General features: G+C 32.1%; 3 protein-coding genes across 13 annotated transcripts in view; 2 read left to right on the plus strand and 1 right to left on the minus strand.

Annotated features, from left to right (window-relative positions):
* Positions 1-4940: 4940 nt before the first annotated feature.
* LOC134720933 (dixin-like) lies at positions 4941-39518 on the minus strand. Of its 6 annotated transcripts, none has more exons than XM_063583514.1 (17): positions 38876-39518; positions 29738-29867; positions 27022-27147; positions 25726-25856; positions 24383-24480; positions 15938-16155; positions 15178-15320; positions 13525-13653; positions 12999-13208; positions 12527-12580; positions 12219-12365; positions 11549-11659; positions 10687-10854; positions 10295-10379; positions 8762-8888; positions 8108-8216; positions 4941-7389 (listed from the first exon to the last, which is right to left on the minus strand). In XM_063583514.1, the coding sequence occupies exons 1-17, from the start codon at positions 39314-39316 to the stop codon at positions 7315-7317; spliced, it is 2502 nt and encodes an 833-aa protein (XP_063439584.1). In that variant the 5' UTR covers positions 39317-39518; the 3' UTR covers positions 4941-7314. The 6 variants fall into 6 exon arrangements, with proteins under 6 accessions (XP_063439584.1, XP_063439585.1, XP_063439583.1 ...); XM_063583515.1 differs by having other exon boundaries at positions 10283-10379; positions 13573-13653; positions 38876-39516; XM_063583513.1 differs by having other exon boundaries at positions 10283-10379; positions 38876-39516.
* Positions 39519-43650: 4132 nt separating this feature from the next.
* Positions 43651-113812, plus strand: LOC134720934 (uncharacterized). Of its 3 annotated transcripts, XM_063583520.1 has the most exons (36): positions 43651-43860; positions 49210-50191; positions 50787-51311; positions 51755-51892; positions 52774-53055; positions 53638-53892; positions 54814-55042; positions 61540-61587; positions 62405-62756; positions 63239-63364; positions 66315-66425; positions 66818-66955; positions 67372-67464; positions 68102-68222; positions 69030-69143; positions 69957-70141; positions 71381-72463; positions 73146-73259; positions 74662-74735; positions 75098-75243; positions 75528-75637; positions 76239-76379; positions 78605-78763; positions 79715-79835; positions 80427-80505; positions 83679-85099; positions 93572-98968; positions 99540-99758; positions 101665-101739; positions 102322-102455; positions 103573-103727; positions 104461-104544; positions 108653-108782; positions 109367-109462; positions 109813-109880; positions 112126-113812. In XM_063583520.1, exons 1-36 carry the CDS (start codon positions 43693-43695, stop codon positions 112229-112231), a joined length of 13779 nt encoding a protein of 4592 aa, XP_063439590.1. In that variant the 5' UTR covers positions 43651-43692; the 3' UTR covers positions 112232-113812. The 3 variants fall into 3 exon arrangements, with proteins under 3 accessions (XP_063439590.1, XP_063439591.1, XP_063439592.1); XM_063583521.1 differs by lacking the exons at positions 43651-43860; positions 49210-50191; positions 50787-51311; positions 51755-51892; positions 52774-53055 and having other exon boundaries at positions 53778-53906; XM_063583522.1 differs by lacking the exons at positions 43651-43860; positions 49210-50191; positions 50787-51311; ... (2 more) ...; positions 53638-53892; positions 54814-55042 and adding an exon at positions 58483-58626.
* Positions 113813-130266: 16454 nt separating this feature from the next.
* The window catches only part of LOC134720935 (monocarboxylate transporter 12-like), a 15776-nt gene continuing 1863 nt past the window's right edge, over positions 130267-144179 (plus strand). Inside the window, exons 1-9 of one of the 4 annotated variants that reach the window (XM_063583524.1) lie at positions 130328-130433; positions 131480-131513; positions 136454-136523; positions 137281-137596; positions 139153-139296; positions 139757-140932; positions 141698-141877; positions 142744-142869; positions 143193-144179. The exon at positions 143193-144179 is cut by the window's right edge and continues 1863 nt beyond it. In XM_063583524.1, the coding sequence (XP_063439594.1) occupies positions 137326-137596; positions 139153-139296; positions 139757-140932; positions 141698-141877; positions 142744-142869; positions 143193-143380 (2085 nt within the window). In that variant the 5' untranslated portion in view covers positions 130328-130433; positions 131480-131513; positions 136454-136523; positions 137281-137325 and the 3' untranslated portion in view covers positions 143381-144179. Of the gene's footprint in view, positions 130434-131479; positions 131514-132705; positions 132826-133327; positions 133388-136453; positions 136524-137280; positions 137597-139152; positions 139297-139756; positions 140933-141697; positions 141878-142743; positions 142870-143192 lie in introns of those variants that run through there. The other 3 variants (XM_063583523.1, XM_063583526.1, XM_063583525.1) reach the window with 3 other exon arrangements.

A 144179-nucleotide genomic window follows, 5' to 3' on the forward strand; every position in this document is an offset into this window, starting at 1 on the left:
TCAATATGCTCTACTAAACATATTTTTAAAGTGTTGATTACTATTCTTTAAACAGTTAAAGATGACCTTCAAATATATTGTGATGAGATATATCCAACCAGTCGTGTCAATCAATTGTGGATTCTCAAAAAATTCTGAAGAGCTACTGCTACATCTTGGGCATCAATCTCTGCATCTTTGCAGCAACATTGAAGTTTTGTATTTATTAAAAAGTACGAAGTTAAAGAGCATTAATGACCAAAAGTTTCTAAAGGTTTCGCCAAATACAGCTAGGGTAATCTATTACTGAGGTAGAAAATCCTTAGTATTACAAAAATTCAAATCTTTGTTAACAGTTAATTTAAAATTATGACCATATCAATGACAATTCATGTCAACACAGAAGTGCTGCCTTTTGGGCTGGTGATACCTTCGGGGGAATGCAAAATCCACCAGTAGTGGCATCGACCCAGTGGTTGTAAATAAACTCATCATAGATACCAGGATAAGATGGTAATCGTAAATATAAATGACGGTTTTGGGTTATTATAATTCTTATTTTGTAAAGAACCACAGAAAATACAACGAAGTTGATATCATCAAAATGCTGGTCTTTTTAATGGGCAATTTATAAGTTGAGTTTAAAGGATTGATATTTCAATAGACAGTCGATATTCCAATGAGTACTAATTGAGCATCCGCTCTGGACGACTTGGTTTTGTACTCGTTCTGAAACTTTGCAAAATTTTAATTTCAGATATATTGATGATGTCCTAGGTGCTTTTTGTGTTTTGTGTTTTTTGTTTATGTTTATTTGTCTTGAGTTTGTATACAGTGATAAATATTGTAACTATCTTTTGACTTTTTTTTTACCGATTATGTATGTTTTGTTCACGCATCGTTGTCAAAATAACGAAATTTGATAAGACTGTCACAAAAGTGAGAGGTTTAGCGTTATAAAAAAACCAAGTTCAATCCACCATTTTCTACATTTCAAAATGCCTGTACCAAGTCAGGAATATAATAATTGTTGTCCATTCTTTTGATGTGTTTTGTCCTTTGATTTTGCCATTTGATTAGGGACTTTCCGTTTTGAATTTTTCTCGAAGTTCAGTACTTTTGGTGATTGTACTTGTTTCTATAACTGAATAACCCATATTTTAATCAGTACTTGCATCTCATATATCCAAGTGAACTTTTTTCTATGTTGTGATGTTATGCTATTGTTTCAGAAAAAGGGAGAAGGTTTGGATCCATTAAAACGTTTAATCCCGCTGCAAATGTTTGCACCTGTCCTAAGTCAGGAATCTGATGTACAGTAGCTGTCGTTTGTTTATGTAATATATACGTGTTTCTCGTTTCTCGTTTTGTTTATATAGATTATACCGTTGGTTTTCCCGTTTGAATGGTTTTACACTAGTAATTTTGGGGGCCCTTTATAGCTTGTTGTTCGGTGTGAGCCAAGGCTCCGTGTTGAAGGCCGTACTTTAACCTATAATGGTTTACTTTTTAAATTGTTATTTGGATGGAGAGTTGTCTCATTGGCACTCACACCACATCTTCCTATATCTATTGAAATTAATGATACAACTGATATGCAAGAAGGCTGTTTCATACCTTGATATTTTCCTCAATCTCGACACAGATTGGCGACTTTACACTAAAATCTATGACAAACGGAATGATTTCACCTTCCCAATTATCAACTTTCAAATTATCAATTTCCAATTTCTCACCAGTGACATACCCTCTGCTCCGTCGTAAGGTGTTTACATATCTCAATTGATATTATATGATCGTACATATTCACACTTCACGGACTGTTTGTATAGGAGTTGGCTCTTTACGTAGAAACGGCTCCTACAGAGTTATGAGGAGGAAACATTCAGATTGAAAATAACAATCCGCAAATTTGATTGACACCATCATGAATTGGTTGAAATATACGATGTATCTGGCCATAAACTAAAACATTTTACCACGCCTTAGATTGTGGTTAAAAGTCATTTTTTTTAGTATGTCGTCTGTCTACTTAGTACCGAACGAGAACTATTCCCGAATATGACTTTTTTTATCGATTGTGAATTTGCATTGCTATAAGACGTGTCTCTGTATTTTATGCATGCAGGTATTTATTTTTTATGTTTCTGTGTTGGATTATTTGTTATGTGACTGTCTTATCGTTTTCAGTCAAAATTATTATAAAATAGCCTTTTAAATACCGTCATTGTCATGATCATTATTTGTACTGGTACTGTGAATTAATTATATGAAATTCAAGATTATATAATAGTTACAGAAGTGTGTCACTGTTTGTGATGTCCTTTTCTTTCTATGTGGAAGATGTCATAGGTGCTTGAGGACAGGATCCTGTAATGAGCCCCCCATAGTCCCCCCCTTATTATCATAAATCTCAGATTTTTTTAATATATATCACTTATTTGTACCATATATATACTAATATACCATATTTTTACTTTAAATATGCATGTTTACTATCAACGTGAATCTCGACTATAGAGCGCTCTATAGTCGAGATTCACGTTGATAGTAATCATGCATATCTAAAGTAAAAATATGGTATATTAGTATATATATGGTACAAATAAGTGATATATATTAAAAAATCTGTGATTTATGATAATAAGGGGGAGGGACTATGGGGGGCTCATTACAGGATCCTGTCCTCAAGCACCTATGGAAGATGTCCGTTGTTTTTCTGCGGCTTTGCATGTGTTGTCAACTATAATAGCATTTGTCTGTGCCTTGTTCTGTGATTGGTGTTATTGCGTTTGTTTATACTTTACTTATGTCACGTATGTTGTCATTTTAGCGAAATTTTCTAACATTGCAATATTAGCGGGGGGTTGGCTAGCCAAAAAAAATTGTTCAGTCCACTATTTTTTTCTCCTAAAATTGGCTGTACCAAGTCAGGAATATGGCAGTTGTTATCAAATAGATCGTTTCTATGTAGGTTAGCGTTTGTTTTTGTTGTACTTCAGTGTTCCTGTTTTCCCTTATAGTTGATGCGTTTCCCTTGGTTTTAGTTGGTAATCTGGATTTGTTTTCTCCCAATCGACTTTTTTTAACAGCGGTATACTTCTGTTGCCTTTATACAACCAGGGAGGCAGCTACTTGTCATGAATTCACGATTATATTATAAAAGAAATATTTTTTTATGATCCAGAACTGCATACATATTTTGTAGTAATCATGGAATAAAAAACGTTTTTCGTTGTGCGTTCTTCTTTTCTTTTTGATATGCATTTATAATCATAAAGAAGAAAATTTGCAGTAAAAGTGAAGGATTTTTATTTTGAATTTCAAAGACAGTAGGGATTGCGAAGAAATAATATTTCTTGATGTTGATTAGGAAATATTGTTGCTTGCAAATAAACTCATCATAGGTACCAGGATTGAATTTTGTATTCACACCAGACGCGCGTTTCGTCTACAAAAGACTCATCAGTAACGCTCGAATCCAAAAAAAGTTTAAAAGGTGATGCAAATAAAGTCCAGAGTTGAAAAGCATTGATGACCAAAATTCCTAAAAGTTTTGCCAAATACAGCTCAGGTAATCTATTCCTGAGGTAGAAAAGCCTTTAGTATTTCAAAAATTCAAAAGTTTTGTAGACAGTTAATATAAATAAGACCATACCACTGATAATTCATGTCAGAACAGAAGTGCTGACAACTGGGCTTGTATTGCTTTGTGGAATTAAAACTCAACCAGCAGTAGCATCGACCCAGTGGTTAAATAGTGTATGACAACATGGTCTCGTACCATAGGTATGGATTTTTTTCTGAATTTAAAGTATCTAGAAGACATCAAGTGAGTATAGATATATTGGTTACACAGTTTAACAGAGATTTATCTCCCCACCAGCATATAATTTAGAAAAATATAAATTCATGGACAGCATCATTGCTAATTAATTCAAAGTACTGGACCATAAATTAGTGGACAGGGGATCAAAATGTTTGACAAACTGAGCTGCATTTAAAGTATCTAGAAGTCATCGAGTGAGTATAGATATATTGGTTAAACAGTTTAAAGGAGATTTGTCCCCACCAACATAAAATTTAGAAAAAGATAAATTCATGTACAGCATCATTGCTAATTTATTCAAAGTACTGGACCATGAATTAGTGGACAGGGGATAAAAATGTTTGACAAACTGAGATGTAAAGACAGCAATGTTACTGTATAGTAAATATTATTGTCTTTGTAAGAATATCCTATCAAACTTATTTTTACAGAAACTTAACCATTTTGAGGTTGTCATCATCATTAATATTGCCACAAACGCAATCCATATGTCTTGCTTTCCAAGACTTTCATCACAGGCAAGACAAAGACTTTGATTGACTTTTTGCCTGTAAAAACAATTACATTAGCAAAATCCTATATCTTTCCCTCCTTTTGAATCAGACTAGATTTACTTCTTTAGGTCATGTAAAGAAAGCATTCTGAGAGTATTGCATGGCAATACAAAGTTCACTACCGGTTAAAAATTCAATGTACTGGAACAGACTGCTAACCTAATCTTTGATTTGTCATAGTGTAAACTATATAACAAATACCAAATCAATATCTTCAAGCATTACGAAAATGAGTGTAGAAAACTGATGATGTAAGTGAATTTTCAAAATCCACAGACCATAACTCTACAGTTAAATATCAGACCAGAACAGTAACTTGATCTTGAATTATAAACTTGTCATGATAATATTATATATCAAATATCAAATCAATGTCTTCAAGCACAAGGCAAAATGGATTTGGGAAACTGGTATGCCGGACTAACACATAGATAGGTAGACAGATGGAGTGCAAATTTAATGTCCCCTTCCACTTCGTCCATAGGGAACTAACAAAAACATCTGTTCACAGAGAATTAAACAATTTCTGACTACCAACATATTCATATCAACATTATGACAATATAGGAAGATAAAAACCAGCTTTGAAAGTTTTATTGTAACTGAAACAAATAATACATGCATTAGGAATGTAGTACGCCCTGAGTTAAAAAAAAATTATACAAGCAAAAACATTCAATAATAAAAACTGTCATAACAGAACATTTAAACAAATCGTTTTATCCAAAGCATTTATTCTTTGCTATAAAATGAATTCATTATTCCAAATATGCCATTTGAAGCTTTTGTCCATAAATAATAAATAAATTGCAGATTTGTTGAATCAACAAATAAAAATAATAATAATTATAACATTGAAAACAAGAGAAGGCAAGAAAAATACAAAAAGAACATAAAAATATATATGTTTGATTCCTGCTCAAGTATCACATTCTGGACTTGGTCAATCGGTCAAATTTGTAGATATTCTTATGACTTGGTCAATCGGCCAAATTTGTAGATATTCTTATGACTTGGTCAATCGACCAAATTTGTAGATATTCTTATGACCAATGCAAGAGTATAAAGAATTCCTATTGTATTTTGTCACAACAGAAGTAATTCATTAATATCCTAGAAATGTTTAAAGAGGTATGATCTACCATTTTTTAAATGTTATTTTTTATGACTGAAGTGATAGTGAATGCATTGCAAAACTAAATCAAAATTACACATCTGTGTTGAACGACATGACAATTGAAAACAGTGGGAAACTGTTTCTGAATATTTAAAGGTAATAAGATTTATTGATTATGTCAAAAAATGCTACTTATGAAAGCAATCTTGGCCCATTAAGCTCAGTTGGATGACATAAATTTAAAAACATATAAATAAAAAAGTTTCTAATATAAGGCAGTTTGATTTCACTAAAAAGTGATATTATATTGCGGATTTCCTTCAACTAGGTACTGCAACATATCCATATAAGCCAATTATTTAAGTGAAAGAAAAAAAACTTGAATAATGACTTGCCAAGTTTTTTGTGGATTTTTTTCGAAACTTTTTTTTGCCTTTAACATATGAGTTATTTAATTTTTTGTATGGTCCTTAATAGTTTATTAAAAATAAGATATTTCAAAATATTAAAAATCATGATTTTTGGTAGATCCTATCTCTTTAGTCAAAAACACCTGTGTCCTTTTAAATTAGAAAACTTTGGTAAAGCAAATAATCATACATTAAAGATATTCAGTTTAAATCAAACTAACACAAATATGAAAATTTGTGAGTTGCATTTTTAGAGAACCTTGAAAAAGTAATTGAATTTTGAAAGTAAGTTCAGATGAATCTTGAAATTTCCAAAATTCATAAACTTTGACACTGTGCGTAGTTTTTCATTTAAATAAACATACATTTGTAATACTTATTACGCATTCTGGACCTTTATTGAATATATGTTATGCATTGTAAGCCCATATATTACAACATCATTAACTGTTTTAGAGATTCAACTTTCTATCAGATCTTTGCTCTTTGTAAAGCTAAACAAAAAAGTTATACTTCCATTAAAATTGCCAGATATATATATACATATATATATATGTATATATGTATGTGTGTGTGCAATTATCTTTTCAATAATATTGTAAAAATTTGCAGAAAGTCTGTTTGTCTGGGATTAATAAGTTATACGTGTAAAATGGAAGAAGTAAATCAAATATAATTTTGTACTGATAAATTTCTAACACTACTCTCTTGATAAAACACAATACTGCAGATTCATCATTATTTGTTGGATACCAATTTTCATGGGTACAGGTAATGTACAACAAATTACAAATTTTATTTAGGTTTTGTTATAAATACAGAGATTGCTAAACCAAAAAATCGAATATCCAATTTTCCTTGATCCATGAAAATTGATACCCAAGAAAAAAATGAATCCGCTTATATATAGAAATAATATAAATAAGGATTTGTTTTCTAAACCAAATCATTGCTGTCAATACAGATCACTCATGCACATTCAGTTTTATTACAAAATTATCAGTTTTTCTTACAACTTTTTCAAACATCAAAAGAAATGCTCGCTAATACATGGAAGCCTTCACTTAAGCTCTGAGACAACGCTTTTATAATAAATAATTCATAACTGGTCATGCCCAATAAAAAATCAACTTCATATATCACATGACATATAGAGATAATGAATAATTCATAACTGGTTGTATCCAATGATAATCATCTTTTAATATCACATGACATATTGAGGTGATACAATGATTGCAAAATAAAGTGTTGATATCAGATCTCTGCTGAGTTACATTGCACATAGACCACTTAAAGCCACAATAGGTAACTTGGCCACTAACGGCCATTTAGGCAACTTGGCACGTGAGCAGTAAGGCCAATTCTGGCAGGGAAGATTTCAGCACTATAACAAGGAGTATTTGACATTCCTGTAGTGTTTATTCATCCTGTATCTTCCTCCACCCAGGCCACTATCTGTCCCTCCCATCCTGGTACCTTATCATCATCACTCATTACCTACAATAGTAATTAATTATTATAAATACAGTTTTAAATTTGGGAAAGAATTCAAAATACAATATAAACTTATAACAATACATCTTTTTTTAATACTGTGATGATTTTGCTTTGAAAATATGTTCGATTTAGATCATAGAAGAATATTAAAGAAACTACTGATTTTTTTGTATCATGTTATTTTCAAGTGTTTCTGTTTTATAGGATAAAGGGTTAAGACTCTTTTTTGGTTATTTGTACAAGTATAACTTCCTGACACAATTAGAATAGAGAGGATAGTGGTTGAAATTATCAGAACACTATTCTTTAATTTGTCATTTAAGAAAAAGAATGAAGTTGAAAACAGATAACAAAACTACTGGACTCTAAATAAAATTTAAAATCGGAATTCCCTTTTTAAATTGCAAAGTCATAATTACTTTGTGTTATGCATGAAGCATTTGCTTCTTTAGTAATTTATAACTTATTTTGTTTCACCATATGAATTATGAGGCTCCCGCAGGGTCAAAAACGACCTGCAACCTCTGGGCCTTTTAGAGGCGACTTCCAACCTGAGGGTCTTCTAAAAACGACCTCCGACTGACTTCCATCCTCTGTGTTGGGAGAAACGACCTGTACGTTTCCCTTAAAAACGACCTCTCGACGAAATTAAAAGTGACCTTGCGACCTGAGGGGGGTACCCTGTGGGAGCCTCAATTATATTTGAGACAATCTTTACCTCTTCCTTGACTGTTCCAAACTCTGGATCTAATGCTTTAAACGAGTATCTATAGTTCCCTTTCACACTTATATGATCTTTAAAGTCTTTCAATGTTATTTCTCCTAATCTGAAAAATAAATTATATTAGACTTTAAAAAATGTCCATGCATGACCAGTGCCCTTTGTTTGTTAAGAAATATTCGAGTAAAACATACAAAAATTTTGTTGAATAAGTCTATCACTTTCCAAAGTTCTAGCACTGAGCAGGTCTACAAAATAGAAAATCAAATAAAGATGGATAGCTGCTTAACATCCAGCGAAAAATTAATATGCAAATTCAGGACAAGAACATGTTAATGTAATATGAATATGAACCCTGCTTTGACGTATTTGTACTAGACTAACAAGTTGAGATAGATTTTGAATCTGCTTGTCCACAAAGTAACAGTCCTCAGTAAGACATATCACCTTACACAGACACATTATTCTAACTTCCAGCCGACCAGTCTTTGCTCTCACTCCTTAATGCCATGTTAGTCTAGTGAAAACACGTCAGAGCAGGGTTCATATTCATATTGCATTAACATGTTCTCGTCCTGAATTTGCATATCAATTTGCCGCTACAGGTTCAAAACCTCCAACCTACCACACTAAATTAAATGTAAAGCTTACCTTTTATGTATGGTACACATACTAGGGTTAACTGTCCTATCAGTAAAATATAGCACTTTTGTTGTGGGTTGAGGATTTAACTGTTTTGTTCTTGATGATGGATTGTCTAATTGATTTGGGGAAAAACCTGGAATTGAATTATATTTATAGGTGAACATTATTAATACAGTCTTATAATCAAGATAAAATTACATGGAGACAAAGATCCAAAATAAAAAATAAAAATTATAATATAAATTAAAATAAATTACATTTTATTAAGAGATCATCAAAATTTATACTAAGCAAAAAGTAATTCAAATCAAGTGAATAGGTTCTCTATTTTTTATCATGATATTTTGAAATATTTTATATGAGTTAAACAGGATTTTTCTCAAAATCATAAATATTAAATCGCAGTTAAGTCTAAAATGACAAAATCGCATTAATAATCGCATGCATTAAAAATTGCATGCAATTATTTCTGAATTTACAGTAATTCCTAATTCAAATATAATTTGATAAAGGCTAAAATGAAAATAAAATCATGTTACAACTGCACATTTTTTCAAGGAGTTGTTTTCTATAAATGAATAGTGTTGTAATTGGCTTTCTAAGGAATAAAATTGAAATAAAGTTTTGCCAAAATAAGTATCAATATTTGATTAACAAAATAAGTTTTATTCAAAATCTGCTGTGACTTCTACAAAGGTGTTGTGCAAAAAATTCATATTTTGTGCAATACTCATCCTAAAACATTGTTGATTTCCAAAATTCAATAAAAGCCTATCACCTACACTCTTCTGTGGATATATTTATTTTTGTGTACCGGGGTATATACTTTTTTTTTTTGGAGAATTGATAAAAAAAATTGTATTTTTGAATTTTTAGATATTTGATATAGTGAGGTTGCCAAAGCCTGCATACAAATGATACAAGCCTATAAACATGATAAATATTTTGTATTTCTTATAAAATTCAAATTCAGTTAGTCTTCACTGATGGAATGCCTGATGGTAAATTGGTTTATTCCATATTGGTATTATTTTAGTAGGTTTCTCTATATGAATTGGATTTTGAATAAAAAGGCATATTCACCTGAGATAGTGTTATTCACCATGCTTAACGTCACATGCTTTTACATGCAACTTTATTTTAAAAAGATTCATCTAAAATTTGTTTTGCTATATGTTTGTCAATAAATGCATGTTCTTCTCTCAGAATTAAAATAAAACAATAACTGTCTTTCGTTTCGGTCTTCTGCCTCAGTGAATATCATTTTTTCAAAAGTCAATAAAACCATATATTTACTTCATCAAAAGGCAGTAATTGTATAATATCACAAATTCTTATAAATCCACAGAATTCAAGAAAAACATGCATTGGAGATTAAAATTGTAGGGCAAAATATACAAATTCAATTCTAACCAATACCCTCAATGTATATTATCTGGAATATCTCTACATTTATACACATATTTACAGTGCTCCCTACACAATACACCTTATCACAGTGCTCCCTACACAATACACAACACTCACTTGTATTACTACCTGGTATAGATGTGATGGGTGATCGTCGTACATCTCCAGTTGAATCAAAATTTAAACGTCTAGAGGTGACATGTTCATATGTATTCTGAAATAAAATCCATCATTGTTTTAATTAAAACAAATTAAACTGTGAGCTTCTGCTGCTTCTTATGATATCCCTGTTATTATAAATTGGTTTTACAAGTAATTGATGAGTGATGAATGTTAAATGGCATTTCACGCTATTGCTAAATGCTTATTTATTATCATAGTCCGTGTTATTTTGTTTAAAGAAAAATCATACTGTGAAAATAACTTCAAATTTTCTATACATAAAAAAATTATACTCTGGTAACCATGGTAACCATTCCATAAAAGAATGTTTAATAAGATCCATGATACAATGTACTTACTTGGCCATTGGAAACAGTAGACAAATTATTAGGTTGTTGTATTTTATCTAATAACGAACAAACAAAGTGTTCAACTGAGTCTAATTTATGTTGCTGAGGATCTGAGGTTTTGAAATTCAGACGTAAACTATGTATTGCATCACGGACAACATGAAGATCTTCTCCTGACTGAAATAAAAATTCCAAAATTTACAACGCTTACCATGAAATGGCATGTATGGCTTGATTTGATACTAGAAAATTAGATACAATATTTTGAAATTACCAACAGTTTAAATGGTAGTTTGAAACTCAACAAAAATATTTTACAAGGACAACATTACATTGTGAAATGAAAAAAAGTCTGCTTTTTAGTAAAGTCAACATTGCTGAGCCAGGTCTTATAGTTCTATCATAGCTTAAATAGTCTGCAGTAGTTCTCATTTGTTACTGTATATTTTTACTTTTGTTTGTTAATTGTTTTGTACATTAATTAGGTAACTAGATATCTTTTTAATTATTTGACAATTGTTCTTTCAGGTTCTTGTACAGCTTTATAGTTGAAGGCAGTGTAGTGATCTGCTAACCTTCTATGTAATTTGGTCTCTGGTGGAGAGTTGTCTTATTGGTAGTCATGTCACAGCTTCTGATTTTTATCTTAATGAAGGGTCTGAGCGTGTATTTCTTTAAGTACATATATTAATTCTTTGACAAAGCTTACAAAATCAGTGATAATTAACATTCCAGTAATACAAATTTGAGCACAGTTTGGTGAGTTTCACAACACACTGCACTTTGTACTATTATTTGGGGATTTTTTATACTACAATTATTGAAGAGCATGGCTATTTTTAAAATTACAAATATTGAGAAAAATACTTACGTTTCCTCCAGGAGTAGCCTCCCTTTGTTGGGGATCGCCTGTTTGTAAAATTTTTCCTTCCAACTTGGCCATTCTTTTGTCTTGAGATGCTACTCTTGCAGACAATGTGGCCTGTAAAATAAGGAATCAATTTAAGAAAAAATCTTTAAATATGCTTTCTTGTAATTGTGTAACTACATGTATCAAAATATATAAGAAATCACTAAATCATTGCATAAAATAAGTTTTATTCTATTTTATCAGGGCTGCCAAGTCTCACGCATTTAGCGTGAGACTCACACATGTTCATGCCTTTTTGGTGGCATTTTCCTTAAATCCATTGTTTTTTCTCTTTGATCTTTTCAATTTTGGCCAAATCTAACGCATTTGGTTCATGAAAAGTTGGCAGAACCTTTTTATCTATTGTATGAAAAATTATTTGCAATATAAATGAGATTACACAAGAAATTCAATTTGATCAAATTCTACTGATTAACCATATAGATTGACAATATTATTTCATCAATAAGCTACAAACACATATACCTGTTACAACAAGGCAAAGTTATAACGGTTAATCAAAGCAACTTGATTTTCCTATCCCATTTGATGATAGCCAGATTAAAATCACTACTACATATATTTTGGTCTTTTGTTATGTTTACAATTATATCTAACATGAAAATCTTACCCCACGTTCTCCAACCAAGCGTAACCTTTCATGAAGGTCAGATATCTGCTGCTTTAATGCTCGTGTTACAGATTCTTTTTCTTGGATTGTCAGTTGGATATTATTTTGCAATTGGTCAACTTTTTGGTCTCTTCTTACAATCTCTTTCTAAAATTAATAGATAAACATGTTTTGTAAATAACTTTGGTCAATTTCTTTCCGCAACTCTTTATCCTTAAAAAAATGAAAATTCTGACTGAGATCAAATATATTTTTTTTTATCATAATTTATCAAATTTAAATAAACATATATAATCACATATACTTACTCTTAAATCTGATATAGTTTTATCTCTATCATAAACTTTCATCTTTAATTCACCCTATAAATAAAGTAAAATTTACATTACTATTAGAAGTCAAATTCATACATCATAAATTTTGGGAATTACCTCCCTTATACTACAAAAAAGACTTCATTTGTTGAGTTTCTTTTGTTACTATTCTGACATTGGACTCAGACGTCTTTTGTAATTGAGATTTACTGTGCGTATTGCTGTGTGTTTGTTAAATCTACATTGGCTAGAGGTATAAGGGGGGAGTTCTATACTTTCAAATCTTGTATTTTATTTTTATTAATTTATAATAACTCAAGTCAAAATTATACACAAGTTTCTATCATTAAAAGATATTTTTGAAATGTGTAAAATATGTCAGTGCACACATGTACGGTATATACTGGGATTTGCAAAAGCAAAACAATTATTTCAATCTTAAAAACTTAAACTTTGATAATCATACCTTTTCAGATTCTAAAGACTGTTTTTCAAAGTCTCTGCGTAGAAGTTCAGCCCTTAATTGAGACAGCTGTTCCTCTTGGTCCGCCATTCTTTGTTGTAGACCTGACTTTTTACCCTGTAAATGCATGCAGTCATTCTTGGTCCGAGACAAATCTTCACGTAAATCTGAACACACTTCCTGTGTCTGTATCAATTGACTTTCAAGTATCACCTAAAAAATAGTATTATTTATTTTAAAATTTTAACAAGAAATAGATAATTGTATACATTTATAACTTTTATTTTATATTCAAAATAATAGAAAAGTTCAATTAATTTATTTTTCAAGTATACAAATTTTTGAGGATTGAGAAAAAGCTTATATTTGATTTCTTGCTTTTTCTAGCCTGTCTACAAACATAAAGCTTTCTTACTTTGCAGAACATACCCACGAATAACAGTAAACCATATTAATAAAACAATAAAAACATTATCTAATGATGAGTTGAAAATCATTCATGTATCCTAGTTTAAGTTTTGCTTCTTACCATTTGTTCAGCAGGAGAAGAACCAGATATAACCTGTTTAGGACTTACCATTTGTTCAGCAGGAGAAGAACCAGATATAACCTGTTTAGGACTATCTTCAGCACCATCTGGTGGTTCCCCACACAGTAACTACAATAAAAGATTAAAAAATTAATAATAAAATATGTTATATTGAACTTGAAGGGAACAGAATATAGAGTACTAGCTGCCAATAGTATGAATGACTGAAGATTCAAAAATTTCCCAGCAGTACCTCAAAAAATTGCCTCATCTTCTCTAAAAAATCTAACTGAAGTTTTACATCCATTATTACTCTTCAACATACATGACATAATCCTTTTGTATTTGTGCTAGCTTCTGATCCCTCTTTGAATTGCAAAGCTTACCATACCTGCCAACTTTTGAAAATGCCCATGGGGGTTTTAGCGCGCGACAACATTTTCAAAGGTTAAAATTCTTTGCGACGACTATTTTGCGCATGCTGTTTTGTAGTCTAGAAAAAGTGTCATATTTGTAAGATGAGCTAACATCATTTTATCTTAAGTTTATTTGCATGATTCTTGTTATTATATCAGCAGAAAATATGGACATGTAGCTGTAAGACCAGGAATTATTTTCATGTGTAAGGATACTAAATAGTTGTTGACTTTTCCAATTTAAAATTATACATAAAGAAGGACCTTTATCAGGTTGGGAACAACACATAGGGATCCCCCTCAATATTAGGATATTAAAAACCACTTTTTAAGTACAAATGAGCACACATTCATATAATTTGAAGAAACTTTCCCCAAAGAACTATACATCTTATGATCTATCTGGTATTATATGGTCAACACATGTCCAATAATTTGATATGTTCTTGGCCTTATATCTTTTTTATTATTCAAAATAATAGGACTCTTCATTTAGGCCTAACTAAACTGAAACTACTTATAGTTCCCCTTTTCTGAGAGCCCTTCCCTAAAACACTTTAAAACTAGAGTAGTATTTTATTCATTTTATTGCTTTTTGAGTTTACTCAAGATCACACACTGTCTTTTTTTTAATTTGAAATAAATTGGGATTGGAATGCCCCACCTGCAAAATGATGGTAGGAATTTTATATTCCACTAGAGCAAGTGATTTCATATTGATACAACAAAATCATTGAAAATATATAATTTCATCTTTTTTAAATAAACCATCTGTTTAATCAATATGCATGCAGTAAATAAATGACTATAGTTTGACTTATTTTGTTTCAAAAACTTATTTGATAAGTATCATACCACAACATTTGCCATGTTGATAAATGATACATTGTGCTACCATTTACGTTAAATACTTATGTATACTGGTATCTTTGACGCATGAAAACAAACAGCTTTCAAAATTAAACATATATCTTTGACTGGTAAGTTAACTACTGTTGATTCATTTATTTTTGTGGGTACCAAGTTTTGTGTACTGAGAAAAATTTGTATTTTCCTGGAGAATTGATGAAGTGGTTTTGCCAATGTCTCCATTCAGGCCTATATAGAATTTGTAATTTGTTGAACATCTAAAATTCATGGTTCACTGGTCCCCACCAAACCCCAGAAAATTAGTATCCAAAGAACAATAATAAATCCATAGTATCAACTTCTCCCAGCTGTACATGACGACACTAACCAAATCTTGTAATTTTAGGAGTTCTCGTCTAGTATTTGACATGGCATCAGAGAGTTCCATATACTCCTGTAGCAGATCTTCGTATTGAGCTCTGTCTACTGTGTTACTCCCACTGTCTTCTAACTCTGTACCACTGTCTTTGGCTATTAAAATAAGACAAATTTATAATGAGCATACACATTTGAAATTCTTTACCCCAACAATAGGTTCATATCTTCGACCACAAATAATCAGTATGATAAAGATTGCAACTTATCAACATAACATTTTCTCATGGATGTAGATATTTATATCATTTAACAATACACATGATACAGTCAACACATTTATTTACAAATACAAATTTTATCAAAATTTATGGAATGCAATATAGATATGTACAGGCAAGGTTCCAAAGATTAGATGAACCCACACATATACGAAGACCAGGGCAATTTGTATTGACCTCCATTACCCATCAGGCTACACATATACACCCAACATTTCTTTTTACTCATGTTGACATAAACTACAATCTAATATTGGTTTCAAAGAAAATCTCTTTTAAATGTATTGTTTCTCCTGTAAACATACCTTATTATTAGCATAAGAAACAATGGTCAATCAGAGTAAAATCACGAAACACATACGGTATGACACATGTGACATACCAGTACTTCAAAAAGAACATAATTTTAATCCACTTATATAAGTTCAAACAGAATTTATTTATCTCCAATATACTTTAAACATTACTACAAAAACATAGAAATAAACTCACCATAGACCTGGTCAGATGATTTACTTTTAGAGAGGCGACTATCTTTTGGACTAGATGTATCAGTTATGCCAGGACTAAATCTCGACGAGGACTGTGGACTTTTGTCAGCACTGGCCCCATCCCCATCATCACGACTCAAAACTCTAGTCCTATCACAGTTAAAGCTTTGATCTGAGTCACTCAAGTGCTCTGAACTACTTCCCTCATGGTATGTACGCCTGAAATGATATCAAAATATATCTAGAGGACTTTCTTCTATGTCAATCTCCATCTGATTTCGGTCAGTGAACTGTACCTTGTCCAAACAACTAGCCAACCATTCAGGTTAACAACAATGTTGTTGAAAACTTGCCAATCTAAACTTTTTAATACACATACTTTAAGAATGATCTCATCGCCAATATATTTGTAAGATTGTTTTACTTTAATACTGTGGATTTACCTATTTTTTCATGGATAAAGAATTTGTTTTTTTCGAGAATACTTGGATTTCTATTTGTTCCTGAGTCTGCTTACCAGCCAATCAAAAGTGTGTACTTCGTTGAACATATATCATAAAATCGTGGATCACCTCAACCCACGAAATCAATGAAAATTGGAAAAGAAAATAATGAATCTACAGTAGTCAAAACAATTTTGTTTCCTTACCTAGACCAGATCAACCAATGTGTTGGTGCAGTATAACTAATATTGTTCCCCATTTTTTATTTTATGTATAATCCAACTTTAACCACTAAACAGAATAGTATACCTTCCGAGAAAAAAATTGTATTTCTGTAATTCTTGCAAGTAATTGTATTTCTGTAATTCTTGCAAGTTTAATCCATATGCATATAAAAATCATGCAATTTATAACACTACTATTCTATAACTAAAGATCAAAACATCTTTAATTCTAAATTTTTAATCACTTTTTACTGGCAAGAATACAGCTACCATAACACATGAACAATCATAAGTACGAATTTTCAAGACTACATTTTTTAACAAGAAAGACTTATGCTTTCAAAACTCAATTCCTGTTTAACCTAACCTCTTTTTCAATATGTATAACTTTAAGTTTTGCCACCTTTTGCTAACTTGAAAGTTCATTTTCCAAAAGTAAGCATATTTCTGAACAAGTAAATTGAAAACAATGACATCTGTTCCCACATGTACAACAAAAGTCAACAATTCTATCCATAATTATACCTGATATTACATTCCATTCTAATACGATTAACAATATAAATTTACAAGTTATTTTTTCCACACGATAACTGTATCAAAACGGCAAATACTTACATTCGCAAGAAATACCCATGGGAAAACATTTTAGTAAAACTTTATAATAACTACATAAAATTGACATTTGACAGGTGTATATTTTACCTGCTACAGACACCTATGACTCAAGTACATACTACCACCCTGCATCCCAGTGACATGAAAATTATTATTTACATTGTGTTCCACATGACTGATCACAAATGTAAACAATGTTTCCCCAATGGCACAGTAACTGTGACAATGAGATGCCTTTACCTCAGTATGACTGATCTGTCTCCTTTTCCATGTAAATCTATTATCAAAGTTAATGTAGTATAAATATATACTAAAGGTTAATTTCCTAAGATATTGTAAAAAGCTTCAAGCTGCGTTACAGTTAGAGAGGTGAAACTCAATGTCAAAACATTATCAATTATATAAACTTGTGTTTCCTACTGACTTGAAAAAAGGAAAATGTTACCCAAGAATCTTTCCAGGAAAAAAAATGAGTTGACATTTCTAAGTACTAGTTGTGTTTTATCATTCCTGAGTTATCTTTTTTGTTCATTTTGGTAAGATAATGAAAAACAGTTTACTTAACATCAAATTTTCAGGATAACATTTTTCAATAAGCTTTTATACAAACTTTAGCATGAGCACAAAATTTTATATTTTTGAAATCAGTTTCCCCAATAGACTTGTATACAAACTTTTTCATATTCACAAGTTTTTCCTATATCCAGCAAAAATGATACATTTTGTACCCAAGAAAGTAACTAAATCCATATAAACAATTTCAAACTTCAAATAATGAAGTAGCAAATCTGTATTTATATATAGTGTAAATTGTATCTTTAAGTACATCAACTACTATACATGTCTTACAAAGAGTTTAAAGTTTTACATGTAATGGTACATTGTTTTATATAGGTGCAATAATACAATCAATACATTTAAGTATACACAATTATAAGTATACACAATTATATATACAATCAGCAGAAACACACTTTATATATATACCGATCAAAAACGATGTCTGAATATACCATATCATCTCTTCTTCTCATCTTCATGAATATATTTAATAATCCAGGACACAAAAATCCAAAACAACTCATATCTTCCACAAACTTTACTAATTATGCAATTTCATAGACACAAAAGAATTTCTAAAAATTCCCTGATTATCACAAGATAAGCCACTCTGCCAAAAATTTCTCCATCCCAAAACAGATTGTAAACCTGTGATAGAGATCTGATACATGTAATAATACATTAATTAACCAATTAGTAAATGTGGTTAAGTCTTACCAAATTCTACACATGTATCGGTCTATGCTGTGCATCCCTTCATCTTTGTCCAGTTAATCTGATTAAAGATATCATGTCCACTCCAGGGAGTCCCAAGATAATACACTTAGCCAAGGGGATCTTGATGTGGAACTTTATCAAGCATTAAATAGCTGTACAAAAGATCTCCCTTTCAGTTAAATATGCTACACCCCTCCACTAACTTAATGAACTCTTCTACCTACTGATCAAGCCAGCCCAACAAAGTTTTCAAGGGGTGTTAAGTTTAATGAATGGATAAAAATATCTATTTGTATCAGAATCAACACTGGGACACACTAATCCTATTTAGATATGAGGTTACCCTATTCAGAAATCAATTATCCCAACAACATCAAAATATTGGATTGTTATTCCAATATTTTCCCACTTTTCATAATCAAATAAATCTTCAAACTATATCTGGTTTCAATTGTAAATTAGCCATTAAATAAAACACAAAAATGATTATTACTTTAACATCAAATAAATGATCTTATTAATTCAATAAATATTTGCATAACTTTCTAGTTACAAATCAATTTTCATATGAAACATACCTCATCATATATGACCCAATTTTTTAATGATGTAATTTAAATTGGTCTGATATTCATCGATTTGTTTCTGTTTTCAAATTAATTTACAATTTTTTTTTAATTCTAATTTAGAAAAAAAATGACTGATAAAACTGAAGGTTGCACATTTAACCTTTCTTTCAAGAAATAAAATTTTTGTGAATTTGTTAATGAAATAAATAAATGTTAACATATCTCTTTTTAAAGAGTGTTATTACTTCACATACTTAGGATAAATAATATTCTAGGGATACCAATTTCCCTGGATTTCTTAAGTGTAGGTTATTAACCATGAATTCCAATATCAAACGAAATACCAATTTTCTATAGACTAGGTATGTGGACTTTTGGAAAATGAAAAAAATAAATAGCCATGATTGCAGCACAGCTTTTTTTAATACCAAATTTTATACTAATTATGCATCCACATTATTTAACCCTTTCCTCCATAATGACGCCTTTTGACGCCACCCCCTTTACTCCATAATGACGCCTTTTGATGCCTGTGTAGTACCTCAGTTGAAACACTTCGACTACAAAGTGTCTGCAGTTGACTTAATAAAGTTTGTATCCAATATGAAAAGGAATATCATAGGAATATCTGACTTAAATTTATTTGATGAAATAGTTGTTTTTCACAATGCTTTAATACTTCAAATCATAAGTTCAGCATTTTATCAAAAAAATCCTATGCGAATCAAGTATGCAAAAAAAAAAAATCAATGGAGGAAAGGGTTAAGGAAAAGTTGTTGTCTCTTTGACACTACCCCATTTCCATATTCAATTTTTCATAATGCACTGGTGGGGGATGTAGGAGGGGTCCTAGCTGATCCCTAAATCCTGGCTTAAAAACATGAAATTCCGATGTCCTGAATTTAAATAAATAAATTCTGACATCCCGATATTTGAAAAAGGAATTCCCAGATACCAAAAGGGTCACTCCCTAAATCCTGAGCTTAGAAACACCTGATCCTGTCCAGATAAAGGTCCCCCCCCCCTCACCTCAATGGTTCCTTTTTCATGGTAGTACCAAATGGAAGAGATATTCTTGATTTTTTTACACCCTAAGTTTCCACTGAAATAAAGGGCATAGAATATTTGTTCCAATGCCAACAGATATTATAGCATTATTTACAACACAGTTTCCAGAGGACCCCTTTACAATGTGGGTGGGAAAAATGTACAATGATAGTGTTTCTAAATTCAGTTCAACCCATTGGTAAAGTATAAAGCAGGACTGCTATTTATACCAAATTAAAATTGTTTTTGTCCTGAGAAAAAATAAAAGATAACCTTAATCAATTACATGAATTTAAACTGGTGTTTCCTACTAAAACAATCAATCTAAAAATTTCAATTATATCAAAAATAGTTTTTGTCTCTTATATATTATACAGACAAAGTTACACATAATTTTTCGATTATTTTAATCCTTTCTGTGTAAGCCTTGTTTCAAGGGACATGTGTCAAATTTCATACACATGGATTTGATAGAACCCTATTGAAGAACTAGATGTAATTGTGATAAAATTGAGCAATCAACCGAGTTCTTGTTGCATGCATGTGATATGCAATACAGAAAATTGCACATATGTATGCACTACCTCATAAACTAAAGTGTAACAAACCTTGTATAGGCTACAACAAACCACATTTCCTTTCAACCATCACACCATTGATAACTCCCATAATTAGCATGATAAATTATATAATGTACATATCAACCCTTCTCTGTATACAAACTTGAACTCTGACCTTAACATAAATGTCATTTTGTTTGTCATTTGAAGACAAAAAGAGAATCAATCACATTTGTCAATCTTTGCCTATCAAGTCATCATTACAAATTCAATTCAACACATAAATCCACCACATGGATAAATCATTACTATCAGTCTAAGAATCTCATTTAAAGTTAATTACCAAGACATTTTCATAGCATTATGGTCAGCTTAAATAAATGTCGAAGTCCAAATATCAAAACATCTAATTTTTTTTATTATTCTGTTAGCACATATTTTATGTCATGTTCCATGGTATTTATATGCATCTTGTAAATTTTAATCATCAACACTTTATATTTTACTTTCAGAAATCAGAAAAAATCTGATTTTATTTCAGCATACAATGAAAATATGTCAATTATATGCAATCTGTTGCAGTATTAATAAAACTGATACATTCCTTCAATAATTGACAATTGGAATACCGGTACATATGCAAATCGAACAAGTCAGATGTAAAATTGTAGATTTATATTCATGATCAAAACTAAGTGGTCAAAGAACACATTCTCCTAATATATCAAACACTACCAGTCTGGTCTGCACCAAAATCTTTTACAACAACTAGTTCAAAGTCCAATATTCTGATATTTTTCTAACAAGTCTAAGCAAAGTTTTTTCAAAAATTAGATAGGCTGAAAAATATTTTTTACTAGTCTAGTGGCTAAGGGTGCAGACTGCACTACGATTTCTCTCTCTATTTTACGTTTTCTTTTTGTCTGTCTTATTAACTTCACCAGAGACCGATATGCATGCATGGTAAGAATGTTTTTCATCTTTCTGTCTGATAAATTTCCTAATTTCATATCAAATATCAAAGACATTGTGTACATATGATGTTAATGAAGTATGTCCGTGACATGGTCAGGTGACATGGTCAGGTGACATGGGTCAGTTGAGAGGATAAACACATTAGACATGCTACCTAAATTAATTAGGAGAGAACCACTATCTGGGAGCATTCATCTGTAAATATTCCATTATATTTCTGCTAATTAAATCACATTCTAGTAGCTATATATAGGTTCTGACATTGCAAGGAATTGAATTTCCACCTTATAGACAAAGACTACAAATAATTGATGGTGTAGAGGCAACAGATATACCACTTCTTGTAATGGTAAACAGAATTTATCACTACACTGCAATGTCAGGAGTATTGCAAAAAGACTTTTAAACAGCTGCATGGCTTTTTACTTCTCTCTTCACATATATATTCACAAAAATATTCTGATTTTAAAAGATAGGTAAGCAAATAGAAGTGGATATTTGGACAGGATTTTTCTTCAGAAAAATATCATGTGTGAATGCGGCTGATATTTAAAAAAAATTGACAAAAATCATTGCTCCAATTAAACATGAAGGCCACTACAAGTGATAATCCAACTAATTTGACTGAGTAACAAAAGACTCGTCGAAATTTGGGGAAAAAAAGGGGGGTTCTTAGGAGCTCTTTAACATTAAATGCCATTAACAATAAAATTTACATGACTTTTACATATATTTTGAAAATTATTGTTGGTTTGCTTATTGGTTTGCATGTAGTATTTTTATTCTATTTAAATTTTAAAGAAAAATTCACAGATTAACTGCATTCCGTTTCATGATTTTTTATTGGTTACATATTTTAAGGAAACTTACAATCTATATAATATATACATATAATGTTTTCATTCTAAGTTCACATTTAGTTTGGAATTAATGACAACTAATTGTCAATTATATATTCCCATAATGAACAAGTAACTTGGTACATTTTCTGTTTTTATCTTAATAATAGTTATTATCTGTGTATTTAAGTCAAATTAATAAACATGTAATGATCTTATTTTGAATATATTGTAACACATTTAAGAGTCAGTGCCCTAAACCAAGTAAACATCAGTCCTGTTTACAAAATTAAAATAGCATGCAAAAAACCCACTTAAAGGCATATATGAATACTCCAATCTGCTTTTAATTAATTTCAGTTTTTAGACTGATAAAGATGCTGCCATTTAAAGGTCCCATGGAGCAATGAACGTTTGTTGTAGTTGCATTTTATTTAATTGCCCCACTATACATGATAATTTTTTATAAATTTTTCCTATAAATTTTAATTTTGGTTTCTTTTTTTTTTAAATTTTGTCTCAAGAGTCAGATTCCCTATAATTTTTTTCTATAATTTAATCCCCAACTGTCACTTTAACTATTTTGCAGCCAAAGAATTCAAGAATAAAAATTAAATCATTGCAAGCAATTTTTAACTACAGAACTACTTTCTTTTAAAAGAACACTAAATAAGAAAAAAAACATATTTCTCACAAATCAATTTACAATGCTCATTCTTGCTGTCCCCTGTCTATTCACTATAAAATATTTTACAAATAATTTCCAAAATTTTGACATGACATACCACAAGAAAACATAAAGAATAGCATTATTCATCTTTATATTTATAAATTTTTGAAATTTTTCAGATTTGTATTTGACATTCAGATTACCTTATTAGAAAGTAAATCCTAAGAACTACTAGTACAAATAGTAAACAAACAGAGACCTGTTATTTGTTGTGATGTATGTTAGATATAGTATTTATGATTTATAGTTAGCCGACATGAAACATCCTGGGGTAGTTTAAACTGATATTATTAAAAGTTTTTATCCGATCAAATTATCTTTTTTATTGTCCGGTGTATTACATTATCACCATTAAGCCTCAGGGCTTTTTCACAAATCAACAACTTTACCAAAAATAAAAATTTTCAACTATTTCTATTTTTGGAAAGTTATTGAATTTTTTAAGTATTTCTTTCCTCTTTCTCATTTTTTGAAATGTTTTATGCTATCCATTAAGAGATTTATTTGTCAATTAATGTGTCAAATTCTGAGTACCTTCAACAATAAATGGGCGGAACAATGCTTACTCCCTCTAATTCAGAATAAAAAGGGTGATTAAGTTTCAGGTAATCCTTTTATCCTTGTCACAAGAACTTGTACAAAAACACTTCAATTCTGTATGTGACAACTTTAGCCTAAAGGATAAAGACAGAATTTAACATCTTCCACACCTGCTTACTCTTAACCTCATCATTCATAAATACTGTTCTATCGATTAATTCAACCATTTTTTTTATGTTTTATTTTTCAGTCAGTTTAATCGTGATTTCAAACATGTGCAGAGATATTTTTTCAAGAAGTCACTTTAATTTTTTTTTTTCAGAAACTCCATAACTTTGAAATACTGCAGTTGTTGACAAATGGACAAAATTGGGAGAAACAAATGTAAATGCTATCAAAATTCAAGATGGAAGATTTCATTTTTGCAAAAAAACTTGCTATCATGTTGAAAGTTTTGCAAAAATTATGACATCGCAAATTTTTTTCTGAATAAACAATGTGCAAAGATTGATGAAGTAAAATAAGTCTGAACTTTATAAATACATAACCAATACAATGTATTATTACCATTTCACAGTTTATACCCACTGATATTAACCTGTATGTACACAAGAGTTACCTACCTTCTATCACTATAATTATAAGATGATCTATTTCTCCTGAAACTGTTACCAGCTTTTGCAGCATTCCTTCTAGCTTCTGCTAACGCTGCTGATGCTCCCTGAAAAATAAAAATAACACTGTTGAGGAAAATTTAAAATTAATAGAATTATGTGTTTGCCACCACATACATGTAGCAAATTTTAATCATGCCATCATCATTCTGAAATCTTTTAATGCTTTAAAAAAAATAAGCAGGTGAGGTATGAAATATCTGCCAAATGATGTAGATGTAAGCAGCTAAAAAACCTTCAAGAATGAGCAAAACTTGTAACTCATAGAAAGCAGTGAGTTACAAGTTTTGCCCACCCTGAGGTGGAAAAATGTGAATCAATTCAAACAAGAAAAGTTTTAAACCCCATGCCCTGATTTTCCCTCAATGATTTTGTAATATCTAAGGACAAATAATGCTTTAATTTGTAAATATGTTCACTAAAAAAAATTGTAAGAAGCTTGCAAATGAATCTGTTATATTATTATCTTTATTGCAAAAAACATGAAACCCTGACGGGTTAAAATGCAAATATAACAGATGCTTCAAATTTGAAGCAAATGAAAATCTTAAAATAATGTGACTGAGGAATACATGCACATCTTGCTATTATCATAATTATTACTGACACAAACTGACAAACATTTTTATCATTTCACTAAAATAAAGCTATACCCTGTCAATAAGTGTTAAACATTCTAACCATGATATGACTTGAGAAGAGTAAAACATAGAAGTTCTCACATTATTATAAGATTAATTCACATTAAGATGTGTATGGGGTCAACAGGTCAAACATTTTATAATTTGCTATGATTGGTTAATTCTCAGACTTTCAACAAATTAATGGAAACTGAACATCTTATCAATAACAAAATTCTATCATGTCATGTACATTGAGCAGAAATTTGTTTGTGATTTAGAATTTCACATTGAAATATATAAATAAATAATACAAATTGAATACTCTTTTTGAGTGTAAAAGTGTTAACCAAAGCACCTTTAGTATAAACAACAAAATGTGTGCCCATTTAATCCTTTTCAACTACCAAAAGAAGCATTCAAAGTTATAATTACAATTTTATTCTGCAAATATGAAATTATGAAAGATCAATTGCAATTGGGATTTTCCATGGTAACAGTTATCTATATTAAGCTAATGTATATATTACAGTAAACTTTTTGACATGTTACAGTAAACATGTGACCTGAAGATAATAACCAGATTTGGGCTTAAGCATTGGGTAAAGGGTGTTTTAATAATTTTAGAAGCACATGGTATTCTATAATGGTAACAACACCACATATCCTTACCTGAGCTATACCAGTAACACTAGATCTCTTACTGTTGGATTGTGTGGAATGTTTGACACTTTGTGGTTTAAAATGGGCAGCTAATGCTAATATCAATCTCATAATAGACTTCAGATTGCCATCCACAATATCTGAAAAACATTTAATGACAAAAGTTTTATTACTAGTGTATACATGTATATTATAACATAATTTGGACCCTTTAATTCTACTACAAGCAGTTTTCTGAATATATATGGTAATTTTACTGTTTCAACTTTCAAGTGACCTTGAGATCAAAGCTGTAAAAAAATTACTACTATCATTACGCAGCTAGTTTAATACTCAGTAGAATGAATTAACTAATTAATTCAGACCTGACCACTGCTTTGAGAACACAATGAAAACATCATCGATAAAAAAATTTATTTTCAGTCTAATATATAGTAGTTAAGGTACCCCAATGAATACTTATCTTCTAATCTGACATTGAATTCTTAACTCAATTTTCTTTATTTAATTGCATAAAATTTGGACAGAACTATTCAAATTTCAACTATCCTTATTCAATCACAGAACAATTTCTTAAAACTGTTGCCTCATTTCCTATAAAAATATTTCTAGTAATAATAAACTGAGGTCGCTTTGAATATTTTTACTAGATAGATAAATTTATTAGTTTTCAATTTAGCAACCTAAAGAATTTTACCAAGAATATCTTTTATATTTCTGTTATTTCTACTGGTCTAGATCTAATAAACATAAAAAAATATTCAATTTTATAAAATACCTAATATATGTATTGTTATTATAACCTGACAGAACTGTGCATAATTCATCGGGAAATTGTTGAAAGAAAAGTAATTTGCATAAACTACAGAGTAGTCAGGGAAATGAACAAGCATGTATGCAGGATGAATGAACAAGGATGGGAATAAGAAAATTTTAAAATTTTGGTAAAATGCTACACACAAATTTGAGTTTTGATAATCTTGTCAAATTAATGTAAATTTAGAAATTATTGTATTCATTTATCATGGTGAATTTCGAAGATTGAACAAAAATGCCAGATTAATCATGGTAATTTCATAATTTCAAAAAAATCTGCATACATATACCTGAATCGGATATCAGAATGCAGGTACGTATTAATGCCATACAGTAATACTTATCCAGTCCCATTATATGTATTAATTAAAACATCAAAATTATTTCTGAATTTACATTAAATAATAAATTCAGTAGTCACACTACATGTTCTTTTGTATGTTCTAATTAAAAAAATTTCAAAACATATTCAGTTTCCCGTATTATTACCTTTAGGATTAGTATGATGCATCCTGATTCTGTTGGTAGTCATGTAATGTAGAATTCTTTCAATATTCTCTCTCATTTCACCGTAACTAGACGGACAAAGATGGACACCACTCATGTGTTCTCCTCCTAAAAGATAATTTACAAAATACATATTGATGATACACAAGTGAAACTCTAAGCTATTGCTCATTAATGACACCCCACTCGCCGAGGAAGTTGTTGAGTTATGAATCTGAAAATGCATCACAGGGTACAACTGTTTGTTACATTATGTAAACCCTGAAACAAAATTTCAGAAATCCTTTTGAATTTATTCCTGAGAAAGATGCGACCAAAAATATCAATGGAACAGATGGAGGGACAGACAAGGTAAAACAGTGAGTATATCCCACAGTTTTAAAGCTGGCGTATAAATATTGATGTTTTTCAATAATACACATGTACATGCTTCAGAACATAAATGTAGATTGAGAATGGAGATGGGGAATGTGTCAAAAAGATAACAACCCACCAATAGGTCTTCAATTTAAACATGTATAGAAAGTTTCCCAAACAACATCAGTCCAGTACTGACATCTTGTGAGAGAAAAAAGTAAAGGTATTCAATATTGGCAAATCAAAAATTTAGAGTGTCCAAATCATTACTAAGAAATGAAATGACCCAACCTCCAAACATAAGTTGGAAAAACAGCTCAGTCTTTTATTTTTATTTTTATAATATAACTTTGTGCACATTATATTTTGTTCACTAATGCAATGTTGGCGCACTTATCTTATATATACATGTATAAGTATATACCTAAGAACCACACAGCCAGCATCATGGATGTTCTAGTACATGCAGTTGTACAATTCCAATGTCATTAACAGAATAGATGGTCAAAGAATGTTTACATTCTCCAGCTCTCTATTGATTTTTATATGTATTACAAACTCATGACATTCTTGAAACAACAATAGTTTCTGTACAAGGCTTTGAATCAATATATATAATAATTCACTATATAAGTTTATCAGCAATTGGTACATTTTTCTTTTGGATCCTTTGCCTAATATTTCTTGAGATCATGAATATGATGTGATACTCCTAAACTTTTATGAAGCAATGATGTCATATAGATAACAGGGCACCAACGTCATGTGGGTTGATGTCTACTGATTTGACAATGAATGCATGCAAGCAACATTAATAGAACCTAACAACTATCTTAATGCTTTGTAGCAATTAAAAGAACTGTTTTAACAAATACTTGTATCTCAATATTTTATTTCATTTTCAGCATGTTCAGGAAACAATTTGTTAGGACAAATTGCTTACACAAATATAATGGCATTTTAATTTTTTATTTCTATTTTTATCATCTCACCCTGTAATTTGGGGTTCAATAGTTATATGCTTGCCTATACTCAGTTTCAAAAACCAAAAAAATACCATTATTCTATACATGTAGTCATGTACATGTATGAACCCACATGACTTAATCATCTACATGTACCTCAAGGAGTCAAATGTATTTTTTTCAAAAGATATTAAAACTAATTATCACATATTTTGTACTGATATGTACGTTTTTGCATATCCAATTGGTTGGTATCAGCCCTTGGGGCCGATATCGATATCAGCCCTCGAAATCCATATCAAGACCCCGAGTTTAACTTCCGGTAACCTGTCAATCAAAAACTATTTGTAAACAAGTTGCTTAAAAATATGTGATAAATAGATTATTGCATGTCATTTTTCATATGGTCCCTGGTATCAGCCCACACCCCATATCAAGCCCTCGGGCTAAAGCCCTCTGGCTTGATATGGGAGTCTAGGGCTGTTACCAGGGCCATATGGAAAATGCCATGTAATAATCTATAAAGGTAGACCTATCAAATTTCTTTTCAGTATTTAAGCACAACACTAAAGTAAAGCACTATATAATAACAAATTATAGCTTAGAGTCTTAAAAAACAACTCATCTATTATATCATGTGTAACTAGATACATGTAATTTGATAAAAGCTTTACATTGTTGACTTTTCTGTCATTGACTTTAATTATAAGTTTTCACCTTTTATGATCATTTACTGATCAGATTTACTTTTCAAAGTCGATTTTTTTTCAAAATAAATTACAAAACCGTCACCTAGTTTTGAAAACCTTATGGTTACATTAAATGGTGGTAAATCACTAGAACTTTATGTGCTAGTTGCAAAGAACAAAACAATTCAAAATAGTCAATATCTACTACATGTATATGTATTTTGTGTATTTACAAAATTTTACATAATGTCATAGATCAAATTTATTTGTTCAGTTTATGTTCACTTGTGTATATATGTCTTTTGATTGAGTTAAGCCATTTCAATTGATGTTTTAAAGTGTGTCTTATTATAATGTGATGTCCTAAGCTAAGAATCTGATGTTCAGAAGTTGTTGTTTGTTGATGTGGTTCACAAGTGTTTCTTGTTTTTATATAGATAATTAGACCCTTGGTTTTCCCGTTTGAATGGTTATACACTACATGTAATCATTTTTTGGCCCTTTATAGCTTGCTATTTGGTGTGAGCCAAGACTCTGTGTTGAAGACTTTGACCTACATTTTTTGTACATTTGTATAATGGGGTTTTCTACAAGTTGCTACTTGGATGGAGAGTTGTCTCATTGGTACTCATACCACATCATCATATATCTATGTATACATGTATAGTAAGTAGAGAAAATGCTTACCAACAATTTCTATAAGCTCTATCATAGCTACTCCGTCTTTCATATCATTGCGTAGATCTTCGATCAGGCGAACACCAGGCTTCTTTTTCAACTGGGAGTTTACCCAAGCAACATATGCTTGTAGTTGTTGCTAAAAATAAAAAAGGTTATACATGTATATCTATCTCCTATAAAATATGGCTTGTTGTCTAAAATCATCATTAATAAAATTTGCAAAAAAATAAATAACTGGGATATGGCATTCAATATAATTAATTGACATACAATTATACAATATCAAGCAGTGAATATATATACAAAACGTAACTTTTTTGGACAATTTGATGTATAATTTACTAAATCGCACAACTTTGACTCTAAAACTGATTCAGTAATAAACATGTACATGATTTAGTAATATGGTAACCACAAAAGATGTACTACATGTATATATATAGATATAAGAAGATGTGGTAGGTGTGCCAATGAGACAACTCTCCATAACCCCATCCAAGTTACAATTTGTTAAATAGTTTTTAAAAGAAGGCAAGATCCCATCTGAAGACAATAGTTTTATTATTAATCAATTTAGGTAGAACTTTAGTTGCTGTGTCATTCTGGGATATATATTATAAGTACATATCGTTGGAAAAATCTAATGTCATTCATTTGCAAAAGGGATATTGCTACTGAGATAACAGGCTTATAACATGTTTGAGTTGTACTATATTCATATATATAGTTTATACATTTACATGATAGATGTACATGTACATCAACATTCCCTGTTTCCATGCTCAATTCTACATTTGCATAAGCTCAAAAGGAAATAAGGGCATTTATCTTATTTTGAAATCTATTTTTTTTGTCACTGACATGTTCCTGTTTCAACAGATTTGACAAAATGATAAATTATTAGTGTTTAAAGTTGCAATGATACATTTTGTAAATACAAGCAACTACTAGATCATCATGTTTAATTTAAATGTACTGTATCTTATAAAATTAATAAATTATGAAAAAGCAGTGTGTGTGTGTGCTTAGACATAAAAGGAATAAACAACCAATAAATACAGTCATTTCTGGGTTGCCAACTGTTGAAAGGAATCCAATACAATGTAATAGCTATAATTTTTCATTAACTCATCAAGTTATTGATTTTTCTTAAATCTACTAAACAATGTGACTTTGAAGTACTTCATTACATTAATGAATTGTTCAAACAAACTTCTGGTATGTAATTTATGCTAAGGCAAACAATCAAAGTGTATATACATGTACATTTACACGTACATAAAAGTTTTCAACTTTGTTTGATATGTTTGACCATGTTTGATAAAAAAAAAATGAACAATTTAAATTGTGAACATGCCCTAAATGAAATCTATAAATATTGACTTGATTTAATCTAATTATTTCCGATTAAACTACCTTGAAAAATATAACATAAAATCTTTCATGCCTTTCTTTTGATATTATACTATGTTTAACGAAACATAACAAGCACTAATAGGATTTTTGTTAAAGGACTAAAATACTTTTATCCATAACAAAAGAGGACAAACAACTTTATTTTCTAAACAAACATAACAGCCAGATTTACTTTCAAAGCTAATGGCAGGCCAGATTGACCCGTCTTAGGAATGAACACATTGTTCAAATTTTAAGACTCCATTTAAATATCAAAGTATTGTATTATAATATAATGTAGTGTTCTATTCCCAAAACCATTAAAAAGTCCTTTAGGTTAGGGGTTATCTCTTCTTGTCTGTCTGAATTCTAAAGTGAAAATTACAAAAAAATGATGTCAATCTAGAAAATATACTAATAAAATTAAACTAAGAACACTTTAAATACCTGTGTTTACTCATTTAAAACTCAAACAGTAAAAGTGTTATTCAAGTAAAATGCATGTTCAGACACTTGCCGACAAATATCACTTAAAGGCATATTATTAAATTTTTAATAATATTTTCTAAATCTTGTTAAAAATGTAAAATTATCTTCCTATTCATAATGTTTGCAAATGTTCTCACGATTTTAAGAGATTTTCCCAAGCATCAATTTGTAAGTGTATTAAAAGAGTACCATGTACAATACACTGTAGTCAGTGTTATTAATTTTAAAATGACACCGGGATGATAATTAATAATTTTTCAACAATATCTCCAAACAGGTGTAAAATGAGGCAAAAGACCACCTGTGGAGATCAATCTCATTACTTTCTACCATGTCATTTGCAGCATTGTATACATATCAACAGAAATCGGACAATTATTTATCAATTTCACTTCTTGATCAATTCCAAACAATGATCAAACATTTTACCAATACAGCTGCACCTTGTAGATTATTCATTTGACCTGAACTAAATGTCACTCCTATATAGCATTAACAAATATGGAATTTTACCAAGGAATTAACTTATTCATTCATTGTACAAAATGTATGTCAGCCTAATGTGTAAATATTTTCTGTTATTCTCATTTCCCAAGCAGATTTAAAAAAAGAAGGATGGAACATTTCAGGTTCATGTACATGTGTATCTAGAAACAACACTTGTTTTCCTGTTTTCCTTATAAACAAGAATGCATCATATGTGCAGGGTACATATACATGTACAATGACAGTAAATGTACATGTACATCTATAAGGATTATGTTTTAACAACTAACAAATAAGAATCAAGACTTTTTCCCAAAAGAAGATTTGTAAGATCAGTTAGGCAAAATTTCTTCTTATTTAGGTTAAAACTCTAGAAAAATATTGTGTCTTCAGAATCAGACAGCAAGCCTGATTCCATTATTGTACAAAAAGTATGTATTGTTTTACTGGAAATATTAATATTGACAATTATTGAATATACATGTACATGTATATATAATATAAACAAAATCTACATGCAATGTATTTACAAGTACGTATCACTATGTCAATTGCAAGAACATATAAAATCATGAATTTTGTGGTTTTGATCAATCAATTCTTTTACATATTTTGATAGAAATACTGTAAGCATGGTAATAGAAGTCACTATGTTTCTATGATGTACATGTAGGTCTTCTACAGGTTTATAATTGGTGCATGTTTCCTTTATTTATCATCATGATCATCACAACTTTTTGAAATCCAACATTGTGCAAAAGTGTTAGCTCCTTTACAATGTATATATACATGTACATGTACATGTACTATCCTTTTACTTAGAAGAAAAATCTCCAAAAGAAAGAAACAACCAGAAATGTTTAAAAGACTGCAATGTTGTTAAAACTTCTCACAGGACTCATATAGGTAAATGTAAGTATGACCCAAATCAACTATTGCACTGTACATTTATAGAGTAGGGTGCTCATTTTCGCCATATCTTTCCATGTTTTCTACAGTTTATGTTCAAGTCATTTTTATTCACTGATGAAAATGTGTGCTACTTTTTAGCCAAAATCTGCTACAAATGTATGATGTATTATTAAAAAGAAAAGGTATTTTATATAATTGTAGATAATAATGTGTTTTTTTAGAAATTTTATAGTCTCTCATAACTCTTTTTAGAGTGGCTTATGTTGTTTTAAATATTATTGTTATTTTATTAATGTATAAATGTATGCCAATTTTGAGGTGAGACTCTAATAAAGTATTTGTCTTGTCTTGTCTTGGGTTGTCATTATGTTTTTGTAGTATACTGATATTTCTATATGAATATAACTTCCAATGCAAAATATTTCTTACCTTGAAAACATGTTTGTTTGAAAAAATTCATCTGAAAAGTTTGATTAAAGGGTGTTTGAAATTTGCTGATTTTTTGTCAAAGGGGGACACATATTCACGTTTTTACACATATATTAAAAACCAAATAACTGCAGCTTTAAACAATGTTTATCCAATCAATTTCATTATAGATGAAAAGCAGACATTTCAAAGTTTTAAAGAAATGTGAAATTTGGGGCAATCAGTCAAAGAATTACTAAGAAACACTTCTTTGAAATCGTGTTTTTCATTTAGGAAACTGGCCGAAAAATTGTTGTTCGTTTTTCGGTCAATTGCTGTTAGTGCCGAAATTTTGTCTCAGTTTAAAAAATAATCATATTTGTTATTAAAATATAATTTACCGGCATATTTCTTCTATTGAAGTTTTTACACCTCAAAATCATAAAACGGCGAAATTGTGTCCACGGTGAATATGGGCACCCCACTCTATGCTCCTTTTGAAAGCAAAAGATGAAGTCAGGGTCTTGATTAATATTGTTCTTCATTTCTTGGATGCAAACTGAAAGCATTTTTTTTAAAAAATTATCGAAATCTTATTCTTAGTTTCATGACACAAACTAATTTCTAAAACTGAAATTTATCATTTACAAAAAGATCTTACTCTCCATTCCATCCATGACTTTGATCCTTCTTCGTCTGGTGACTTTGCAGGGGATGCCATTCCTCAGATTGATTTTACTTGTAATGTAAGGATTGGGTGTCGAAATAGATGATAAAACACCATATTTCATTTCACATTGAGATAGACAATTTTAAGTATACAATATATAATACACAGAAAACAGGAAAAGGTTATGTGTTCCAAGGATATGCCTTTTCCTGCCACTTCAGCCCAGACAGGTCTACTGTTATTTACTGCTTACATATAAACAAACTTCACAAAATTATAACTGGAAGCATGGAATCATCATTCTATCACTGACGGGAAATTTAGATAAAAAAGAGTAATTTGATTTTCACTGCAGGTTTAAAGGAATGTTCACAATCATATTCAAATCAAGTCATCGATCCGTCGGTTATCCGACTCACATTCGAATCAATAGTCTATTTTAATAAGGTTAAACTTTCAAAATTTACTCCATGTCAATCACAAAAACATATCCAAAGATTATCAAGTGCAAACAAATGTTCATGTTAGTTTTCGTTCTTTACATATCACTGAAATACCATATTTTTTGTGTGAATAAAAATGTAAACAAATCATTCGCAACAACCTGTGTCCGAAAGATGGCGCTGTTTTTAATTTAATAATCTCCAAATAGAAAAATATGTACACAAGATATCATACTTAAGGTGACAATCAGAATGTATAGCTTATCATTTACATTTCTTTTAATCGGATTTCAATAAAAATAGAAAGGTTAATTATTTCACAAATAATTTAGAGAGTATTTTGCAAAGAGTGCTGTCTCGAAAAGATATGATAAATTTCCGCGTTGTTACTTTTAGGCGTCACCTTCCTTTAGTCGTGGTTTTTGACTCGGAGGGGGTACATTCTGTTTTCTTATTTAATTCTGTATTTTTATCATTTTTCCTTTGTATTTAGCACTCCATTATTTTATTTTATTTACTTTTGTATCACTTTGCTATTATCCCTCCCCTTTATTCGCTATTTTTTGGCCCTTCATGTCGGATTTTTTCAGTGTTTTGTAAACCCTATCATAACCCTATTTTATCTTTATTGTTGAACCGAATTCTGATGAAATTTGCATGGGACAGTAAATAACCAGTACCAAGAATTATCTTTTCTTGTGGTATGCCATTTTCCCGAAAGAGAGAAAAAAAAAATCCCTTCAGTTTTTAAATTGTAAAAAATGAGCCGAAAACCCGGCAAAAAAAATAAGCAAGAACTGTAAAATTACATAATGCAATTGTGAAAATACAGTGTAAGCAGAAACTTGCAATACAAGTCCCTGGTGTAAAGCAAGCAGAGGCACATAATTCAATATTGTATTATTTGTCTCTGGTGTAAGTAAAGTCAGAGGGAGTCCCGGACTGGACTGATATATATAGTATGATAATTTTTTTTTTGTATACGAATAAAAGTTTTTATTTTTTGGTTTTACTTAAAATCACATTTTATAAAATCGAACAAGTAAACTGTCAAAATACTATAATTATAGTAAACTAATACAGAAATTGACATTTTTGAAAACACAGAAAATTATAACATGTATAAAAACGTGCAACGTTTAGAGCCAGGACCGGTTTCAGTATATGGAGACACATATGAAGGTCTGGATGGAATTTACAGAATAGAGTATAACTGTCAAAGGTGCAGATATTCAAAAATTAAGTATAAAGAAATATAGCAAAAATATAAAGTATAAAGAAATAAAGACAAAAAATGGAGAATAATGGGATGACAATATACTGAGAGAATATCTAATAAATAAGAAATGCGAGACCGACATATATATGCCCATAAGTAATAATATAACAAAATTTGATATTCGGCGCCAAGTGATTACTTTACTGATTTTCAAAAATAAACGATCTGACTGAAATTGAAAACCAGAGAAATGTAAGAAATCTCACGATGTTGAAGAGAAGGGGAAGCAACCCAAATTAAAATGTGAAAACAACTTGTTATAAATCGTTTAGGTTACAAGAGTCCTTGAAAACCTTTTGGTTATCTACAAGTATCCCGTTTAAATGAATAACCAAAAGGAAATTCAAGTATAAATTCGGTCATAAAATGTTTACAACCTAAGATACTAGTAAACATAGCAGAACTTGAAACGTTAAGAATTTCAAGCATCTACTGATCTAGCAATATCTATTTTAAAGAAATATGTTCTGTAAAAGACAAAAAGATAAATGTCCATGTTCTATACAAAAATACGCAGGAACCCAATATATACATTCTAATAAAAACTGAAAAATCAACCCTGAGTTTTATTTGAGATAAGAGGGTGAAATCGGGTTACCAGTAGTAAGGCTACGTGACAAGTTTGTTCCACTCCATCATGTTACTCTTTTCAAATCCGTTGTTAAGGATATTTGAGGCAACGACACCAAACATAGTACATGAAGATACAAAGGGATCTAACAGGGTAAATACGAATTCTTTACTCAAGGATTTGTATAGTAAGTGTTACTATACAAATCCTTGCAGCATTGCTTTACCAAAGACCCGTTTTAAGTGAAAAAAAGATTGACACATGAAATAAGTTATATACTATGAATTTTTCGGTCTTTAAAATTATGAATGGAAATGGGAATTGCGTTGAAGAGACATTCGTAACATCAACCTGACCAAAAAGCAGAAAACAGCAAAATGCCACCAATTCGGGGGGAGGGGGGGGGGGGGGGGGTCTAATTAAAATACAGAACTCGGATCAGATTGTCAATGGGTCTTCAACACAGAGTATGTCCGTAGGATGCAACAGATGTATAAAGTGTTATTTTTATTTAGTAATTGTAAGGGGAACCCGTTAAAATCTCCGATCCTCTTTCTTAACAACCAACTGAAATATTTTATCACTAACTGTCTCCCATGCAACAACGTCCTTGTAGTAAATCAATTTGAGACGAGGAGGGAAACTAGCGTTGTTTTAAGCGTTATTAGGTGTTATAATACTTCAGGTTTAAGTGCCAGTCAGTTGTATACCTTAAGTGTATACCATGTATACTGGGTAAGTCGTTATAAACAAACAAAATATTCAAAATCTTGAAGACAATAACGGCATTTGTTTTGTAATAATATTAAAAATCTTTTAAAAAATTCACATGTTTTGTAATTATATTTTATAAATCCATGGGAAATGTGGAAATTTTTTTTTTTTTTTTTTTATCTTTTAATCATATTCAATATCCGGTAAACTGAATTTGTATTTTTTATCTTAAAAATGCATTAATTTGACTTTTCAAATTTTCACCTGTATCAGTGAACACCTGTCGAGATCAGGTGGTCAAACCGGATCTTGATGTCTCCACTATGTTCCCTAGACAATGTTAGGACATCATAATTGTGGGAATAACAAATCTTTAACTGATAATTATAGATAATTAAATAAATGGAGTTTTTATGTTGTCCACAGATAGTGTGTACATGAACCCGAACTTAATGTACATATAATGGACGTGTTTGATAAAACGATCAGGGGTACTGAATAGGGATAGTTTCAGTGACGTATCGTAATAGTTGTACATAGTTCTTTTAGTATTTTAATAATATTTTATTTTAGATATAGTCAGGTTTTGTCCATAGCATGTCCTTAGATTATAATATATAGCAGTTTCGTATTAGTCTAGATGGCTATGTACCTCATTGACATTGCGACACTCTCCCTGGTCAGTTTTTTTTCTGGTATGTTTGATAAAAACGATCATGAAGATATAATGGTATTTCAAGGACTCATAATTCATTAAAGGATTTTTTTCAAAAGTTAAAGAATACCGTTTTCCCTTGAATAAATTCAATTCACATTGATCTATTCTTTACCAAAACGCCATATCTTTAAACAATACTATTGATTAACACCTTGTTTTATTCTGACGCAAAAAAAATAAATAATTAAATACATTTGTATAGCTATGTGCAGCTATTCATGAAAACAAAATGTATTTGAAAATTTAAAAAGTCGTTAAGAAACAATTTCTAGCTTTCAAAACACCACAATAATTGTTAAATATCGTTTATATAAAGGAATGGTTATAATCGCTGACATGAAACCGTTAAATGAACCGTAGCCTTATAATGGATAACTTTCAAAGACTCTCTTTACCTTTACAACTATTAAAGAATGTATCAATTATTTAAAACAGCCTCAGACGCAAGGGTCAGACCATAAGAGAGTCATAAGACATATAACCTAAAATCATATCGATTCTTTCATTTATTATTTATTTTTCATTATATTTAATTTCTAAGTCAACTCGAACAAATTGTTTTTACTTTATTCCGTTAAGGAATTTGTATTGAACAATTAAACTTTCGACACGAACAAATAAAGGATTTAATTTAATACAGATTTTTGTATTACAATAACTTGCATGAGTAGATATTAAATATTTAATGTTTTAATTGTGTAAGCATACATGTTCAATGATTAATACAATTATAAAACATTTGTCATATTTAAATACCAATATAGTAAGTTGCACTAGGCAATTGGATTAAAACATTACTAATTCCAAAAAATGATCAAATTCATACTAAATATAAACTTTGCATGGCCAACGTACTAATGTATATGAGTCATGCATATAACTTCATCAAAACTCTTTCTCTCTCTGACAAAGAAGAAACTGGGACTATGCATGTACTTTTGATCCAAGGATGTATGTTAATACTGAGAAAAAAACGTCCTCAATTGGTCACCGAAAAAAGTGTAAAACCAAAATAAAATACATAATTTTTGCAATACCTCTTTTTTACATAATACTCACCTTTTTCTGTATTACAGATTTGCCTGAATCAGATGTTGTATTCCCACTCTGTAAACTCTCTAGGGTTGAACTAGAGGAATCAGAATCTTGTTCTTTTGCTGAAGATGTGGCCAGTGGTGACGGTGTCGACCCGCGAGAACGTAGATAACTTTGTGTTACAGATTTTACATCACTGTATATCGCTGGTTTTAATATCTTTAATTCTATTCCTTGTTTTACTCTCGGTGAAAATTTAGATTCTGGATTAATTGTAGAATTCTTGTCTCCATCACTGAATTTCGATTCGGCAACAATTTTGCTATAATGATGATTATTATTTAAAATTCCATTACCTTTAAACATATTAACACCATTTCGTAAATCCACAGTATTATTTTGAGAATTTTCACATTTTCCTGTGATTTTCAAAGTTGAATTCCTGGATGAATTTAAATCCATCATTATAACAATTCCTTCATCTTGAACTGACCACGACTTATAAACTAATGAAATTGATAAGCCTCGATAATTTGTGGCATGTAGCGTTTGATATACGACACTAGCTATGGGTCAATGTAGTGATTAAAAGGAGATGATCCCTGATAATTTGTGCAGGACGGCACAATGGAAAATGTTTCAACGAGCGTCGTGGGTCGGAAATCAACTGTGTAAGAGTAAATAAAGCGATAGTATCAATAAACTGGGGATCGCCACAGGAGATTTACTAATTATTTATACATGTTTTGTTGTGAAAGCAGGTTAACGTGTCAACAATAAACATCAATATTTTATTGGGGTATTCGTAGTACCCTTTACAATAGGTAAAATAACCTTTGGGGGTAGCAAAGGAGGGACTAAAGTGGTTCAAAGTGTTTGTTACTATTGTGGGATCAACCAGGTATATAAGCTTCTTATTGTCAAATAATAACAAAGAATTTGTTCAGGTAAAAAAAAAGATTGATTTCATTGAAAGACTCTCTAATGAAGGCCAAACATTTAGAACTACAATAAAAGACAAAAAAATAACAATGAGACTTCGTGTCTGATCATAATTTTTTTCATTCTTTTGTCAATATTTACTCATTTCGACGGTATGTCATTCAAAACAAAAGATTGTTATATAGATTATAGAACAAGAGATATTTTTAATATCTTTAAACTAATAGGAAGGTGTTCCATACAACCTGCTGATATAACTGATGCATGATCAACAATTATCATGAGTGACATGATGATAAAAAGGATTTTTCAATCAAACAAGACGCCGTAAATGATCGAAAATAATAATCAAAACCATACAGATTGAAAATAAAAAAAAAACAAAAAAAAAACGTGTTTGTGTGTTTTGTTATTAAACTGCATATTAGTATTAAAAATGATCACAAGGTGCATTCATGTTATAAACCACACACCAACCCGCGCCACCCAACTTAAAATAATACGTCTATAAGTGTGCTGTTGATCTTTTTATGTTCTATAAATTCGGAACTTTAGTAATATAAATTTCAAAGTAGGAATAGTGCAGACTGTTTGACACCAAAGAGATGAGTTCAATTTTTCGAGTGTGAACTTTCCATTACTTTGTAGCAACATTCGAGCAAAGACTACATATGCAGTGGCGGATCCAAAACTTTTCACAAGGGGGGGCTCACTGACCTAAGAATAGGGTTGGCGAAGAGGAACCTTAAGGGATCCTGCACTTGAAATCAACTATAAGTACCTATAAGTATGTCTGGGGCAATAATTCACTGAAAAACACATCAACAGGTTTTTTTAGGTTATAGATCTTGTCGTGTTGGTCATTTTTTGCATTTGTACACTTACAACCTGCAGGCTTCTAAAGTTTTGAGACAATTGAAAGAAAATGCCCCCAAAAAAAATCAACAGTCATGTGGCAATAACTCCTAGATAGACAGATCGTTTTAACATGCTGATCATTTTTCAGTTTACTCAAGTCTTGAATATGAAAGTTGTTTCAAATTCTTCAATGTCCTTGAGCTATTAATTTTACTAATTGATAAACGACTTTTTGTTTACAAATTTCCTTGGACTTCGGTATTTTTATTATTTAATTTTTAGTCTAACATCTTTATTTTTTTTATGATAATGCATGATATTTTACGGACAATTGCTCCAACACAGACTGCAAATATTTCCCCCACCTTTCATGGAAGATATTTTTTTTAGTGCTGAACCTTTTGCAATGTACACTTTAAAACGAATATCTGTACTTTTCATGATAACAGACACCAACAGCAAGGTAATACATATCAATATTTAGAGGGAATTATACTTCAAAAACATGAAAAATTAAGATGTTCTCCAAATTTCTGGTAGAATTTTTAGCTTTTCGTGCTTATCATGTTTGCAATTTACACTTGTATATATATACGAATTACCATACTTGTCAAGAAAACATTGTTTCGTTTTATTAAAAATAACATAAGTATAATGGTCAGTAATACATGTGTTGAAAATAGGTTCAATGCATTACAGATGGAAAACAATCGTGATCAACGGAAGATAACTCGAACTCAAATTTTTAAGTTGCCCAACAATTAATAATTTTAAATTCAAAAAGAAATCTTAATCGTTCAGTGGTCACGAGCCCTTTGTTTAACACAATAGCAAGGAATGCCAAAAAAATGTGGACATATTTGTCCAACATTTACAGTGCAGATAAAACTTTTTCTGACCATTTCAATTATGTTAGTTTGTTCAACAATTGCTACAGTTTGAGAGATATAACATTTTTTATTTAAATGTAATCTTTATAATAAGGAAAGAAAACCCTTTCTGGATGAACTCTTTGCAAAATACCCATATCTATCCCAAATATCTGATAGTAATCTGCTTATTTGGTTTATGTCAAACGATAGCTTTCATTTTAACTCTAAATTATGTGAATTGCTATCCTCATTTTACACATTGAGAAACTAAATATTTGCTTAACTGAAACTTATAAGACTTATTTATAGTCCTCACCAGTTCATTGTAACATTATATACTTGAATTGTTCTTTTCTGGGCAGTAAGAGTTATCCTTCGTTCCATATATATTAACAATGTAGGCAACTGACTCTCCTCATAAAAAAATACATTTGTATTGGTATTTTTATATGTATTCTATTTTTTCATTTACATGTTGTACTGTTAAATCAATCATCCTTAATCAGAACGATAGTTGTATGTGTGAGTGTATGCAAGTGGGAGAGAAAGGCTTTTTATTTTTACTTTGTGTGATTAACTGCTTGTTATAAGCCCTATGATTAGGAAATAAAATATCTTTATCTTTATCTTTATCTTATAGGCCGAAACTATAGTTTGACCTTTCAAAATGTATGTTCGATTTTTAGACACGGCAATTTTTTTGATTGATCAACCTTTAAATAACGGAGACCCATTTAGTAGTTGAAGAGGAGAAGATTTTTAATTTAAAGGAAACTCCGTTGACAGACAATAGGCAACGTACGAATATTGACGGAAGTACAGCAACGGACAACAGACATATCGATGAAGAACAACGGACGGACGTACGACGTACAACATATTTACTGTCGATGTCGTATACTTACAAGATCTTACAAACATCTGATCCATGATGTAACAATTTGCGTGTAGTGTGGGTAGCCCGACGATACCAGTGGCAGCCCACTGACTGGCTAAAAGGGGGCCCGGTCCGGTCAAGCTTTAGTCATTCAAGATTTATTGAAAACGCTCAGACACATAAATGTGTAACATGAGGTCAATACATAAACAATTGAATGACGATATGATGCATGCAGTACTATCTAAACACATAGAAAAACATTTGTACATATTTAAGAATAAACAAGCAAATTTTCTTAATAAAATATGATAGCCATTAGTAGACTGCCATATTACATATGGACAATAATCCTTCCATTTTAATGTATTGCGGATTAATAGTATAATATCTAGGTAAGTATTGCATGGTTTTTATAATTAACAATGATATAATCATAAGGACATACAAATAAAACATGAAATTCTTCACCAACAAATTTATGACATAAAGTATATATTCTCTGGTCTAGGTATATTTTATTTTATTTACAGTCAATAATTTTTTTTCAGTAAAGGGGATGCCTCTGGATACATAAAAGGGATATTAACATGTGTAATGATGAAAAGGGGTATATTGATATCACGGTTAATTCAGAAATTCGATCGAGTATTTGCGTGAATTTATTATTGCGAATTTGTCATTTAAGTCTAAAATGGATTATGCTATTTTAATTGTTGCCACGAAAACCCGCCTTTGAAATATATATTACAAGATAATTGTTCAGGATTAGCCTACATAGACACTTGTATTTTAAAATGGTATCTTTAAAATAATGACGGAAGGATCCTGAATCTGAGACTACTATAACACAGTTATAGTAGTCTCAGCCTGAATACACCTGCATGAATTGTATTTTTTGTGTGTGTATATTTATCAGTTACACTGACAAACAGAAGTATGCATCTTTAAAATAAATTCGTTGTCCCCTTTTCTTTCGGGAACTCGTCTTAATTTTATCGAATTGAAATAAAAACAAAAACATTGCAGGTGCTCTGTAAAATACTCATTTAAATCTCGCGCCGTTTTTCACTGATACATTTTGGCGGGTAGTGTTCTTGCATAAAATTCTTATAATGAGAAGCTATTAATTTGCAGTAGAAAATCCAACATTTTGATTGCTACTATGCAGACTTATTTTTACACTGATTCACGAAAAATATAAAAATAATAACGAGAAACGATAATTTTCAAGTTTGTTTTGGTTTGAAAAGTCGGTCATACAGCGCCACCTCTTGGGATTTCCCTACAATATGGCGCGACTGAGGTTCCCCGGTCGTCCTGGCTGTAGATTTGGCCGATTAGGTGTTAGATATGGTGCCGATGAGGCTGATAATTTCCAGGATCCTGTGTTAGCATGGGTTGCTAATATACACAGAGGGTTGCGACAATTCAGAGAACTATGCGGGGAATCTGACGAGGTAACTAAACTTGTTACATTTCACTCATTCAAAATGGCTTCCACCGATGATATTTACCGTTACAAACGTACATATTTCGTCAGATTTAATATATTGCAAGCATTTCCGTGCTCTCAGATATTGATTCTAGTAAAATTCAATCTATCAGCAAATGCATGCATATACATATGGCTAACAATTCTTTCGAATTGCAGAATTATTGGCATTTTTGGAGAGGTAATAATCCATTTTCTCAAACAGACAAGTCAAAATGGCTGAAGAAATGTACATTTCTTGCATCAGTCTTATTTATAGACTGTGAAAGTGTACAAATTATCTTAGTGTTGATATTCATTTGCAGTTGAGTCTCATCATCATTCAAATCAATATTAATACAAGTGATTAATTCTGTGTTATTTTTTAGTTCAATTCTTTTCTAGAGATAATAGACTGATATTTTTTCAGTTGCATATTTGCAGGGCATTCAAGTCTCAAGCTAAATCATAAACAGATAAATGTGTGAGTTTTCAAGATGTTTTCGCCATTAGCCTTCTTCAGTTCTTTATTTTTCCTCTCAATATATCACTGATGAGAAATCATCAAAACTTAATATAGTTTATTTATTCAAAAAGAGCTTGAATTTCTCTTATGGATGTGGTTTGTTGTATATTTCTCACTTGAATAGATATTTCTCTTGTAGAGTTTGTTATGAAAAGTGATATGAAATTGAAATCAGAAAATATGTGTTTTGAATGGCTTATCCAGCATCATTAGTTTACATGACTATTTCTGAAGTCATTTATGTCTTTCAAAGGTTAAGACAATGTACAGTTTGTCAATGGCAAGGGCTATATTTCTTCAATAATAGTGTATGCAGTAACAAAAAACTTGACACTTTTACCATGTTTACCTGAACATCTTCTTTTTGTCAAGTTTGATGTAATTTTCATGTATTTGGCAAAACTTTTAGGAATTTTGGTCCTCAATGCTCTTCAACTTCGTACTTTATTTTAATTTGGCCTTTTAAACTTTTTTGAATTCAAGCGTCACTGATGAGTCTTTTGTAGACGAAATGCGCGTCTGGCGTATATACTTAATTTATTCCTGGTATCTATGATGAGTTTATTTATTTCATTCTGCCCCAATGTAAAAAAAAGTTTCAAAACACCCTTTTAAAAGTTTTGACAGGACATATGACATCATACTTGAATTTTCTAAAGACAAGATCAATTATTAGAAGATTTTAAATTTTACAAAAGAAGAGTGTTGTCTACTAGTACTAAGATAAACAATCTGAGTTGCATATACAATGTACATGTTATGATGTAAACAGGTCTTATGTGTGGATGTCTGCACCTCCGTCCAACGACTGTTTTGCCAGACTAAGCTGGAGTCGTTTGGCAATACAGTTGTTGGACGTCCTCAGAGTAATCTCAGACTAGTAAAAAGTCTAGTTTACTTACTAGTTGAAGTGGAACTGCTTTATGACTTGAATAATTCCTTTTACTACAAGCAGGGTTTCCCCTGGGTCAATTATTTTTTTCGCCACCTCTTTCGCCAAAACAATATATTTTTCGCCACTTTAATATTTTTTTCGCCAGGTAGCATTACTATATTTATCATTTAAAATTTACCTTTTTCTACCCCCCCCCCCCCCCCCCCCCCCCTTTTCCCCTTTCCTTTAAATAAGGTAATTTTGCCCCATTGTGTCTATGATTATTCTCTCAAACTTATTTTAGAGTCTACTTTTAATGAATAAACATTCAACATTTACTCAAAACAACAGATTTTGTTTTTAACTTAAAAGGTAAAAATATTCATTGTATTTTAAACAACTTTTCTAAATGAGGGGTCACTACACTTTTAATAATACAGAAAATATAAGTCCCAGAATATAACAAAAATAATGTCCATGTTTTCATTACTAGTATATAAACCAGTATAGTTCGTAGAGAAAGTTTCTTTAAAAGAAAAAATACTGATGTGCTCTTTTGAACTAAGAAGTTGTTTTTACAACAAAAGAAAAGCTTTTATGACATGAAATTGATCCCTCATTTCATGTGTAGTCATAACATTGAAGAGTTACTCTCATTAGAGGGGTTGTTCCCAACCTTTTGAATATATTTCTTCATAACAACAGTTTTCTTTTCTTGACCATCGTAAATGAAAAGGTTGAGACGTAAAACTATGCTTGAAAAACGTGTGTCACTTAAACGAATTTCAAGAAGTCTCCCTAATCAATTACCCAGGCCTGGGGCCATTACATTGCAATGTAATGCATTACATTACAATTACTTTGTGATTCTTCCATTACAATTACAATTACAATTACATTTTTTCTCACATGTAATGCATTAAATTACAATTACTTTGCCTGTGTAATGCATTACATTACACATTACTTTTTCAATATAAAAACAAAAAGCATTTCAAAAACAGAGGTATATGTACATATGTATACAGTGTTAGGTACATAGACTTCAAATACTGGTCAATTGATATGTCCATTGCACTTTATCATCATACGTGGTTTAAATGTGATGCCATTAAGAGAACAGCGATCAGTTCTGTACACCTTTGCGGCAATACTAAAATGCCTTTCTACAGGAGTTTATGTGTGGGAAATGGCTAAATACTTGATAGCTGTATTAACCAAAGAAGAAAGGCACACTGAATTTGAATTCCATTATTCCAGTGCATTGATTGAAATTTCTTCACATGGCTCATACAAGTAGATGTCAACATCATGTACTGCACCTTACCTGTGTCTATACCCTTTGATTGAGTAGTAGGAGGCATGAAACTGAAAAAGTCACTTTTAAGTTTCTAATTAGGTGGTGGTAAAAAATAAATAAATTATCATATAATTTTGTTTCTAACATTGATCACTTAATCATTAAGACATCATTAAGGATTTCAAAGGGATATAATAAATGTGTCATTAAAGGATTATCTTGTGAAATGCCTAAGGGTTCTGTGAGGACAAACATAAGTTGAGAAGATTTGATTGCAATAAAAACATTGTGATATTAATTAGGTGAAATAACAACACAGACAGGACCCAAACCACAGTTTGGTTTAAAAATGTTGTTTGATATATTCAATATTTCATTGAAATTCATGTAAGGTGTGTATAGAATTATGAAATTTTCATCTTCATATTTTTTTCAGTGATCTATATAGTTTTGTTTGATAATTTTTTTTATAAGATTTTTCAAAGACCACCTAACACCAAAATATTCCCATATCATATTAAACAAATATCAGAAACCAAGATCAAAGACTTGATATTTTTACCATTTTATATTTCTTACCTTAATGTGTGTTTTAAAGATTGATGTAATTTATTTAATACAGTAATTAGCTGTGACAAAATTTCATTCCATACTTTCCTTTGTTTTTGTTAATATTTTATTTTTATTATACAATATTCTTCAATTTTATCTATTTAACCAATTTGTAATGAAAAGTAATGTACTGTAATGGAGGCATTACATCAATTTTTAACTAAAGTAATCATTACATTACATGTAATTGTAATGCAGAAAATGTGCATTACAAATTACTTTGCATTACATCCAAAAAAAGTAATATTACAATGCATTACAATTACAAATTACCATTACCCCAGGCCTGCAATTACCTATATTAAAGTCAAAGGATAAGTACAGTTTTAAATCGGAGATTGTTCTTGCTTTTGCACATTTTTCGTAACAACAAGAGCTTTCCTTTTAAACTATCGTGAAAAGGAGAGGAGACGTCGAGAATTTGCCTCTAACACGTGCGTCTAAGTGGTAAATAAATTCTGTATGTGACATTTAACGGAAGCCATTTAACCATATCATTTTGTCAAACAAATTAATCGACACCTTTATTAATTAGTCCTTTGTTGTCGATAGCTATAAAATGCAATCAGCTGATTATTGATTTTCTGTACAAATCTTTATGAGGTCAAGGAGAATTCCGAATATTGTATGATTGGGTAAAGTCCGAGATACTCGAAAAAAAGTAAATAAACAAGATGGAGGAAAATAAATCGTTCTATATTTTTCTTTAGCCAAATTCTTTCGCAAATGATGAATTTTTATCGCCACAATTATTATTTTTTCGCAAATTGCGAAAATGGCGACCGCCAGCGGAAACCCTGACTACAAGTCTTAGTCCTGGTATGGTCAGAACTTTTATATTCTATGTAGGATATTTATTACTATCAGAGATACCACTTCAAGTGACTTAGGTGAATCGTGGTTTATGTTTTGTTTTAGAAACAAATTTATTACTCTAGATATGCAGCTGAGGAGTCCTTTAGTTAATTGATTATATCTGTGGTGTCTGTATTTTGAAATCATTGGTATAGAAACCTTAAAGTAAAACAAAGTTATTAATTTTAAACTCTTTAGTGAGATGACATCTAAATAGAAAATTTGTCATTAAGAATTGTCAGGCAATAAAACCCTTGATGCACTGGGGTGTCCATTTGAATGTGTGTGATGTTTATATTTGCAACACTTTCTATATAGATCTATATATAAGATATTGTGATAAGAGTGCAATGAGACGACTCTCTATCCAATGTATAGAAAGTTAAACAATATTAAATCAAGTACAGTCTTCTACACCGAACATCAAGCTTTAAAGGGCCCCAAATATGACTAGCATAAAACCATTTAAACAGGAAAACTAATGGTCTAATCTAAATGTTAATGAACCACATCTCATTACCTGATTAATGAAAGACAACCACTGAACAACAGGTTCCTGACTTAACACAGTCTGGTGCAAACAGATGCAGCATGTTAAAACGTTAGTGTTATAACAGACGTGCCAACCTTCAACCTGACCTGAGGTAATAGTGGAACATAACAACATAAAAAGACACACTATGAAATATCAATTGAAATGGCTTAACTCAATCAATAAAACAAGTACATTGTACACATAACTGAACTTGATCTATGGCACAATGAAAATACAAAACTTATTAAAATAAATAAAATAAATTGGTTGTTCATAGTACTCATGGTACTAGAACAATAGTGAAAAGGGATATTAAGTCTGAAGACTTGTAGTTTAATGCTTTCTGCATGTTCAATATATATATAACCCTTGCAACTTTGATCTCTCATATGGATATGTATACTGTACTAATTTAAGAGTGGTCAACAGAATTCTGCCTGACTATTTGGAATAATAGATTAAAGATATATGTACAGTATGTGTACACATAAGGAAAATTTTGCTATTTATTGTCTACAATAGTTGCATAATAATTACAAACTAACTAATCAAAAATCTCAACAAGACATGCTGTCTGAGAATTCTGATTAATTGATTAGACTTTTCTTAATAAATTATTAAATTTGCTTTCAGGATGATGAGTTTCAAGGGTTTACTGCTCAGGATGTCAGAGCAGCTGAAAAGAAACTGGCAAAATATGAGGCAGACTTATACGGAGAGGAAGAGGAAACTCCTATTTCCACTGTTTCTCCTGACACAAGCTTTAGTCCAACATCAACCCTATGCATATCAACCAGGTTTACCAAACAGAGGGAGAGTATTGATAATTTACCTACGTCTGAAAGGACAAGGAATAGACAAAAAACAGTGATTCGTCGTTCATACAAAGACTTACTAACCAAAGGAATCGCTAAACCTACTAAATCTTATGTTATAAAGTCGCGTAAAGATTTAATTACACCACAAGCAGAAACAAGGCATGCACTTTCATCTTACCACAAAATGCCAAAGTGTGTCTCCCCTGAAATGCGTAAATTTTATGAACAAGGTTACAGAATCCGATTATCTGGACGATTTAAGGGATCTAGAGTGATATTTGGAGTTGGTCTACCGAAATATTTAAATATTGTGACTCGTAAATCATATGTCCCCATAGGTTCCCCATCTAGTTCTTTTGAGCAGATAGATAATGAATCACCAGAGCAGTACTATCTGAAGCCATACAAAAAGAGGAAAGAACGAGATAAGAAATTTACAGTTGTTAGTACTATAGCAAAAAGAGGAAGTAAAAACATTGCAAAGTCTTTACTTGACAAGGCTAAAAAAGGAAAAGAAGATCCTGCAGCTAAGAAACACAAAAAAACGGTGAAGAAAAAACAGTTTGTATTACCAACACAAAGTTCAAGGTCATCAAGAGTCATTATACCAACCAAAAGATTCATAGAAGATGAAATTAGCCCAATAACCAAGAAAAAGAAAGAAAATCTGTTTGATACTTCCTTAACATCAAGTTTTAAACAACCTTTTACATCACCATCATCACAGAAAAAAATGGACAAACTTACTATTCAGACAGACTTTCCAAGCACTGCTGGATTTGGCTCATTTTCACCAAGTAAGAATATACATATATGGATTTTTGTAAAATTGTACATGTTTAATATTTGAATCTATCTGTGCCAAAACCTTTTCCAACTACTATCTCCATGTCAGAGAATAATCTGACATTTTTTTTGTATTTAAAAAAGCTTTTCAAATATTAGTCAAAATAATATTGTACTAGTCTGGGGAATCAAACTACATTGTAGGGATCACGGTGCAGACTTCTTTTTATATTAAATAGATTTTCATTAATTCAAACATTTTGTGACATATAATTCAAAAAAATAATGGTTACAAAGCAATAAAGAAGGTCTTTAACAGAAGTAACATTTGTATTAAGATGACATTGAATAACTTAGATGTTAAACTTTGACAATGATTTAGATTATTTGTCTGAAAATATTAGCATGATAATTTTAGTTTTAAAACTTGTAGATAATTATTCACATGTACATGTATAAAGAGATAAACGAAGATGTAGTATGAGTGCCAATGAAACAACTCTCCATCCAAGTTACAGTTCATTAAAGTTACTATATATATATTTAATCTGTGTATAAAAATTAATCTGTCAATTTTAAGTTGCACTTTATAACATTTTTTCCTAGGCATATACAGAAAAGCTAGTCTGTTTGACCAGCCATTGATTACAGAAGGTAAAAGGGAGAGAAGACCAAGTCAAAAAGTAAAAATGGTTGAAGGAACAGAGAATGAATATAAAAGTCCTTTTAGATCTGATGAATTCAACGAGGCAAGAAAGGTCCATTTAACACCATCAAAACTTGGTCATAGTTTGCATTCTCCAACATTGTCACCACCAATAATAATGGCACCCCCTAAATTTGGTAGCACGCCATTCAGATCACTTACACAGCAAAACATCGAAGTAGAGGCAACTAAAAGGAGTGGACATAATATTCTAAGGAAAGCTAAATTACAGCTTAATAGAGCAGCGCTCAATAGGTCTAAGGCTGCATTAGCTAAATCATTGAAGAAAGAAATGAAGAGGGAAGAGAAAAACAAGAAGAGATTATCATTATATGAGTCTGATTTAGGTTATTCTACATATACTGGAGGATCTCAGACCTACATGGACAAAGAAGGTCCTGAAAATGATCCAGATCAAAACACAGGTATTAAAAGGATGCAACTAATGAAAATCACCCTGATCAAATGTGAATAAGAAATCTTTGATTTAAAGAGAAAGTTAGCTGTACAATATTTAAGGATGTAGTTTAAGGTGTAAAAACAATGATGGTGATGTTTAACTTGATTTAGGCTGTTAAATATCATACATTTTATTTAACTACTTCTAGCATGACTAGACATTTCAACCTGTGTGCTGCAACTATTTTGTCTTTAATACCAACAAAAAATAATTTGTAAAAAGTATGTTTGAAAGCTGACGCTTGTGACAATCGTGAATAAAGGCATGATGTATTTAGATCCATCCAAATAGATCCTAATAACAAATTCAAAGCAAGTTTAATGATTTAGAGAATTGAATTAGGTATTTTAGAATACATGTAAGTATAATGCTACTTATCTATTATTGAGGTTTTATTTTCTATTTCAGAAAAGATATATTCCTGTAAAGTTTGTGGAGTTACAAGTAATAGTAGAAACAATATGATAAGAGGTGCTATATGTAATCCTTGTTATAAATGGCATAAACGGGATCCAGCCTTGGGAAAAGAACCCTGTCAAAACAAAGGTAAATACGGCAATATCTTTCTATTCACAGATCATTTTACAAAGACCCTTTTACAAATTTGGGATATGCAGATTAAGTGTTTTGGTCTAAATTTGTGTCCCAAAAATTCATTTCTGAATAGTTCAGTTTATTTAGTAATTCCTTGCAGGTTTAATGAAAATTATATTTTTGGTTTGGGGTAAAAAAATACTTGAAATGCAATCAAAACCCTATGTTACTCATTACTTTTCAGACACAAAAAATATAGTGCATTGATCATAACATTCTAAATATCCATGATGTTCAGAACATTATTAGAAATTTATAAATGAAATTTCTTCTTGTTTTTCTCTTCCCTCTTCATTTCTTTCTTTAATGATTTAGCTAATGCTACCTTAGACATATTGAGCGCAGCTTTATTTAGCTTTCCGTAGAATATTATGTCCACTTCGTTTAGTTGCCTGTACATGTTGTAACTTGAGAAATTCAAGATACAAGGTCATAAAGGTGCAGGAATATTATATATTATATCTGTTTTAAAGTTAAAGTCATCTTTATAAATTTGAATTATCTTCCTTTGTTCAGAATTGAAGTTGAATCAACTTTAATTTTACTCTGATAAATTAAGGCAATCTTTACCCTTCAGTACTTACACACACTTTAAATTTTGGTTTGTTATAAAGTTTTAAAGAATATTTGTGGATGTAAATGCTGGTTTCTGGCTCTGCCAACTATGAATCACTGCTCGCAAAGTTTTAATTTCAGGGTTAGATGTTCTTCTTTTTGCTTTAAATATAATGCTGTTATTTCATTTTATTCACATTGAGAATGCAGTCTCAATAATATGTTTTAATAAAAGTATAATTTGTTCTAATCAGTTTTGATTTTTTTTGTCTTTAAAGGAACATGTGACAATTCCATACCAAACAAATCTTTATGCAGACCATGCAAATACAGAAAGGCATGTACAGTATATTTTACATCAGCAGGGAAACCAGTTCCAAAATTTAAAATAAAAATATCTAAAGATAAATTGAAACATACTAGTCCTTTAAAATCACCACTGAGAAGTACAGAAGGAACAAGGTCAATTGAAGACATGGTGGAGCTCAAGAAAGACGAAAAGAAAAAACCTACATATTTAGAAATGATGCATACGTCTGTAGGGGAGCTTATGGATCTAGGTATATTATCACAATGACATGTATGATTAATGTAATGATAATGTAATGGCTGTTGGAGAGACAAGGAATCTCCTTATTGTAGATTTAATGTTATTGAAGATTCCAAATCATATACCACATTCACAGAAAATCTGTTTATTTTTTGTCCAGTTTTTTTTTTAATAATTTTACAAATACAACTCAATACTGTCAGATGATTTTGAATATCTCAGTGCATATCTTTTCTATGATGTGCATGTTGCTTAAATCACAAATAGTAGTGGAAGATGAAAAAAACTGGACAATTCTTTCTAGTTTCATAGATTTCATCTGATGTATAAAGGTTGTTCCAGAATGATTGCCATTTGGGGAGAGAGTATCTTTATACTTTGATTTCTTCTATTTTAATTTTGATGGGTAGTACCAGTGATAATTTTAGATAGATAGGCTGAACATTTATAGGAAATTGTCAATATAAATTAATTGTCTTGAAATTTATATTGTTGTATGGACCTCAATGTTGACAATGATTACTTTTTTCACAAGACTAAACTAAACGTTCTGGGTTATACATAGTAAATCAATTGTTTGTATTTTTTGTAGATGAGCCCCCTTCACCATCATCTCCTATTCAACAAACAGATACAGGCGATCTAAGTGATGTCACGACTTCACCAGAAAGTCATACCTCACCACAGTCTAACGCCAGAGGTCCTCGTATCAAACATGTATGTAGGAAGGCAGCCGTTGTTCTTGGTAAAACTGTAGCTAAATTCCCACAGACTGAACTGACACTTAGTGCCCTGCCAAAGGGAGAGAAGAAGAAATTACTGAAGCAAGATGAACTGGACAAAGCAGGTGGGATTAAAAAGGTGTTTTATTACTTATTTTACTAGTTACAAACAATATTCTTTTATTAACAAGAAAAAAATGTTTGTTGCGTTTGAGCCAAAAGGCAATGCTAGTACTTTAAATGTCTCCAAAAATTTCCATGGTGGTTTTAAAGAAAGATTGCTGGTCCTCACTTTTATTTCTTTTGCAAAATGCCAAAATCATATAAATCATGATAATAGTTCTTTGCAAAGTTATGGTAGACAAAGCCTTCAGACCACCACTTTTTGAAAACTTTAAAATGTGACTGCTTTAAATACTAATATATATATTCCTTACTTAAATGACATTATTCATTGATATATTCCTAAGTTAGTATCTGATTTATGATACTTTTTAGATTTACAGTTAAACTGTCTGTACATGTGTTGTATTTGTCTTGCTTAAATTGTTGGATCTGACATGAATATTTTATACATAGTTATATTTTAGTTAGCAGAATATCATTACATAAGGGGCAAATGTCTGACAATGCCATAATCTGTTACACAAAAAGTATAGAAACAGCAGTTTAACATGGGTCAGTCGGTCCTAAGATATAGGGAAACTCCATTTCGAGCGGGGCTAATTTTATTTTATCTACTGACTTTAATGACTAAAATCCTGTATTGTATTGAAATGGAATCAGGTTAATATTCCCGAACTTGGCATCAGAGTTTGGTCCTCACAGGTCATTTGCAGTAACACAAACGAACTGGGGGGGGGGTCCAGGAATCAGTTTACAATTAGATATTAATAATTCTCACAAATCCAGCAAGTTTTGAAACATGTGAAACTTGCCAAAACTTGCTGAAGTCTGGAAGAAGTAATTTAGTCTTCAAAAATTTATATCAACAGAACATAGATGCTTGGAATACTAATACCTATATTGTGTTTATTATACTACAGCGTATTCAGATGATGAGAAAACTATAGAAGAGATTATCCAGGATGCTGAGGAGGGACAGGATACTTTTATTAGGTCACCACCTGTCAAAGTTATACCGAAAATCAAAATGCACAAAACAACACCACACCAACCAAGTAGTTTGATGATGAAAAAAAGCAAACGTAAACTAAGGTGCAGAAAATGTGTCAACTGTCTAAAAGCAGATTGTGGAAAGTGTCGATACTGCTTGTAAGCATCTTTTCATTGTATGTCTGACTTTATAAGGGCTATTCCATTAAAATGTATGTGGGAGGGTAGGAAGGGATTTCAAAATATCCCTACTAACAAGAACTATTTTTTAGCCAGTTTTGCATATGGTAATAGACACATACTGAAAAAAGACCCATGACCCACATTAAATAACTAAACTTCCCTTCCTTCCTTCCAATATACATTTTAATGGAATAGCCCTTGTGTTTTTGAATGGTAGGTATGGTAATTTCGAGTTGAACTTTATACATCAATGAATTACATTAACATGATTAACAGGGGCAAACAATACATGTATCACATATAAATGACCCAAAAAAGATTTCACAGTAAGTATACTTATCAGGAAAGTACAATATAATACTGAGATTATTAAAAAGCAGAACAATACAACTAATATAACCATTAATCAGTTAAAGAAATTATTTAAAGCTGTTGGCAAGAACGTAAGTCTAGATTAGTTTCCAGAAATTTAGGGGATAGGTAAGTTCTCGTGTAGATATGTTTTTCAATGACCATCTGGTCTCTATTTTTATTAAACTTTAGTACCCAAAGTACCAAAAAAATTGCACTCAAACACATAGTCTGTGTACAATAATCATATTCATGTTTTATGACTAAGAGATGATATTTTACACCATAGAAAGAAAATATGCCAAGTTTTGTTGAAAATAGGAAAATGTAGGATCTATCCCACTTGTTTTCAGAAAATTTCTCTGAAAATTGAACTTTTATTAACATATTATTGTGCGAATTAGATGCTATGCAAAGTAAAAAAAACCAGGAGAACACAAAAACTAAAGGATGATATATATAGAAACCAATATAGCCAAAACCTCCCCACAGTCACCTTCCTGAGGGAGTTGATTCAGTTGAAACTTCAGATTTAGCACACTCAAAATGTTATGAGCTAAAAAAAGACAGACACAATATATCCATTGAATTGTGTCAATACCAAGGGACTTGTAACTATACAACTTTAGGATCAGTAGCTATTAGTCCTAACAGCAGTATTACTGAAAAAGTAACAAAAACCGTCCAAAGTCAAAATTTGCACATATATACATATGGGAGTTGCAGCCTAAGCTAAATCACAATTCCATAATGTTGTGGAATGCATCAAGTTTATGCATGAAGATATATAATAAAAGCCACAAATTTCTATTGTATAAATTTATACTGCAAGCAAGCAAGCAGAGTGAAATACCCATATTATGAAGTTTTATTCCAAGAATAGCAAGCAGAGTGAAGTCCTCTTAACCACTATAAGTTTAGTTGCAAGCAAGCACTGAAGCAGAGTGAAGTTCCCACAAAATGACATTTTGCCAGCAAGCAGAGTTAAGGCCCCATAATATGAAGTTTTGTTGAGCAGAGTTGAGTCCTCTAAACATCAAAGTTGTGCAAGCCAGCAGACTCAAGTCCTCAAAATTTTGAAAAGTTTCATTGCAAGTAGGCATAGTAAAGTTCTCATAATATGAAGTTTTCATTGCAAGCAAGCAACACATTAACTAGGGCATTGTCACATAAAGGCATTAGAGGAAAAGCATCTACTTTATGAATTAAAGAGATTCAAACAGTTCCGGTGAACATAAGGGTGGAAGAGACTGAGGAGTATCAAAAACCATAACTTTATTTGTTCATTTTGTTGGACAAAAGACAACACCAATAAACAAAACAATAAATGATAAGACAAACTGAAGTCCACAAAACAGTCGGGGATTGAGTTAACTAATGAACTTTATGATGGTGATCATGAAATGAATCAAATGTAGAAAGCAGATTTCATACAAGTCATGAACATAGACATTTACTGCATTATTAGACAAATTTGACAATTATAACGCAATGAATTTATGTAGCAAACTTCGGAAGTTCCAATTGTTATTATTTATCTCAAGAACACATTATACTGTTTGATCAAATGCAATCAGGTTCAATTAATTTTAAGATGAATCGAAGTGGTGTCGCATTTACAGTGAAATATCAAGGCTTATGGAAACCTATCAATGACAAAACATGGATCAGGTGGTAAAAGAATGCCTTTGGAAAATTCTCCATATTTCTGAATTTATCAAAACTCTGGTTCCACTTGTGTAACTTCTCTGTACTAACTACACATTCAAATATCTTAGATGTAAGCTCCATATTTAAGCTGGGACGGGATATCTTAAAGGATAAGGGTGAATGTACTGGAACCTTTTTGTGGTAGGGATGAGAGATAATGAGTACCCCACCTTTTCATGTATCTTGAATATGCAGTGTCTATCTAATCTCAGAAGAAATATTGACTTTAGATTACCTTAGTTTATAAAGACACAGATACTTATGATTCAATCAGCAACATTGTTGTATCTTTCAACTTAATTTCTCCACAGTATGAATATCAAAGCTTGAAAAAGCTACTTTTTACAGAGGTGGCTCATCATTACCACTCATTACTGAGAAATTTGACCCTTGTGCATTATATCTAGGCCATATATAGCTTGCTATTCTGTGTGAGGACCGTACTTTGACCTATAATGGTTACTTTTTCAAATTATGACTTTGATGGAGAGTTGTCTCATTGGCACTCATACCAGAGGCGGATTTAGGGGGGGGCCCATAGGGCCCAGTCCCCCCCTTTTTGGGAAAAAAATTTGTTGCTTATATAGGGAATCACTGAAGTGTGACTGGAGCTGGCCCCCTCTGAGCTCATTCAGTGGGCCCCCACTTATGAAAATTCCTGGATCCGCCAGTGCATACCACATCTTCTTTAACCTATGTATACTCAGATTGAAGAAAAGAGATACAGTTTGCTTACTGGAGGACCAGATAGTGCAATTCTAACATCTTTAGAAAATAAACAAAATGTAAAAGTATGCCCCAGAGACAAAAAAAAATGAAAACCCTTCATGAATATTTGAAAGCCACTAAATGACATTAAAGGACAGTAAATTTGAAAGCAAAATTAATGTAAGGACAACTTACAGAATTGATTATTATCTTAACTTCAAAATAATGTCAGAAAAAATGTCTTCTGGATACGAGATTCTTTCAATATTTATTATTTAGGAGGGTACTGGCGGGGGAGTTCTTTAGGATAAATGGTCAAGCACATATTGCATGTGTAGATGATGAAAAGGTTTATAAATTTTCTTTTAATAAGAGTTTCTTTTTCCTCAAATTTCCGCTCCTTTCTTGAATGTTTGTATAAATCATTTATCTGTTCCTGGTTAATAACATTCTACTTCTAATTGTTTCTGATGTATACAAAATAATATTACTATATTTTATTATTCTTTAAAAGGATGAATTTGTTAAATAGACTCTGACATTTACAGGTCAGACTGTCTTGAATAACATTTTAAATAATTTTGTAACTGATTTTATGACTGAATTGAAATTCGTTTTGCTTAAAACTTTGTATGAAATGTAAACAGATCGTTTCTTGGTCGCCAAAGCGTTTGAAAGAAAGCTCGAATTTCAAGCGCAAATTCGACATTGAGTTAATGGCATGTTTGCCACCAAAATTTTCCAGTTTGGATAAATGCTTATTGTTTCAAAAATATGAAAACTAGGTCGTCGTAAGTAACTCTGTTCTAGAGATTTTGATATTGTTTAAGCTCGTATTGCGTTTGCACTGTTGTCAAGTTGCAAATTCGGTGCAATTAACTTCCAATTACGGATCGATATCGAACCGAATTTTGCTGGCTATGCAAGATTCACTGATGTGTGACGTTACCGTTAACCAAAATTAAAATATTTTTCGATTCAATTAAATAAACAAACTTTTAACATCAAAAGACAAACCGTATGATGTTCAAAAAAGCGTTTATACATGTTAGTTCCTGGTATCAGGAAATCACTTGTTTATTTTTTGAAACACCTTCATGTCATGATTGAGTATTAATTGATTGATTACATCTCAATAGAGTATAATCAAGAGAATAACACCAATTTAAATATACTAATTATCATAAAAACAGTTGCTAAGTCTGCTTTTCTAAATTTAAAAACTTATAAATAAACTTGAATGAAAGCTTAGTTTGTGTGCATCAATTATTAATTTAGCCCTTTAAAGTCTGAAGCATCAGGCAAGTACTGTAAGCTTACACAAAACTTTGTTAATGAATGTTAAAAAAATGATAAAATATGTTATTCTGATGAGTAGTTGGATGAGATTTTGATGCAGATTGCTGTACATTACTTATCAGATGTTAGCTGAATTGCACCTAAGAAGATAAGTCTTCCTTTGACAATTAAAAGAAAAAAAATCTTGATTATATTCAGCAAAACTTGCTTATTTTGTCTTCAAATTTTCAAATTACACTGTAATAATGTACATGTAAATAAATTAAAAAAAAGAAACTAGAATTTCATTGAAAATTCCAAGGGAGATAATTTTTTATAACAAAGTTAGCTTAATTTTTTGGTTCACATAGAAATGTCAAGTACACAAGCATATATATGCAATGAAAAAATAAGATTATATTATTACTTTTATTTTGAATTAATAAAGTAAGAACTTCTTTAGGTAGAGAATTCCATCTTAAATGTATGTGTATTTGTCGCTCCTGTTACGCAGGAAATCTGCGTCTGAGTGTATTTTGAATAAACAGTTAAACAATTATCCATACAGATTAGTCTGAAAGTAATTAGTAGTCATGAAATAATATCTATTATTTTGTGTTTCAGTCAAATTTAATATACATTTTGTAACAGATGGTGCTTATCAATTCACTATTTAAAAAAAATCTCAGCCGTTGACCCAAGTTTTTGCATGAAGTTTTATAATCATTGTACTCTAATCTTGAAGCTCTTGCTGAAATATTTTCCATCTTCTTTGTATTTAATTCTGAAAGAAAAAAGGCAAAATTAATTGGCTTAAATTTAAATTAGTAAAAGTATGAAAAATAGTTATTGTGTTCAGTTCACTCAGCTGAATACCAATACACTTTTAAATGTTTTAAAACTGTTGGTTAACTTTATATTGTTTGCACTTCTAGTACATAGTGAGTAGTACTCAACATACATGTTAGTGCTTTCTCTGTAAACTTTCCTGTTAGTAATTGCGTGAAACTTTTCATACTGCATATTGTGACAGTAATATCTAAAAATCTACCATCTTACTCAATACATGTAGCTACTGGGTGCAGTTTCTGAATGATACCATAAGTATTAGCTCAGATTTTAATGATTATGCTGCATCTGTACAAACTTGTATAATCATGTACTTTAACTTTCTGTTTGGCTGCTTGTTATATAATGTTTAATTGATACGTGTTGTGTATTATACAATGTACATATATTTATATGGATATCTATAAAAAAAAAATAAAAAAAATCTCTCTTTGATCTGTTTGTTATTTCATCAACCACACTTGCATTAACATGCATTAGTAATTATCTACATATTCTTTAAGAACGTAAATAGATCTCATTAATCTTTTTTTTTTTAATCTCATAATTAGTATTGTAATTAAAATTATTGAGGTTGTAATGAATTAAAAACACATTTTAGAAAAATTGATAGCTTGAAAATTTTTCTTAAATGAAAAAATGTTTTATGGTAGGGTGGTACTGGAACCGTACATAATTTTATTATGTCCCTGCCTTAGCATACAGTTTTACCCTTGTCTGTACGCCTCAACCAGATGTTATTAAATTAATACACAATGCACAAAACACAAATCAAGTTTGAATTTGTGTGGCATTTCATAACGACAAAACACAGATCAAATTTGAATTCAGGTGGCGTCTGTTTATATGTTCTAGAGTTATGTCCCTTCACAAATGGAAAAATTGCTGAATTTTTCATTTCTGTTCTGTATCTACATGTAGTTCGTCTCAACAAATGTTATGAAACTTGTATACAATGCATATTTCTACTAAAAACATATTGAGTTTAAATTATGGTGGCCTTACTTTAAAGTTTTATTTATCTAGAGTTATGCTCCTTTGCACATTGACATTGTTAAATTACTGAATTTTTCATTCTGTTCATGAACTTTAGTATGCCTCAACCAACTGTTTTGATACTTATACATAATGCTAATTAACACAAAACACAGATCGAGTTTAAATTTTAATGGAGTCACTATGACAGTTCTAGAGTTATGCCCTTTTACTTGTGGAATAATTGCTAAATTTTTCGTTTCCTTTCTCAAATTTGCCCAAATTAAATGTTATGAAGCTATAACCATAAAACTCGGAACAAGTACAAATTTGGGTAACGTCACTTTTACAGTTCTTGAGTTATGTCCCTTTATAACGATACATGCAAGTGGGGGCATCATATTCCCCATTTATTTGGTGTTATTTGATTTCAACATTTACATTTAGCTATCAAAAAAACAAAAGGTGAGACTTATTTCTATGTTAACAGTCTGGTAAATAATTTTTTTATCTATATTATATAGTATTTATGTTAAAAATTCTGTTTGGAATAATTTTAATTGAATTATTGATCTATCATTATCTTATTTATTAACTTTCAGAGACAAACCTAAGTTTGGTGGGAGAGGTGTTATGAAACAAGCATGTATGTAAGTATATTTTCAGATTTTAAAGCTTATGGACTAGATTAAGTTATTAACTTTCAGAGACAAACCTAAGTTTGGTGGGAGAGGTGTTATGAAACAAGCATGTATGTAAGTATATTTTCAGATTTTAAAGCTTATGGACTAGATTAAGTTGTTACAGTTATGTTTAAAATCCTGCAATAATTATTGACTTTTCCAATTTTTATGCCCCACACAGGGGCATTACCAAGGTTGGGTAGTAAATACCACCCCCGGTATTTACCAGTGGTATTTACCGCCCCAGACAATACTCCCCAAGTGGCCAATACTGGCAAATACTGGTAAATTACATTTTTCAGTCTGCGTCTGTCCATCTGTCCCGCTTCATGTTAAAGTTTTTGATGAAGTCTAATCAACTTAAAACCAAATACAATGTTCCTTTGAAATATATGATGTTTCCAATATTAATGCCAAATTAGATTTTTAATCCCAATTTCAAAGTCCACTGAACATAGAAAATGATAGTTTGATTGGGGTTTCCTATACTATGGACACATTGAAGTTCTCAATACTTTGCCTTACTTAGCCTGAGATGCCAGTGAGCAATTAAAACACTTCATCACAGCCAACAGTAAATAAAAAGGTTTTAAAGTAATTCCTGAGTTAAAAGGACATAGCCAATAGTCTAGTAAAAATCAACCTCTAGACTCGCATAAATGAAAGTGTAGTTCAAAAGAATGAGAGAAGCAAAGGCTGAATATGCACTGTGACTTATCATGCTTATTACCAGATTTCAGATAAAAAAATGATTATTTCATGTATACATTTTCTAATTTTACAGGAAGAAAAATTGTTTAAGTCCTCACTTCTATAAAGCTGGTACCGCACTGGTGGCTTTAAAAGATGACCAACAAGTTATCAGTAATCCTGGACACAGTTCTGAAATGAATAACAACAATGGTAATACTGGTAAATCCTGTCTTAATGTGCTAGGGAGATTTGGACAGAAAACCAGAACAACTTCCTCAACCTATCAGCAAGCAGATGCCAATAATGATGGTTTGTCAGACAAAACACCAGCTGCCATTAGTCGTCAATTACAGTTTGGTGGAAATTCACAAGGCACTCATCATCAGTTATCAAACATTTCAAGAGCTTCCAGATCACAGAGTACTGGTCGACTTTCTACAAAGGTACAGAATTTATAACATACTAATTTCTCGAACTTAAAATTTATTTTTCAAAATATAATGAATTTTTATGTTATCAATCAAAAGCACTAGTTTAAAAGACTGGTAAAAGTGATTAAATATCAACATTGTGGAAATTGATGAAAATGAAAAGTGATAGCATAAACAACAATAGGGAGATTACCTTATAATTTATTACAAAAAAGATGTGAATTTAAGGGATGCTCCAAAAAAAGGTTCAAAATTAACTACACAGATAAATGGGTATGGATATTCAATACTTAACTAAAATACAATATAAAACATATTTGCAATGAAGGAAAATGATTTTTATGATAGCTTAAGATGGCTTATAAATAGGGAAAAAAATATGATAAACTTATAAATAGAAATAAAGATATACATGATAGGCAATAAAATAAATATATACTAATTTTCAAACTTACACAATGTATTTTCATGTTTTATGTTTCATATATTTCTAGTTACCACCAATGCCAGGAGGAAGAAATGAATTATCATTAACCCAGCGAAATAGAAATACTTCTATCCGTTGGTCAAGTCTTAGACCAGATAACCAGGCTCAGCATCGTGTCAAAGCTGATTTCAAGGTAATTTGATCCCTACAAATGGGTCCATACCTCTGCAGGATGACTCATAGTACTCAAGGGTCACCTGTGTCTATTATGGCTGGTAACACAGTTGTCGTCCCTTGGTTTTCGTAGTCTGCAAATATAGTCACTGGTGTGGACAGTGTTTTACTTGCCATTATTTTATAAACTCTTTCCAAATTCATTTCTTCAAAGTTTAATGCATCAAATAGTAAGTAGGGGAATGAAATAACAATTAAAAAAAATTAGGTCATAAATTTTAAAGTAAAGTAGTGATTTGGTCCATTTAAAATTGGATAAAAATAAAAATTTAGATAGGTGTTTAAAGAAGGCAAGGCCCCTTAACATAGAATTGTCCATATTTTTCAAGCTGGTGACGTTTTCTATAATTTTGATTTAATTTGTCCCAAAGTAGTATGAACACCCCTTTTTAAAAATATTATTGAGAAAAACAGGTGGTATTTTACTATCCTGATTGATTCTTTGCTGCAGACATGGGAATACAGGGCATCTGGTCTTGTAAGCACTCTCACAGGTACAATACTTGCCAGATTTTCATAAAATTTATACTATACTTTAATATTAACTATTCTTAGGACAAGTTCCATAATTGTGGATGTTCGACCTCACCTTTGTTAAAAGAGTAATGCTGCTTGGAAATATAAATTAGGTGCAAGGCGGAGAACATTTAAACTAGTAATCTTTTATTGTCTAAAAGAAAAGCATTACTAAATAACTGTGTTTGTGGGCCATTATTAGATGGTTCCATGTTTTAGTGCTGTTTGCCAAGTTTACCAATATCATTCTTGATGCAATATCCATTGATGAACTACATACAAATAATAAGATACAATATGTTAACAATTTGTTGTTTGTTGTATATTTGTGTAAATAAAAGTAAAAATTATTGTATAAACAGGTCAGGTACAAATAAACTAAAAATAAGAAAAATGTGTTATATTTTAGGAATAATATTCCTATCATTGTCTTTGTAACATATGTTTACAATTATTTAAGTGATTGTGTAACCAGAGAGCACGAATTTCATTACAAAATTGCTTGTCTCCACCGGGACTCGAACCTGGGACCTCTGTTACAAGGCAGCGCTCTAACCGACTGAGCTAAAGAAGTACTTCCTTAGCTCAACCGCTTACGACTGACAAAGTATCTACTAAGTTTTTCTAAGGGAAGCAATCCCGCCACACTTCCCCCCACCTCAAGAGTCATTATACTCTATAATGATGATATTTTCATCTTTTTTATAATTATATTTTAACCTGGCTAGGTAATTCTTCTAACCGTGGGTTTTTATTGTTGGGCGCCAATGTAAAATTCCGAGATGCGACATTCGGAACCTCTCTAAAAAGCAGCCATTTACACATGAGCAGAATTTCTAAATAATTTCATGAAAATACAGTAAATTATGGCTAATAAGTTATTATACCCCACGCAACGAGTTGCAGAGGGTATAATGATTTTGACCCGTCAGTCCGTCAGTCCGTCAGTCCGTCCGTCCGACAGTCCTGTTTCTTGTCATCACAACTCCTCTCAAACCACACAACAGAATTTCATGAAACCTTTTCAGATAGTAAGGACATTCTATGTAGTTGTGCATATCGACGGGAAATTGCGATTCAATTTTTTTTCTAGGAGTTACGCCCCTTTGAACTTATTTACTATAATGTACTACTGCAACAGTTTGTCATCGCAACTCCTCTCAAACCACACAACAGAATTTCACGAAAACCTTTTCAGATAGTAAGGACATACTATGTAGTTGTGCATATCGATGGGAAATTGCGATTCAATTTTTTTTCTAGGAGTTACGCCCCTTTGAACTTATTTACTATAATGTACTACTGCAACAGTTTGTCATCGCAACTCCTCTCAAACCACACAACAGAATTTCACGAAACCTTTTCAGATAGTAAGGACATACTTTGTAGTTATGCATATCAACAGGAAATTGCGATTCAATTTTTTTTCTAGGAGTTACGCCCCTTTGAACTTATTTACTATAATGTACTACTGCAACAGTTTGTCATCGCAACTCCTCTCAAACCACACAACAGAATTTCACGAAACCTTTTCAGATAATAAGGACATACTATTTAGTTGTACATATCGACAGGAAATTGCGATTCAATTTTTTTTCTAGGAGTTACGCCCCGTTGAACTTATTTACTATAATGTACTACTGCAACAGTTTGTCATCGCAACTCCTCTTAAACCACACAACAGAATTTCATGAAACCTTTTCAAATAGTAAGGACATACTATGTATTTGTGCATATCGATGGGAAATTGCGATTTAATTTTTTTTCTAGGAGTTACGCCCATTTGAACTTATTTGCTTCAATGTACTACTGCAACAGTTTGTCATCGCAACTCCTCTCAAACCACACAACAGAATTTCACGAAACCTTTTCAGATAGTAAGGACATACTATGTAGTTGTGCATATCGACGGGAAATTGGGATTCAATTTTTTTTCTAGGAGTTACACCCCTTTAAACTTTTTTGCTTCAATGTACTTCTGCAACAGTTTGTCATCTCTACTCCTCTGAAACCACACAACAGAATTTCATGAAATTTTGACGATAATAAGGACATACTATTTAGATGTGCATATTGGCAGGAAATTATTTTTTCTTATACAATTTTTTTTTTCTTTCACTTATTTAATTTCTCCAATGACAATGTGGGGACGTGGGGTATGTGAGCGTGCTCACTAAGGTTCTTTAATTTATAAAGTATTACAAATTGACAAGCAATGTCCGGGTAAATTAATTTTCATTGACAGGACACACAGTAAGTAACCTTGGTCTATTTTGAAAATATTTGGTTTGAAATTCCCGGCAAATACGTCGAGATAATTATGAAAAAATATGCGTCTCTGCTACAATTGAAACAAAAAATCTTTCTGATATTCAATGGGGTTTTATTTGTAGGAAATCTATAATGTGTGGTCAGCTTGGCAGTTTGGTGTATCATTGACAGTGGCCAATCCCTTATGCTGCAGAACTCTTTGTTTTCTATGTGGAAGTGCAGGAAAACATGAGGTAATTATCTTGGATTCAATGATGTAATTAAATTTCTATGTATCAAGGCAAATTCTTCATTCAATCCTATAAGAGAGTACTTAAAGTTTATGAATCACATTGACACACAAAATCCTGTAAAATAAGTACCAACATATAAATATGAATTAGAGTATTACATGTGCATTTAAAGATTCATTTAGTTTTCATTATTTAAGAGGATGATTCTCTGACTAGTTTGTAACATATATGTTTTATAACAAAATATTGTGATATAGAGGACAATAGTATTCCCATAATTATCTTTTTCAGTAAAATAGCAAGCAAATTCTTATTTAAGATTATTAGAATAAATGTAATTTTAGTTCTTGCTGGTCAGCTTCAATAATTGTTTATATAACTTTTTCTTTCAGTTTTTTTACTGTAATGTTTGTTGTGAACCTTTCCATGAGTTCTGTTTAGATGAAAATGAAAAACCATCGTCAGATAATTTAGAGAACTGGGTTTGTCGGAAATGTCAGTTTTGCACTGTCTGTGGACAACAGAAAAATGTAAGTCAGCATTGTTAGATTTTTCAGTAAATCTTTTAAAAATGACAGAACTTCATTAAAAGAATTAAATTTTAACTTTATAGCATAAACATGTTTTATTTTGTGATATCAACAGGAAATAGAAATAGTAACATCCATCGCTTGTTGGACATTTATTTGCAAATCAAAAACTAGTTTGGAAAAAACTAAATTATCAAGAATCATGTAATATTCAAAGGTATAAATGTTAATGAAACCATGTTTACACGTAAAACCTTGGGGAGTATGGCTCCATTTTAAAAGATATTATTTAGTGTCTTAATTGAAGTTTATAGTGAAAACAAGTGCTGTTCTAAATATAATGTAGTTTCTTTCATCTATTTTCATTTTGAGAACCAATGATTCCAATACTTCATGTTTATTCTTTTATTTTACAGCTATTGAAATGTGATAAGTGTCAGAATACCTACCATCCAGAATGTTTAGGTCCAAATTATCCTACAAAACCTTCAAAGAAGAAAAATATATGGGTAAGCATATGTTACAAGTCAAAGTTCTTATGTAATAGTATCTTGATGTCATAAAATATTTCTTGTGTTGTAACAACATTTTATTATCTGGTGACAAAATTTAACCCTTTCCTCCATTGATTTTTTTTTTTTTTGCATAATTGTATTCAAATGTTAAAAATATGCTTTGAAGTATGCATTGCAAAAAACAAATATTTTATTGAATAAATTTAAAAAGGATATTCCTACCATATTACGTTTCATATTGGATACAAATTTTATTAAGTCTACTGCAGACACTTTGTAGTCAAAGCGTTTCAACTGAAGTACTACACAGGCGTCAAAAGGCGTCACTATGAAGGAAAGGGTTAACATGTTTGGACAATATTTTTGCTCAGAAGATTCCATTAAAATGTTCTAATGGCACTTAATTGATTTAAACTGATGCGTTTGTCAAATAAAAAAATATTTGAATTCCTTCACCTGAAAAGAAAATTAAAAAAAATGCCGATTTATCATGTATTCAGGTTGAAAATGTGATATTTTAACAATTCAACATATCAAAATATTTATCACTTTAAGTATTAAGTCGGTACAAAATCTTTCTATCATAGTTTGACATAATTTATTACATATTCCATTTAATGATTATTTTCAGATATGTACAAAATGTGTTAAGTGTAAAAGTTGTGGTGCTACAACTCCAGGATCTGCTAGCAATGCAACCTGGACGTATGATTTCCAACTGTGTCATGTATGTGGTCAGCTGATGGACAAAGGTGAGCTCAAATACGAACAAGGGTGGTTAAATAAGAACAATAAATCAGCAAAATAATCTGACAGAAAACCTATCTTCTGGGTATTAATTACTTCTTTAAATTTTTATGTCGAAAAGTTTAATCAAAACAAAAAATATTTGCACAGTATATTTACCAGTGAGAGGACTAATGAATAGGACAACTAAAAAAGATGAATCCTAATTCTTAAAGATTGATATAAAACTTTTGCCTGGTTAATATTCGTTTATTTATTCATTCGAAGTGAAAGCAGTGTACCTCTAAACTGAATTTATGTTTTCGTTATGATTAACAAAAGTAGAAAAACTGCAATTACATACATGAGCTGATGTTCAAGTCTATTGACTTTAGTTTTGGTTTACAATATCTGGTTATTTTAGTTGGAAAATATCAGGGGAATCCATGGAAACTATTTCTATTGTGTTAATTAAGGGCTATTCCATCAAAATATATGTAGTATGGTAGGAAAGAAAAGGACTTTCAAAATATCCCTACAACCAAGAACCATTTTGAGAAAAAAAGATCATGAACCCCCACATTCAATAATAAAACTCTCCTTCCTTCCCACAAAAAATTTCATGGAATAATTCTTATTTTCTACATTGGTTTATTATACTACCCCAAAATTTTTTTTTTTTTATTGTTTATGTGGGAGTTAAGACATGCGGTAGATGGATGTTAAGCAGATGATTTAAACTGTCAGATTGGTAGTGTGACCTATTTTGTGGTCTAAGAGTTACATGATTTATATTAAAAAAATTTTAAATTTTATGTATATTTATATTTCAGGAAATTTCTGTCCAATTTGTCATAAGTGTTATTCTGATGATGACTGGGATTGTAAAATGGTACAGTGTGCTAAATGTGATAGTTGGGTACATGCCATGTGTGAAGGGCTTTCAGGTATGTATTAAATGGGAAGAATGTTTTTAAAAATGATTGAAACAATTAATTGGTTTACAATAGTTTGAGGCCTGGAAATGGCAAAAATCAATACCCTTAATGTTGGAAGCATAAATCACCAGATTCAGATCAACTGCTATAGTCTTGGAAAAGCTTGAGATAGTTGGGAATTTTGCCTTTGATTAATCTATTATATGACCGCGATAATACTAATCAAGACCTTGCTATAGCTACCTTAAACATAGATATGGGAAATACCAGTCAGGACAAAACGGTTGTTACAGTTAACATATATTTTTAGAACTAGAGAGACTTAGTTTGTAATTATGTTTTAAGATATGTAGGCGGCTGCTAATACAGTGAATAGATAAATGTTAATGGAAAATGCCTTCCTGTTGTGTATGAGCTTTTTATGTCCCATTTATGGGCATTATGTTTTCTGGTCTGGGCGTCCGTTTTTCCCACTTCAGGTTTAAAGTTTTTGGTAGAGGTAGTTTTTGAGGAAGTCCGAAGTCCAATCAACTTGAATACATGTTTCCTATGATGTGATCTTTCTAATTTCAATGCCAAATTAGAGATTTCCCTCCATTTTCACGGTTCACTGAACATTAAAAATGATAGTGCAGATGGGGCATTGGGTATGTGCACTGGGGACACATTCTTGTTCTATTTTATTTCAAATTCACAAAACTTTTCAGAATGTTTTTCTTGTATTAAGTTTGCCCTTCTTATAGGAAGTATTTGAGATATTTTTCAAACAGATGAGGTTGGGCAAAGTCTAATTATCTATATTGAGTCTTTTGATTTTTTCAGACGAGATGTATGAGCGAGTGTCATGTTTACCAGATGATGTGCATTATATTTGTCGGATGTGTGCAGGCCACAGAACTCGACATTGGGAACTAGTTTTACGTGATGACTTTATAGCAGGGATTAAGTCTATATTCTACTCAATTTATCATGCCAAGTGTTCCAAGGTCCTGGAAATTGAAGATAAGGTGCAGTACATTAATTCACTTATTTAGTTATTTTGAATTTATTGATATTTACAAGAAAAAAACAAACAGGAACTAAACTGAACAAAATCAAAGCTATGATGAGAATCCCAAAGTAAGAGAATTATTCAGTTTTAACTCTTACATTTATGTTTGAATCATTGAATATGATGAGTTTATTTACTATGCAATTTATTATTCACCCACTGCAGCAGAGGAGGCATTACATTATGCCCTAATCTATCTATATGTATGTTCCAAATTGGTTTCTGTTCATCAACTTGAGTAGGTGCCTGATAGGTCTTTAAGTATTAACTACTGTTATCACTAGCCAGTCAACACTGAGGTTGTGAGTTTGAATCCTGCTCGTGTAGGTGCACTCCACTCTTGATTGACTAGGATTGTCAGTTTTCTTATCAAAGGTTGGTGGTTTTCTCTGGCACTCCAACCTCCACCACCAATACAAACTGGCTGCCAGGAAAAAGCCAAAAAGTAGTGTTAAAAACACAAAAGATCGAGAAAAAAAATTCAACCAAATGTTATTAGACTTGAACACAATGCATTTTACATTAAAAACAGATTTGGGTTGTGCCACTCTTAGGGTTCTTGAGTTATATCCCTTTATAATGTTTATGCAAGTGGGTATAGATGCGCATTAGTTTATCCATAGGCGGTAATGGTAACGTTTTCTTCTGTTGCTCAGTCCATATCGTTAACTTGGATATGTGTGATGGCTCGTTTCGAAGCTGAGACATATGTGGTTAAATTTTCTGGGTACGAAGTGAGATTACTTTTTCTGTAAATTAGCAAACCCCAAGTATCCTTTTGTGATGCGGCTCCTCGTGGTAAATAATCCCATTTTTAACACAATAACTTCTTTGAAAATTTAATACTTTGAACACATTTAATAGCTCCATAGATTTTACACATTTATTCTGTGTTCCCCTACTTTCTAAATAAATTCAAATGGTTAAGCTCAATCACTTGTTTATCATAGAAAAGTGTCAATTATCACTACACAGGGAATTTTTGTTTACACGTGACTTTTGAGTTCCTCATTTCAAGGTGCATTAGGGATGTTGTCCCAAGTGGGACATGGGACACATTCTCCATTTATTAAGTGAGGGGTATCATTTAATAAAAAATTACAGTTTTAAGTTTCCATGTGTGACATTTTAAATTGCTTTGCATGTACCCTTTATATGTATATTTTGTTAATATATGTTTTATTAACTTTTGCAGAAACCTGACACTGAAAATAAAATAATCGTAGATGAAAGTAGTAATGACTCCTTGTCCAGTAAGGAGGTCAGTTCTGATTCAAATTCTGTTGCCATGGAAACTGACAAAACTTTAAAATTGGATACAAGTGCAAAAAGTAATAATTATTTGACTAACTGTGGAAGAGATATTTCTGAGGCAGTTTCTGATGACGGTGATAGTAAAAGAGAAATTGTTTCTATGGAAACTGATAATAAGGGAGATAATTCTTTGTTAAACTGTGATTCTAAGGTTGTTAATGTCTGTGATAAAGTTTCTGAGAGTGATATTTCTGCTATAACAAAACAGTTAGATGAGCCAGATGGCAGTAAATCTTATGTTTTAAAGAATACTGCTGATGTAGAATTATTTATTAAGAATTTAGAAGGTTTAGTGAAGAACAGAGCATCTTCAGAACAGCAATCAAATCAAACAAGTACAATTCAGACTCCTGAACAAAATTTAGTTCCAACAAGTGCAGCCTCTATTATTGAACAAAAATCATTACAAACTACAGGACCTAATCCTGAACAAAATTTAATTCAAAGTACAGTAACTTCTATGGAACAGAAATCTTGTCAATCTAGTGCAGTGACTATTTCTGAGGACAAATCAATACAGAATATTACCGAATCAATAGCATTACCAAATACTTGTCCAAGTATATCTTCCGAATCAATGGCATTACCAAGTGTTGGTCAGAGTTTAATGACCGAATCAAACTCTTTACTAAGTGTGGATCCAAGTACTTTGACCGAATCAAAGGCTTTATTAAGTGTTGGTCAGAGTACATTGACTGAATCAAAGGCTGTACCAAGTGTTGATCAGTCTATATCTACACAAACTCCTACAGACAATCATAGTGAAAAGTCTATACGACTGAGTGTAGATAGTAATTCAAGTTTAGCTAGTCAGAGCATTGTAGTACATAAAACACCGGAAAAGAAAGGAGCTGTGGTACGATTTGCAGCAGAAACTTTACCAAAGGTTGTACCTACCAGGAATTATCCTAAAGATCTCATGACAGTCCGACAAAAAATTATAGACGGAGGTTATATAAATGTGGTAAGTTGAGTCTTTATAAATGTTCTTGCTATTTAAATTTGATGATCGAAGTCAAATTCTATTCACTATAATGCTTAATGCTAAAAACTTTGTCCTTGTTGGACCATACGCAACATAACCTGTACTCTGTCGATAGAACTGTTGCTCTTTTGTTTTAGTTTGTAAAGATGTGACTGTTTATATTTTAATTCACAGAAAAATACTTGAATTTCGAAAGTGTAATATTAAAAACCAATGTACTTTTTACTATTTTAACAGACAGTTTATGTTCACTGTTTAAAACATCAGCTAAAAAAAATATACAAGTATATTTTACCACGCTCAAGGCTACATTGTAAAAACTTGACCGTCCATTAGTTTAACATATATTTTCACACTTTTCTCAGGAACAACAGAACAGAATGACTTCATCTTTATTCAGTGATAAGTTGTGGGAGATGACGCTTGTTTTCTGATACTAAATAATTTTTTTAATTACAAGTAGGGGATAACAATTGTTACTTCTTATTTGATAATGAAGGTTGCATACTTGAGCCTCTAATTGCAAGTTATACAGATGAGAAAATAAAGAGAAAAAAAACTTTTTCCAGTATGAATATGATACACTAAAAAATATTTTTTATAGAAATACAGTTTTTTATTTGACAATCCAGTGTATTTTGTCAATTCTTGTTTATTACAGGAAGAGTTCAGTGAGGACATAGCATTCATTATAGAGTCAGCATTAACAGATACAGAAGAAAATAGTGTTGTCAGGAAGAAAGCCATTAATTCTGTTAGATCCATATTTGTAAAAGTGAGTAAAAAATTTTTTTTTAAAGGTAAACTCAAAAATTTAAATTTTGATTACAGTATTCAGTTTTGTAGCCATTTTTAATTAAAGTAAAAAGTAAAGTTTTCTATGCCACAGAAAAAAGTGGATAGATTTATGGCAAAGATAAAATTCTTTAGACTTATTGTAGCTATGATTTAGATTTTTGTCCAGCCTTTGACTTTAGTCGAAAAAGCGAGACTAAGCGATCCTACTTTCTGTCGTCGTCGGCGGCGTCCACAAATATTCACTCTGTGGTTAAAGTTTTTGAAATTTTAATAACTTTCTTAAACTATACTGGATTTCTACCAAACTTGGACAGAAGCTTGTTTATGATCATAAGATAGTATCCAGAAGTAAATTTTGTAAAAATAAAATTCAATTTTTTTCGTATTTAACTTTTAAATGGACTTAGTTTTTTCTGCGGGGAAACATTACATGCACTCTGTTGTTAAAGTTTTTAGAATTTTAATAACTTTCTTAAACTATCCTGGGTTTGTACCAAACTTGGACAGAAGCTTGTTTATGATCATAAGATAGTATCCAGAAGTAAATTTTATAAAAATAAAATTCCATTTTTTCCGTATTTATCTTTTAAATGGACTTAGTTTTTTCTGCGGGGAAACATTACATTCACTCTGTGGATAAAGTTTTTAGAATTTTAATAACTTTCTTAAACTATCCTTGTTTTGTACCAAACTATGACAGAAGCTTGTTTATGATCATAAGATAGTATCCAGAAGCAAATTTTACAAAAAAATAAATCCATTTTTTCCATATTTTACTTTTGAATGGACTTAGTTTTTCTGCAGTGAAACATTACATTCACTCTGTGGTAAAAGTTTTTAAAATTTAAATAACTTTCTTAAACTATCCTGGGTTGTACCAAACTTGAACAGAAGCTTATTTATAATCATAAGATAGTATCCAGAAGTAAATTTGAAAGAAAAAAAAATCCACTTTTTCCGTATTTTACTTTTAAATGTACCTGTAAAGTCTGCAGTTAAAGTTTTTAAAGCATTTATTAGATTCATAAACTATGCTGAATTTTTACCAAACTTGGACAGTACATGGTAGCTTCTTACAATCAAAAGATTGTATCAAGAGGAATATTTTTATTGATTTTTTTCCTCATTTTTGGTTGAGCCTGCGATTTACATCAAAAGTAGGCGAGACACTGGGTTCCGCGGAACCCTTACAAATTTTTGTTGTGTTGAACTTAATCAATCCTCAATGAGAATATTGTGACAGTATTGTATATTTTTTCAGGACTAGATGAGCATTTTAACAATCAATATCATTGATGATCGAGTCCAAATATTTGAAAGTCCAAAGATTATTAAAAAGATGAAGAGCTTTTTCTAAAATATTTATATTCTTGTTACAGCAAATGGAGAAATGTTTTCCCTGGTACAATGTTAAAGCCTGCAGGATGTGGGAGCATAACAGATGTCTACCTCAGTATGTAGTTATGTAGAAAATAATCATACAATATTCCAGCATGTATGGAAAAGCTATCAATTATGGACTTGTGTCAACTCACATTCAGTCACAGTTTCAGTAATTTATACTTGCACATGTCTTCGCTATTTTAAATTATATTCTTTATACTGATCACCTTTCACTAATACATGTATTTTCAAAGTCCTGCTTGTTTAATCTTGCAAAGTAGTAGTGACAACTATTTATATGGCCCTTAGAATTATGATTGAGTTATTTCCCTTTGAATTTTAAACTCATGGCAATAGGAGGTGTTCATGTGAATGTTTGATCCATTTAAGATAAGCACACAGTGTTATACCAAATATCCATATTCATTTCAGAAACATGTTGCCAGATGCTGTAATTCCACCATTTGAAGACCATACCTATGCACAGTGGTTAGAGAGAGAAAGTCTGCCATCTTCACCCCAGCCATCACCATTCAAGAAAGTTTTAGACACGCCTGTTAAGAAAGTTCTAACAATAGGTAAGGGTACACTGAGGGGGAAATGTGGTTCTCATCTACATCAACTCAAAATTAACGAATATTATCTCAAAAACTAAATGAATCCACAATATATGATACATTGATTATAACCTGTAATTTTGCATAGTGGACGTTGTATATTCCAAGTACTCCTTTCTTGGATTGAAAATACTTTGTTGCTAAATAATTGATAAACTTTTAATTATCTGTTGTAAAAAATAATCAACATCCTCTTTTCATCAAGAGAGGAAATTATTACACGATAATTGTCATTTTCTTTCTAGTTGATCCAGAAGAGGAGGGAGAGAAAGTTTTATCATCAGATCTGGCTGATGATGGACAGGACACCAGGAGATGTATACTCTGTTGGCATTATGGAGATGCTGATCCTAATGTTAGTACATACAAATAGATAGATCTTATTATTGAAGACGGCTAGGTGTTGGAAAGAAATACCTCAGAAAATATAATTTTATTAAACGGTATTTAACATTCATTGTCTGCCAGACATAAGTATGCTGTTTCAAATGGCTGCATCATCAACAATGTATTAGTTTGTGATATGGTCAGTTTATGATGCACCACAAGTGGTAGGTCAATGATATTTGTTATGCTGATGTATAAGGCCATAACCTGTCAGTCATGGTCTCTTGACTTTTGCATAGTTCACATGTATTAGTTGGTGATATGGTCAGTTTATGGCAAACCACTAGTGGTAGGTCAATAATATTTGGTATGCGCATGTATAAGCATTGGCACATCTCATTTCCATGGAGATTGTTCAGCCATGTACCTTCAGTTATGGTTCATCATCTTTGAATATTTGCACAACTTTCTTGTTGTATTGCTATTTTAATTTCAACATTTTCATTATCAAATGTACAAAAAGGTAAGACATATCTTTGTGATAACAGTTTTATTTATATGTTTCTCTTATTCAGAAACCTTCTTTAAAAAGCTTTGATAATTCTTAAAACTATACATATAATTTTTAGAGAGAGGGAAGGTTGTTGTACACAGGTCAAGATGATTGGGTCCATATAAACTGTGCCTTGTGGTCAGCTGAGGTTTACGAGCAGGGTCGGGATGGATCATTACAGAATGTTCATGAAGCTGTGTCAAGGGGCAAAAAGATGGTAAGAACTTACAATGAAAAGGTGAAAAGAGCGAAGTAAAAAACTGTGTACAAAAGCAAATGTCTGATTTCTTTGATACACTCAAGTTAAAATGTGAAATAACATTGCACTTGTCATTTTATTGGTGATCACCATGCTATGGCAACACAAAAGTCCAAAAGAATTATAACCAAGTTTCATTATGCCTCATTTTGAATTCCTACACGAGATTAATATTGCTGTCAGATGAAATTTTTAATCTTTAAAATGTGAAACAAAATGAAGTTCAAAACTTTATTACTTTTATCAAAACTAACTCATAAGAACATTAGAAATGGTATCCATAACCATATAAGTGAACTTGTTCTATATAATAATGAGTCTGTATTACTCAATAATATAAATAACTCCTCTTGAATTTCATAGATAATTAATTTGATCTTGAAAATGTCTTGTCTTGTCTTGTAAAGGTTGACAACAGATTTGTCCCATATGTGAGTGATGTTTCATATGTTTGATGATTGAACCCTACAAACAAATGTTCTGAAGAGATATCGCCTGCTCATGCTTAACGGGGAATAGATATAGATAAAATATATCCTGTTGTAGAAAGCTTCCTGATGATGCACATTTATTGTCGAGCCTTCGACTCTAAGCGATCCTACATTCCGTCGGTGTCGTCGTCGGCGGCGTCCACAAATATTCACTCTGTGGTTAAAGTTTTTGAAATTTTAATAACTTTCTTAAACTATACATGATTTCTACCAAACTTGGACAGAAGCTTGTTTATGATCATAAGATAGTATCCAGACGTAAATTTTGTAAAAAAATAAATCCATTTTTTCCATATTTTACTTTTGAATGGACTTAGTTTTTCTGCGGGGAAACATTACATTCACTCTGTGGTTAAAGTTTTTAAAATTTTAAAACTTTCTTAAACTATACATGATTTCTACCAAACTTGGACAGAAGCTTGTTTATGATCATAAGATAGTATCCAGACGTAAATTTTGTAAAAAAATAAATCCATTTTTTCCATATTTTACTTTTGAATGGACTTAGTTTTTCTGCGGGGAAACATTACATTAACTCTGTGGTTAAAGTTTTTAAAATTTTAATAACTTTCTTAAACTATCCTGGGTTTTTTACCAAACTTGGACAGAAGCTTGTTCATGATCATAATATAGCATCCAGAAGAAAATTTTGTAAAATAAAATTCCATTTTTTCCATATTTTACTTTTAAATGGACATAGTTTTTCTACTGGGAAACATTTAATTCACTCTGTGGTTAAAGTTTTTAAAATTTTAATAACTTTCTTAAACTATCCTGGGTTTGTACCAAACTTGGACAGAAGCTTAATAATGATCATTAAATAGTATCCAGAAGTAAATTTTGTAAAAAAATAAATCCATGTTTTCCGTATTTTACTTTTAAATGGACTTACATTTTCTTCCAGTTAACCATACATACATACACAGTCTGTAGTTGTTTTTAAACATTTATTAGATTCATAAACTATCCTGGATTTTAACCAAACTTTTACAGAAGCTTCTTACAATCAGAAGATTGTATCAAAAGGAATATTTCTATTGAGTTTTTTCCTCATTTTTGTTGAGCCTGCGATTTACAGCAAAAGTAGGCGAGACACTGGGTTCCGCGGAACCCTTACAAATTTTTGGTAAAAGGTGTGGGGGACATTCATTTTGTGACTTCTAACAGTTATTATACCCCAGCTTTAAAAAAGGGGGGGTATACTGTTTTACCTCTGTCTGTCCTTCCGTCAGTCCGTCTGTCTCGTGATTATTTTTTCGTCGCATTTTTCATTTTCTCGGGAACAATACAAGGATTTCTGAAATTTGGTTTCAGGGTTTATCTAAGTCAGCTATACCGTGTGATGCGTTTTCAGATTGATAACTTGACAACTTCCTGTTTACTGAACACTTGTATGATTTTACACATGATAGCCAAGTTGAAAATTTTTGTCACATTTTTCTCAAGAACTACAATACAAGGATTTCTGAAATTTAGTTTCAGGATTTATATAAGTCAGCTATACTGTGTGATGCGTTTTCAGATTCATCACTTGACAACTTCCTGTTTACCGAACACTTGCTTATTTTTACACTGTTAATATTATCCACAGGGGTATCATCAGTGAGCAGTAGCCTGCAGTTTCACTTGTTTTTTAATAAAAAAAAATTATCAATGGAAAATTTATGTTGAAACATATTCATTTTATTACAGAAATGTGATATTTGTCAAAGAGCTGGTGCTACAGTTGGATGCTGTACCAGAGGTTGTCCTGCCAATTACCATTTTATGTGTGCTAGAATGGATGGGTGTTTGTTTCAGGATGATAAAAAAGTATTCTGTTCACCACACAAGGAAAAAGTTGACAGAGAGGTAAACACGGATGTTTTTTTGCACTGCTGTTATTCATTGTGAGGGCATTAGCATATTCTTTTGAACGCTTGATTTTAAATCTAAATAATCATTTTTTATGCCCCATTTTTGGGCAAAATGGGCATTATGTTTTTTGGTCTGTTCATCTGTCCGTCAGACCGTCTGTGCGTCCCACTTCAGGTTAAAGTTTTTGGTTGAGGTAGTTTTTGATGAAGTCGAAGTCCAATCAACTTGAAACTTAGTACACATGTTCCCTGTGTTATTATCTTTCTACTTTTAATAGATTTTCCTTATTTTCACAGTCCACTAAACATGGAAAATGATAGTGCGGATGAGGCATCTGTGTACTGGGGACACATTCTTGTTTTTGTGTTGCACTAAACTGGTTTTGAATATAAATCCACAGGTTTGCCAGATGACCACTTACAGTTATTTGATAAATTGATTGTTGGTTGCTTAACATCCAGTGGCAAATATTTCATGCATATTCAGGACGAGACACTTGAAATAAGGCCTGAAAAGTTAACTATTAATTAAATGCCAAATACAGGTTTTATATAATAAAAAGAAAGAATTTTTTGTATAAAGTCAAACTGCCGAACAGACCTCCTGGAATTTTACACATATATGTAAAAATATCTGAGTAATGTCTATACACAAATTTAACCTGCAAATGGGTGTTTTATAGTACATTACGAACCCTAAAGATGTAGCTCTGATATAATAATCACTATCTTCATTATGCTAAACTCAGTCTACACTAAAAATTGATTTACGTTTATGCTGACAGAACTTGGGTGCTTGGAAAAAGAAGACTTAGGTCAAATTTTCCACACAATGTTTATTATTGTTAGTTACACTATTAGAATTAATTGAAACGCTCAATCTTTATCATTCCTTATTATTGTTGACACTTTATTGATATTGATTTTTATTGAATTTTAATTGTAGCTTGTTATGAAAGATGAGTTTGCTGTAATGAGAAGAGTATGTGTTGATAGAGAAGGCATGAAATTCACAAAGAAAAGTTGGACAAAGGGTCTCACTACTGCTGAAATCAACATTCTTATAGGTGATTTAACAACTTTGATTTAAAAGCTTTATATAAGACAAATTTATTTTCTTAAAAGAGAATCAATGTTATATTACTAAAGTGTTATTTTAGTAAACATGCATTTGTATAAATCTATTTGAGAATTAACTCAACAATTTGAGATTGTAAATGTATTGAATATAGAAAAAAAGATGTTGTATGGTTGAAAATGAGACAACTCTTCACAAGAGACTGAATGACACAGAAATTACAACTATAGGTCACTGTCATTGACTGTATGGTCTTCAACAATGAGCAAAGACAATACCTGTTTTACTATCCACAGGAGTAGTTTGTTTTCCAGCAGCCTTTCTTTGCTATACAAATGTTTTGAGAAGAATGGGGAGATTAAGTCCCATAAAAATGTATTGAGGTCAAATTACCTTCTGAAGATGAAAAAAAGAATTATCTTTTATGAAATTTAAAGAAAAAGGAAAGACTTTAAAGTATTTTAGCACATGTCTACCATTCAAATATCAACTCTCATTATTTTTGCAATTCATCCAATTTGTGACATGTTTGATTGTAAGTCTTAAATGTAGCCATTAACACTACCATGTTTATTTCCAGGTTCCTGTACAATAGAGTCGTTAGGATATTTGACTTCTTTATCTGACTGTAAAGGTGTACTTCTTCCTGTTGGATTCAGGTATGTACAATAAGTCATTAGGATATTTGACTTCTTTATCTGACTTTAAAGGTGTACTTCTTCCTGTTGGATTCAGGTATGTACAATAAGTCATTAGGGTATTTGACTTCTTTATCTGACTGTAAAGGTGTACTTCTTCCTGTTGGATTCAGGTATGTACAATAAGTCATTAGGATATTTGACTTCTTTATCTGACTGTAAAGGTGTACTTCTTCCTGTTGGATTCAGGTATGTACAATAAGTCATTAGGATATTTGACTTCTTTATCTGACTGTAAAGGTGTACTTCTTCCTGTTGGATTCAGGTATGTACAATAAGTCATTAGGGTATTTGACTTCTTTATCTGACTGTAAAGGTGTACTTCTTCCTGTTGGATTCAGGTATGTACAATAGAGTCATTAGGATATTTGACTTCTTTATCTGACTGTAAAGGTGTACTTCTTCCTGTTGGATTCAGGTATGTACAATAAGTCATTAGGATATTTGACTTCTTTATCTGACCGTAAAGGTGTATTTCTTCCTGTTGGATTCAGGTATGTACAATAGAGTCATTAGGATATTTGACTTCTTTATCTGACTGTAAAGGTGTACTTCTTCCTGTTGGATTCAGGTATGTACAATAGAGTCATTAGGATATTTGACTTCTTTATCTGACTGTAAAGGTGTACTTCTTCCTGTTGGATTCAGGTATGTACAATAGAGTCATTAGGATATTTGACTTCTTTATCTGACCGTAAAGGTGTATTTCTTCCTGTTGGATTCAGGTATGTACAATAGAGTCATTAGGATATTTGACTTCTTTATCTGACTGTAAAGGTGTACTTCTTCCTGTTGGATTCAGGTATGTACAATAGAGTCATTAGGATATTTGACTTCTTTATCTGACTGTAAAGGTGTACTTCTTCCTGTTGGATTCAGGTATGTACAATAAGTCATTAGGATATTTGACTTCTTTATCTGACTTTAAAGGTGTACTTCTTCCTGTTGGATTCAGGTATGTACAATAAGTCATTAGGATATTTGACTTCTTTATCTGACCGTAAAGGTGTACTTCTTCCTGTTGGATTCAGGTATGTACAATAAGTCATTAGGATATTTGACTTCTTTATCTGACTGTAAAGGTGTACTTCTTCCTGTTGGATTCAGGTATGTACAATAGAGTCATTAGGATATTTGACTTCTTTATCTGACTGTAAAGGTGTACTTCTTCCTGTTGGATTCAGGTATGTACAATAGAGTCATTAGGATATTTGACTTCTTTATCTGACCGTAAAGGTGTATTTCTTCCTGTTGGATTCAGGTATGTACAATAGAGTCATTAGGATATTTGACTTCTTTATCTGACCGTAAAGGTGTACTTCTTCCTGTTGGATTCAGGTATGTACAATAGAGTCATTAGGATATTTGACTTCTTTATCTGACTGTAAAGGTGTACTTCTTCCTGTTGGATTCAGGTATGTACAATAAGTCATTAAGATATTTGACTTCTTTATCTGACTGTAAAGGTGTACTTCTTCCTGTTGGATTCAGGTATGTACAATAAGTCATTAGGATATTTGACTTCTTTATCTGACTGTAAAGGTGTACTTCTTCCTGTTGGATTCAGGTATGTACAATAAGTCATTAGGATATTTGACTTCTTTATCTGACTGTAAAGGTGTACTTCTTCCTGTTGGATTCAGGTATGTACAATAGAGTCATTAGGATATTTGACTTCTTTATCTGACTGTAAAGGTGTACTTCTTCCTGTTGGATTCAGGTATGTACAATAGAGTCATTAGGATATTTGACTTCTTTATCTGACTGTAAAGGTGTACTTCTTCCTGTTGGATTCAGGTATGTACAATAAGTCATTAGGATATTTGACTTCTTTATCTGACCGTAAAGGTGTATTTCTTCCTGTTGGATTCAGGTATGTACAATAAGTCATTAGGATATTTGACTTCTTTATCTGACCGTAAAGGTGTACTTCTTCCTGTTGGATTCAGGTATGTACAATAGAGTCATTAGGGTATTTGACTTCTTTATCTGACTGTAAAGGTGTACTTCTTCCTGTTGGATTCAGGTATGTACAATAGAGTCATTAGGATATTTGACTTCTTTATCTGACTGTAAAGGTGTACTTCTTCCTGTTGGATTCAGGTATGTACAATAAGTCATTAGGATATTTGACTTCTTTATCTGACTGTAAAGGTGTACTTCTTCCTGTTGGATTCAGGTATGTACAATAGAGTCATTAGGATATTTGACTTCTTTATCTGACTGTAAAGGTGTACTTCTTCCTGTTGGATTCAGGTATGTACAATAAGTCATTAGGGTATTTGACTTCTTTATCTGACTTTAAAGGTGTACTTCTTCCTGTTGGATTCAGGTATGTATGCTTAGAAATAGTTCAAAGAGATTCAATTTGGTTCAATTTCCTTCCTGTGAAATTTGCAACCCTTTGGAGATTAAAAAGGGCAAAAACATACAAGTATAGATAGAGATCTTGGATAATCTATTGCAAAAGCTTTCAGAAATTTTGGCATCTTGTATAACTTTCTGTTGTTGAACAATTAAACAAAAATGCAAGATATATCATTGCTATTTCAGGGAATGCTGCAAACCACAAATTTTAAAACATTTAAAATATTTCTGTTATTCACTGTAATCTTGCAGCACGATAAAGCAAAATCAAAAAGACATGTAGAGTTTAACATACAGTTTATAACAGTAGAAAAGAATTTATATGAATAAGAATGTGAGGTTTTATCTTGAACAGTTGTTTAAGACATCATTTTCATGCATGACTATTTACACTGAAATATGGAAGGGATGATAGTCCGTGAGACAGCAAACCAACAGTTGCAACGCATTATTTTTTTGTATTTGGTAGCTTTGAGAATTTTTTTAAAGCATACTGTATAGAGGGTTATTTTTCACGGTTGTAAAATATCACAATTTTCATTGAATAGGGTATACAAAATATTTTGGGGGATATTATTTTGGCAGATTGCAAACACCTTTGCTTGTGCCATTTTGAATTGGTGTAATTCATTGTGGCGATTTTGTTTCTATCTGTGAAAATAACCCTCTATACGGCTATTATTTCAATGACTTCTAGTTTTAGTATTAAGTGTTTAAGCCATTTGTTTGCAATGACATTATTTAAAAAAAAATGTTTTTCATTTCAGTTGTACAAGAGTTTACTGGAGTACCAAGCACTCAAGGAAAAGATGTGTGTATACCTGTAAGATCACAGAATTCCGACCGGAAACTCCAAAGACTCCTGAGGCAACCATCATGGATATGACTATCATACACGATGTCAACCATCCAGATTATGTCCCCTTGTCTAAACTCAATCTTCCAGGCATTAATCTGTTTCCACAAAAGACAAGGAAGAGGGCTAGCATTATAGAGTTGACTGATGACGAATCTTCGGTTTGCTCCAATGAATCTTCTCGGACAATATCTGTATCAAGTCTTGACAAGACGAGATCCATGTCAGTAGACAGTGAAGATCCACTAAGTTCATCATGGCCAGCGCCAAATAAAAAGCGGAAAAATGACCCATTGCCTGTTAATTTGTCAATGCTGTCTCCAACAACTTTGCGCCTGCTTAACAAAGATCCAGAAAAGTACAGAAATGAATCAAAAGACCAAAACAAATCAATCAACAAGATCTCGCCACCTTCTGTAGCAGTCATCAATGATAATCCACTGGCAGAGATTGCTAATAGGTTAAATAGTGCTGCAGCCAGAAACAGACAGAAGAGTGAGGAAAGGACGATTGGTGGAAAGACAACAATAGTTATTCCTGATCGTCCAGCTAGCGCTCCCACATTACCCAGATCTAGGTCAAACTCTTCTGAACGTCTCATATCACCCCCACGACTGTGTTCATCTCCGAAATATCTACCTCAAGTTCCTGAATCTGTAGACACTTGCGATAATGATAAACAAGAGGCTCCCATGGAAACTGACAATTTTGATTTAGACAAAAGTTTAGAACCTCTTATTAATGAGTTGTCAGGTGAAGAAAATGCTTTGATTGTGATAACTGAGGAAGGCCAGGAATTAACTGAAGAGGATTACGCCATGATTGCAGAGTATAGTAGTGAAATTCAGAATAGTTCCAGTGAAGGATCCACTGAAATTGAAGTAAATAAAAACCAGGAAATGATTTCGGAACAGGTGGATGAACCAGAGAAACAAGTTGATCAATCCAGTGTAACAGGAAACAGTTGCATCGAAAGTGAAATTCTCAAAGATGGTCAGCCTTCATCTGAATCAGGAAGCACTGTCAGGTCAATTAAACTGTCATCTAACACAGAGATTGTGAAAAGTGGCCAAGAGTTATCAGTACAGACAATTTCTGAAGGCACAGAAGTTCCTGTGGAGAACCGTAGTCAACAAATCACAAAACCTTCATTGGTTGTTCCAGTGGCAAATAGTACAGGAGATGAACAAGATCAGTCTGATAAGAATAAAAGTGTAGATACATCTGGGAAAGAATTGTCTGAAGTGCCTGTAAATCTACTGGACCAATCAACATCAAGATCTGGAGAAATGCAAGCAACAATGTCAACAAGTTCTGCTGTGAAGAATATTGGTAATCATAAGAAATTTTATGTACAGCTTTGGGTTGTTTGCCTTTGGTGAAAATATCCTTTATAATTTAACTTTACTTAGTATATAAACCTCTTAGAAATCACCACACAAAACCCTGTTTAATTTTTATACGACCGCAAAAATTGAAAATTTTTTGGTCGTGTTTTGGTATCATGTTGGTGTCGTCTGAATACTTTTAGTTTTCACACTCTAACTTTAGTAAAAGTGAAAAGAAATCTATGAAATTTTAACACAAGGTTTATGAGCACAAAAGGAAGGTTGGGATTGATTTTGGGAGTTTTGGTTTCAACAGTTTAGGAATAAGGGGCCAAAAAAGGGTTCAAATAAGCATTATTCTTGGTTTTCGCAAAATAACTTTAGTAAAAGTAAATAGAAATCTATGAAATTTTAACACAAGGTTTATGACCATAAAAGGAAGGTTGGTATTGATTTTGGGAGTTTTGGTTTCAACAGTTTAGGAATAAGGGGCCAAAAAAGGGATCAAAAAAGCATTATTCTTGGTTTTCGCACTATAACTTTAGTTTAAGTAAATAGAAATCTATGAAAATTTGACACATGGTTTATGACCACAAAAGGAAGGTTGGGATTGATTTTGGGAGTTTTGGTTCCAACAGTTTAGGAATTAGGGGCCAAAAAAGAGCCCAAATAAGCATTATTCTTGGTTTTCGCACAATAACTTTAGTTTAAGTAAATAGAAATAAATGAAATTTAAACACAATGTTTATGACCACAAAAGGAAGGTTGGGATTGATTTTGGGAGTTTAGGTCCCAACAGTTTAGGAATTAGGGGCCAAAAAGGGCCCAAATAAGCATTTTCTTGGTTTTGGCACTATAACTTTTGTTTAAGTAAATAGAAATCTATGAAAATTTGACACATGGTTTATGACCACAAAAGGAAGGTTAGGATTGATTTTGGGAGTTTCAGTTTCAACAGTTTAGGAATAAGGGGCCAAAAAAGGGTTCAATTAGCATTATTCTTGGTTTTCGCAAAATAACTTTAGTAAAAGTACATAGAAATCTATGAAATTTTAACACAAGGTTTATGACCATAAAAGGAAGGTTGGTATTGATTTTGGGAGTTTTGGTCCTGCGGAGCATCTGGTTGGAAACTACATTGGGGCAAATAACAGTGTGGAAGTGTTAAAAACTCCCCTATTTTTATACGACCTTCAAATTTTTCGTCGTATATTGTTATCACGTTGGCGTCGTCGTCGTCGTCCGAATACTTTTAGTTTTCCCGCTCTAACTTTAGTAAAAAAGAATAGAAATCTATGAAATTTTAACACAAGGTTTATGACCAGAAAAGGAAGGTTGGTATTGATTTTGGGAGTTTTGGTCCCAACATTTTAGGAATTAGGGGCTAAAAAGGGCCCAAATAAGCATTATTCTTGGTTTTCGCACAATAACTTTAGGTTAAGTAAATAGAAATCAATGAAATGTTGACACAAGGTTTATGACCACAAAAGAAAGGTTGGGATTGATTTTGGGAGTTTTGGTTCCAACAGTTTAGGAATTAGGGGCCAAAAATGGGCCCAAATAAGCATTATTCTTGGTTTTCGCACAATAACTTTAGTTTAAGTAAATAGAAATCAATGAAAGGACAAGGTATGATAAGAGGCGTTTTTGGACCCCTTCCGAAATAAGTTTATATATACATCGTTGATAGCCTTAGGATAGAAACTCTTAAAAACTATGATTTTTTTATGTTCCGGTGAAAGGAAGGTTGCCTAGCAACGGTTTTAATAAATAGCCAAATTATCACATATGCATTGCTTTCTCATTACACATTAGCATAATTCAAAATAGTATTGTTTGTTTAACAATAACTTGAGTTTGCAAAGGAAAAGTCACTTCAATTTCAGCTATAAAAAATGCTTAGCAACAAATATTTTCCCTAGCAACGGTTCAAAAATTTGTAATTTCGGCTATATGAGGTATACATATAGCAATATTTAAAGATTTAGCTACAGTAAATGACTTTTCTTTCGTATATATGATGTCTGAGTCATCATTATTTTTTTCTCAAGAAAATGAAATTGACCATAGCAACCAAAATGTTGCTTAGCAACAGCCAAAAAAGATAGAAATCTAATTGAACTACAGAAAAAAACTATTTTTAATTGTACAAATTAGAGTAATTAGGGAATTTCTCGCTACATTGAAGACCTGTTGGTGACCTTCTGCTGTTGTTTTTTTATTTGTTCGGGTTGAGTCTCTTTGACACATTCCCCATTTCCATTCTCAATTTTATTATAGAAAGGTTAAACATGAAAGAATAACCAGAAGTAAGAAATGAAAGTAAGTCAATTGTATATCATGCTGATAAAAAGATAAGCAACCAAAACAGTGCTGAGCAACGATTATTTTTGTTTTTGGTATCATATTTATATCTTGATGAAGTAAATAATCATATGCTGTTACCAAAAACAGTGTTAAGATCTCAAAAAAAAAGATTTAACCCGGCAGCTTTGAAGTCAGGAGCCTCTGACCTTTGTAAGTGTTTTATGATTTTTACTTTTCGTTTCTTGTGTATAATTCGGAGTTTAGTATGACGCCAAATATTACTGAACTAATATACATATTTGATTAGGGACCAGCTGAAAGATGCCTCAGGGTGTAGAAGTTTTTCGCAGCATTGAAGACCTATTGGTGGCCTTTAGTTATTGTATGCTCTATGGTCGGGTTGTTGTCTCTTTGACACATTCCCCATTTCATTCTCAATTTTAGTTTTTAAATAAAAGATAGCTATCAATGAATTGGTCTCTTTAATAAAAAAAAGAACCAACATAAATACAAATTATGTAAGAATGTGTCCCCAGTATAGTATACCATGAAAATGGGGCAGCATCTCTAATTTGGCATTAAGATTAGAAAGATCATATCATACGGAACATGTGTACTAAGTTTTAAGTTGATTGGACTTCAACTTCATCAAAAATAACCTCGAAAAAAACCTTTAACTGATGGACGCACAGACGGACGGGCGGAAGGATTAATGGACTAACGAACAGATGGACGCACAGACCGGAAAACATAATGTGCATAAATGAGGCATAAAAAACTTCAAGTTATACTAGAAGTGGCACACTTATAATTTATAAATAATAGTAAAAGTTTCACATTTACATAATGATTACCGGTACATTAAAAAAGCTCAGATGAATTAAAACTACTATTGAAGATTCAGTATCAGATTTATACAGTATGTATAGCAAATATGTATAGCCTGTACTATGCCATTGTTTGTCACTTCAAGAATCGTACACTGTGAACTTGTTAACACTTAACACAATATTTTAAAGAAGGAAATGCTGAAAACAAAGTTCAAAGTTTTCGATGAGGTCAGGGTTTAAGACGATAAAAACTCATGAAGATATGTGGACGAAAGAGGCATGAACATCTTCAAGCTTCTCTACAAATATATTATTTCTATTATATATATCCTGAAATTAGCACATTGATCGCCGGTGTATAGAATCATGTGCAATCATACCACATCTTCTTATCTTATCCAAAACATTTAAATTTGATAAGAAACGTAGACATACTTTATTAAAGATCATTAAAGGGTTTAGGTGGCCGAGTGGTCTAAGAAGTTACTTCTATAATTACTAGCTAATGACCACTGAAGTTGTGAGTTCGACCCCTGCTCGTACGGGTGCACTCGTTTTCAACCTTAATTTCTCCTTTCAATGTTGATCTATTTATTATTTTCATTCTGAATGTCCAGCCAAAAGGTTTCAATTTTCAAGATTTACAGCCGATTTCATTGCGTGTGTAGCCAGGGTATAGTCTTTGGTAAGCTTGCTTGTTAGCTGAACCGTGAAGTCATTATTATGTCAGGATTACTACCCTCTTTTCGAAGTAGCATAGTCCATTAGATAGAAAGATTGGTAATCTGCTGGAGTAGTATATTCTTAAAGGAGGGTAGTTAACCTGACCTTACAATGACTTTATGGTTCATCTAACAAGCAAACTAACTTGATATTACCTTTGACTTCACACTCAATGATGTCGGCTGTAGTAGTCACCAAGTTCTACCTTTCTGGTATTGAATAAATATTTGAAATTACTAAAAAAATCTTATTTATTGCATTAGGGACATTTAACTGTAGTACTAGTCTTGCAATTTAGTCTTCAATAAAATTGAGAATGGAAATGGGGAATGTGTCAAAGAGACAACAACCCGACCAAAATAAAAAAAACACAACAGCAGAAGGTCACCAACAGGTCTTCAATGTAGCGAGAAATTCCCGCACCCGGAGGCGTCCTTCAGCTGGCCCCTAAACAAATATACACTATAATATATTTAGCATGTGAGAGGGAAAACAAGTTCAACTACCGTTTTTGGTGAATATTCAGCAACTACCCTAATTGTTTTTTTAAGAAGCAAGAAATATTGACAAAGTCCAAAAGCCTGACATTTTTAGAATATTTGAAAAGTATAAAAATCCGGTGGCAATGCATGCTTCAATTATGTGTACAATAAAGCTTTTAAAGCTGTATCTCAAAAACTGTAGGATAACCCAGTGGCGGATCCAGGCCCACTCTTTGCCAAAGAGGGGGCCGATTTTGTCACACTTCAGTGATTCCCTATATAAGCAACCATTTAATTTCTCAAAAGGGGGCCCGGGCCCCCTCCTCCTCCCCTAAATCCGCCTCTGTAACCGACTCTAAATATATATCATGTATATAGCTTGTACCAAAAAGTAAATGTGTCAATATAACGGACATTAAAAGAAAATTTAAAAAAAAAATCAAAACCCTGTAGACATACACACCTTTATTATAAATAAAAAGCTTTTTAGGTCAAAAACTGAAGGAGATAATCAGACGTTTATGTCCGGACAGAAACAAACGGACGGATGGATGGATGGATGGACGGACGGACATATCTAAATGAACGAACGCGCTCGACATTAAAAAGTAAAATCTGTTAAAAGTAATTTCGCTATAGCATGTTTAATTTGAAAATCCAAAAAGGAATAAGATCTGAGTCAATTGAATGCTACATGTGTACTTTTATTTTATGGTTACAGCTTGTCAAAAGAGTGCTCTGACACATATATAAGAAAAGTCATTAGCGTACCGATATATGAAAATGCTGGAACACATAATTTACAGTATAGTATAAGCGTAGTTAACTTAATTTGGGTATCAACTGCTCTTCACATGAAATTATGTTTATAATTACATTTCATACTTTGGATTCAGTACTGACTGCTCTGTGCTCTGATACATAACATATTAGATTAGTACTGTATATATAAATTTAGGTCTGTCATCAAGTCGTAGTAATATTTTTACATCTCCATTTAAGAATGTACTATTGTATGGCCAATGCACATTTTATTTTTATCTTTATTCATGGCCAATGCACATTTATTTACTTTCAAGCATTGCACTATAGAAGTATGTTTCACGAAATAGATAGGATACATAAATCTATTTTTCTGTAGATGGTTATATAGCAAACTTCAAAGTGCAAAATATATAAGTTCAAATGAATGATTTTCTTCAGGACTACAACAAGAGTTTGAATATATTGTGAATTTATTATGAAATTCGTTTGTGAGATTTCGTTGAATATTTGAAAATAATAATGAATAAAAATTAATTCATCTTATTTCAAGGGACACAACTCTGTATTTGGCTGCATAGTATTAGACTATTTTGATTTACATGGGTCTAATTTCACGAACAACATATTTCTTTAAGAGAGTGACATGTCTTGATGACTGGATACGGCGTTATAAGTACGTGATATTCTGATCGATTATGTATCCTGGAATAATTTCTTACCCGTGCCGTTCCCTATGACGTATTACAATGACTTGCCAAAATAATGTAAACAATCGGATTATTTTTCAAATTTTTAGACATGAGCGCCAACGTAGACCACCATGATATTTCATTTAGGGAAAGATACAGAAGAGTACAATTGATGGTTCAAAATTTCAAGATGGTCTACGTTGGCGCTGATGTCAAATTTCGTCTCCGAACATGACAAAATTGTAGATTTCTTCCACTTTTCGTCATTTTAGCCCTTTTAAGGTCCAAGTTTGAACATATTTGAGTACATAACATCTAAAAATAAGGTTCTACAGGGACGAACAGATACTGAAGTTCATTACACAAGCGTGATGTGTTTCAACTTTAAAGTTTAAAAATTCTGGAAAAAGGGGGGCCAAAAACGGCCCTTATCATACCATGTCCTTTGAACACAATGTTTATGACCACAAAAGGAAGGTTGGGATTGATTTTGGGAGTTTAGGTCCCAACAGTTTAGGAATTAGGGGCCAAAAAGGGACCCAAATAAGCATTTTTCTTGGTTTTCGCACCATAACTTTAGTATTTATAAATAGAAATCTATGAAATTTAAACTATAAGGTTTATGACCATAAAAGGAAGGTTGGTATTGATTTTGGGGGTTTTGGTCCCAACAGTTTAGGAATAAAGGGCCCAAATGGTCCAAAATTAAACTTTGTTTGATTTCATCAAAAATTGAATAATTGGGGTTCTTTGATATGCCAAATCTAACTGTGTATGTAGATTCTTAATTTTTGGTCCCATTTTCAAATTGGTCTACATTAAGGTCCAAAGGGTCCAAAATTAAACTTAGTTTGATTTTAACAAAAATTGAATCCTTGGGGTTCTTTGATTTTCAAGTTGGCCAAAATTGGGGTCCAAAATTAAACTTTGTTTGATTTCATCAAAAATTGAATAATTGGGGTTCTTTGATATGCCAAATCTTACTGTATGAAGATTCTTATTTTTTTTTTAAATTGGTCTATATTGAAGTCCAAAGGGTCCAAAATTAAACTAACAGTTATAAATTCAGCTATAGCAAATATTTTCAATTGCACAGTATTGCACAATAGCAAGAAATATCTAATTGCACAATATTGTGCAATAGCAAGAAATTCCAATTTGATTTCAATTGGAGTTATCTTTCTTTGTCCAGAATAGTAGTTGAATCAACTAAAATCATTGTTTTATACAATATACAACGTATATTCACTTTTACTACCAACTGATAGATTAAAACAATCTTTACCATTAAGTCATTGTCAGTGATAACAAGAACTTTTTTTACATTTTAATGTTTTATGATGTATTTAAATGAGTACTTATTGTTGCAAACTTCATTAGAAATTTGAATTGAGATCAGTTTTGAAATAAGGGAAAGGGGGATGTGAAAAAAAAATTGGGGGGGGGGGGGGGTCAATTTTTTTCATTTCAGATTTCATAAATAAAAAGAAAATTTCTTCAAACATTTTTTGAGAGGATTAATATTCAACAGCATAGTGAATTGCTCAAAGGCAAACATTTTTTTTTTAAGTTCATTAGACCACATTCATTCAGTGTCAGAAACCTATGCTGTGTCAACTATTTAATCACAATCCAAATTTAGAGCTGAATCCAGCTTGAATGTTGTGTCCATACTTGCTCCAACCGTTCAGGGTTCAACCTCTGCGGTCGTATAAAGCTGCGCCCTGCGGAGCATCTGGTTCTGAGTACTTTGGGCTTATTTGGTTGCAGTTCTAATTAAGACTTGGGAAATCTTTTACAAAATAAAAATGTTTATAACAAAAACCATGCAGCAATATAGCATTACCTCATATTAAGTTCAGTTTAATACTTTGGATTCATTATGTCGTTGATTACCATTTTTCGTGGGTACAGTGGAACCACAAATTTCAACTTTTCTAAGGGAATGTTGACAGACCTTGCAAAAACAAAAGAATCATATACCCACGGAAATGCTAGTTTGCCTCAATCCATGAAGATTGGAATCACAGTAGAACTGTTATGGCCTAAATTAAAAGTTAATCATTAGATTTTGAAAAGGTTATTTTTCCTTGGTTCTATGGACCTCTGAAGAACATCTTTTTTTCTCGTTGCATCATTTTGATATGAAAATATATACTTTTCACTATTGGAATATTATTGATATTAATGCTTTTTGAATGGATGTTTCCTTCTATTGGGTTTATTATTCTGATTTGACTATGTATATAAGATGTGTTGTGATTACCACTAGAGACTAAATGACTTTGATGTTAACAACTAACTTCGTATAGGCTTCTACAATGAGCAAAACCCATTCCACATACCAAGCTATAAAAGGCCTAAAAAATAAAATGTAAACCAATTCAAATTTTTTGACAAGTGATAGATGGGAAAGAAAATACTTTAATTTGCTTGCATAAAAATTGTTCCAATTGAGAATAAACATGAAGAGGTTACCAAATAAAAGCTTTCACTTTACAAAATTACAAAAGATTAAAGGGATTTTTTTAATACCCAGGCGTTTAAACATTGCTTTTTATTGGACAGGGGAAAGCAACTTCTATCCACGATTGCTTAGAAGTGTAATATAATATTAAATGGCAGAATCATCTGGTGTAATATGTTTGGATTAAAGCAGTTTTTTTTCTTCATTTTTCAGGACAAAGAGAACCTGTCATTGGTTTAACATGCAGTGAGCTGGATGAAGATTCACAAGTCACCAATCAGAAGTCACAACACATTGATCATACTAAAATAAGGAAAAGTGGAAGCATTTCTTATGTATCAAGTGAAATAGGCTGTCAGACAAATACAGATTTTGTTTCTGATGACGAAGAAGTCATTGAGACAGATGGTAAGATGAAGAAAGCTGCTAAAAAAGATTGTCCCGTCTTAGAAAAAGTTGATAGTTCTTCAGAGGAGAGTTCACTAGAGAATATTGATGATGTGGAACTAATGCCAGTTCTCACCATAGAAAGTCCAATGAAAGAACAGCTAAATGTTTCTGTAGAAGATACAGAAAATGCTAAGAGAATATTGAAGATAGGTGATGGTCAGAAAACTGATAGTGTAGACATGCTATCAGAAAATGAAAAATTGAAAACCAGTACATCAAATGTAGACTTGAAAGAAGACATTTATGAACCACCAAAAAATTTTGCTATGAGAAACTCTGAGACATATATACTGCACGAAGAAACTGGTGATTTTATTCCTAAGGTAGATTCACCTATAAAAGAAGTTATCTCATTAAGTTCTGAAGATGAGGTTGAAAATGTCAAAAATAAAAGTAGACCTCAGCATGAAAGTACTGATACACACCAGTGTGCACCTTCAAAGGATCGTAATGTATTTGAAGTTTTAAATTTATCTGTTGAAGCTGACGAAAATGAAAAGCAGAAGACAGAAATACTAAAAGGGTTAGGATTAGAAAGGACACCTTCACCAAAGCGAGAGAAGCAACCCCGTAAATCTTATCCATTACGACACAGACAAATATTCAGTGATGAAGAAGCACAGATGGAAGAGAAACCTTTACATGACAAATTAAGTGAAAAGATAAAAGCTGAGAGCCTTGCTAAAAGTACTCCAGGTGAAGAAGGACCATTCAAATGTCCTACATGTAAACGTCATTATAGAACAAAGGAGAGTTATAACACCCATGTTAGTAGCTGTGATTTTGATATTAGTAGTACTACAGATGAGGAAGATGAACCTGAGACTACCTCTAGGGAAGGGAGATACCCAATGAGAGGAACAACCATCGCACAGACTGTCGTTAGTCAGGTTGATGAGCAAGAACGAAAATCTATCACAAAGAAACCTGGCAGGCCTGGTCAAAGATTTAACATGTCTCCAAAAGTCGTACTAGATCGCTTATCACCATCACGATGCAGTATTCCACTAAAGACCTCCAATTCTAATCTGAAAGAGAACCCCTCAAGGACTACAGCGATTAAAAGAGGAAGAGGAAGACCTCCAAAAGTTGCTGTTACTCCTCAAGATGATGAACAGGCTGAAGAACTTTCAGATTCAATGGAGGAGACTGAAGAGTTAACCACATCTACAGTGATTAAAAGAGGAAGAGGAAGACCTCCAAAAGTTGCTGTTACTCCTCAAGATAATGAACAGGCTGAAGAACTTTCAGATTCAATGCAGGAGACTGAAGAGTTAACCACATCTACAGTGATTAAAAGAGGAAGAGGAAGACCTCCAAAAGTTGCTGTTACTCCTCAAGATAATGAACAGGCTGAAGAACTTTCAGATTCAATGCAGGAGACTGAAGAGTTAACTACAGATGCAAATAAGGAAAAGATAAAGAGGGGAAGACCTCCTTTACATAAAACACCTGAAATAAAGTCTGGTTCATCACAGCAAAGTTTAGAATTGTCATGTCCTGAACAAGACACTGAAAAGAGAAAGAGAGGCAGACCTCCTTTACACAAACTATCGGAAAGTACAGAAAAAAGTGAATGTTCAAATGACAGTACATCATTGTCTGAACAATCTACGCCTAGAGGTAGAGGACGTCCCCCAAAGTCATCTTTAGTTCAGTCCAAAATTAGTAACATTAGAGACAAGTATAGGAGACATCAGCGATCCAAAAGTGATGGATTAATAGCAACAAAAAGGCACCTTGACAGTTCAGAAGTGTCTGATAATCCTTATGCAAGGCAATATTTGTTCAAGAAAACAAGCCTCAATTACAATACAAAACAGAGTCTTCTCAGTTCCTCTAAAATTTCCAGACGATCTTTGCAATTAATGTCTCGTAAATCATCAGCTCAGACACAAAGGAGACGTCACTTTACTGATTCAGAGTCTATGAACATGAAATCTGTTTCTAAGAGAAGAGTTAGCAGTGCTTCATCATCTTCTAAAGATTTAGATAAGTCAGCTAATGATCAAGAGTTAGAAAACATGGAGAAATTAGCTAGTCTGGAAAAACAAATAAACCGCAAAAGAGGTAGACCAAGGAAGAAGCCTTTAAGTTTTAAATCTGACATAGAGGTTGATCTAGAGAAGCATGATCATTCTGAAGCAAAAGAAGAAGTTTGTGATGAAAAGGAGGACAAGATCAGCAGGAAAGATGACAAAGAAGACGATAAAAGTGATGTGTTTGATAGCACAGAAGTAAGAAAAAGTGATGAGAAAGAAATTAAGAATAAACAAGAAATAGAAGGTGAAACTGACAGCAAATCAGAGGAAATCTACAGCAATAAAGATGTCCAAAGTGATTCTGATACCAAGTCAGATATATGTAGTAAGGTTGACAACAAAATTGAAACTAAAGCTGAAGATGAAAATACATTGGATACAGAGGTTGATGGAAAATCAGAAACAAATTCAGATATTGCAACTCTCTCAGATCAGGACATGAAAAGCGAAGATATATCTGAAATGGAGGATGCTTTAGATAAAGAGATCAAACAAGAAATCCTTGACGAGGAGTATGTAATGGACACAACTGAAGCAAAGCCTGAGAAAGAAGTCATTGAAAATAAGGATGTAATGCCACAAGAAGTGAAAGATTCTGAACAGAAAAATGTATTGCCAACTGAAACTCCATCTGTTTCTTTTGACAATTCCCATTGTAAAGATGACCAAAGTTCATCTGTCAAGACTGCATCTGAAATGTTAGGTTCTGCTGCAAGACCTCTTGTTATTGATGATGACGATGAAGATGATCAACCTGTGAGAGAAGCTAAACCCAAATATAATAGAGTAATAAGGAGACGTGAGAAGACACCTAGAAAATCATTTGAAGATGAAAGTAATGTTGCCTCTTTGAAATCTTCTCCTGCAGTCAAAGCATTGTCTCAGTTCTTGGCACAGAAAGAAAAAACTCCACCCAAAAATGAACCTGTGACTGACACAAAAACTGGGCGAAGTGCCAGTTCCTTTCAGGAATTATTAAAGGAAAAACCATCTAATGTTCAGGCGCCGCGTTATGATTTAATTAGAAAATCATTAAATGAAACAAAAAGAGAATCTCCTCAACAATTAACTCAAATAAGAAGGGCATCAGAGGAGTCGAAACACAGTAGAGATGTTGGAATAGGTACCAGTTCACCAAGGTCTCGTCATTCCTCAGGCCATTCTACTGATGAAAGAAACATATTCCAGTTGCTAAACAAGGGTTCTCCACCAAAGTTAAATATTGGAAATGGTGGTTCTTACAATGCAATTAAACCAGCGGCAGAGTTTGGTCAGTCTCAACAATCTTCTGTACGGGGACCTCCTCCCTTGATGACACCCTCATTAATTGGTATCCATAATCCTAATTTAGTCAGTAATCCAGCACATTCACTGACAGCATTCCAACAACTTCAACAGAACATGCCACATGCCATACAACAAATACAGCAGATGCATAGCAGGTCAACCCCAGCTATAATACCATTAACACAAGCTATGTCGGCACAGATGGACATATCACATGTAGGTACTGAGAGACCAGTTCCAGCTCCCTTTGACATGAATCTGCATATTAACAGAATGATTATGGAAACATCAATGGCAGCAGGACCAATTCATCAGAGACAGGTTCTGCAACAAATGATATTGAATGAGTCTGCTAACAGTGGAAAAACACCTGAAACACAGCAGACTTCTCAAATAAATACACAAGCTATTCCAAGTCCAATCACAACTCCATCCGGTTTATACATCAGTTCTGGTCAGCATACTCCAGTATTTAACTTACCCACGTCACCACAGAACCAAAGTCCAACAACTCCTGTATCTACACCAAATAAGAGTCCTGTATTATCAAGGACACCAGATTTATCACCTGGTTCATACCACAGTGTAGGTCAGTGTGGAATTAAGCAAACTCCTATATATAACTTGCCACAAAACCAACAAAGGCCAACAACACTTGTAACTGACCACGTGAAAAAACCACCAGCTAATAGTAAACTTATTCCTTTGACACAGTTGATGGAAGCAGGTCTTCAGTCTAAATTAATAATACCAAAAGTATCCATGCAATCAGCATCATCATCTCCAGATAGTCTGCAGCCATCACCACTTAGCCAACTTAGTCGTCCATCTTTATCGCTAGCAGTAAGTCATCCACCATCAACATCTCCAGTCAGTCTCCCGCAGTCAACATTGCCTTTAGTTCTACCTCAACAGAAACAAGGGGGTGCCAAACCTAATACTATTGTACGCATATTTGTGGATGGCAAACCAGTTGCCTTGACTACAGATCCAACAGTCCTTCAGGATCATACAGCATTGTTGAACAAACTGGGAGGTGGTCAGATTCAGAGTGGAACATATTCTGTCACAGTATCGGCACACCGTGTTCCTTCGACCAATTCAAGTCCTGTAAATACAACTGGTGCGAACAACCAGCTACCAAGAGTTCCAGCAATACAACCTATAGTACCAATGTCCCAAAATGATCAGTTCATTCCATGGAAAGCACCAGGAAATGTTCCTGATTCTTCAGGCAAACAAATGACAATTTCATCTGCCATTAAAGATGCGTTGGATAGTCACCTAGTGTCAAAACTATCTCCTTCAAAATCAAACCAAGTATTATCATCTCTCTTAAGCAGGCAGAGAAACTTAAATCATCATAGCTATTCTAAAAATTCAATATTGCCTAGGAATATGCAGGAGCTGATTAGAAGGTTACCATTACCAGACAGACCAATATCTTCCATATCCGTGCAACCCAAGGTCATGACCTCTTTTGTGAAAAAACCTGATGGTACCATTCAGAAAAAGACATTGGTCAAGCCAATGATTGTGAATCGCAAAAGACCTGCCATCAATCCAATCAACTTGTCAGGAAATTCTTTCAAAAAGCCTATGATATCAACCTACCAAGAGAAGAATGGGACTGTTCAAGGACTACTGTCTAAAGTTTATATGAGAAAACTGGTGAAAGATGGATCCCCTAAATCAAAGATGGCGGACAGCATGCAGCAGACTACACAAACTGGTCATGAATACTTCAAAAGAAGAGGGAGAAAACCCAAGGATAAAAATTTGAAGAAGAAAACACCTAGAAAATCTAATATCAGCAAACCACATGCAGGAGGTAAGTTTAATTACATATGCACCAAGAAAAAATGTATTAGGCAATATGGAAAAATTGTGTTTAATACTCTACTCTTTTTATTTGAATTGTAATATAATGACTCCATCCCTGTTAATTTACACAGAAAAAAAAAATATTGTGTCTTTCAACACACTTGTGCATGTTTTTCTGGAATAACCATAAGAAAATTAAACTTCTTGCATACATTTACTGTGTATCAGAATATTTTTGTGGATGTCCTTCAAAATTTACCATATGCAAACATTTCCCTGCTTGACATGCTGATGAAATACCATTAATGAATACAAGTAAAATTACAAAAATACCAAACTCCAAGAACATTTAGAATGAAAAGTCCCTTCAAATATCAAGTGGCAAAATCAAAATCTCAAACACATCATACCAAGTCATAGAATATCTATGACTTGATAAAGGCATTTTAGACCTAACGAACTCAATTATTTGTCTACTTAACCAATTTTATTTTTTGTGAATGAACTTTTAATCCATCACTGCACGAAATATGTTTTTTTCTTTCACAAATACTTATGCTCTACAATATAATTTGCAGGAAGATCCTCCCATCCTATTATCCATGGTCCAAAAGAGGTGACATCCTTGCCTCAGCCTGCCTTAGAAGAGGAAGTGACAGAATCCTCAATGTCTAGCTTTATGGAACACCAACAGCGAGTTCAGGAAAAGGCTGAGAGGAAAGATAAAGATGGAGCCCACCTTATGTTTGAGATCACCAGTGATGATGGATTCAGTTGTAAAGCAGAAACCATGGAAGGTTAGTAAAAAGATAGTTGGAGAGAGTTCATATGACTGGCTTTAAATTTTAAAATGTAGATAGCTGTAGGATTTTCTCACTGTTGAAGACCCATTGTTTGTCTTGTGCTGTTTTCTGCTCTGTGGTCAGACTGTTATCATTTTTGCACATTTTCTATTTCCATTCTCAATTTAACGCAAAACTTGATAATTTATCAACTATGATGTCGAAAATAATGCTGCAGGGCAAGCAATAAGGAACTGTTTTTTTTATCAAATTTAGTGTTTAGGCCACACCAATTTGATTCCTTGTTCGACGGACCCGCCCGCACCTATTTTTTTCAAAACAGATTTTTTTTATTTTTATTATATTCCCGCTTCCCGCATCCGGAAATGAAATCATGTCCATTTCCCGCACCGTTTTTTTGTGAATATTATATAAAGATCTCAACATTTGTTTTTTTAAATCACAGTCTAGCCTTTATATAACGATTTTATACCTATCAGCACTCCACAATACTGTAAATATCTGCGATAATATTTGTTTCAGCATGAAACCAATTTATTCCAAGCGGGAGTGCTCCGATATAAATAGAAATACCAGTACAGAACAAAACGTTGGTTTCTTTCCCCTAACTTATATTCCATTTAAATAAATGTTCGTTGTTAAAATAAAGTACAAAGAACTTCTGAAGGATTTGCCTTCAACTGCAATTATAATGTATGGTTACGGTCATACCCGCTGCAGGTTTGTGCACCTGTCATTGTTGATTCACAGACCTGTCATTCAGCAGTTATCGTTTGTTGATGTGGTTCATTGGTATTTTCCCGTTTGGAAATATAATTTAGATCGATGGTTTTCCTGTTCGAATTGTGTACAATACTAAGTTGTGGTCCCTTATAGCTTGCTGGTTGGTCTTGATCAAAGCTCTGTGTAAACGGCCGTACTTTGACCTATGTTTGTTATTATCAGGTTGGGACCAACCCTCCCTCAGACAAGGGCCTTGAAGGGGTCATTTTACCATGTTTACTGTTGTAGAAAAGAAAATAGAAATACTAAGGATTTGTACAGTGCTTCTATACAAAACCTTTGACAACTTAGAATTTTTTACTCTAAAAGAGGAGAAATACATTATATTTTAAACAACTTTTCTAAAGGAGGGATGGGTCCACTTATTTTGAATAATATTAAACTGTTAAAGTAAATGTGTTAACATGAATAAAGTCCAGGAATATTACAAAATTCTTGGACATGTTTTGACCATTTAATACCAAATATTATAGTTCTTTGGGAAAATATAAGCCCTTTTGTACTTGAAGTGTTTTTACAAAAAAAATATATAACTTATTTTGACCCCTCATAAAAGGGATATTCATAACAGGGATATTCATAACATTAAGGGGTTGTTCTGAACCTGATTATGACTTGGATGGAGAATTGTCTCATTGTCAGTCACACATACATAGACCAGATTTAATTATTCAATTATTTCTTGTTGAACAGGGAAAAAATACTTCATAAATTAAAGAACTGTCAAGGTACAAGTGATAAATCAAGTTTTAATATAGTCAAAACTTACTATTTTATGTTTACAAAAAAAAATTATAATCGCTCGCCTTTACTTTTTAAGCTTCGCCTCAAAAATTTGCAAATTAAATATTTTTTTATTAAAATTTTCAAATCGCTCGCTCGCCCCAATTTTTGGAGTCCAAAAATCCGTAGAACAAGAAATTAAATTGGTGTGGCCTTAAAAGTTTTTCAATGACATAAATCGTCTAGTTTTATAATGTTTATCACATTGGATTCTGTTAAATCCGAAAAAATTGAAAGAAAAAAAAATGTGTGCAATTCATTTTATAGTTTTAATAAATGCAAGTTAAATTTTTATCATCTGTTCTAAGAAATTTTTTTTTTTTCTGTTTTTCAGAAGCTTGGCAGCAAGTTACAGAAAGGGTACAGGATGCTAGAACGACTGCAAGGTTGAAACATTTGTCTTGTGCAAGTAAGTAAGGTTTCATATGTTTCTGGTACATGATAACATGATTTCTGTACCGTTTACTAAAAGTTGTGCATTGGTTAAGGACAAATATTTTGGTCTTTTTCAGAAGTAGATGTATAAGTAAAGATGAATGGACATGCTTTATTTTAGCCTACCGTACATTAAATTTAATTTGTTGATGTCCTCAATTTCTTAAAAAATACTTTGAAGGAAAAAACAGATGTGATTTTCAAATAAAATATAGAATTTTATTTGAATTTGGACACTTTGCAATTCTGGAAACGCAATCAAAAATGTTCATATATCTGAAAGAGTATGATAAAAATTGATAGGAATTCTAAAATCTAACAGCATAATATTGACAGCGAGTTTCTTTTGTGAAAGTACCAGCTAAGGATAAATATAAAGTATTAGGAGTTCTAGCAATTTGGATTAATGGTCTGTTTCAATCAATCAATCATATTCAAACATTACAATCACACACTGCTCAGCAGAGAAAACTTACATAAACTTGCAAGTTATCCATCAGTCATATTGTATATGTTGACAGGAGTCAAGTCTTGTAACAATGATATTGTATTTCAGGTGTACATGGAGTAAATATGTTTGGAGTGAACCACAATGCTGTACTGTACCTGTTAGAACAGCTATATGGAGCACAGTTATGTCGTAACTACAAGTTCAGATATCAACAGTATACCCTCACTGAGGATGAAGAGGTAATAGTCTTCAAAGCAATATAATTGTCCTTTGAAATAAATATATGTAACCTGCTGTAGACTTTGATGCAATTGTATAGTTCTATAGTTTTTCCTGTTTTGAGGTATAAAGCAAAAGATTGAGAGATAGTTCTTTGTGGTTTTAAATGATGGTTATATATATTTGAAGAAGAATCTGTGAAAGGATCATCATGCGTGTCTATGTAGACACGAGGGGAACTAAGCTCTATACAATGTAATTCAAGTTTTTAAACTGAACAGTCTGTAAAAAACATGAAAAAGTGTTACTTATAATTCTCTTCGAACCCCCAGTCTTTGAATAATTTGATATTTTCAAGATGAGATTAAGCTGAGTATGATAATACCCTATTCATGTGGTATATAAATAAAAATGTATTTGTCATACTGATGTTATGGGGGAGATTGGTAATCTGTAAGCAGAATCAGATCAATAACCTCAAACGCTGTAGACTTTTATGAGGGTGGTAAAGTAGGGTGCTTCCATGGGAAAATCGTGAAACAAGACATCGAAGATAAATAATTTCTGTTATGAACGTTTGACGAAAAACACTTTGATGTAAATCTTTTGTGACCTGGTCACTGCCCTCTAGTATATATAAACTCTGTTATACATAATATTCCTTATTTTAAAGTAAACACATTTATGATATAAATGATATATGGCTTTTAAAAAAGTATTTAACAATCTTCTGAACTTTTAAAATGCAAATAAAGGAACAACATCATAGGCCTTTCCTCCTGAAAAAAAATATTCTATCAATTTTTTACTTGACGATCCCTGTCTAGTGTTTGAAATTAATTCGAAAAATACTGAGCACGCAAAATAAGCATTTGAAAATCATGATGCAGGTAAAATTAAATAAGCAGAACATGTTGAATGAGGCACCTGTCTTGCACGACTGAACATCAAATCAAAAAGTAAAAACATGTTGAATGTCAAATCAAAAAGGGTGATCACGCTGCACGAAAAATAACCCTTTACCACCCGTTTTTATATTGTATGTTAATGTTAAACTGATCAAGAAAATAATTTTGATGTTTTGCATAATATTGACGAGAGTTTGATGTCGTTTTTTAAATGTCTTTTATATTACAGGAACCTGTAGTGAACCCAACAGGATCTATCAGATCAGAACCCTACCAATCTCGTAAAGAGTTCGATATCTTCAGTTTCCTCATGTCTCAGTATAGAAGACTGCCAGAAATGGATTTGTCAGATGCTAACAGTGAAATGAATCTTAAATCACAGAGGTTTGTTCAGTTTAAATGTTAAAGCATTGGCATTTCTAAATCTTTGTGGTGTTCATAATACAATTTTATTTTCATGGATTGAGGAAAACTTGCATTTTCTTGACTGTTTGATTTTATGTTTTTGTATATATTCTGATGGAACATTTGAAATTTGTTGAACATTTAAAATTGTGGTTTCACTGTACTAACAAAATCCTTAAAAATTGCAATTTGGTGTCCAACAAATAATAATGAATCCACAGTAGTTTTGAATATTATAAAGTACTGACACATTGCAAAACTTATGGGAAAAAGAATAAGATTTCGAATTGCCAACAAATATTAATTTGTGAAATTAATGATGTTGGCAGAATGTATTCTAATTTATAATTTCACAGGGTAATGTATTAGTTTATGAAATAAGATATAGTTTTTGCTGTCATTCATTGAATCAAAAGCAATTAAATGTTTTATTTGATTTCATAATATCCACTTTGTTAAACAAATATAACTTTAAAGGGAAAGAAAAACTTATACTTGATATTTGAGACAATTCTTATTGATTAATTTGATTGAGTGAAAGATTTCATTGGCATAATACAGATGAGATCATACCCAGATGAAATAACCTAATTAACAGGTTTATGATATGTTTTAAAATTAAAAATCATCCTGAATATGCATAAAGTTTTTCCGCTGGATGCAACAATCAATAAATAAATATGTATAAAGTTGATGAATATAATTATTTCAGGAGAGCCACCAGTATGGACTTGCCAATGGCAATGAGGTTCCGTAAGCTGAAAGAACATGCTAGGGAGGCTGTTGGAGTATACAGGTAAGTTATAAGTTAATGGACAAAACTAGAACTTCTATCAAATAAAAATGGATTTCTAAATGTTCAAGTACCATTCAGTTTCAGTAACAAAGTTAGTTTTTATACGACCGCAAATTTTGAAAAAATTTTCGTCGTATATTGCTATCACGTTGGCGTCGTCGTCGTCGTCGTCGTCGTCGTCGTCGTCGTCGTCGTCCGAATACTTTTAGTTTTCGCACTCTAACTTTAGTAAAAGTGAATAGAAATCTATGAAATTTTAACACAAGGTTTATGACCATAAAAGGAAGGCTGGTATTGATTTTGGGAGTTATGGTCCCAACATTTTAGGAATTAGGGGCCAAAAAGGGCCCAAATAAGCATTTTCTTGGTTTTCGCACTATAACTTTAGTTTAAGTTAATAGAAATCTATGAAATTTTGACACAAGGTTTATAACCACAAAATAAAGGTTGGGATTGATTTTGGGAGTTTTATTTTCAACAGGAATTAGGGGCCAAAAAAGGGCCCAAATAAGCATTATTCTTGGTTTTCGCACAATAACTTTAGTTAAAGTAAATAGAAATCAATGAAATTTAAACACAATGTTTATGACCACAAAGGGAAGGTTGGTATTGATTTTGGGAGTTTCGGTCCCAACAGTTTAGGAATTAGGGGCCAAAAAGGGACCCAATAAGCTTTTTTTTGGTTTTCGCACCATAGCGTTAGTATAAGTAAATAGAAATCTATGAAATTTAAACACAAGATTTATGACTATAAAAGGAAGGTTGGTATTGATTTTGGAAGTTTTGGTCCCAACAGTTAAGGAAAAAGGGGCCCAAAGGGTCCAAAATTAAACTTTGTTTGATTTCATCAAAATTGAATAATTGGGGTTCTTTAATATGCCGAATCTAACTGTGTATGTAGATTCTTAATTTTTGGTCCCGTTTTCAAATTGGTCTACATTAAGGTCCAAAGGGTCCAAAATTAAACTTAGTTTGATTTTAACAAAAATTGAAACCTTGGGGTTCTTTGATATGCTGAATCTAAAAATGTACTTAGATTTTTGATTATTGACCCAGTTTTCAAGTTGGCCCAAATCGGGGTCCAAAATTAAACATTGTTTGATTTCATCAAAAATTGAATAATTGGGGTTCTTTGATATGCCAAATCTAACTGTGTATGTAGATTCTTAATTGTTGGTCCAGTTTTAAAATTGGTCTAAATTAAAGTGCAAAGGGTCCAAAATTAAACTAAGTTTGATTTTAACAAAAATTAAATTCTTGGGCCTCTTTGATATGCTGAATCTAAACATGTACTTAGATTTTTGATTATGGGCCCAGTTTTCAAGTTGGTCCAAATCAGGATCTAAAATTATTATATTAAGTATTGTGCAATAGCAAGTCTTTTCAATTGCGTAGTATTGTGCAATGGCAAGAAATATCTAATTTCACAATATTGTGAAATAGCAAATTTTTTTTTAATTAAGAGTTATCTTTCTTTGTCCAGTATAGTAAGCAAGAAATATCTGCAAGAATTTTTTTTAATTGGAGTTATCTTTCTTTGTCCAGAATCAACTTAAATCTTTGTTATATACAATATACAATATATATTCACTTTTTACTACCAACTGATAAATTTAAATAATCTTTACCATTCAGTGATAACAAGCAGTTTTTTTATACGACCGCAAATTTTTAAAAAAATTTCGTCGTATATTGCAATCACATTGGCGTCGTCGTCGTCGTCGTCGTCCGAATACTTTTAGTTTTCGCACTCTAACTTTAGTAAAAGTGAATAGAAATCTATGAAATTTTAATACAAGGTTTATGACCATAAAAGGAAGGTTGGTATTGATTTTGGGAGTTTTGGTCCCAACATTTTAGGAATTATGGGCCAAAAAGGGCCCAAATAAGCATTTTCTTGGTTTTCGCACTATAACTTTAGTTTAAGTTAATAGAAATCTATGAAATTTTGACACAAGGTTGATGACCACAAAAGAAAGGTTGGGATTGATTTTGGGAGTTTTGGTTTCAACAGTTTAGGAATTAGGGGCCAAAAAAGGGCCCAAATAAGCATTATTCTTGGTTTTCGCACAATAACTTCAGTTTAAGTAAATAGAAATCAATGAAATTTAAATACAATGTTTATGACCACAAAAGGAAGATTGGTATTGATTTTGGGAGTTTAGGTCGCAACAGTTTAGGAATTAGGGGCCAAAAAGGGACCCAAATAAGCATTTTTCTTGGTTTTCGCACCATAACGTTAGTATAAGTAAATAGAAATCTATGAAATTTAAACACAAGGTTAATGACCATAAAAGGAAGGTTGGTATTGATTTTAGGAGTTTTGGTCCCAACAGTTTAGGAAAAAGGGGCCTAAAGGGTCCAAAATTAAACTTTGTTTGATTTCATCAAAATTGAATAATTGGGGTTCTTTGATATACCGAATCTAACTGTGTATGTAGATTCTTAACTTTTGGTCATGTTTTCAAATTGGTCTACATTAAGGTCCAAAGGGTCCAAAATTAAACTTAGTTTGATTTTGACAAAAAATGAATCGGTTGGGTTCTTTGATATGTTGAATCTAAAAATGTACTTAGATTCTTGATTATTGGCCCAGTTTTCAAGTTGGTCCAAATCTGGGTCCAAAATTAAACTTTTTTGATTTCATCAAAAATTGAATAAATGGGGTTCTTTGATATGCCAAATCTAACTGTGTATGTAGATACTTCATTTTTGGTCCCGTTTTCAAATTGGCCTACATTAAGGTCCAAAGGGTCCAAAATTAAACTAAGTTTGATTTAAACAAAAATTAAATTCTTGGGCCTCTTTGATATGCTGAATCTAAACATGTACTTAGATTTTTGATTATGGGCCCAGTTTTCAAGTTGGTCCAAATCAGGATCTAAAATTATTATATTAAGTATTGTGCAATAGCAAGTCTTTTCAATTGCACAGTATTGTGCAATGGCAAGAAATATCTAATTTCACAATGTTGTGAAATAGCAAATTTTTTTTTAATTAGAGTTATCTTTCTTTGTCCAAAATAGTAAGCAAGAAATATCTTATTGCAAGAGTTTTTTTTAATTGGAGTTATCTTTCTTTGTCCAGAATCAACTTAAATCTTTGTTATATACAATATACAATGTATATTCACTTTTTACTACCAACTGATAAATTTAAATAATCTTTACCATTCAGTGATAACAAGCAGTTTTTTTACATCTTAATATTTTATGATGTATTTAAATGAGTAGTTATTGTTGCAAACTCCATTAGAATATTTTAATTGAGATTAGTTTGGGAATAAGGGAAAGGGGGATGTGATTAAAAAATTGGGTTCAATTTTTTTTCATTTGAAATTTCATAAATAAAAAGAAAATTTCTTCAAACATTTTTTGAGAGGATTAATATTGAACAGCATAGTGAATTTCTCTAAGAGAAAACAAAAATTTTAAGTTCATTAGAACACATTCATTCTGTGTCAGAAACCTATGCTGTGTCAACTATTTAATCACAATCCAAATTAAGAGCTGAATCCAGCTTGAATGTTGTGTCCATACTTGCCCCAACCGTTCAGGGTTCAACCTGTGCGGTCGTATAAAGCTACGCCCTGCGAAGCATCTGGTTAATATTTTTTTATGCCTCTGCCATATTAAAGAGGGTATTAAGTCTTACCCTTGTCTGTCTATACATCCTACAATTTTATTTAGGGGCCAGCTGAGGACCACCTCCAGGTGCGGGATTTTCTTGATGTGTTGAAGACCCTTTGACGGCCTTCAGCTGTTGTCGGCTCTTTAGTTGGGTTGTTGTCTCTTGAACATATTCCCCATTTCCATTCTCACTTTTATTTTTTTCTCTAACTTTAGTATATCTCAACCAAATGTAAAGAAGCTTCTACACTACAAGTATTTCCACAAAACTCAGATCAAGTACAAATTTAGGTCGCATCACTTTTACCTTTCTTCCCTTTATAACTTTATATGATATGCATGTGGTGCATCTGTCCAATGGACACATTTCGTATGCGTTTCATATTTTGTTCAGAGAATTCAGCTTGTCTGTCTGTAACGTTATTTAATCACATAATTAATAAGATTATTTGTTTCTGATTTATGTTTTGTAATTTTAGATCACACATCCATGGAAGAGGTTTATATTGCAAGAGAAAAATTGACGCTGGTGAGATGATAATAGAATACTCAGGGGAAGTAATTCGTGGTTCACTGACAGATAAAAGAGAAAAGTATTATGAGGGCAAGGTATGTTTGTTTAGTTGATTTCTTGATTCATTAGTTCAGAAATATAACATTTTAAAACAATTCATTGATTTTTCCTGCTTTTACTTTTTAACTATTGACGAATGATGTAAAAAGTATAAAAAAATTGAGATCTCGTAAATTATGCTTTAATTTGTTATATATAGGAAGCGCCGAAGAAACTATAGATTGAGAATAACACTTTTAAAAAAAGATTTTTGCTACATTTTTAACTTTTCTGACCTCTTACAGGTTTTGTGTGTGTTAAATTCTTTTCAAAGATTCTGTGTCCTTGTATAATGTATTTGAACACGCGGAAAGTATGTGGTGAGTTCTGTAATATTCTTTTATGTTTACAGGGTATTGGATGTTACATGTTTCGTATTGAGTTCTGTAATATTCTTTTATGTTTACAGGGTATTGGATGTTACATGTTTCGTATTGAGTTCTGTAATATTCTTTTATGTTTACAGGGTATTGGATGTTACATGTTTCGTATTGAGTTCTGTAATATTCTTTTATGTTTACAGGGTATTGGATGTTACATGTTTCGTATTGAGTTCTGTAATATTCTTTTATGTTTACAGGGTATTGGATGTTACATGTTTCGTATTGATGATGCTGATGTTGTTGATGCTACTCTACATGGAAGTGCAGCAAGATTCATTAATCACTCTTGTGAGGTAAATATAATATGCTAGACTTATAGATAAACAAAAAAATTGTTCATTGATAATTACAATTTTTTTCTTCTGAAATTTTCCAAAAGTTGACATGCTAAAAAAACATATATTTATACAAGTCTAAATTGAAAACAATGTTCAAACCTATGATTGCGTTGGATATAAATCGCAATTTTTATATGTGTGCATGTAGAACAAATTTTGCTGTAGAAGGGTCTAAATACAGCACAAACAAAATTTTCCAAAAGAGTGAAAAAGGATATTTTAACAAAACGCATTTGACAAGCAGGTTGAACAACTGATGTTTTATACCCTTATATATTGAATTATGTTTTATGATTATTTTGCAGCCTAACTGTTATTCCAAAGTGATTCAGGTTGAAGGGAAGAAACATATAGTTATCTTTGCCATGAGACAGTAAGTATAAGGACACTTATGTTTTATATCATCTGGTACCAGCTTTTACAAAAATTGCTTAATTTGTTAATTTCTATATATTGAAATGGCTACGGCTTAATTCAAAATGAAATAATAAAAAAGAATTTACTACACATACGAGAACTGCATAGGTTGCATGACAATTCAACCCTTGGGATTTGTTTCACTATCAGACTACAACTTAATTAAAATAAATAGGATGTCCCTTCAAAGGTTGTTTCCTAACTTTGTTAGTTATTGTTCATAATGTAAAAGGCATTTATGTCCTTGTAAAGTGTTGTTTTGTGGTTGCTGTAAATGAAAATAACATTATACAAAGACAGTGTTCTCCCCAGGATTTTTGGATAGCGCTGTGGTAAGCGCGTGATTTTCCAAAATTCTCAGTAACTTTGTCGCGTCGCGCGGTTGGTTTGTAATTGATTTTTTATGTGTTTTTCCTATATTATGCTATTGATGTTTTCTCTTGTAATGATGTCCTCATCATGCTCATGGAAGTTACCCCTTTGTTTGCTTATGTTATTGTCTGGATATAGACATGAAGGAAGAAAAGTCTTTTTTTTCTCCATTGTAAATTCATATAATCCTCATATTATTATCTGTTTGTAAAACCCAAGGAGAAGTCTTTTCCATGATGGGTCTATACCAAACTGCCTATGTGAAGATTTCTTATCACTAACAGGTGATGTTGCAGAACATGTATTGTAGGACCAACAATAAAGTCATTGTCAGCTTCTGTGAGAAAGTTTTCAATGACAAGATTGGTATTTTTTACATTCACTTTTATTAACATTTCTAGAAAAGTGCAACTTTGCAATTAAAATGAGTATAGTATTTCAAAGGAAGAAATGAACTTGCCCTTTCAATAATATTCAATTGTATCAAAGATTTGCTTAAATAAGGCTAAAATATTTCAATATGAATGAATATAACATATATGTATGAAAGAAATCCTATAAAAATATTTTAAAGAGATTTTTTATTTTAAAGGTAAATTACCAACCAAATACATTATGTATTCCAATTGAAGCAATTACCACCTTTAGAGGTTGTGGTTGATAATTCTATAAACATTTGAATATGTGTCAACAGAAGAGTTTGTCAAAATTTGACAATACTTCTTTTAGGTCTTTCCCACCCAAATTATCTCCCTTACTAGCTGACACAACTTCCTGTTTACACTTGTGGCCTTTTTAGCATTAAATACTATTCCTAATCCAAGCCATCCTCTGTTTACATTAAATTCAAAGCAATATTTGAATAATATATATTGATGATTGGTTGACAAATATCGATATTTCATATATATTTATAAAAAAAAATCGTTTTGTTTAATAATTCCTTATCCATTTGAAAAAGAGCCCAGATGGACGAGTAATCGTAAAATACGGGCTTATAATGAATCCCTTGATAACAGGATTGCTTCCATCAAGCAATCCAGGTTCGACAGTTCGGTTGTAAACGCGAAAAAGTAATGATATAATCCTAGATGGTTCAAGCAATGGTCGAAACCACGTTGTCAGAGAAGGGGTAACACTTCCCTTATATAATTTAGAAATTAACTTTTTAGCACCCGAGACATGCATTAAATTTCTCTCCATTCCTTTCATTAGTTTCGTTATCTTTAAAAGCGAAAAACTTGAGGAAGGAAAGGTTTATTTGGCAGTAAAAGGTTGGCAAATGGCGCCATTTTGATCATTTATTGAACTGGTCCCTACGATATTTGACATCGTTGGGTAAATTAACGATCTCTCGGATAAATAAACCAGTCGATCACGTGATCGGAATGTGTACAAAATACTACAGGATGTTTGAAATTCAAAAACAATAGCGCTGATTTTTGATTGGATAGCACCGCGGTCTGCCCAAATACCACCGCGGTGAATTCAAATAGCGCTGAACATCGCGGCGCTAAAATGGCCTGGGGAGAACACTGCAAAGAGATAAAGTTACTTTTTCATGCCCAATATTTTGGTGTTTTTCTCTACAATGTTTTAACAATTCAAAGCATTCATTATAGCTTGCTTTAGGTATGGTCATTTATAATATATATATACAATGCAGTATGGGTATGTTGAAGGCTCTGTTGTGATCTAAAGTTGTCCACATTTTGTCTCTAGTTAGCTATTAAATCACTATTTTAAAATGTAATCTATTTCACATTTATGAACAAATAGCCAAAATAAATTATGTTGCACCTTCTTAATGATATATATTAATTTTACAGAATAAACAAAGGAGAGGAACTCACCTATGACTACAAGTTCCCAATAGAAGAAGTCAAAATTCCATGTACTTGTGGGTCAAAGAAATGCCGTAAATATCTCAACTAGGATGATTGTTTGCTGACCACAGGGGAAAAAGGGAACTCCATAACTTAGAGCTAGTATAAAATAAAAATAAAAAATGACCGTAAACAGAAATTTGATTGGAAGATGGAATGTTAGAAAAATTGTGCAATGATACTAAATAAAAGGAAATCCTATAGAACTAGCTTACTGTGATATTGTTCTATAACAGAGATATTATCTAGAGAGTAAATAATATTGTATTGGAACAGAATTATTGTCAAATCTCCACAATGTGTTCTATGTATCATTGATATTATAAAATTCTATATTCAATTGGTTTGTGCTATGAAAAAGGAGTATTATTTTTCTTTAATTTGCAACTCTTCAAAAACTATGTTAAATTAATAAAATCAAGATTTGTTACCAATCATGTTTCAAAATAGCCACTATATACTTATAGAACCATACTTGAACTAAGGGTAGCATGAGGTGTTAAAAGATTTTGAAGACTGAGCATTTTGAAGTGATTAACTAAAGGCCTTCTAATGAGATTAGATAAAATATTTGAGAAGATAGAGATATTTTGTTTCATCTTTTAATTGTTTCCAAAAATAATATAAAACAAATGTTTGTACCTAACTGGTGACATGACATATTTAACTACTATGCAATCATTTTATGCAGTCGCTGCAATCAATTTGCAAATGTTTATTTCCAATGAAAGACTGTTTGTCAAACATGTTCTGACCATATATGTAGAAACTAACATTAGGATGCAATTGTTGTATTAGTTCTACTAATAGTTTAGACAGTATGGTTTCTGTATTTAATTGTTCAGATATTTAGAATTTGAATTAAAAGTCTTAATGAATTTACAAACTGATTTTGATGGGATGTGGTTTGATAAAAAAAAAAAGAAGGAAATTGTTATTTTGATGTGAAACATTACCAGAATATATTTTTAATTGTAAATATGTAATTACAATGAAGTGTAAAAATGTACAGTCGTTGAAAGCAACCAGAGATGTGCTATAATTACATTGTTCATTGAAACAAGGACATCATTTCACAGGGTCATGTATAACAAACTGAAAAATAAACAAACCTATATCTGATCATCAAGGGTGTTCGCCTATTCATATTTTGTAGAGTTAATGGGTCAGTTTTGGTACTGTTCCGATAACATTTGTATTTGTGCCATAAAAAATTACAGGGTAAACTACTATTATTTACCTTTTATTTGATAAATTTGCAAGAGCATTTTTATTTTCATCAAACTGTCTTCATGTATATTGACTTGAACCCACATGTTCAGCCCCTAATTATCTGTGTCCTTCATGCATAAAATGAGGGTTTTATTCAATGCAAACTTGTTTCATAATTTAAGAAATATTCTGAAGTAAAACTTTGTGAGATGATGTCCTGAAGTGTGAAATAAACCTCAATCATTCATAGCTATTATCTATCTACTGTTACCATTGTTTACATTTTATACATTTACATACACATATATTTATTTGTTGTACATAGTTTTATATTTTTTGTGTTTTCGAACAATGAATGGTCTCCTTTAGCAATTGAATACTAAAAATAAAATTTACAAATTATGGTATTTAAAATGAACTTACTTTGTTTTTATTGATTCTCCTACTGTACAAGTACAATTGAGAGGTCCAGATACATAGCCTTTTATTTTTATCACACTTAGTGCCCCCTATTTACTCAACAAATATGTGCTTTCTTAATCATAAAGGAAAGTTTACACATTTAAAGATGTGCATTTTAGTAATATGTTTTTGCTATTTTGTTTGAAAAACAATAATATATGAGAAATATTGTTTTTTTATGCATCATTTATGGGCATTATGTTTTTTGGTCTGTTCATTTGTTTGTACGTCTGTCCACTTGATGTGAAAGTTTTTGATGCAGGTAGTTGTTGCTGAAGTTGATCTATCAACTTTAAACTTAGTACACATGTTCCCTATGATATGACTTTCTAATTTGAATGCAACTCTCTAAATTGACATTCAAATTAGAGTTTAAACCCCAATTTGAAGGTCGTCTGAACATATAAATTAGTGAGTGGGACATCCATGTACTAAAGACACATTCTTGTTATGTTCTGCATGGGTGGTCTTACGGTAATGAAAGAAGCTCAGGTTTGACATCTGGTTGGGTCAGCTAACTATTTTCAATATATAATTTTAAAATTGATATTTGCTGTTTCTCTGACAAGGACTTGGCATTAGGAATTAACAGCATAGACTAGTCAACTTGGATTGTGGGTAATTTTGCTGCAGCCTATAAACCCTATGGATAGTAGTTTTAAAAAAACCTGACTGTTACTAATGACAGTCGAAATACAAAGCATGGAAAATTCATTTCATTAAAATATTAAATTTGCATCTTAAAGTCAAGTTTATCTTATTTAATATCATTTAGTATCCCAAAATTTTTTTGGAAAAAAATCTGACATTTACAGATCTGTTATACCAATTTTGATTCATCGGAAATCATGCAATGTTGGTAAACTAGGTAAAATGCTATTTAATTCACCATAATACCCATTTAAGAAGGGTTTCAGTAAACTTGAAAATCTATTGCTGAAACTACCCAATGAATTGAAACCAAAATTTGCTTGCTTCATCTAACCGATGTCAACTACAAAGTTTGATTGATGAACCAAGACCACCTTGTCTATAAATAGAAAAAAGGGGTCAAACTACAGTGTTCGTATATATTTTAAATAAAATAAAAACAGACATAGTGTAAATACAAAGCACAAGATCTATAAATCATGAAATTCTATCTAAAATTAAAAAATAGAAAGCACAAGATATTTAATTCATGAAATTCTATCTAAAATAAAACTAAAATTAAACATGGTAAAAGTACAAAGCACAAGATCTATAATTCATGAAATTCTATCTAAAATAAAAAATAAAATCAGACATGGTAAAAGTACAAAGCACAAGATCTATAATTCATGAAATTCTATCTAAAATAAAAAATAAAATCAGACATGGTAAAAATACAAAGCACAAGATCTATAATTCATGAAATTCTATCAAAATTAAAACTAAAATTAGACATGGTAAAAGTACAAAGCACAAGATCTATAATTCATGAAATTCTATCTAAAATAAAACTAAAATTAGACATGGTAAAAGTACAAAGCACAAGATCTATAATTCATGAAATTCTATCTACAATAAAAAATTAAATCAGACATGGTAAAAGTACAAAGCACAAGATCTATAGTTCACGAAATTCTATCTAAAATAAAACTAAAATTAGACATGGTAAAAGTACAAAGCACAAGATCTATAATTCATGAAATTCTATCTAAAATAAAACTAAAATTAGACATGGTAAAAGTACAAAGCACAAGATCTATAATTCATGAAATTCTATCTAAAATTAAAAAAAAAAAAAATCACACGTAAAAATAGAAAGCACAAGATCTATAATTCAGGAAACTATCTAAAATAAAAACGGACATGGTAAAAATTAAAAAAAACCATGAATATCTTATCATTGATGATAATCTATTTCTAAAGGCAGTGGCTATTTTGCTAGCACAGACAACATAGCAATTTTCTGATTAAATAATATCAGATTATTACATGGCATTTTTCATATCGCATGTATTATCAGCCCTAGGTTCAATATCAGCCCAAGAGCCGCATGGCTCGAGGGCTGATATTGACCAAGGGTTGATAATACATGCGATATGAAAAATGACATGTTATGATCTTTTTATCATATGCTTCAACAATGGAGAAAAATCACAGATTCATATATTGATCATTTTACGTGGTTCCCAAATAGAAGTTCAAAGAGTGAAAAGTTCACGGACGTCGGACTCCAAATTTAGTACATTCGATATGAAATCTTTCTATCATATGCCTCAACAGAAAAAAAACCATTTTAATATGGACGAAACGACAAAAGAAATTATTCAAAAAAATACATAATGAACACTGTTTGAAAAAGTGAACTTTTTAACGTAACTTTCTAAATTATGTTTGAAACTTTAAAAAAACGCATTTATTTAATAATTTGATTTTTTTTTGTTTTTTTTTTTCATTATTTTACAAAATATACTTTCCAGTATCCAAATAATTGTTTCGTTAATAAAATTGAGATTGTACACTACTTTGTAAGTTTTTTAGTGAAAATGTAGCATTGAGGTATATTTTCCGGAATTTGCCGAGCATCACCGGAATGCCATGCGATAACGTTACGGAAAGGCATGTGATAACACTCGAAGCATGTGATAAACTTTTCATATCAGCCCGCTAAGCACCAATTCGAAAAATATGGAATTTACGTTGATTTAATGATATTATCATACAGTAAAAATCATATGTTATTTAGTCTAAGTATATGATAATCTTAATTAATTTCTATAGAATGGTTATTTTACCGGCACTACCAATACAATGTCATTTGTAGTCGCTGGAAAAATAAAAAATATGTTATTTGCTGGTTTAAAGTAAGAGGAAGCCTATTTAAAAACTATTTTGTTTTATATACACAAGTAATTCAAAGAACTGAGTTATTTTAAAAGCAAGTTTAATTTAGATATTTTTTGATATAATGAAGCTTTGTTATATTTTTTAATTTATGATGCAATGAGATTTTTGACTTCAATTAATTATATGTTGTGACATGATTTTATTGTTACAAATGGATATATATTTTTTTTTAGCTCACTGGGCCTAAAGCCCCCCCATGTAAGCTTATGCCATCACTTTGGGTCCAGCGTCTGTCATAAACTATTTCAAGAATCTTCTCTGAAACTACTGGCCAAGATACCTTCAAACCTTTAATGAATGTTCATTTGAATGTTTTATAAAGTGTATCCGAATATTTGATCCGTCAACAAACATGGCAGCCATGGCCAAAAATAGAACATAAGGGTCAAATCCAGTTTTTGGTTTATATCTCAAAAACTGAAGCATTTAGAGCAAATCTAACATGCGATAAAAATGTCCATCAGGTCCTGATATATCCGGCTTGAAATTTTCAGACAATCTGTTGTTGGGTTGCTGCCCTTAATTTTTATGAAAATTGAAGTTTTTTGGTTATTATCTTGAATATTATAATAGATAAACTGTAAATAGCAAAGTAAGATCTGCAAATAATACAACTTGACCCAAATAAGGAGTCATTGCCCTTTAAGCAAATTTTACACAATTTTTTATTTGTTTTGAATTTAAGAAATCTCAAATGAATCTAGCATAAATATGGTGTTTTATTTCTTTGTACTTCAAGAAACATGGCCACTCTCTGTAACTGTATTAGGAAATCCCCCCTTCAAAGGAGCCACTATGTCTAAAATAGAACATATGGGTAAAATGCATTTACTTGCCTTTGAAGTATATATGACAGATACAAAGAACATTTAAATGGCATTTTTAAGCCACTCATTAATATATATTGAAAAGCAAGCGAATCATTGAGGGATTGAAGCAAAAAATAACAGATGAAAAGTAAAATAACACAAATACTGAACTCCGAGGAAAAGTCAGAATGGAAAGTCCCTTATCAAATGATAAAACACATCAAACGAATGGGCAATAACTGTCACATTCTTGACTTGGTACAGGCATTCTCATATGTAGAAAATGGTGGATTGAACCTGGTTTTAGAGCGCTAAACGACTCACTTGTATGGTAGTTGTATCAAGTTTCATTTTATTTATAACGATACGTGAACAAAACAGACATAAACAGGTAAAATTGTCAAAATAGAGATACAGCCATCAATACCGTGTCACAATCTCAATCAGAACATAACAAACAATTTCTCGCTACATTGAAGACCTGATGGTGACCTGCTGGCGTTTTTTTGTGTCGGTGTTCTCCTTTTATATTTGATGTTTCCCTCAGGTTTAGTTTGTAACCCGGATTTTTTTTCTTCTCTATCGATCTATGAGTTTCGAACAGCGGTATACTACTGTAATTTAAAAAACCTTAATTTTCTACCTCAGTCGATTCAATTAGATAATATGGAAGATATGCACTGATTTATGCATTAAAGACGCTCAAATTCAAGATTGAATATGAAAATTCGATCAAATATGCCGTAATATGTCACTTTTCATATAGCTTTTGTAAAAATTGAAGATGGCCGCATCCTTGTTAACTCTCAACCTTCATATATGGTGTGTATTATTGTCTTTACATTAAATCCATTGTATGTTGGATGTGTACGGATTGAGTGTTTAGTCTTAGAGGCATGATCTTTTTTATTAGTTGTTAGTGGCTTTGAACTAGCTGTCAGATAACTGCGAGTACTCTCAGATCTGTTCATTGTGTCCCCCTTTTTTTGTCGGTATGTATAAGAACCCGGCCACGTCCACTTGTATTTATTGTCTATCTGATGAGTTAAGCCTTTTTCAACTGATTTTTACAGTTCGTTCTTATTTTGTACTGTTATACCACTGTCACAGGTTAGGGGGAGGGTTGGGATCCCGCTAACATGTTTAACCCGCCACATTATTTATGTATGTGCCTGTCCTAAGTCAGGAGCCGGTAATTCAGTGGTTGTCGTTTGTTTATGTGTTACATATTTGTTTTTCGTTCATTTTTTGTCGAGCCTTCGACTTTAGTCTAAAAAGCGAGACTAAGCGATCCTACATTCCGTCGTCGGCGGCGTCCACAAATATTCACTCTGTGGTTAAAGTTTTTGAAATTTTAATAACTTTCTTAAACTATGCTGTATTTCTACCAAACTTGGACAGAAGCTTGTTTATGATTATGAGATAGTATCCAGAAGGAAATTTTGTAAAAAAATGTAATCCATTTTTTCCGTATTTTACTTTTAAATGGACTTAGTTTTTTCTGCGGGGAAACATAACATTCACTCTGTGGTTAAAGTTTTTAGAATTTTAATAACTTTCTTAGACTATCCTGGGTTTGTACCATACTTGGACAGAAGCTTGTTTATGATCATAAGATAGTATCCAGAAGTAAATTTTGTAAAAAAATGTAATCCATTTTTTCCGTATTTTACTTTTAAATGGACTTAGTTTTTCTGCGGGATGACATTACATTCACTCTGTGGTTAAAGTTTTTAAAATTTTAATAACTTTCTTAAACAATCCTGGGTTTGTACCTAACTTGGACAGAAGCTTGTTTATGATTATAAGATAGTATCCAGAAGTAAATTTTGTAAAAAAAATATATCCATTTTTTCCGTATTTTACTTTTAAATGGACTTAGTTTTTCTGCGGGGTAACATTACATTCACTCTGTGGTTAAAGTTTTTTTATATTTTAATAACTTTCTTAAACTATCCTGGGTTTGTACCAATCTTTGACAGAAGCTTATTTATAATCATTAGATAGTATCCAGAATTAAATTTTGTAAAAACATAACTCCATTTTTTCTGTATTTTACTTTTAAATTGACTTCTATTTTCTTCCAGTTAACATTACATACAGTCTGCAGTTAAAGTTTTCAAAACATTTATTATATTCATTTAACTATCATAGATTTTTACCAAACTTGGACAGAAGCTTCTTACAATCATAAGATAGTATCAAGAGGAATATTTTTATTGATTTTTTCCTCATTTTTGTTAAGCCTGCGATTTACAGCAAAAGTAGGCGAGACACTGGGTTCCGCGGAACCCTTACAAATTTTTTTACATAAATAAGGCCGTTAGTTTTCTCGTTTGAATTGTTCTACGTTGTCTTATCGGGCCCTTTTATAGCTGACTATGCGGTATGGGCTTTGCTCATTGTTGAATGTCGTACGGTGACCTATAGTTGTTAATGTTTGTGTCATTTTGGTATTTTGTGGATAGTATTCTCATTGGCAATCATACCACATCTTCTTTTTTATACAACTTACATTTAAATATTATGAATGAACACAAATGCGGCCACTTCCATTTAAGACAAAAACCGTCTAAAATTTAACTACGATGCTACAGTTGTGAAGATATCAGTAATTTAGCATGACTTAATGATGCTATTACTCGATACATGTGCATTGTCTGGTCAAAAACAGCCCATATTTATGTCTGGTCAAAAACAGCCCATATTTAGGTAAAAGAATATTTCGCCAACCAGTTCTGTCTTTAGCCTTTGCTTCGGTTTCTCCCCATGCAGGTCATGACAAGCTCCTTCAGTTCTGCTCCTGACCAATAGTTCGACGCCAGGTGGTTTTTGTGTCTTCATATTGTTCTCTTCCCCTGAGTCCATCTAAGAGCTATCATAGTTGTTTTGGGTACAGGCATCATGAGGACTTGCCCCAGCCATTTAAAGCGCCTCTATTGTATATCTTTCAGGACACATGTGGACTAAGTCATTTCAAGGAGCTGTTTGTTTGAAATACGGTTTGGCCAAAATATTTTGCATATTCGCCTCAAAAATTGTATTGGAACCTTGAGAGCGATATCATATCTGTTTTGTTACTCTCTAGCATTCACTACCATACAGGAAGACAGTTTAAACAGTACTGTTAAATCTGTAATATCTGTGTTTTCCTGTTTCATTGTTTGGACTTCGAAATATTGAAGATCTTGCCTTGACTAGCCTACCTTTAATGGGTTTTTTTTTTGTGTTGGATCTTCTGTACTAACCACAGTACCTAGATATGTAATTTTTTTTATCTACCTGTTGTATTTATGTGCCCTCAGCTTTTAGTCTTAAGTTTGATGTTGTGTTAAGTCGCATTTCTTGGGTCTTTTTTGCATTTAATTCTAGTCCAATTTGGTTTGCCAAAAACGCTGAACCGATTTGCCTTTTTCCTGCATATTATCTTGTGGAGATTACAGTAGTGCTATATCAACAGTCGTCAAGGTCCTTTAGGGTTGTAAACATTAACCATGGAATGCCTCTTTTTTGTCACTGGTGGTCTTCATCATCACCCATGGCCAGTCAATTGCAACCAGGAATAAGATGGGTGAGATGCTGGAGTCCTAGCTGTCGTACCCAAGATTTGACTTCAAACCAGTCAGTTTACTTGTAGTTAAGTATTACAGCATATTTAAAGTTGGTATAAAACCATTGTATCAGTGTTACAATCTTTTGTGGTATCCCGTATGACATAAGGATTATTCAAAGAGTCTCTCTGTGTAAACTTTCGAATGCTTTCTGAAATTGATAAAGTTGTTGATATATATAGGTGTCTTCCATTCTATACACTGTTCAATGATGTTCTCAAGAGCAAATCCCAGGTATCTGATCAATTCATCCTTTCCCTTTTCTAAACCCAGCTTGTTCCTGTCTCAACCTGTCATCCAGTTAAGAGTCTATCCTGTTTAATAGTATTCTGCATATAATTTAATTGGGATTGAGAGTAATATTATTCCTCAACAGTTGTCACAATTTCGAAGATCACATTTCTTCGTTAATATAATGATAAGACCTTTTGCCCAGTCATCTGGGATTTTCTTTCTTCCCATGTCTCTGAAGAGATCATGTAGTATGGCTGTTGCTGTGTTGATGTCAACTTTCAATAGCTCAGCTTGAAGTCCATCTATTCCCGCTGCCTTTCCTGTTTTCATGAATTTAATTGCCTTTATTATATGTCTTCTTTAGATATTGGGTCTCTTTTCTTTACCTCCTTATCTTTCTCTGCACGTTTCTGTTTTGGTTCTTTTAACCTAGATGGTCTAGTGCTGATGACCTTTTCGTTGCGTTTTGCCCTTTAATCGATTCATTTTCGTGTATCTGATGTCAACAATTGTTTTTGGCTGTCCTTCGGAAGCAAATGATATTTTTACTTGTGTATTGATTCACCTCTTTGATGTTTCCCCATCTCTTTTTATGGAATTGTCTTCAGATTGATCTAGATCCTCTAAAGCTCGAAATCTATTTTTGAGTTTAATGACAAACTTTTGTTTGATTTAAGGTTCTTTCAGACGGTTCCCATTGATGATCTTTCTCGTAGGTTTGTTATTGTTCTGTACCTTTTTTTCAACTTCAGTGAGAGTTTAGCTATAACTAAATGATGGTCGCTGTTCACATCTGCTCCTCTAAATGCTCAGGTATCGTCTCCATTTGCCATTTATGATGGTGTGGTCAATCTGTTGTTTGGAGAATTCCTTGTAGTTGTGTGTTCTCGTATGTCTTTATGCTTAAATAGGGTTCCCCCAATTACTAATCCATTAGTTGAACACATATTTGCCATTCTCTCTCCATTCTCATTTAATACAAATAACCTTCTTTTCCCATAGCTCTTTTTTGTTCTGTATTTACTTTCCAAACCTAAGCATTAAGGTCTCTTATAATAAGAAGGACATCATGTTGTCGTGTTTTGCTAATTTGAGCCTAAAGAGCTTCATAATAAGCGTCTTTAATTTTCTTCTTCCTCATTGTTCGTAGGCAAGTCACACTAAATAATTGTTGTCTTGAAATAGCTGGAAATAAAGCGAGCTCTGATCAATCGCTTGTTTATTGGTTCCCATTCTATCAAGCACTTTCTACATTCCTTATTCATAATGAGTGTAACTCCTTCTGTATGTTGGTTGTCATTTCTGCCGGAGTATATGATGGTATGACCCTGTGTGATTATTTTTCCTGATTAGGTCCACCTCCATTCACTAATGCCTAATATTCCTAGTTGGTATCTTTCCATCTCTCTTATTACTTGCGCAGTTTTTGAGATTTGGAACATAGTTCTCAAATTCCACACGCCAATCTTAATGGTCTTTTTCTGGATCCAAGAGATTCTGGTTCCTGCCCATTGCCGCCTGAGTTGGGCTTTCTCCTTGCATAATCATATTGCTACTTGTGCAACCCGTCGTCCCATGAATACCTGATGTTTGTTTATTTCTTGTGTTGATTTATGTAATAAGCTTTTGTTTTATTAGATGAAATTATTGTGTTGAATCACTTTGAATTTTATGATATCTTTACTCCGAAAATATTTGCATTTCCAAAAAAGTTACCGCATGCATCTTATAATAAAAATGAGTAGGTGTTTCCTTTTTTGTCATAAGTACGATCTATCTGCCATGATATTACTACATTAGCCAGTCTTGTTCCCTGCATGGTCATTGCTTACTCTTGCTTACTCTAGGTCTTTTAGTTGTTTTAAGCCATCTTTTGTTTGTTTTATCTGTTGGTAAACGGTACTGTCGTCAGCAAGGAGATTGGTACGCCTGTCTAGTGTAGTCGAGTACTAGTAAGTCGTTTATATACATAAGAAAAAGTTTTAAACATTACAAAATGCAATGAGGAACAACCGATATTGCTAGTATTACATTGAGAATGGTCCGAATTCTCTAGTATAACTATGTTCGGTTTGATAGTAAATAATTTATCTGATGTGTAGCTAGTTCAGATGTGTTCTAGAAGTCTAGAACCTGAGTTTATATAATAATCATTTGTGTGTGAACTATCAAAAGGTTTTGTCAACCCCACAATGATTGGAATGCTTTCTGTGTTCTAATTAAACTCATCATAGATACCAGGACTATTTAGTATATACGCCAGACGCTCGAATCCAAAAAAGTTTAAAAAGCCAAATAAAGTACGAAGTTGAAGAGCATTGAGGACCAAAATTCCTAAAATTTTTGCCAAATACAGCTAAGGTAATATATGCCTGAAGGAAAAAAGCCTTACTGTTTAAAAAAAATAAAAATTGGAAACAGTAAATTTATAAATATAACCATATCAATGACACTAATGTTGTTGGGCGACGATCTGTGATTCGAAGGATCTATACAAAAAATTGAAAACAGCACGTTGAGGGTCGTTCATTTCTGTATTCTTTATATTTTACGCCCATTATTCTCTATTCTTGACATTTTAAAAAACATCCCATCGTTCTCTAATTTATTTATTTTTTATTTTTTTTATTTTTTTTATTTTTTTTTGGGGGGGGGGGCTTATTACTCTGTTTTCTTTATTCTTTTGCACGCTATTCTAAAGTGTTGGTCCACTATTAACTATTCTGTAAACCCGATAAGTTAGGACCTTCAACTGTAGTCTCTAAAAGTCGTTTGAACATATCATGAAAATGAGAGCGGGATAATCAAATTAATGAGGATGGGATAATGATCTGCTAATGGGTGTTGGAAGTAACGTGAACATGTATGCTGCAGATATTGTCAAACATGTAATTTCTAAACTGACTTAAAACACTGTACAGAGAACAGATAAAACCAAGCACCAAAAAGATCGAATAGAGCATATAAATAAATATCAGTTCTTTGACTACATCCAACAGGCATACAAACTAATAACTGAAAATTGACGTCTGATTGGCTTTTAGTGATATATAAACATGTAGTAGTTATGTCAGTTTGGATGTGGGATGTATACATACGTACCTTCGTCATTTTGAATGTGGGATGTAAAACTACGTAGCTTCGTCAGTTTGGGTGTGGGATAAAGAAATACGTAGCTACCTCAGTTTTTATATGGGATGTATAATTACGTAGCTACGTCAGTATGGATGTGGGATGTCTAAATACGTAGCTATGTCGCTTTTTGTGTGGGGTGTATAAATATGTACCTTCGTCATTTTGAATGTGGGATGTAAAACTATGTAGCTTCGTCAGTTTGGGTGTGGGATGAAGAAATACGTAGCTATCTCAGTTTTTATATGGGATGTATAATTACGTAGCTACGTCAGTATGGGTGTGGGATGTCTAAATACGTAGCTATGTCGCTTGTTGTGTGGGGTGTATAAATGTGTAGGTACGTCAGTTAGGATGTGAGATGTAGCCATACGTAGCTACGTCAGTTTGGGTGTGGGATGTATAAATACGTTAGTATGGGTGTGGGATGCAAAAATACGTAACTACGCCAGTTTATGATGTGAAAATACGAAGCTACGTCAGTATGGGATGTATTAAAACGTAGCTATGTCAGTTTGGTAGTGGGATGTATAAATACGTAACTTCGTCAGTATGGGTGTGGGATGTAAAAAAACGTAGCTTCGCCAGTTTAGGATGTGAAAATACGTAGCTACGTCAGTATGGGTGAGGGATGTATATATATAAACGTAGCTATATCATTTTGGCTGTTAGATGTATTAAAACGTAGTTACGTCAGTTTGGATGTGGATGTATAAATATAGCTATGTCAGTCTGGATGTGGGATGTATAAATACGTAGCTATGTCAGTTTGGGCTTGGGATGTATAAATACGTAGCTACGTCAGTTTGGGTGTGGGATGTATAAATACGTAGCTTCGTCAGTTTGGATGTGGGATGTATAAATACGTAGCTACGTCAGTTTGGTTGTGGGATGCATAAATACGTAGCTACGTCAGTCTGGGTATGGGATGTATAAATACGTGGCTACGTCAGTTTGGGTGTGGGATGTATAAATACGTAGCTACGTCAGTCTGGGTGTGGGATGTATAAATACGTAGCTATGTCAGTTTGGGTGTGGGATGTATAAATACGTTACTTCGTTAGTATGGGTGTGGGATGCAAAAATACGTAGCTACGCCAGTTTATGATGTGAAAATACGTAGCTACGTCAGTATGGGTGTGGGATGTATTAAAACGTAGCTATGTCAGTTTGGGTGTGGGATGTATAAATACGTAACTTCGTCAGTATGGTTGTGGGATGTAAAAATACGTAGCTACGCCAGTTTAGTAAGAGAAAATACGTCAGTATGGGTGTGGGATATATATATATATATATAAACGTAGCTGTATCAGTTTGGATGTTAGACGTATTAATACGTAGTTACGTCAGTTTGGATGTGGATGTATAAATACGTAGCTACGTCAGTCTAGATGTGGGATGTATAAATACGAAGCTACGTCAGTTTGGGTGTGGGATGTATTAATACGTTACTTCGTTAGTATGGGTGTGGGATGCAAAAATACGTAGCTCCGCCAGTTGATGATATGAAAATACGTAGCTACGTCAGTATGGGTGTGGAATGTATTAAAACGTAGCTATGTCAGTTTGGGTGTGGGATGTATAAATACGTCACTTCGTCAGTATGGGTTTGGGATGAAAAATACGTAGCTACGCCAGTTTAGGATGTGAAAATACGTAGCTACGTCAGTATGGGTGTGGGATGTATATATATAAACGTAGCTACATGTATATCAGTTTGGTTGTTAGATGTATTAATACGTAGTTACGTCAGTTTGGATGTGGATGTATAAATACGTAGCTACGTCAGTTTAGGGTGTGAAAATACGTAGCTACGTCAGTCTGGATGTGGGATGAATAAATACGTAGCTACGTCAGTTTGGGTGTGGGATGTATAAATACGTAGCTACGTCAGTTTGGGTGTGGGATGTATAAATACGTTACTTCGTTAGTATGGGTGTGGGATGCAAAACTACGTAGCTCCGCCAGTTGATGATGTGAAAATACGTAGCTACGTCAGTATGGGTGTGGAATGTATTAAAACGTAGCTATGTCAGTTTGGGTGTGGGATGTATAAATACGTAACTTCGTCAGTATGGGTGTGGGATGAAAATACGTAGTTACGCCAGTTTAGGATGTAAAAATACGTAGCTACGTCAGTATGGGTGTGGGATGTATATATATAAACGTAGCTATATCAGTTTGGATGTTAGATGTGTTAGTTAATACGTAGTTACGTCAGTTTGGATGTGGATGTATAAATACGTAGCTACGTCAGTTTAGGATGTGAAAATACGTAGCTACGTCAGTCTGGATGTATGATGTATAAATACGTAGCTACGTCAGTTTGGGTGTGGGATGTATAAATACGTAGCTACGTCAGTTTGGGTGTGGGATGTATAAATACGTAGCTACGTCAGTTTGGGTGTGGGATGTATAAATACGTAGCTACGTCAGTTTGGGTGTGGGATGTATAAATATGCGTAGCTACGTCAGTTTGGATGTGAGATGTATTAATTCGTATCTACGTCAGTTTCTTATTAAGATTAATTGGGTAACTATGTTTGGTCTTAGGTTCCTTGTAATGTTTAAATATCCCTTCTTAGACTTCACCGGACCTCGACCTTATTTCATGGATCAATGATCAAAGTTAAGTTTCCTAATTAATCACACAGCAGAAAATATGTACCACCACACGGTTAAAAAAACGGTATTAAGATTTTACAAGATTGTTAAATACTGCAGCACTAGCACGAAAAACTATTCAAGTCTAAATGTCGCATTGGTTTCGTGCAATTTCATTTGAGAGGGTCTGGATGATGGTCTTTCATTTCTTTTTTTATTTCTTTTTAATCTTTATGGACGATTTTTTTCTTTTAGGGATTCATTTTGTCTATTATCTCTGTTCTTAACATTTATAAAACCCATCATTATCTGTTATTTATTCTGTATTTTCGTCCATTATTCTCTTTTCTATATACTAGTACTCCATTCAGATCTTCATATACAGTTAAAATGGGAGTGGTAATTTTAGGTATTTAAATAATTTAAATGCATCTTTTGGTTGATATCATCTGAATTGCAACTAAAGATAATCTTTCTGACCTACATTTCAGTCTAGTGGGTTTACACCCGTAAATGTTCTAATCATTATTTGGGATTTATAAATGCAACTGATTTGTGGAACAGGGTGGACTTTATGACCTTATAATTTTTAGATACTAGTAAAAAAGGTACGGGTGGAACTTATTGTTCTCGTTCTTTTCTGTTGCTGTCTGGGATGTAACGCAATCAACACCCATGCTTGTCCGATGATAATGGGGAGGTTAAATTTGATGCTCCCTGTATGGAGCTCGAGAGTGACACGCTTTCATTAATTGAGACTTGAGAACGATATCAAGACAGACAACAATTATCTGACGAGTAGCATCTTCCATCCGTTGTAATACACTATTTCGGTCCCTATTCAAAATACCATCTCTTCCCAGTGACGGGTTTTCTGTACTTCATTCTTATAGTGGAGTGACAAATCAGGAAAAGTCGCTTAGTTAAGGAGTTTAATGCACCGAAATACCTCACGGCTAAAAATGCACATGAAGATAGAGTTAACATTATACTTTCATTATAGCCCTGTCGTAGAGTTTTCCCGCGGTGCAGTTTTTTGTAGTTTATTATAGTCCTTTCTATAAACCTATACTTATATTTGTTCGTATTCTGCAACTGAATATTACACCCCACGGGACTGATTGAAATATACACATGTGACATTTGGTCATCTCTGTACTTCTCGCTCACGTTTTGTTGGTAAATAAAATAGAGAATGGATATGGGGAATGTGTCAAAGAGATAACAACCCGACCAAAGAGTAAGTCTTGCTCTGGTGGTGCGTCCGTTTTGCTACACACGGTATGTATAAATTCGCAATCACGTCCGGTTGTACGTAATGAGCAGGTAAAATTCGATGACTCAAGTTGAAACAGTACCAGCAACTCTATCAAGGGTCTGTAGGTGGCCTATTTCAAGCCATATATATTAACCCTATATAACTTGACATGCTCTCATTTCGAGTAGAAGTCGAATGGCCCATTAATCATGATAATGGATGCAATACATATGTACAGTAGTCCTTCTTGATTATTTTTTTTATTTATTAGTTCTCGTCCTGAATATGCATAAAATATTTGTCACTGGTCGTTATAAAAACAAATATTGACTTGTCAAATTAAGAAACCTCCCAACAAATAGAAAACTGACGGTACCATATATACTTGACCCTAAAAGTGTCGTGTCCTGTATCTTGGCATTGCACAGGGTCACATTTGTCTCTGACTGTTTATAACGTCTTTTTACTTTGGACGTTGAATGTTAACCGATTGATAATTTTCTTGTAGATGCATACATTTATAAGTTGTCATTGGCTTTGAACTAGCTGCCAGTAACTGCGATTATTCTCAGTTCTGTACGTAGTGTCCTTTTGTTGTTAAGATGTACAAGTACCCGGCCACGTCCACTCTATATGTTTTTTATTATTATTTGTATTTCTGTTTGTATCCATCTGATGAGTTAAGCGTTTTTCAAATGATTTTTAAAGTTGTACTGTTACACCATTGTCCTAAGTTTTATACATATTTTATTTGATAAATTAAAGCAAATGGATTAGTCACAAGTAGGTCATACTTATGAAGTCTTCTCCATAAAACAAAATAAAACTTGCAATAATAGTACCGGTATAATATAATGGACATACATGTAAAGCAAACAGTTTATAGAATATATTATACAAGCTATCATAGGTAAAAAAAAAATAAAAAAAAAAAAGAAGAGAGAGAGAGAGAGAGAGAGAGAGAGAGAGAGAGAGAGAAAAGGAAAAAAAAGTTTGAAATATCATATAATTTTGTGATGATGACGTGTGTTGATGATGATGATCTTCCGTGTCAATATCAATAACGCTTTATGAAGTTAAGGCACAAGAGATCTGTTTGACCTGTTGATAAAATTTTGAACATGCTCGAAAATTTGAATATTTTGTTCATCCCAGGTTAAGGGGAGGGGGCCCCGCCACATATATTCTGTATGTATATGTATCTAATCCAAATCAGGAGCCTGTTATTCTGCGGTTATCGTTTGTTGTTGTGTTACAGTATCTATTGTACGTTCTTTTGTGTACATTAAGCCGTTAGTTTTCTCGTTTGTATTATTTTACATTTGTGATTTCGGGGTCTTTTACATGCTGACTATGCGGTATTGGCCATATCCTATGCTTAACTCATTGTTGAAGGCCGAAGTATGGTGACCAATAGCGGTTTTAAAATTCCTGTGTCATTTGTTCTCTTGAGAAAAGTTGTCTCATTGGTAAACATATCATCACATCTTCTTTTTGTAGCCTATAATTTCCTTTTTTGTATACGTTTAAGAGTTTTTAAACATTTGTCTTTGCATCTGAATTTAAAATGATAAAAACTCTAAAAGAATCGAGTCTTTCGCCCTCGAACAATCCACCGCAAACTAAACATCGCGGTCTTTGAACTGCACAGTAACAGTGAGACCTTGACGCCCATAAATATGAAACCGTTAACCTCACTAGTAAAAACTTCAGTAATAATTAAGGGTCAAGATCAAAAGAATTATAGTCATCTCTGACAGTACAGTAACGTATGAACATTTACATTTTGTTGACAAAGCAAAAACCCTCTTTTTAAATGGTCAGAGAGCTTTGATTCGACGACCTACGTATCCCGTATGAATCACACTTAAAAAGAATTGATCTTGTGAACAAGGGCGGTATGAATAAAGAGGAATTTCCCGTCGGAAGTGCCTCGGTGTGAATATGGATCAATTGTTCTATTTATATCTTGATCAGCTGATGCAGCGTACGAAGAATGTCTTTATTCCGAGATTTTACACATTGTCATTAAATTTTGGTGATCAAATAGTCAAGGTAAGCATATAGTGTATTCATTGAACCGAAATAATATTTTGTAAATTTTATTTAAACATGTGTTCTTGTTTTCTTTTTCCTTAGCTGAATTTAGGTCAAATAAACACATATTTTATACAAAAACACCATTATTCACAATGGATGATGATGATGACGGATGGTTGTTTAACGTCCACTGGCTAATATTAAATGCATATTTAGGACAAGATGTAAAGTTACATAAAATATTAACTTTGCCTTGACGCACTGAGCCAGATTTTTGTCGTCCTTTCAAAAGGTAATAGTCCGTAGGAAGACGTTAAAATGGAGGTGTTTGCAATAATTTATTTGATAAACAACGATCTTTTATCTGTTGGTATAGATAATAATAATTCATTTCCTATAGTTTAATAATTTTGTATCCTGGCAACGGTGCCAAAACAAATTCATATCGGAATTTGTTTAATTTATCGATATCCACTTGACCATGTTGACCAAACATGCATACATTACTTCCTTTTCAAATATTCTGACAAATATTGATTGTCAGCAGAATTTCCAGGTACTGATTACATAATATATTTCGATCGTATTCGATTTTGCTTACTAATTTATCAATATTGATTTTTTAGTCCACATATGTCATCAACTTTTATAAATTGACAACCAGTCTGTATTTCCGTAATTATTAACTGTACTTTCCAACAGTATCGACAATGTCAAGGAGAAATTATATAATTTTAACTAAAAATTATTGAAATTTTGAAAGTAAAAAATGTTGCAGTCTGAGAATGTAAAATATCAAATTAGTGATAAGAAAAAATCCAAAATGGCATAGTGTCATCAATTGTAAAAACTTCCTTTTAACAATTAAAATAGGTTCAAAGTCTTGGGATAATTTGAATGTAGAGACTTATTTTAAGTGGCGTCACTATAGCATGTAATAGTGTGTAGAAATTTTAATCTTCAATTGGCTGTCGTTTTAAAGCATAGATGTTTGTTTACGTATAATCGGTTATTTACTTTTAAAATATTCTTAAATTGTACACGGCCTAAATCTTTTATAGTGGTCAGTAAGGAGATAACCCTCCTGTTGGATTGGTAAGCATTTATTATTGAAATAATTTGGGGACGGATGAGAGATGATGAACTTGTGACCTTTTATTTTCTTTACAAATTTACAAAACTGTCGCTTTTCTTATTTGTGTGCTAATTCTTCGTGAAATTGAATTAGAATTTTACAAAGGACAATCATGTTTAATTTAAAACGGCAACTGAAGAGTTAGTTGGGTGTTCTGTCAAGATTTTCGAAAAATGCAGTCAAGCAAAAGTTCAATGCGGATAAGAGTTTTTTTTTCGGAGGAGTTTAGGTATTAAATTTAGTCCTGTTGTCGTTCGTTAGCAGCTGTTCGTTACATGTTGTTTAATTTTAGAAATTAAAGAATAAAACGAAACGGAGTTGCTTTCAACTAAAACACGTAGTTGTATGTAAAAAAAAAAGGAAGATTTATTAAGATCCATTAGGACATTTTCTATAAGCAGCAAAATCTAGTCTCGACCGGAACGTGTAATGTATAATTGTATGACGTGAGTAAGCAAGAATAATCAAAGTTAAGCGTGAAGTAATCATAAATAACATATTAACAAACTTCTTTAATCGTTTTGGAGTTACATGTATTTAAATAAATCGTGCGTAATATTATTTTTTGAATTAGTTTGAACACAAAATATTAATTTATTAGATTAGATTATTAAACTGCTTTTACGTTTTATTAACTTTGATTTTGCAGAAAATATGAGTACTTGATGCCCCTTCTATTATTTGTTAGTGCATAACAATTCTGAAATCGTTGACCGAAAAGAAACTGAAAGCATGTTTTTTTAAATCCAAATCCTGTTATACCTTTTGTTGCAGATCCACTTCTTTCCGGATTATTCAGTTTGATATTTTTGGAGTACTATGTCGCAGGCTATTGTTTTAAATTACACGGCAAAACAATCCTTTCAGTCCCACCATAGATGTACTAGCCATAGATCTATGACTATTATATCTATGGTCCGACGTTGTTTGGACGTCTGGTTTTTTTCTATAACGATGGCTATATCCAGTTTGTAGTTTGCATATGTAGTTTTATTTTTGATTCGAATCATGCATGATACATCAAGCAATGATGGCGTGATACCTGGTAACATTGCATAATGAAGAGGTAGATGAAAAAGTATTGAATAATGATTTAATCTAGATCAATTTATTACGCGTACTTACTTAATCAATATTCCTGATGGTGTTACAATGTGACTAATACAACATCACGTTTGTTAATCAGCTGGCTTTCACTTCACCAGATTTTAACCATAACTTTGGAATAAGATTCCAAGATTTAATGTATTGGGATGACTATTTAGTTGTCAGGTAGGCCCAAATAATTTTTTAAAATATTCGAAATTTAAGCATATCGATTGGACACTTTTGCATAATATGTCAAGGTCAAGAGACTCCAAACAGGATATTTCCGGACGTCATTCGAGAATCTAAGGCACTATTGTTTGTTCCCCAAATGAATGGAACAGTTTGAATCATTCTGAATTCTCCATAGTTTATCAAATCATTGACACACTCGACTAAGTTTCGAGCCTTTATCATTTTTATAGTAGAACGCACGGAAAACAAGTACATGTATGCATAATAGGACAAGTGAGGTTAAACGAATGTACTAATCTATTTAGGACAAAGAGGTCAAAGTGGTTTTCTGATTTTGTTGTTAACAGAGGAGAGAAAACAACTTTGACCCCCAGGCCCGCAGCAAAGACTTTTCAAGGGGGAAACGTGTGAAGTTGCTCTATATCTATATCTGTTCACACCTATAGACTAGTCCGAAATATATTCTATCTATTTAAAGATAACCTATGATATATAAATATTTACTCAGGGTTTGCTGATAATTCATCAAGGATACAAATTGTCTCACATTAAGGTCAGTGTCCTATTAATCTAAATTTACATGTACGTACACATTGGTAAAATGCACGTTTAGGCATATGGATGTTTTCTAAAACGTACGCAATATCAGTATAGGTATACAAGGACGCAATGAATATCTTTAGTCAGCTTTTGATTTTGGTTAAAGATGCATCTCGCCGATTTACCTTCCGTAGTTTTGCTTTTATAAATTCTTTATATTTGAATCCGGGAATTGCATTATTTATTTAAAATGTGTACACAAATTATCCTCCGTAAACACATTGGAAATGAAGAATCCCAAAGGTGTTCATATCTTAACATAAACTACATAAACTCATACTGCATCTTCCTATATCTATAAACATATGATTCAAAAATTGAAAAAAAGCATGTGGAAAATATACATCCTTAAAATCCATTAAAAATGGAATCGCAGCGAATTTATTGTTCATGTCCATCTCTTGAGTAGAAAAAGAGACACAACAATTTGTGAAATAATTTGTTCTTTTAAGACAGTAAAACTCGGAAAATAATTGTAATTAATGGAAAACAAAATCATAACGGATTTTGGAAAAAAGGGGCGGGGCGGCTAAAAATTGTCCTGTTCCCAAGAACCTATGCTTCAAGATGCTAGTATTGAACATTTTACCGAACTAAGTTGACAAACAAATCACTGTAATATTTAAACAGGGTTAACGATATTAATTTATAGTTCGCTGTATATTTAATGACATAATTAAGTATTTATAAGTATTTGATTTCAATTACATAATGCTATTATGCTTTTAAATAATAATCATGAATAGCCCTTCATACGAGATTAAAGAAAGCAAACACCCCTGGGTCTACATCAATGTATTACAGTTCTAAGGATAACACTGTCATATCTTATCTCACTACAACGTACACATTTACCTTAAAACTTGACTTAGTTCAGGACAAATATGACAGTTATCTGCTTATACAATTAAAGATGTAGGTCCTCGGAATGATAGCTGATACACTACACGTCAATCAGTGTCGTTTTTCGACACCTATCTTGACAAGTGACCATTATGACCTTTAAGTACAAGGAGGTCAGTAAATATGAAATTTAGACACGCAATTGGGCATTGTATTGATTTATCTTCTGTTACACAATTACAACAGATTAAATCCATTTGACGTTAAATTTGCCAATGCATACATATAAGTAATAGCTATAACATTTCCATTTTAAATCATAATTTACATATTATTTTTTTATGCCCCCGACATAACCGGAGGATACCATTGTCCGGCCGGCCGGCCGTATGTACATCCCACAATTGTTCTGTAGCTTAAGTTTGCCACAACTTATAATTGAAACTTCTAGATTTACGCTTTACCAAAGAGTAATAAAGTAGATCGTCAATGATGGGTATGACTTTAACGTACCTCTTTAGTTTAAACTATAGTTTATGTTGTTCCTTGTCGCTAAGTTGTGCCCCTGTTAATGCGTTCACTTTCAGAAACCAATCCTTCGCTCTCGGCAATTTGTCCTGCTTGACAAATTAAATTCGATCATCTTTAGACCATCAGAATCTCAGTTCGTATACTGCTATACCATGCACCGACACGTGCATGTTTCCGGCATTACTGCTTGAAATATCTTTCTTTTCTGCTTAAAGTCATATGTTAAATTACTAGTTAATGTTTCAAATATTGCGTCTATAGTATTTAGGGGGTAGGGGTGGTAATACCAATCTGGTTTTAGTATGTTATTACATTGCTTTTCTGTTTAAAAGAGACAATAAAATAAAACAATATCGAACTCAAAGGGAATTTGAAAACAGGAAATGAACAAAAGATAATAATAATCTAAAACAAAGATATTATTTGGGTCAAATTTCCTCACATCTAATTTTGCCAAAAATAACTATGCATAAAAGTCATAGTGTCATTTCAACTAACATTTCTGTTCTAAATTACCAAGATTATATATATCATACTATTCATTCATTAGAACAACTAACACACATTTCTGTAGATTATGCGGAATCAGATAAAGACTCTTTATTTTACCGTTATTCTGCTGCATGGAATCTAATCGGAAGTACCTGCACTTATATTCGAGTATATGATGACTTGGTGGTTAATACTGTTAAATTGATTTGAAATACTGTTAGATGTTTTATGAGATATTATTTTACACCCGCTTTCTAAAGCAGGTTGTTTATAGTGTTTTTTCGTGCGTTCGTTTGTTTATTTGCCCTTCTGTCCGATTTTTTTTACCCACAACTGCCCCCGAATCGCTGGACAGAATATTGTGAAACATTCACAGATTCTTACTGACACGAGTTACTTTTGCACATTTTATTTTATTTCTTCATCTGAATAGTTTTTGGGGTTCACTTTGAGATAGTTGTTATAGTTGCTTACATCCACTTCATTTGAACTTTAGTCAATAGTTTTTTTCTTAGGCAATCTACTACATCTCTTTTATATTTGAGAGAATTTTGCGTTCATTGCAGTTTCCATTTTCTTCCATAAATAAGATATTAGCGGATAAAGTTCTATTAGAGAACCATCTCTTCGATTGGGAATTTTATCTGTTGCACCTGTATAGTAGATTAGATTTAGAATACTATGCTTACTATGAAGGCGGAGTCCAAAGATTATCCAAATATGTGACTATGAATATAAAATATTTATTTTAAAGTGATGACACATATTATTACAAAATTGTATTAAGCGACTGAGTAATGTGCCACTCGATAGCTAGCACTTCACATTAATAGGATAATGTTCAAGTGTATTAGTTTAATACAAGTGGATCTTCCGAGTGTAGTTTCTTTTTGTAGATCGTTTGTACACACAAGGACAATGACTAAAGAGTCCAAAAACATCAGAAGTCCGAGATAAGAACTTATACTTGTTAGTTTTTATTAATAAATAAACCATTACATATATAATATAAGTATGGTGTACTATCTGGTTGTTGATATGTGAAGGAAGCTTTTAATGCCTTACAACTGTCAACATATCAATATGTTTGCCTTGACCGCTGGGGAACTATACGTAAACAACACGGACAGTAAACATTTGCTATCTATTTCAGAGGTTTTGCGGTCATTCATTCAGTATGAAAGGCACTTGAAGACCGTCAGACCAAAACAAGATTCATTTAGGTATGTGGTAGGATGAAATCACGTGACAAATTTTTTGTATCCAAGACAGTGACAAACTGAATGCATTTTACATAAGATTTATGTTTTATATATTTTTAGTCCTTCAAGGACATTCGGTTTATTAAGGCTAATAGAGTATTAAGTTTATCGCTGATGGAATGCTTTTTATTATGCCTATCAACACAGATATATAGTCTTAGTACACCGCACTTCAAAATACTTTTGGTAGCATAAAAAATAACGCGTTTTGATTTACTAAATTAATCACAATCTGTTCTCACGGCAATATTGAAAAAATAGTTTACTATTTTCGCCAGATGTCCTTTCTAGATCGGTTTCCAATATAACATTATCAATAACACATTTATTTGTCAGTCAGTTGTGAATTTTATTTTGTTCAATTTTCCCGCGAGAACGAATAACAAGGTGTACATTATAGTAATGTTGATTCTAATAGTCAGGTGGACTGCATAAACGATATTATTAAACGTGGTATAGAAATAATTAAAACTCTCATAGCCATCTCAACGCTAAATTTAATTGCGAGCAGATTAAGAACCAAGAAGCACTACAAATAAATATATAAATATACGCATCATTTGATCGCAATGAAGGTTGTACTTAATTATTCGCAACCTTCACATTGGCATGGCAATACATAAAGTAAATATGGACAACAACACTCTTCGGCCGGTAATAATATTTTTTGTTTATGTCGTAAAACATATTACTGTTAATATTTCTTATGTTTCTACAGTGGGCATTCATCTATAACCGAGGACAAATAAGTCCTTAGGATAAAATGACGGATAATGGTAAAGTTCTTGAAGTTAAGCGAGTTGAGTCGGAGGAGTCCCTTGATGAAGGGGATTTAGAGGATTTCATCCCGACACCCCCAGATGGCGGATGGGGCTGGATGATAGTCTTAGCTTCGTTGGTTTGTAATATCATCGTGGACGGTATTGGATATGCCTTTGGAGTACTTCTGCCAATATTCGCGGATTATTTCTCAGCACCAAACAGCAAAGTTGCTTTGGTTGGGTCCCTGTTGTGTGGAGTTTATCTGTGTGCAGGTAAGTTAATTAGATACTTATGATACAAGACAATACATTCATGGTATATCAATTTCGAGTATAAAACATGGTCTAATAATGAATTAAAATGTATATAAGTTTATCTTGTTAATCATATTGCTGAGCGCCATTGTATGCTAGTACATTCATATAAAGAATAATGAGGGAGTCAATCTTAACTTTCGAGTTGGATTTTGAGATTATTACAAAAAAAGTTATAAAACAAAAATTACGAACTCCGAGGATTATTCAAAACTGAAAGTCCGTAGTCAAATGGCAAAATCAAGATCTCAAACACATCAAACGAACGGAAAGCAACTATCTTATTCCAGACTTGGTATAGTCATTTTGTTATGTAAAAAATGGTGGAATAAACTTGGTTTTAAAGCTATCTAAACCTCTCACTTGTATGTCATCCGCATAAATTCCATTACATTGACAACGATGTGTGAACCAACAAACAGACATTAAAGTTAAATATGTCAAAAATAGGGGTACAGCAGTCAATATTGTGTTAGAATCTTAATCCCTATGGAAAAAATATATAATCAAACAAATATGTCAGAAAGAAAAAAAAGTAAAAGTAATATTCATAAAGACAAATAAAACAATACTATAACACGTTGTTAAGATGATTAAGAATGCCAGTACCCAGATCCAATACTTCAAGCCCATCGTGTATTATTTATGAAAGTTATTCGTCAACTTTCTACTCAGACATTGGTGACGTTTAATAGTCTGAGTAGCAGCTGCAAGCTCAAAAATACTGAATAAGTTGGGAAATATATATCCGATATGTACGGGAAGATGGTACATTGCTACTCAGGTTGGGGAAATTGATAATTTCAAAATCAAAATCGTCTCGTTTGTCATCAATTCTGGTACTGAGATGAATCATGATTGTGTATGTCAGATTCGAGGTATAAGTCTAAAAATGAGACAGAGGAAGCCGTGTGTGTTGTTTCTTTAATTTTTAATTATGGGAGACATATGAATGGATTCTGACCAGAACAGGGTGGATTGTTAATGGAGAGAACATCATAAAAAAAAAAGAAAAACGTTGTTGATGTGAACATGAAAAAACAACATGTTGTCTATTCTATACACTAATTTCACTTAAAATTTTTACAAAAAGATTACTTAAGCTATGCATAGGCTTTTTTGTTTTTGAGATTTTTCGGTTTTCCATAATATCTAAACAATTACTAAGTGTTGAACAAGAGTGTATCTGCTCAATCCAACCTTTCAATGACTATGTACAAAGTAAATGAATAGCATGTTTTTTTTTCAAAGCTGTCAACGGTTCTATCAGCCAAAGATAGAATGTTACATAAAAAGATTCAAAATGTGGCAATAATAACCTGAAATAAGAGTTTTTCGTATATAAATAGAGTGTCTACCCATTATTTTCAGCAGAAACACTGCTGGATTAAAGGCATATATGATATCACATATGGTCGTGTAGTATATTGGTTATTGTTCATGTCGCAAGACTGCATAGGCAGACTAAGAGATAACCGATTCTGGAAGTTTTAGATTTCTTGTCTGTTTTGTAGGACCGATAGTAAGCGGGCTTGTCAATAGATTTGGATGCCGAGCAGTCGCGTTCACAGGGAGTATTGTCGCATCTGCAGGATTCATGTTGGGATCATTTGCTCCAAATTTAGATTTACTTATATTATTCTACGGTGTTTTTGGAGGTAAATATTGGATATTTTTATTAATCTATTTTTATTGAAAAATACTGATTACTGCAAGTTACTATAACCTTAAGATTGTGTTAATTTTAATATAGAAAGTTTGTTTTATCTTTAAAGATGCTGAAACAATTATTTATTTATTGAATACACAAATCTATATCATAATTTTTATACCGTTTAATTAAAAAAAAGTAATACTACAAAAATATTTTTAACTTTTACAGTATGGAACTGATTTTCTCTTGTTTTTAGGTTGCAAAAGAACAATAGACAAATGTTCAGCATGACTTTGATATCTATATTTTTATTTATAATAATCATCTTTAGATAACTATACTGTACAGGTTAATGTTTGGTTGTTTCGCTATTGTATTTCGATACTAGGGTTAACCTGCTGTTATTCAAAAAATGTTATTATGCCTGTTAGATTAGTTATGCTTACTTGATTTGACATTTTCAGGTCTTGGTTTTGGAATGATATATTTACCATCTATTGTAAGTGTTGGCTACTATTTTGAGAAGAGGAGAGCTGTAGCTACAGGTATTGCAGTATGTGGCTCAGGTATTGGTACCTTTATTTTCTCTCCGCTGAATGATTACTTGTTGAAAGTCTTTGACTGGAGAAATTTATTATTCTTACAAGCAGGAATTATTCTGAACTGTCTCGTGTGTGCAATGTTAATGAGACCGTTAGAGCCAAAAAAGAAAGTGAAAAAGGTTATTACCGAGGATGACAAGGACGAAATGCGCCATCATTTCAAGGTCAAAGCTCAAAGAAACAGGAGAATCACAACGGAGTCAGAGTCTAGTGTTCAAGACCTCAAAACATTTGCCAAATTGAGAGAGGCAAAACTTATGAGAGAAAATAAATTGAACGAAGAGGAATCCGACATTTGGTCAGTACCAAGTGAATTTTTTGTCAAAGGAAACCCAGAAAGCAACCCTAGTAGTCCAACAGATACTCCGAAAATCATACTATCCCCCAACGAGTCTGTGACAAATGCAGAGTCGTCCATCAGATCGTCCATCAGATCGCAGACGTCTAATACAGATAAGAAGGTGACAGTTTCTGTAGACGACAAAACAAAAGAATCGCAACCAAATATAGAAGTAAATCGGCCATCAAATGGAATAGCTATTGCTGCTTACGAAGTTCAACCATTGATAGAAAATGGCTACACAAAAATTAAGGAGAAAAAGTCAAGGCTGCAACCACCTGCTGGTTCACAAATGAAAATAGGATCATATCGAGATATTGTTGCTCATAAAGACGATTTTGCTAGACCATTGTATAAAAAAGACATATTTTACAGCGGAAGTATCGTTCATATCCCACAATTCCGTTCTCAACCCAATATGGACAGCTATGTAACTAGCATTACATCAATTCCAGGTGTGTCAGAGGTTCCAAAAACATCAGTATGGGATCACTGCACATGCTTGCCAAAATCCGTCGTAGACACATTAAAAGAAATGTTAGACTTTTCCTTATTGTTAGATTTAAACTTTGCTTTGTTGTGTCTAGGAAACTTATTTGCCATGTCTGGATTTTATGTTCCTTTTACATTCCTCGTTGACCAAGCTCAGCGGTTAGGAGTCCCCAGTACAGAAGCAGCTTTCCTTCTTTCAGTTATCGGTAAGTAAGCAGAATATAAAAGTTATAATCATTCTGAGTAAATATATCGGATCGATAATAATCAAACAGATGTGGTATTATTGGCAATAGGGTAACACCCAAAACTGAAAAAAAGTTTTTTCTTGAAACGAGCTTTCGCGTTAGTGGGTATAAAAGTTTTTATGCAGACAAAAACACACACATCAATGGGATTAACAAACTAATTTTGATTCTACACAAGTCATATGAGGGATGAACAATGCACTTATGTGTATGGAATTAAATAAATAATTTAACTTTTACTAAAATATCAACACATAGATACAATATTTCTCAAACTTCTAGTTTTAAAGATATTTCTAGACGAGGACACTCATTTTATTATATGTAAGAAATATAACATTTTTATGGAATAGAGTATTGTCTCATATATAAAATAAAAAAATAGTTTGTTTTGTCAATAATACGACTACCCATCTATATGTCACCACACGCATTTCAACAATGATCAATTATATACCGTTAAATAAGCATTTACAGTCCAGAAGATTTTTACAGAACCTAAAGGTATTATTTTTGAACAAAACAATCAACAAAAATGTTTTTTTATAGGCATCGACCAACGAAAATAACTAAAATATCTCTATCTTGTCATTCTTTCTCCATTTTCATTTTCAATTATATGTTTCAACAGAACAAAAGCTTTGATACTATATTAATTCTTCCTTTCAACTGGTAACTACTTTTTTCTTTTACTCCATAGATATGGTTATACATTAATTTCAGGTATTGCCAATACCATTGGTCGAGTTTTAGCAGGACTGTTGGCTGACATGAAGAACGTCGATGCACTTGTTATCAACAATGTAGCCCTTGTTATCAGTTCAATCAGTCTGTTTCTCCAGCCACTATGTACAACATATGAACTGTTGATTGTATTCTCAGTTATTTATGGACTGTGTGTTTGTAAGTCATTTTGTATTGAACATTTTTGCTGGAAAAAAGTAAAAACACAAAAACACAAAAATACTGAACTCCAAGTAAAATTCAAAAAGGAAAGTCCCAAATCAAATGGCAAAATCAAAAGTTCAAACACGTCAAACGAATGAATAAAAACTGTCATATTACTGACTTGGTACAGGCATTTATAGTAGATTGAACCTGGTTTTAAAGCTAGCTAAACCTCTCACTTGTATGACAGTCGCTTATAATTCCATTGTTTTTTTTGTGTGCATAATTTACAATATTATACAGATTTTTTTGTTTGTCCAAAAAATTATGATCCTATCCAACTCCGTCTGGATTTACCTTAAGTAGGAATGCATAAAGCCGAATATTAGAAAGCCTAGATAATAAATAATCAAAGGTATCAGGATTATAATTTAGTACGCCAGACGCTTTTCGTCTACATAAGACTCATCAGTGATGCTCATATCAAAATATGCATAAAGCAAAACAAGTACAATGTTGAAGAGCAATATGACTAAAAGGGACATATCAATAAAAGCCAAATCCGTCTAAGGTCTATTTCGCGTTGGGAGTTGAAAATTTAGGAATCTATGGATGAGGTTCTGTTTGTTTTATCCACATATTTGTGGAGGGGAGGGGAGGGTTCATAAGCATTTCATATACTTTTTCATTCCTGTATGTGGGATAGAGAAAACCTTTGTAAGAGGAAATTGTTTTACCAATCCAGTGTTTATCGGCTCTATTGGAAGTTAATTTTGTAAAGACACTCAAAAGTTTTCATAGATAAACAAAAGTATACTCACACACACAAACTAGCTTTTTATTTGGTGCATAATCTACAAACGTAAATGTTTTATTTATAGCTGCTTACATCTCACTGACATCGATTATCTTATGTGACCTACTGGGACTCAGTAAGCTGACAAATGCTTTTGGTTTGTTAACATTATGCCGTGGTATTGCTGGTATATACGGCCCTCCTTTGGCAGGTTGGTAGAATATTTTAAGTCTTATAGTTTAATCAAAAAAGCATTAGTTTCATGTTTTTCTCCCGCGTAGATCGCGAAAGCGCGACGATTATTTATTTTTTATTTAGTTTCCTTTTCCTTTAACGATATTGAAAGTCAAATGACATTAATATAATTTTAACATTGTTATCTCAAAATTACAATAAAGTAATACTAAATATGTTGAAGTAAGGGAGGAATTAAATCCTTTGTTTTACCTCAACAATGATAACTGCATTTTTAATAAAAAAAGTTAAAAAAAAGTCAATTATAAAGTTCTTACCCAGAATAATTATACTTTGCAGGCTATGTCTTTCAACTGAGTGGCAGTTATGATGCATCTTTCTATCTTGGAGGTGGAATGTTTTTAGTAGGAACGTTATTCCATTTAGCGTTACACTTACCGTGTGTTAAACGTAACAATACATTAGCACACGACACAGAAATGGAATTTATGGCTGACGATCCTTCAGAAGAGCCAGTGGCGGTATAGATTATGATTTCAATTCATTTAGTTTACTGTTCTCAATTCCTTTGTCAATTGTCTCCCGAGGAACGATTTTATTACTGATATTTTATAATTATCATTGTTTCTTTATTTATCCATTTTTCACTATGTGGTTTAAATGAAGATATAGAAAATAGCTTGTCTATTTTATTCATGCTGGATTGTCTTTTGACTTTATTTCTGCTGTTATATAAGTTCACGTTTCTTACATGCGTTACAATCATACATTCAATCAGATGTCAGCGAGACATGCTTTGTAGTATTAATGCTTTAATTAATTTCTTTTTCCTGCTTTAAATGCATTTAAAAAAAAAAATTGTCTCCGATTGTTAAATAGAATTGCTAAAGTAAGGAAATGGAGCCCCTTACTTTAGTAACGCAGATAACTCGTTAAATGGGTAAGGCGTTTGCAATATATGGAGTCAGCTTCATAAATGTATTTTTAATTCACAATTCAGAAACTTGCTTGTTAAAAAACATAAAAGAACGTGCTATATATATCACAGAATTAGAACAATTGCATCAGGCTTAAATATATAATATGTTGATGCTTTTTTTCAATTTTAGTGAGCATTATTTCATGTATTCATATTACTTTTATATTTGAACATGCAATGCAGCAAATACCAATTATGTTCATATTTGATGTTTATAATTAAAGATGATTTTTATGCGTCATGATTGTAAAGACAATTCTATTTTGAATCATGATGTTTGTATCTTTTTCACATTGTTAGATCCTATACTTTGAAATTTTATCAAGATTATCAGTTCTTAGTGTATG

This window comes from Mytilus trossulus, chromosome 6 (assembly GCF_036588685.1).
Source record: "Mytilus trossulus isolate FHL-02 chromosome 6, PNRI_Mtr1.1.1.hap1, whole genome shotgun sequence".
Classification (NCBI taxonomy): domain Eukaryota; kingdom Metazoa; phylum Mollusca; class Bivalvia; order Mytilida; family Mytilidae; genus Mytilus; species Mytilus trossulus.

What these genes read in the sequence shown, in the direction of transcription:
- LOC134720933 (XM_063583513.1), bottom strand. Translation starts at nt 39,316, where the DNA reads ATGATGGATTTAAATTCATCCAGGAATTCAACTTTGAAAATCACAGGA. An exon ending in TATAATTATAGTGATAGAAG is followed by an intron (nt 16,156 to 24,382) that starts GTAGGTAACTCT and finishes ATATCATTTCAG; the next exon opens with GCGTACATACCATGAGGGAA. An exon ending in GCTTGGTTGGAGAACGTGGG is followed by an intron (nt 11,660 to 12,218) that starts GTAAGATTTTCA and finishes CTTATTTTACAG; the next exon opens with GCCACATTGTCTGCAAGAGT.
- LOC134720934 (XM_063583520.1), top strand. Translation starts at nt 43,693, where the DNA reads ATGGCGCGACTGAGGTTCCCCGGTCGTCCTGGCTGTAGATTTGGCCGA. An exon ending in GTTATGAAACAAGCATGTAT is followed by an intron (nt 61,588 to 62,404) that starts GTAAGTATATTT and finishes CTAATTTTACAG; the next exon opens with GAAGAAAAATTGTTTAAGTC. An exon ending in GAGGCTGTTGGAGTATACAG is followed by an intron (nt 104,545 to 108,652) that starts GTAAGTTATAAG and finishes TTGTAATTTTAG; the next exon opens with ATCACACATCCATGGAAGAG.